The 116318-nt window shown below is 39.8% G+C and overlaps 3 protein-coding genes and 2 long non-coding RNA genes across 9 annotated transcripts; 3 read left to right on the forward strand and 2 right to left on the reverse strand.

Moving 5' to 3' along the window:
* Positions 1-15662: 15662 nt before the first annotated feature.
* LOC128615572 (zinc finger protein 420-like) lies at positions 15663-38250 on the reverse strand. 4 transcript variants are annotated; one of them, XM_053637772.1, is made up of 4 exons: positions 38031-38250; positions 35301-36179; positions 27526-28394; positions 15663-18294 (listed from the first exon to the last, which is right to left on the reverse strand). In XM_053637772.1, the coding sequence occupies exons 1-4, from the start codon at positions 38097-38099 to the stop codon at positions 17061-17063; spliced, it is 3051 nt and encodes a 1016-aa protein (XP_053493747.1). In that variant the 5' UTR covers positions 38100-38250; the 3' UTR covers positions 15663-17060. The 4 variants fall into 4 exon arrangements, with proteins under 4 accessions (XP_053493747.1, XP_053493745.1, XP_053493744.1 ...); XM_053637770.1 differs by lacking the exons at positions 27526-28394; positions 35301-36179; positions 38031-38250 and adding an exon at positions 20260-20403 and having other exon boundaries at positions 15663-18335; XM_053637769.1 differs by lacking the exons at positions 27526-28394; positions 35301-36179; positions 38031-38250 and adding an exon at positions 20260-20403 and having other exon boundaries at positions 15663-20169.
* Positions 38251-40979: 2729 nt separating this feature from the next.
* On the forward strand, positions 40980-69610 carry LOC128615556 (NACHT, LRR and PYD domains-containing protein 12). Of its 2 annotated transcripts, XM_053637747.1 has the most exons (14): positions 40980-41635; positions 43965-44101; positions 46824-46940; positions 47371-47487; positions 47842-47958; positions 49776-49829; positions 50033-51814; positions 52429-52623; positions 53198-53374; positions 58492-58665; positions 62009-62182; positions 64113-64286; positions 68032-68205; positions 68870-69610. In XM_053637747.1, exons 2-14 carry the CDS (start codon positions 44049-44051, stop codon positions 68874-68876), a joined length of 3315 nt encoding a protein of 1104 aa, XP_053493722.1. In that variant the 5' UTR covers positions 40980-41635; positions 43965-44048; the 3' UTR covers positions 68877-69610. The 2 variants fall into 2 exon arrangements, with proteins under 2 accessions (XP_053493722.1, XP_053493723.1); XM_053637748.1 differs by lacking the exons at positions 40980-41635; positions 43965-44101 and adding an exon at positions 45966-45993.
* A 290-nt stretch (positions 69611-69900) lies between these two features.
* Positions 69901-100414, reverse strand: LOC128615630 (zinc finger protein 420-like). Its single transcript, XM_053637857.1, has 5 exons — positions 100186-100414; positions 98297-98453; positions 98112-98206; positions 90681-91287; positions 69901-71168 (listed from the first exon to the last, which is right to left on the reverse strand). Exons 3-5 carry the CDS (start codon positions 98178-98180, stop codon positions 70498-70500), a joined length of 1347 nt encoding a protein of 448 aa, XP_053493832.1. The 5' UTR covers positions 98181-98206; positions 98297-98453; positions 100186-100414; the 3' UTR covers positions 69901-70497.
* LOC128615638 (uncharacterized) lies at positions 98433-100268 on the forward strand. The gene is made up of 3 exons (XR_008387239.1): positions 98433-99006; positions 99488-99539; positions 99687-100268. It is a non-coding gene; the product is annotated as an uncharacterized LOC128615638 (long non-coding RNA).
* On the forward strand, positions 100405-108971 carry LOC128615633 (uncharacterized). Its single transcript, XR_008387234.1, has 3 exons — positions 100405-101269; positions 101360-101454; positions 107346-108971. It is a non-coding gene; the product is annotated as an uncharacterized LOC128615633 (long non-coding RNA).
* The last annotated feature ends 7347 nt before the right edge of the window (positions 108972-116318 follow it).

The following is a 116318-nucleotide window of genomic DNA, read 5'->3' on the forward strand; positions in this document are numbered from 1 at the left end:
CACCTGTCTTTGCATCAGAGTACCAGCAACTATAATATATCTACCATTCACATCAGCGATAACGTTAGTGGATGAAAACTGTAACCTTTTGTCAATTAAAATAGCGACCCCTCTTGCTTTTGAATTAAAGTTCGAGCGGAAGACTTGACTCACCCAAGGGCAGTGTAACCTTTGATGATCTTTAATACGTAGGTGCGTCTCCTGTAAAAATACTATATTGGAGTTTAAATGTTTCAAATGTGTAAAAACCTTAGATCTCTTGACAGGATTACCCATACCTCTGACGTTCCAACTAATAAATCTTAAAGGCGTGCCTGTCCCAGCTATGCTGGGATCCATATTACTACTAACCATTTAAATAAAGTAAATCATAGGAATATAAATAGCCAATTAGAGCTGAAGTGGGACCTCCCCCCAAACCCCCCAACACACACCCAAAGTCTCCATAAAACAAGGGAGACAGCAGTGTTTCCCACCAAGAGTTGTCCACAATGTGAAAACAACTCAAAGAGTAAGCTGAACTAACAAACAAAATTACCTAAATAAAAAAAAATTCCAGTAAGAGAAAAGTCCCCTACTGACTTCAAATCTGATAAATAGTCTGCGCACATTAACAAATATAATGTCCTTACCTTTTAAAGACTTGTAACAAATAATATAACAGTGTAGCACGTAAAGTTGAGGAAATAGCACTAATAAAATGAAATAAACAGAAACTCTAACCCGGTCAGAGCAACAAAACAGAGAAGCACATTAATACAGAAGTAGATTTAAGAGGAGTAAGTCCACAAAATCTAGACGAAGTAATGCATCGACAATATCTTCAATAAGAATCCGAATTCTGTAGAGCTGGAAGGCCGAGTGCAAAAAAAGAATAAAAGAAAAGTAAAGAAATACAACACTATATAGGTGATGCAATTCACCCCGATATCAAGAGTTTAACATAGTCTCCTGCTTCCTTCGCTGAAATAAAGTCCTTCTGAGCACCATTATATGTAATGCGAAGCCGAGCTGGGTGAAGAATTCCATAGCGAGCGCCCTCAATACCATGAAGTTGACGCCGAACCTCGTTAAACGCGGCCCGGGCCCGGGCTATCTTGGCTGTGTAGTCAGGGAAAACGGAGATGATCAGATCCTTCACTTTAATCCGCTGGATCTCTCTCGCACGGCGTAAAATGTCAACACAGTCACTGTGATAGTGGAATCTGCACACAATAGCTCGTGGTCGTTCACCAGGCTTGGGCTTCGGCTGAAGGGTCTGGAGGGACCAGTCCAGAACCGGCTCCTTCTCCAGACCAAACGCCTCCTTTAACAAGGCCGCTACAGCAGCAGTTGTACAGGTGTCAGGGCCCTCTGGAATTCCCACTATCCTAACGTTATTGCGCCGTGACCTCGACTCCAAATCCTCACATTTATTCTCTAATGGAGTCACGGGCGCAGTGAGAGACTCGATAGTAGTCTTCATATGAACTATGTCATCGGTGCAATCGGAGAGCGCGTGCTGCATTTCCACAACAGTACCTTTCAGTGTTGATATGGTGGCCTCGGTAGCAACTTTATCACTAGCCAGCTGTGTTTTCACGCCCTGCAGATCAAGCTGGATAGTAGACAGCGCACCCCCGAGAGTCTCCTGGAGCTCCTTTTTAAAAATATCGGAAATCTCCTTCCTCAGTGAAGCCAGCAGCTCAAGCTTGAGTGCGACGAAGTCAGGGTCACTGCTCGGTAACGCAGATGCGGACGCGGATTCAGAGGGAGAAGGGGACTCGCTCGCGGGTTTTCGTATTCTTTCCAGACATTTTAACGAGCCACAAAGTTAAAAGTGCAAACAAGGAAAAGAAGTAGAATAAGTCAAATTATATTATATGACCAAAAAGCGCTAATTATTACAATTTTAATCAAAATCAGCAGGAGACTCCAAGTTCGCGTCCTACTCCATCGAACTCCGAATTCGAACCAGGAGAGAAGCTATATATAGCTCACAATGTGGAAAGAGTTTTGCCCGTCAGAGTACTCTCCAACAGCATCAGCGCATTCACACAGGAGAGAGGCCCTATCACTGCTCGCAGTGTGAGAAAAGTTTTACTTTCCAAAGTGCTCTCCGACAACATGAGCGCATTCACACAGGACAGAAGCTGTATCACTGTGAACAGTGTGGGAAGAGTTTTACTGGCCAGAGTTCTCTCCAACGACACGAGCATATTCACACAGGAGAGAAGCAGTATTACTGCTTGCAGTGTGGAAAAGGTTTTCATGACCAGAGTGCCCTCTACAGTCACCAGCAGTGTCATACAGGACAGAAGCTGTACCTCTGCGGACAATGAGGATGGAGCTATACTCATTCAAGGTCATTAAGGACTCACAAGTGCTCTAACATAAAGCCATCAGCTCTTGATGTGAATTTGTCAATTTAAGATACATGGTTTTCACTTTCATTTTTTTACAGGAGGGTAAAGTGACATTCTGGCATAAAACTATGATATCATAATATTTATCATGGACTTTAATATTCTGTTGCATGGGACTTTCTCTCTGGGTTTTAGCAGAATTCATGATTTTGTTTTCCTGTTTCCCCCCAAACACTACGCTACCAAGCATTGAATACACATATTTAACCAGTGGGAATGCCCACTTTAATCAACCAATCCAGACCTCTGAGTGAGACACATGACTCTGACATCTCCGTCTAAAAAAAGCAAACACAACCAAAACACAGAGGCATTGCATTATACATATAGCAACACTTTTCATTTGAACTGATTTTTAAATGCGAGCTAGAATTTGTTTTGTAAAATGTTGTATTGTGCACACTATCGAACTGGACACATTTTCGAGCCAACAGAAGATGGTTGTGTTTACAGGTAGTTTGAAGAGAATTCTGGTCCAAGTTGCTCTGTCTTTGCAGGGTCCATTTACTTACAACTAACTACATTATATGGCCAAAAGTATGGGGATGCCTGACCACCACACCCATATATGTCTTTTGAACATCCTCTGATGGAACGGCATCCAACCCATGGTCCCTTGAGCCCAGTGTTCCTGATATAGTTTTCAGATTTATTGCAACCCTGACCAGGATAACACAGTTACGCAGTAAGATCAATAAATGGATTTTTGTTGTATATATATGTTCCTTTAAGAAGTAAGATGATGTTTGTATGACCTGCAAGTCTTAGAATTTTATGCAGGATCACTATCACAATTGTGGTGTTATAAGCAAATTAGATATGAAATAAAACATGAGGAGACCGAGTGTGAGTAGCATGTGATTTTATTGAGAATTCACTGGACTTGTGGGACATTAGTCTGTGGGCCAAGATGAGTGGTAGGGTGAAAACGGCTGGTAAAATTGGGTATGTCCCGGGGATGAGTGGAAGCCAGCTGATGTGTAAGGTGAATACTCAGGGCTGGCAGGCGAAAAAGAAGGAGAAAGGTCAGAGCCCGGGTCGGAGAAGGCCATGTCATCATCAGTCTGATAGTTGGAGGAAGGGACAGGCAGAGGGTCAGTCTGAGTAGAAGCATTCACACACACATTAGCTGGGCAAATCCTGTATCTGAACGGGGGGGGGGGGGACCCTGCATTCTTAAAGGGGGTGCGAAGAACTTCGAACAGCATAATGATGTCGGCAGTAAGATGCGCAAGCTGATAGCGAGTGTTCAGATCCAAATGAAAGCCCCGGCCCGTTCAGTAAAGGAGATAAGAAGAACTGACGTTCACCTAAAACACGCAGGAAAAACAAAGATAAGCACTGCGCAGGGGAATAACAACACATGTACTTGATCAGTGAGGCAGGCCATAGAGCTTAAGTGGATTACATCTGCACACAGGCACATACATGGGCGCGAGCAGGCAGAAGTTCAACTAAGAGTTGAGAACAAAACACACACACACAGAGGCCTGATGAGTATGCAGAAAAACAGATAAAAACTATTATAGGTAATGTACATACAGGTACTAAAAGTGAATTGTAGAAAAAGCATAAAACTTACCCATAATGTAGGGATGGTGTAGGCAAAGGTGCGGAGATCCTCTCTCAATGAAAGTACAGTCAGAACTGACACAGTACGTGGGTCAGTTTTTTTAAAAAAGGGAGACCACCTGGGTTGAACTTAAAGGGATTGGAACTGAGCTACGCCCACAAGATAAGGGACTCTGAGGTAAGCGAATTCCATGAGATAAGAGTTACTCAAAAACATCGATTAGCGTACGTAAGAGTGTTCTGACACCAGCTAACTCAAAACATATTGGTATTTGGGTCAGCCTGAATCTAAGGAAAACGGTATAAATAGGAGAGCTTCAGCTCTGGGTTTTTTAGATCACCCTTGGGACGTCTCAACTGTGTGGATCTCATGTGAATTGGAACAATAAACTTGGACTTTTGCTTTTTCTCACTCACTGGCTCGGTGTCTTGCTTTCTACGATCAACCGGTTAGTATATGTGAGTATCTGTTTCTGTGTTGTGTTAACTGTCTTCAGTTAGTGGGTAAATTTTAATGCAACAATGGATATACAGTGAATGGAGCATTGAGAGAGTACAATACCAGGGGTTTGGGTTTGATGATCCCTTCACTTTGGTAAATCACATGTTTAATGCACCAAGTTTATACTTTCCTTATTAATAACAAAAAATTCTCCATAAACAGGTTTTCTCAACAGGTTTAAAAACATGAAATATTACATGCATAAATCTTCAGATGTTTTGCTTTGACACTCACAGGTAGGCTCATGCATATTAATCATCCTTCATGTTTCTCCAACTTGAATAAAGTTTACCTGTGGGATATTTTATGAGTTTATAAGTCAACTTACATTACTACCAGTTTATTCATCAATAGATCTGTAATGATGCTATTAGGTGGTGGGCAAAAGTCCACCAAAGGTGCTCTAGTATTACAGGTTAAATATTTCAGATATCTCGGAATAAATCTGACACCTCCTCACAGCATTGTCATATTCTTAGGTGTAATTCAGACCAAAGGATTCTAACAGTATTATGGAGTATATGGAGATAGAGATAAACCACTGCAAAACACGGATTCTGTGTAAAAATAATAATACGTACAAATGGTCTGAATCTAACTGTACTATCATCAAGCTAACAGGTGGTGTGTGAGGCACATTTCACCTACACAGAGAAATAGGGGCATTGTTTATATAGCCAAAGGTATATTTGCCATGAAAGTACCCTATAAGGTACAGTAAATGGTCCTTAAGGTGATAACTGTGGACCTGTATTTAATTTTAAAGGTACAAAATCATTTCTGATAGCAGTGGGTATTAATAATTTTTTTTAGCTTAAATCTTTGCATATATAAATGCATACATTGTGGCTTACAATCATCAAAGACAAACATATGAAAAATGTATATAATATAATTATTATATAATTATTTAACAAGCTTAAGGTACAGATAATTGATTCAGCAAATAGCAAGAAGCTGTCACTCTCATGTCATTAGTTTGAAAGACCAGCAGGTGTCCGTGTTCCCGGACATGAAATGATCAACACCTGACAGGGAAAAAGTGAAACAGTTTGTCCACGGATGAATTAATTAAGAAAATAATTGAAGCTGGAATACAGATTAACGAAGAAGAGGCAAAGAAATTCAGGGGTAAGTAACCGGACATTGATGTTTATGTTCATGCTACTGTTAGCTATAACTAACGTTTACAAGCATAACTCAAACTACTATAAGTTAGCTTCCTACATTAAGCGTGGTATGGCTTGTTGCTAGTTAGGTTACACACATTTGCTATTTCAGAGTGATTTTGTCCATTTAATTAAGTAAATGTTATTGTAGCAGAGTGAAATGCTTCCATTTTATTTTATTTTAAATATTTAGTCATTCTTTGCATTCCTTCACTGGGACTTTCAGTAGATATTTACAGTATTTTATGCATTGGCACTCATTTCTGGAGCTCTTTGTTATAGGAGATTTAGATCTCACATAAATAATTACTTACGCTCATTGGCCAAGGATTCTGAAGGCTTCCAACAACGGTTTTTACATGGATTAGGCCCCTTAAATTCACATGTTTTGAACAGGGACCCAGAATGGTGGGAGTGTACCCTGATTCCTAAATTTAATGATGGCCAATGGCATTTTCAAATTCTAGCCGAATTTGAACTAGGTGTCCAGATGTGGTGTGATGATTATCTTCCGTTTGTAGTACCCTACCCAGCTTCTGTGGGGTTAATAGATAATGTTATTTGGAATTGTAGAACTAAGTCTCTAGAGGGGGTGTTATAGGAGATTTAAATCTCATATATGTAGCCTCAGTCCTACCGTTATTTCCAGCTTATTGTAAAATACAAGCTGATGTATTATGTTATGTGATGTTATGTGAAAATGATTAAAACTGTATTATAATTGAACTATGTCAAGAACCCCAACCTTGACAGTCTGGGGAAACAGAACCACGCGAGGAGAAGAAGAAGGAGGAGAAGGAGGAGGGCAAGACAGCAACATGGAGAAAGACGGACTGGAAAGTCTTCTGGTTCGGGGGCCGCTGAGAAAGCTGTTCTGGACATTAGGCCCATGAGAGGTTTACAGCTCGACACGCTGGATATAAAAAGAACTGAAAAGCTGAAATGGAAAAATGATTGTGTAGTGAAAGAGTGTGATAGAATACTGAGTACCTTAAATCAAATGACAGCTGAAGCTGAAATGTTAAAAGAACGTGCTAAATAGTGGTTAGCATGTTCGCCTCACACCTCCAGGGTCCTGGGTTCAAGTCCCGCCGGGGCCATGTGTGTGCGGTTTGCATGTTCTCTCTGTGCTGCGGGGGGTTTCCTCTGGGTATTCTGGTTTCCTCCCCCAGTCCAAAGACATGCATGGTAGACTGATTGGTGTGTCTGTAGTGTATGAACAGGTGTGTTTTTTTTTTCAGCCAGCGCTAAAAGGTGAGTACTCAAAAACCACAATCCCCCAACCTCTGTTTATCTGTTAAAGACCCAAATAAGGGCATGCCTCCTGTTTTCTACATCGTAGAGTTTTCGCTCGTAACCGCATCCGAACACCGTGGAGAAGGCGTTGGGGTTTTGAGCGAAAACTTAGACTCTAGCGCTTGAAACCACAAGTGAGAGGTGTATATAAGCTTCGACCAGACGAGTGTTCAGGGCTGCGCCTCGGGTGAAGGTTATTCATTTTAGTTTCTTGTGAAGGAAGAAAAACTATCTGATCCGGTGCGATCAAAAAAGGGGATATTTTTATGTCTCTTCTTAAAAGAAAACTATTTTCAGACTCTGCAAAGTCGCTGGTTTTAATTTATTTTCTTTTCTTTATATTCTGAGTTAAGATAATTGTAATCCTTATTGTTCTTTAATAAACCGAAGTCCATTTAAAGGGACGATTCCTATATCTTACTCCGTGAGTAAAATTCCTTTGCTACACACACCTTCAGCGAAAGGGAAAGGATTTCATTGGTTCTCTAGCCCAGCAGCACGAGACTCCGCCTCTGAGAAGGTAAGAGGAAGTGTTTTCACATGCTCTATCAGTTGTATGACAGAGTAGCAAGTAGAGGATTAATATTTGGGATGAAATTCAACACCTTGCAGATTTAGGCAGTGCAACCTGTGCATTTTTTTCCCGCGCATTTCTGCTGTAGTATGTCCTAGTGGTAAGTCTGCTGGTAGGTGGCACTGTTGATGTAACTTATTTAGGATGTTCAAAACTTCATTTAGTCTGTTGCACCATTCATGTTTCTTTAAAAGTTGGCCATGTGTGACGTAACAGCTTTGTGTTTTATAATCTCATTCTCTGATGATAACATTAAATGAATGTCTATCCCGGGTTTGTTTTCAATGTTGCCGTAGTTGCTCGCTATCAATTCTGTAACACATTTTAAACGACATTTTTGCTTTTTATGTATCGCAAATTTGTCTAGCTAACTAGTTCGGTGTTTTAGCTTCACTCTGGGATTTCAGATTCCAGATGAGACACCTGCGCTCATAGAGTTACGCTAAACTCTGCCATTTTCAGGCCATTCTCCTCTACTCGTCCATACATTTGTCTAATAGTGTGTGCATGTGTGTGTTTTACAGTTATTGCTCTATGACTGTGTTGTAATTTTGCATGTGCTCAATCTCAGAAAATGACGGGGATAGAGAAACGGTGGACTGTTTCTAATTATTTTCTCATAACATTCGTTCCCAAAATGTGGATAAGCTTGTCCCCCCCAAAAAAAATCCTCCAAGAATGCTGTTACACATTTTGTCCTGAATATGGCAGCAAAGGATCTGTAAATGCCGTCGGAGTTAGCTATTGTATTATTGAAATTTCTAGCTACTCTGTTTGTGAGTTAATAAACTGTAACAGTGTCAGTAAACTAACGGGCCATTTTAAATGTTGCAGGTGAAATTGACATTTTGTCATCACTAAATAATTTTTGTTTTTATCCTTCTCACTGTAGGTCTGCAATACTATACTGGGACACACAATGGAACGGTTCTCCTTCACAAACCACTTTGTTAGTTCCCCCATGCTGCAAGGGAACAGGTTTGAACAGTAATGGATGGTGTATCCTGAAGATGCACTGAGCAACACTTTGAATGCTTGTCCAGTGTTCAATAGAAGTAAGCTGAATCTTGAAGTCTTTTCAGAGACTGACACTCTCCTAAAGATCCTCATCATCACACCCATGACCACAGCAGGAGCTGAGAGGTGCTTCTCTACCTTGAAAGGAATGCAGATTTTTCTGAAAAACAGCATGAGCCAGGAGAGATTGAATTAGGGCTGCAACTAACGATTATTTTCATAATCGATTAGTTGGCCGATTATTTTTTCGATTAATTGGATGGGGCGGGGCAAGCTTTCAGTACCATTTTTTTGTTTATTTAAAATAAATTCTACAAAATGAGTGTTAGAAATATAAACGTCAGACTAAAACTTTACACAACTGTTTGTCCAAAACAGAAAAGAACCCTATACACACACCAGAATAAATATTATTAATGTATATATATATATATATATAATTTATTTTATAGTATTTATGCATTATTTTTATGGATGCACAAAAAAGCACCCAATTAAACTATAGTCCTATATTAATAATAAAAACTCCCTTTCACTGCACCTTGAGGTTTCTGTTACTCGCTGCCTTTAGGAATATTGTTTTACTTATGTTTATTTTTGATCATAATGTTTTAATTAGACATTACAGATCTTACTCGCGCTCGCACTCTATCAGCGCGTCTACACCGCGCGTGATCAGCAACGCGGCCTCGTTACTAACACATCACTTCCGTTATAATAAACAAAAGAATTTACACTGCAAGCATGCAAATACAACATATAATGACAATTAACTTAAATTAAAGTAAACCTTTTAAGCAGCTTGCACCAGTTTCCCCTTCCCCTTACACACAGTGGAGTATTTTCGAACATACGTTTGTCCTCATGCATCAGTTTGATTTCCACGGTGTTTAAAATGCTCCCCTTAGAGGACTTGGAGGTTACACACTTTCTTCCTCAGTCACGTGACGATTTCACCTACGTCTGATGGAGACTGAGGTCATGTTGGGAATAAAAGGTAATGCTGACAGAAAGTAAACTGAAGAAAGTAATTATCGGTGACTCTGGGTGTTTGTTAATGCTAGCGTGCATATGACGTCATGCGCTGTCATGGCATATACAGTGAGGGAAAAAAGTATTTGATCCCCTGCTGATTTTGTATGTTTGACCACTGACAAAGAAATGATCATTCTATAATTTTAATGGTAGATTTATTTGAACAGTGAGAGACAGAATAACAACAAAAAAAATCCAGAAAAACGCATGTCAAAAATGTTATCAATTGATTTGCATTTTAATGAGGGAAATAAGTATTTGACCCCTCTGCAAAACATGACTTAGTACTTGGTGGCAAAACCCTTGTTGGCAATCACAGAGGTCAGACGTTTCTTGTAGTTGGCCACCAGGTTTGCACACATCTCAGGAGGGATTTTGTCCCGCTCCTCTTTGCAGATCTTCTCCAAGTCATTAAGGTTTCGAGGCTGACGTTTGGCAACTCGAACCTTCAGCTCCCTCCACAGATTTTCTATGGGATTAAGGTCTGGAGACTGGCTAGGCCACTCCAGGACCTTAATGTGCTTCTTCTTGAGCCACTCCTTTGTTGCCTTGGCCGTGTGTTTTGGGTCATTGTCATGCTGGAATACCCAACCACGACCCATTTTCAATGCCCTGGCTGAGGGAAGGAGGTTCTCACCCAAGATTTGATGGTACATGGCCCCGTCCATCGTCCCTTTGATGCGGTGAAGTTGTCCTGTCCCCTTAGCAGAAAAACACCCCCAAAGCATAATGTTTCCACCTCCATGTTTGACGGTGGGGATGGTGTTCTTGGGGTCATAGGCAGCATTCCTCCTCCTCCAAACACGACGAGTTGAGTTGATGCCAAAGAGCTCCATTTTGGTCTCATCTGACCACAACACTTTCGCCCAGTTGTCCTCTGAATCATTCAGATGTTCATTGGCAAACTTCAGACGGGCATGTATATGTGCTTTCTTGAGCAGGCGGACCTTGCGGGCGCTGAAGGATTTCTGTCCTTCACGGCGTAGTGTGTTACCAATTGTTTTCTTGGTAACTATGGTCCCAGCTGCCTTGAGATCATTGACAAGATCCTCCCGTGTAGTTCTGTGCTGATTCCTCACTGTTCTCATGATCATTGCAACTCCACGAGGTGAGATCTTGCATGGAGCCCCAGGCCGAGGGAGATTGACAGTTCTTTTGTGTTTCTTCCATTTGCGAATAATCGCATCAACTGTTGTCACCTTCTCACCAAGCTGCTTGGCAATGGTCTTGTAGCCCATTCCAGACTTGTGTAGGTCTACAATCTTGTCCCTGACATCCTTGGAGAGCTCTTTGGTCTTGGCCATGGTGGAGAGTTTGGAATCTGATTGATTGATTGCTTCTGTGGACAGGTGTCTTTTATACAGGTAACAAGCTGAGATTAGGAGCACTCCCTTTAAGAGTGTGCTCCTAATCTCAGTTTGTTACCTGTATAAAAGACACCTGGGAGCCAGAAATCTTTCTGATTGAGAGGGGGTCAAATACATATTTCCCTCATTAAAATGCAAATCAATTTATAACATTTTTGACATGCGTTTTTCTGGATTTTCTTGTTGTTATTCTGTCTCTCACTGTTCAAATAAATCTACCATTAAAATTATAGACTGATCATTTCTTTGTCAGTGGGCAAATGTACAAAATCAGCAGGGGATCAAATACTTTTTTCCCTCACTGTACTTCCGGTTAGTAAAAAAAAAAAACGCTAGTGTTATATTTGAGATGATATTACTGTTCTAAAATCCACACACTAGATGGTAGAGTACACAGTGCATACTGTAAGTGTACAGTACTTCATTTGGGACACAACTTTAGTATTTACTCTCCAAACTGTGTTTTCTGAAGAGAAGTAATGTAATGAGTAAACGTGCCCGTGCAGCACGCAGACCACGATTTTCATAATCGATTATTATCGATTTTAGCAATTAGTTGTTGCAGCTCTAGATTGAATACACTGGCCATGCTGTCAATGGAAAAGAATGACTGAGATGACAGACTTTAATCAGAAAGTAACTGAGAATTTTGCAAACCAGAAAGAAAGGAGGGCAAAATTTATTTTCAAGTAGTGTTACTGGCCATTGTTTAGGCAACATTACTGTGTTGGTTTTTTTTGAGTGATTACCGTAATTACTTTATTACTGATAATAAACCCACATTAAACTCAAATTCACTGATTCGTGGTAACTTTAACAGTCAAATTTTTCCATTTTTAGCTAAGCAGTGAAGATATTTTGTTATTTCACATGTTAAATGGCTGTTTAACAAGTACATTCAGTATCTCATTACTAACGGTGTGAATTTCAGTTTGTTAGCCCCCCCCCCCCCCAAAAAAATTGTTTTATCCATATTGTCAAAGATGATTTCAAAGATAAATCCTGGCTCAGTAGACGTGATGATGGTTGTGTAACGGGTATGGAAAGTATTCCATACATTTAATGTGTAGAATTACACAAAAGGAAACGTATACCTGATGTAGCTGTCTACTTGTGTGAGTACTTTCTATTTTAATTGTCATGATTGGTCTGTGTAATTTCCTGTATTGGCTCCTCGTCTTTCCTTTCGCATTATAATTGAATGGGAGAGGTAGGTTTAATTTTGAGTTCTCAGTAATCTTGTTTCATCTTTATTTAAATCATCATATTATATATATATATATATATATATATATATATATATATTATACACAGGAAATTGAGCAGAGTTAAATTTTTGGTGTTGATGAACAGAGAGTCAATCTATCTCTACTTGGAATTGATCTAACTCTTTATGTTGTCTAAACTGTTAGATTTCACACTGTACCACGAAAGAGCTGGTGTCAAAATGGAGTGTTATAACTGTTTTCTGAAATCAACTCGGATAGTGTCACCGCTATGGTGGAATGCACCATTAGGAGTGACTGACCTAGATCAGACTGGTCTCTGATTCGTCCATACTTTTGGCGGGAGTTAGGTTAACGGACCCCTCCCTTAACCCTAGTGGAATGCACAGCAGGTGGAAGGAAGGATATTTTGTGGAAGAAGACTTTTCGCATTGTGTCAGTAAGTAACAGTTTATTAGATGACCCAATGTATGCTATTGTTATATACAGATGAAAATACGTATTTATACTTTGGTATGATGTTTATAGACACTGCAAGGAAGAGCAACAGTAAAGCTAGAACCGACAAACTAACGTTACCTAATGTTAACGTTAGCTAACATTATCATTAGCTCCTAATTAAGCGTTTCTTCTACTTTCATACAGTTTCTGATTACTGGTCTATAAGTGAACTAAATGAAAATCTCCTTGAGTTTGACATTGCATCAGTTATGTTAACAGTCTTTTGAAGAAGAGAACAGCTAAAATTAGCTAGCTAATTAGAGTGTTGAATTTACACCCTACAGTGTTTATAAAAGTCCACTGGACACAAATGAACACTCTGGGTGTTAATTCAACACTAGGGATTTTACTGTGCATGTGTTAGCTGCATGGAAGAAAGATCCTGATATCAAACTTAAATTCAGATTATCAGACATGTGTGGGTAGTTAATTTGAAGTTAGGAATGTAAATTTGAAGGACTCATTCACAAAGAGGTTTTTCATGCATACTAAAGGCACTTTCACATGGGAAGCCACACCGCTAGTATCCATCCATCCATCTTCAACCGCTTACTCTTTTTCAGGGTCGCGTGGGGGCCTGAAGCCTATCCCAGGGAGCATCGGGTACAAGGCGGGGTACACCCTGGACAGGGTGCCAGTCCATCGCAGGGCACACAATCACACACCCATTCATACACTACAGACACTTTAGACACGCCAATCAGCCTACCATGCATGTCTTTGGACTGGGGGAGGAAACCGGAGTACCCGGAGGAAACCCCCGCAGCACGGGGAGAACATGCAAACTCCGCACACACACAGAGCCGCGGGAACCGAACCCCGACCCTGGTGGTGTGAGGCGAACATGCTAACCATTACGCCACCGTGCACCCCTACACCGCTAGTATTCAGTTCATTTTCAATGGGAAGCGGGCAGGTCGGTGGCGATAACATTACGGCAGTCCCAAGAGAGTTGGCGCTAGTGCACAAGGAGCATGTCCGCCCGCCTCCGAAATGAACAATGTTAATCTATACAGGTGCAGGAATTACAGCCAAACCCACAGACAAATGAATGCGATTGTCCTCAAATGATCAATTTTTTTCTCACTTTTCATAAGCAAGCAATAATCTACCTGACAAACAGAAAATGTGCTAAATTTGCTGACATGTTTATTGCATGTTTTGACATGAATTCACATTGCGCAATGCACTTTTGTGTAACAATGTTTTGTTTTAGAGAGGCATTATAACTGGCTCCTATTTGGACTGTGTTACCCTGGCTTGATTAACAAATAGTTATTCTATATCCATTTACAGGAAGTGCTGTTGAAAGTGGAGATAGGAGGAGTGCAGAAATATATTAAAGTTCCACAGACTGATGAAGTCTTTCAATTTGAGAAGTTCCTTCAAGAAGGTTTGTAGTTTATTTATGGGAATATTTTTGCATTTAATGCTGTTATCACCGTAGTTGAACATGCAATATTACAGATTCTCTAAATAGAGTTTTCAAGTGCTATAGTGTTAGCATATGAATGACAAAAATAGTCTCCATGCCTATTTAATATTGTATTATCGCAATGTACTGCACTTTTTATTCTCCTAGTAACAGATAAGTTTAGTCTGCAGCCAGACAGTTTCAGTGAGGGCCAGCTCTCAGTCACTGATGTGTCAGGAACAGAGGTGGATGGAGATGTCTTTGATGAACTTGTTAAGTCAGGTGTCTTGACCTTCAAGGTCCCTTTACCAGTAATGGGTAAGGATGTCAGGGCATGGGAAAAGGCAGGGGTTTGATGAGGTATCACAGGCAGTGTAAACTAAGAGGCATAGTGTGTTGTCTAAAATATCATTTTGAGGGACCTCAAACTATTATCATTTGTATTACTATTGACCATTATGTTAAGTACATCTTATTCGTATATGGAAAGTACTTAATGAAGATAATATACTTTATATTTTTTTATGTAACCATTCAAGTATTTGTTGAAATGCTTTTGTTACTGATAAATACATGTTGCAACAATTTCAAGAATCTCATTAAATCATTAGTAGAGCAACATCGTCAATTGGCATTTAACTCTGAAAATTATTGTTTTAGAAGGTTTGAATTTGGTCCTACAACATTAAAAACCATCTGTAAATTGCAAGGTGGGGAAGAACTGTCAGACATTATATTTAGAAGCCTGTCTGAGTTTTTCAAGTACAGACATTATGGTAGTGAGTATCAGGTTGGTTTGTTCATATGCACTGGATGTACCTATGATCTCCCTGTGTTCAAAAAGATCTGTGAGATAATAATATATGAAGAGACTGCTTTCATAATTTCCTGTAATGTAAACCCCCCCCCCCCCCCACCCCCCACCCCTTCAACCTCTGCAGCAATGCTGGCAGCACTCATATGTCTATTTCCCAAAGACAACCTCTGCATATGACGCTGAGCACGAGCATCTGTGGGGCATCCTCAAACGGAAGGTGGAGGAGCACAAGGTCTCTAACATCAACCAGCTCCGTGATGTCGTCATGGAGGAGAGGAATAGGACTCGAGTGGCAACCTGTGAAGCTCTGGTGATCTCCATGCCCAAGAGGGTTAAGGCAGTGCTGGAAAATAATGGTGGCCACACAAAATATTGACACTTTGGGCCCAATTTGGACATTTTCAATTAGGGGTGTACTCACTTTTGTTGCCAGCGGTTTAGACATTAATGGCTGTGTGTTGAGTAATTTTGAAGGGACAGCAAATTTACACTGTTGTACAAGCTGTACACTCACTACTTTACATTGTAGCAAAGCGTCATTTCTTCAGTGTTGTCATATGAAAAGATATAATCAAATATTTACAAAAATGTGAGGGGTGTACTCACTTTTGTGAGATACTGTGTGTGTGATATATATATTATATACACACACACATATACATACACACACACACACACACACCTCAATTTCCACTATAAATATATCTTGATAACATTCTAATCTTTAATTAGTTTAATTAAATAATCAATAATGTGGTAGGCATAAGGTAGATTGCACCATGAAATACAATAAAATGACAATTGAGGGGTTTATTACCTTATATACCTGCTGTATGATATTTCATACACACATTTTCAACACGATTTTACTATAAAATAAGGCACAAAATGTTAAGTAATTACATGTTGCTTCAATACTGTAAAAATTCATATTGAAATATTACTAACAATATAAATTCTTGCTGTAACTTTCATAATTAGCAAAGAATCCCCTGCCAAAAACTTGAGAGTCGCTACATGAAAGCAGACATATGGCCTTCAAAAGCCTGCTACTTCTGGCAGTGCACGGATAATCCACCAGAAGGCAGAAGACATGTCAGAATCCATTCAACAGGTGTTTTCAGCAAACTACTGTTCATGTTGACAACATAGAGGTCTCAGAACTCATGTAGCAAATATGATACAATTGGTGCTACAGGACAGTGATGGAAAGGACAAAGTGTGGACAAAGAAACGATCTGCTCATAATCCAAAACATAGAAGCTCATCAGTCAAGCATAGTGGAGGTAGTCTCATGGCTTGAAGTTGCATGGCTGCTTCTGGAATGTACTCACTAATCTTTATTGATGATGTAACTCATGATGATAGCAGCAGAATGAATTCAGAAGTTTACAAAAACAATCTGATCCAATATAATTGGGACTTCATCATGCAGCAAGACAATGATCCAAAACACGCTACCAACTCAACAAAGGACTTCATCAAAAGGGAAAAAATGGAAGATTTTAAAATGGCCAAAATCAATCACCAGACCTTAAACCAGTTGAAGAGCATTTCACCTCCTGACGAGGGAAACTGAAGGGCGAAACCCCCAGAAACATACAACAACTGAAAAAGGCTGCAGTAAAAGCCAAGAAAAGCATGACAAAAGAAGAATTCAATAGTTTGGTGATGTCAGTGGGTCACCAACTTGATGCAGTTATTGCAAGCAACGGACATGCAACCAGAGATTAAGTATTATTTACTTTAAGACCATCTGTACCTATACTTTTGCTCACCTAAATATTGGGAGGTTTGCCACCAAAGTTGCCATATATTAAGTTGTTTAAAATATCTAGATGTGAATTTCAGGAAATTAAATGCATATGCATTCAGTTAAACAAAACATTTGCCTTTTTAACCACTGTGGGTGACATTTTGGTTTTGGCCTTATGAAACTAAATACGTTTCAGTGGAAGTCAGGGTGTTTCCTATCTTGGTGTATTCAATGCTTGGAAAACATAAAGTCATGAATTCTGCTAAGCCCAGAGAGTAAGCAATAACAGTCCCATTCAACAGAATACTACAGTCCATGACAAATGATATTATATAGTTTTATGCCAGAAAGTCTCTTTACCTGCCTTTAAAAAATGAAAATGAACAGCATGTATGTAAATTTCACAAATTCACGTATCAAGAGCTGATGGCTTTATGTTAGAGCACTTGTGTTTCCTTAACGACCTTGAATGAGTATAGCTTTGTCCACAGTGTCCGCAGATGTACGGCTTCTGTCCTGTATGACTCTGCTGATGGCTGTAGAGGGCACTCTGGTCATGAAAACTTTTCCCACACTGTGAGCAGTGATACGGCCTCTCTCCTGTGTGAATGCGCTCATGTTGTTTGAGATGACTCTGACAGGTAAAACTCTTCCCACACTGTGAGCAGTGATACAGCTTCTCTCCTGTGTGAATGCGCTCGTGTCGTTTGAGATTACTCTGACAAATAAAACTCTTCCCACACTGTGAGCAGTGATACGGCTTCTCGCCTGTGTGAATGCGCTCGTGTTGCTGGAGACTACTCTCTTGAGTAAAACTCTTCCCACACTGTAAGCAGTAATACGGCTTCACTCCTGTGTGAATGCGCTCGTGTTGCTGGAGACTACTCTCTTGAGTAAAACTCTTCCCACACTGTAAGCAGTAATACGGCTTCACTCCTGTGTGAATGCGCTTGTGTTGTTGGAGACTATTCTCTTGAGTAAAACTCTTCCCACACTGTGAGCAATGATACGGCTTCTCTCCCGTGTGAATGCGCTCATGTATTTGGAGATGACTCTGACGACTAAAACTCTTCCCACACTGTGAGCAGTGATATGGCTTCTCTCCTGTGTGAATGCGCTCGTGTGTTTGGAGATGACTCTGACGACTAAAACTCTTCCCACACTGTAAGCAGTAATATGGCTTCTCTCCTGTGTGAATGCGCTCGTGTTGTTGGAGATAACTCTGATGAATAAAACTCTTCCCACACTGTTCACAGTGATACGGCTTCTCTCCTGTGTGAATGCGCTTGTGCTGCTGGAGACTACTCTTTTGAGTAAAACTCTTCCCACACTGTGAGCAGTGATACGGCTTCTCTCCTATGTGAATGCGCTCATGTCGTTGGAGATTACTCTGACAAATAAAACTCTTCCCACACTGTGAGCAGTGATACGGCTTCTCTCCTGTGTGAACGCGCTCGTGTATTTGGAGGTGACTCTGACGAGTAAAACTCTTCCCACACTGTGAGCAGTGATACGGCTTCTCTCCCGTGTGAATGCGCTCGTGTATTTGGAGATTACTCTGACGAGTAAAACTCTTCCCACACTGCGAGCACACATATGGCTTCTCTCCTGTGTGGATTCGCTCATGATCTTTTAGATGACAACTTTTAGTAAAACTCTCCCCATAATCTGAGCAGTGGTACATCTGGAAAACAAAATTATGCTTAAATAATTTCAGATTTTGTCCCCATGTGTTTCTCAAATTGTAATTGGAAACGTCTCCTACAATGCTGTAATATGGCTTCACAACCAAATCACTCACCTTTAATGGCTGTAACAACTTTGTAATTTTAGATTTGTAATGTAATACCATTGACTGCAGCCCAATTTTATTCATGCCAAAACCACTGACTGATCATGTTTGAGAGCCAAGATGAATGAGAGTTGACCAAACTTACACATCATTTCTCATCACTAATCTGAGTTTTGATTAGTTAAAAATGCTTGATTTTACAGAGGCATTTTTTTTTCAAAATTTCCAATGCAACTTGGATAATTGGTGAAATTGTTTAGCACGGTCTTTTACAGGGATGTTTATTGGTAAATGAGACCTTTTAGCTGTACTCATGTTCAGCACACATGAATCAAAGGGGTTTGGCTGAATGCACGTTGTGATGACATCACATGATGGATCTTGGCCAAATCTGCAGAAAATCTGCTGTAAGTTTAAACAATTGCAAGCTCCCCTGAATATTGCAGTTTGCTTGATTTTGCGTTAATTTGCATTAATTGGAGGAACTGTGTAATGATGTAATCATCCCTACATGATATTGTAATTTAGGGTTAGGGCTGTAAGTGTGTGCGTGTGGAGTTGAGGTGGGTGGGAGTGGGTTACAGAGAATTCGCTTTTTAAATCTTCTGGCTCACACATTATTCTTTTGTTCTTGTCTGTGGAAGTAAAATGGACTGGAATAAATGGCACCCATTAAGCAGCACTCTTTTCTGGCTCATCTTTATGAAGAGAAAAGACCTGAACAAAAGGATATTACCCAAAAGTGGCAGAACTGTGGCTCTGGAGCTCTCAGAGAACAGACTACAAACTTCTGTTCATCACAATGAAATGTCATATCACCTCAAATTGTCGTGGATTTTTATTCAGAAACCTACATCTATAACACTAGAATCGTATAACAATATTAAAACATCCGTGGATCATCAGTTGGTTTAATTATTTCATTAATAGGACATCTATTTTTTTAAGAAAATCATTCAATCCAGTACGGGTCGTGTTGACCCCCTTTATGCATTCGTGAAGTTTTTTTTTTTAGTTCATGCATTGTAGGGTTAAATATCAAAAATCTAAAAGCTGTGCATCATATCTGACACCTAGTCGAACACTTTACAGTTGGTTGTGTGACTGTAAGTCATTCCCTTCAAATGCTATTGAGCTTTAAATTATGGTATATTTTGTATGGGGCCATTCTGTAGTGAAATACATGGCAATTTTTATATATGATTTAATAGTTTATTTTGTTAAATATAAAAAAAAATCTAAAAGGTGTGTACCATACCTGACATTTAGATGAACACTTTCCAGTTGGTTATATGACTGTAAGTCACTCCTTTCAAATGCTATTGAAGTTAGAAACGTGTTTAACAATGTGTTATGTAACTTTAGAGACGGTCCCTTAATTTCCGCATATCTGTGAATATCGAACGTCCAACTACACACCGACTTTATTCCGGTTGTAGACCTGGGGAGCGGGGGACGCTTGAGAGGTAACACAGGAAGTCATAGGGATGTGCATTGTTGCATGTGGGCTTACGTTGCTGTTATTAAAAAGGACACGGTTGAAATGAAATGATCTCTTTATTATTCCACATTATCAGAAACGATAACGCGACACATGTATCGAGGAGAAGTAAGGGAGTTGATCTGCAGACCAGCTCGGCTTTGTTGTGTGAATAATAAAGTCTATCTCCTAAAGAGCGGCGTCTGGACTCTGATTTCATTAGAAGAGGTGTAAAGAATCAGGACACTGGAAGAAAAATACAGAGATTCATGACTCCAGAATCTCCACTAACCTGTTAACCGAGCAGCTCAGGTGGTAAGTTTCAGATGAACTCACCTTTAGTGATGTTACGCAGAGTATCAGAGATCTGAAGCGCGTGTGGCGAAGGAAGCGCTCTTTCACATGAAGACCTGCGTCCAAGCGTGTGTTCTTCTTCTTCTTCTTCTTCTTCTTCAGAGGTTTATTGGCGGTTGGTAATTCAGTTTTGGTGAACTACCGCCACTTACAGGACAGGAGCGTGGAGACTAAAAGGAGGTTAAAAATGGTATTTTTCAAACTTAAATCCTGTTATACAATCCTGTTAATCTTAGATAATTTAATAATTTAGTATATACCTCCCCTTGTCCTGGACCACTTTCTTTTTAGAAGACTTTGCATTGTAATGTTGATTACACTCATAGTGAGTAGCTTTTATTCATTAAAGATCTTTAATTTCCATATCCTGTACAGTGAAGAAGCACATGTTCCACTGTCTCTGCTCAGCTGTAATACACACATTGTCCTATTTCATCTTTTCCTGTTATCTGAATGATAATACTGAATGATTTATACCTGAATGCCCTATTCTGTGATGAGGTATAATCAGTCCATACAGGATTTCATGCTGTTGTTTTTTTGTGAATTGTTGTGGCCAGAAATGCTTGCTTTAGCTGCGGCTTTTTTCAAAATCAGTGATGCAATTTGCAGAGTTTTTGTGCTTTTTTGCAGAAAACTAGTTCATTGGCAAAATTGCAATTGCAGTGATATTTGTTGGTAAATGAGACCTTTTAGCTGTAGCTGTACATATGTTCGACGCCCAACCATATATATATATATATATATATATATATATATATATATATATATATATATATATATATATATATATATGTACACACACATTTTATATACTTTTTCTCAGTAAATATATTTCCAATGAGGTTATTCACATGAAATTTTCTCCAGACATCAGTATTAACTCAAGAAATCCAGAAATATAAAGAATTCACAGTATTAAAGTCCATAAATAAAGTTAAATAAATAAATAAAGGGCTTTGTGATTCTTTAATGATGCCGGCAGTCAAGAGATCTTTTAGATGCCTTCTTACATCATCAATATCAGCAGATCGCTCCCCGAAGGGTCTGAGGTCACTTAACCTGATATGATGTTCCACTCCCTGTGCCAACCCCACATCTCATTCATCAACAGAGAACACTTTTTTTCTTTCCGACAGCTTCCGGCATAATTTTTTCCCAGTCTGACCTGTCACACACAGATGCTTTTTGTCCTGTAATTATAGCCAAGTGAACAATGTTATGTTTCTTTTCTTTAAAGTTTGATAATGTTTTTAAAAAATTCCTTCCATTGTTCAGTTTGTATTTTTTGGTGGACTCTACCGGCCTTTACAATAGAATCAAAAGCTTTAGTTACCTCAGTTGTGGTCTTGTTTCATAACACACATACCCAGGCATATTTGTACAAAATATTTATACACATTATCAGTGTGTATAGATAGTATAACAGTAAATTTTGTGTTGTCATTACAAAAATCTTGTTACTTTTAAATTTTGTAGATAATATTTTGTACAGACTGTACACATCCACTGCTAACCAGATTTTTTTTTTTTTAATTTCAGTATCATTAACTCTCTTACGTATTTTTTCCACAATAGCTCTTTGCAAACTCTCAACACCATCATACAACCCAGGGTCTGACAGCGTATAATATATATTCTTCATCAATCATTGTCATTTTGGAGTGTCAAGATGTAAGGGTCCACACCCTGGTCCAACAACGGAATCCAATGACGTGGTAGAAGGATTCCCACGTGTTTCTGTCTTTTCAAAGCGATGTGAATACATTTAGATTATTAAAATTTTTTATGACAATTCTGTTTGACTCTCTCTTAAATTTAATCTGACTCCATTTGTAAAAACCTCAATGTTGTATTTGTTTCTTAGTTATTTGTATTTTGAAATTTTTTATCTTTTACATTTGATTAATTCTAGTTTATTCTATACTTTAAATTGTGCTCGTTCATTCGGATTCCATGTCGGTCATCGGCTGGCACCAGCCGTGTACGCGGATCTCACGGTCACAAACTCTCCAGTCTTGGTCATTAGTCAGAGGTAATTGACTAATACTATTTAGATGACCACCCCATGCTTGCCCTTTCCTAAATTGTACTCTATTTAGTCCCCTTAGATAATAACATTTAGTTATAGTAACATTATTTCTAGTCAGAGGTCATGACCACTAAAATCTACAGAGATAGACCAATAATATCCAAGTAACATTAGCTGTATATAATCATGCCATAGTTTCCTATGTACACTTAACTAGAGAAATATTACAATAATCAGAGGTTTAGACTTCACGCTATTTACACTTGGTCCATCAACTTGATGTTGTCCTAAATGGAAATTTCATATCGAGCCTGTACACACGAAGTACACTTAACGCCAAAGTTTTAGCCTGGACTCTAAAATCTCAGTTGGCGTGCCCCAATGCTCCACCTAAACCTGGATTTTAGCCTGTACTAACCTGGTCGCAGATTTGCGGTAACAAGGACTTCATGTAATCTACTAGAGAAAATAATTTCAGAATAAGTCCGAATATAATCAAGTCTAAGAATTTATTTAACCACGTATGAACACATCTAAATCCAATACTATTAATAATAAGAAGAAAGAATTACATTCAGCATTACTATTCCCTGAATCTTTGGCCAGCTCTCCCCTAAATATCCAGATGCTCTGTGGGTCCACCAAATGGTGGTGTTTGTGATTATAATTTGATATTTGTGGAAGCATGTACCTTATTTACATACAGGAGGTAAGTTGAGTGAGGGACCCTGGGAGGGTATGCCTTTAACGACATGTAATATTTTAATTTGAACTGCTGTTGAGGGAATGAGAGCATATTTTCCAGATGCATTGAGACCTTTTGAATAATACAGCAAACATGTATAGTCAACATTTTATTCACATTAAAACATGTTATGTAATGCATATACAGTGCATCCGGAAAGTATTCACAACGCTTCACTTTTTCCACATTTTGTTATGTTACACTATTCCAAAATTCTACAAACAATACCCCATAACGACCACATGAAAGAAGTTTGTTTGAAATCTTTGCAAATTTATTAAAAATAAAAAACAAAAAAAAGCACATGTACATAAGTATTCACAGCCTTTGCTCAAAACTTTGTTGAAGCACCTTTGGCACCAATTATAGCCTCAAGTCTTTTTGAGAATGATGCTACAAGCTTGGCACACGTATTTTTGGGCAGTTTCTCCCATTCTTCTTTGCAGGACCTCTCAAGCTCCATCAGGTTGGATGGGGAGCGTCGGTGCACAGCCATTTTCAGATCTCTCCAGAGATGTTCAATCGGGTTCAAGTCTGGGCTCTGGCTGGGCCACTCAAGGACATTCACAGAGTTGTCCTGTAGCCACTCCTTTGTTATCTTGGCTGTGTGCTTAGGGTCGTTGTCCTGTTGGAAGATGAACCTTCGCCCCAGTCTGAGGTCCAGAGCGCTCTGGAGCAGGTTTTCATCAAGGATGTCTCTGTACATTGCTGCATTCATCTTTCCCTCGATCCTGACTAGTCTCCAAGTTCCTGCCGGTGAAAAACATCCCCACAGCATGATGCTGCCACCACCATGCTTCACTGTAGGGATGGTATTGGCCAGGTGATGAGTAGTGCCTGGTTTCCTCCAAACATGACGCTTGAAATTGAGGCCAAAGAGTTAGATATTTGTCTTGGTCTGGGAGTCCTTCAGGTGCAATTTGGCGCTCATGTGCCTTTTACTGAGGAGTGGCTTCCGTCTGGCCACTCTACCATACAGGCCTGATTGGTGGAATGCTGCAGAGATGGTTCTTCTGCAAGGTTCTCCTCTCTCCAGCTCTGTCAGAGTGACCATCAGGTTTTTGGTCACCACCCTTCTCCCCTGATCGCTCAGTCTGGCCAGGCAGCCAGCTCTAGGAAGAGTCCTGGTGGTTCCAAACTTCTTCCATTTCCGGATGATGGAGGCCACTGTGCTCATTGGGACCTTCAATGCTGCAGAAATGTTTTTGCAACCTTCCCCAGATCTGTGCCTCGATACAATCCTGTCTCGGAGGTCTACAGACAATTCCTTGGACTTCATGGCTTGGTTTGTGCTCTGACATGCATTGTTATCTGTGGGACCTTATATAGACAGGTGTGTGCCTTTCCAAATCATGTCCAATTAACTGAATTTACCACAGGTGGACTCCAATCAAGTTGTAGAAACATCTCAAGGATGATCAGTTGAAACAGGATGCACCTGAGCACTTTGAGTATCATGGCAAAGGCTGTGAATACTTATGTACATGTGCTTTTTTTGTTTTTTATTTTTAATAAATTTGCAAAGATTTTAAATAAACTTGTTTCATGTTGTCATTATGGGGTATTGTTTGTAGAATTTTGAGGAAAATTTTTTGATGAATTTAATCCATTTTAGAATAAGGCTGTAACATAACAAAATGTGGGAAAAGTGAAGCTCTGTGAATACTTTCCAGATGCACTGTAGACCTTGGGTGTGTTTAAGGTGGTCTCAATACAGAGAAAGAGAAGGGTGTGAGGAAAGGAAGAAGGAAACAATGTAGAGAGGATCTTCCAGTCTCCACTCAGCATGATGTGTTCTCTCAGGTGACGATGTTAATTCTGTGGGAGAGAGTTTGAGTGTTAATTCCCGTGCGAGTCCTTTTTCCTCAGAGAGCAGGTCTCTCTAGGTTCAGACATCTTGGCACCAGCCTTACAAAGACAAGAATGATCAAATTCAGCTATAGATTAAGAACTTTATCTCAGAACACTTATGATGTGAGCAAGGTTTACACTTACATGCATAAAATTTTCAATAAGGTATTCAAAGATTTTAGTGACCAACATTTTCCTTTCTGAGCAATTTTAAAACACACAAATCGGTTACACAGGTTAAGATGCATAATACAGGAGAAGGTTTGCATTCAAAGGGTTCAGCAAACATGAAAAATAAAACCTATTGCGAGCAAAGTAACCTAGTTTTTAGTAAAATCTCGCACGTTGTTCATTAACATCTCTAACCAACGTGTATTTCAACCACGTGTGTTAGAATTGACTCTGTGATCAATCACGCAGCCGGGGCAGTTGTATTTCAGATCTTGATCAATAATTCTATCCAACAGTTCTCCTGACACTACACGGATGATGGCTATGCACCTGTCAGTTTCATCAACCTGTCTGTTGATATTTGATAGAGTGCATGATGCCATGTATCCTAACAAAATTTCCAGGTCCTCTGGCAGAAAAACAGCCCCAAAACATTAAAGAGCCACCACCATATTTAACCATCGGCATGAGGTACATTTCCACATGGCTACCTCTGTGTGTGCCAAAACCACCTCTTTTTTCACAGCCTTCTTTGCTCATATCTACCAAGGGTGCCAATATTAGTGGAGGGCACTGTACTTGTGTGTGGGAACAGTCCTATAATTAACATATAGTTGGCCTACACCTGACGAATAATTAAGATTGATTATTCTGAAGAGTATATTTTCTGTGTCTCTCTCTCTTTTTTTGGGGGGGGGGGGGGTGGGGGGTATGGGGGAGATTTATGGCAAGAAACATGTGGGGTATAGAGACGCATGTATGTTTGTGTATGTGTTTGTGGGGGACGGGAGGGGGGCTCCTATGATCATTAACCTTTAACATACACCTGTTAAAATAAGGTTTGATGACTTAGACCCACCATTATATACATATATGACATTCTTCATAAGTTTTTATTTAGAGCAGTTTCTGAACAGGATTCTTGAGTATGCTGAATATTTTACTCCTTGCCTTGTGTTTTTTGGTACAGTGGGTCTTTGTGACCAAACATGTCAAGGTCAGAGATGATAACATTCCCGTCTCTTTTCTGTCCTCTCTACATAAGCAAGGCCTTTCCACTCTGTAGAATAGACTAGTGTAGACATGGATATTCCTCTTGGTGATCTAAAGACACTGAAAGTGCACAGTAAACAGATTATGTGAAGATCAATCCAGTAAAAAAAACATTAAAAACCTTTGGTCTGTATTAAACCTAAGAATGTGACAATGCTGTGAGGAAGTGTGTCAGATTTATTCTGAGATATCTGAAATGTTTAGTCTGTTCTACTAGAATCCTTATGGTGGACTTTTGCTCAGCATTCAGTATAATAGCATCATTACAGATCTATTAATGAATAAACTGATAGTAATGTAATTTGACTAAGCTCAAAATATTACACAGGTAAACGTTATTAAAGTTGGAAAAACATGAAGGATGATTAATATGATGAGCTTACCTGTGAGTGTCAAAGCAAAACATCTGAAGATGTATAAATGTAAAATTTCAGATTTTCTAAGGAAATTACACAACTACGAGAAAACCTGTTTATGATTTGCATTATGGAGAATTTTTGTTGATTAATAAGGAAAGTATAAATTTGGTGCATTATTAAACATGAGATTTAACAAAATGAAGAGGTCATCAAACCCAGACCCCTGGTAATGTACTCTCTCAATGCTCCATTCACTGTATATCCACAATTGTGATAGTGATCCTGCAGTAAAAATTCTAAGACTTGCAGGTCATACAAACATCATCTTACTTCTTAAAGGAACATATATACAGCAAAAATCCATTCATTGATCTTACAGTGTAACCGTGTTCTCCTGGACAGGGTTGCAGTAAATCTGAAAACTTTATCAGGAACACTGGGCTCAAAGGACCATGGATTGAACACCATTCCATCAGAGGATGTTCAAAAGACATGGGTGTGGTGGTCAGGCATCCCCATACTTTTTTTTTTAGTTCACTGTAGTTAAATGGACACTGTAAAGACAGAGCAACTTGGACCAGAATTATCTCTTCAAGTTGCCTGTAAACACAACCATCTTCTGTTGGCTTGGAAATGTGTCCAGTTCAATAGTATGCACAACGTGACATTTGAAAAAACTAATTATAGCTTGTATTTAAAAATCAATTAAAATGAAAATGGTCGCTATATTAATAATACAATGCCTCTGTGTTTTGATTTTATTTTCTTTTGTCAGAAAAAGTGTCATGTGTCTCACTCAGAGGCGCAGATTGATTGATTACAGTAAGGGGAAACCAGGAAAATGACAAAATCATGAATTCTGCTAAAAAGTGGACAGTAAGCAATACAGTCCCATGCAACAGAATACTACATCCCATGGCAAATAATATTATAATTTTATGCCCAAATTTCCCTGTACCTACCTTAAAAAAAAAAAAAAAAAAAATTTAAAGTGACAAATTCACTTATCAAGAACTGATGACTTTAAGTTAGAACACTTGTGTCGCCTTAATGAACTTGCATGAATATAGCTCCGTCCACATTGTCCACAGAGGTATGACTTCAGTCCTGAATGACTCTGCTGGTGGCTGTCGAGGGCCTTCTGGTCACGAAAACTTTTCCCACACTGCGAGCAGCGATACGGTTCCTCTCCTGCGTGAATGCGTTCGTGTCGTTGGAGATGACTCAGACAAGCATAACTTTTCTCACACTGTCCACAGTGATATGGCTTTATACCCGTGTGAATGCTCTCGTGTCGTAGGAGAGTACTTCGACAAGTAAAACTTTTCTCACACTGTCCACAGTGATACGGTCTTACACCGGTGTGAATGCGCTCGTGTTGTAGGAGATAACTCTGACGAGTAAAACTCTTCTCACACTGTCTACAGTGATAGGGCCTCTCTCCAGTGTGAATGTGCTGGTGTCGGTAGAGAGCACTCTGAAAAGAAAAACTCTTCTCACATTGTCCACAGTGATAGGGCCTCTCTCCAGTGTGAATGTGCTGGTGTTGTTTGAGATGACTGTGACGATTAAAACTATTTCCACACTGATAGCAGTGATACGGCCTTTCACCTGTGTGAATGTGCTGGTGCTGGTAGAGAGTACTCTGAAAAGAAAAACTCCTCTCACACTGTCCACAGTGATGGGGCCTCTCTCCAGTGTGAATGTGCTGGTGTTGTTTGAGATGACTGTGACGATTAAAACTATTTCCACACTGATAGCAGAAATACGGCCTTACACCTGTGTGGATGCGCTCGTGTCGTTGGAGTTGACTCTGAGAAGTAAAACTCTTCCCACACTGTCCACAGTGATGCGGCTTTTCTCTTGTGTGAATGCACTCGTGATATTTCAGACTTCCAGTGAAACTCTTCCCACAATCTGAGCAGTGGTACATCTGGAAAACAAAATTATTCAAGATACTCAAATAATTTTAGATTTTGTCCCCATGTGGTTATGGAATAATTGCTGGAAATTTTACTAATACAAAAACCACTGTGATCATTTTTATGAGCAAAGATGATCAAGACAGTTGACCTAACTTACACATCATTTCTCATAGTGTAGTCAGGTCCAAAATTATTTGGACGATGACAATTTTTTTTTTGTAATTTTGCCTCTGTACACCACTGCAATGTATTTAAAATGAAGCAATCAATAAATGATTTGAGTGTAGAATTTCAGCATTAATTCAAGCAGTTTAACAAAAAGATTGCTTTAACTCTTTAGGAATTAAAGACAATTGTTTTACACAGTCCCACAGGCTCAAAATTGGACAAACAAACCTAAGAATATTACTTGAACTGGAGGCCATTGCTCATGTGGATTGGGCTAAGATTCCTCAGGAACCCTGCCAGAAGCTGGTGTCTGGCTATGCATCTCATTTGCAGCAGGTTATAACCACTTGTGGAAGGACTAAAACGCGCGTATTTGCTGCCCCCTTCAGTTCCAGAAGAATTGCAACCGCGGTACATTCATTGGAATCGCTACCATCGGTACCGCAGAAAAACAAGTACCGTCACATTTTAACAATGCTGGTACCGAAGTATTGGTTCTCGTGACATCCCTAATACACATAATAAAAACTGTATATTCAGACATAATTAAGCTAAAGTTTAAATTATGAACACACATTTTGTAGATCACTGGATGTGAGATATGATGGCTCTTAGTGTCCCCTTTCATTAGTGCCCAAAATAATGAGAAAAATCAAGAGTAGTAGCCTTTTTATCCGAGGTATGTGTCCATGGTTGCCGAGGATCCTTTTGGAGTCTCCAAAAAGTGACTTTGGTAAAACGCATGGACATACCCTTAGAAAAACAAGTAAAACATTAATTTTCTTTAGTATTGTTATCAAATTTGAGCTTGGACTAGGAAAGGCTTCATGCGGTGGTCCAATTGTGTTTTCCAGCTAATATCTGCAGGTGTCGGTATGCAAAAAAAAATCAAGTGGGAAAAAAAACCTTTGATTTCAGTGTGTTCAAACTTCTATTACTCAAAACTAGCAGCACTTACACTGATTATGACTTCAGTGGTACCTTTCAAAAGAGACCAAAACCATTTTACTTTGGGTATGCCTTGGATATGAATTTAGGCCAATTGTACAGGATGGTTAAGAGGTTAATTTGTCATGAAATAATGAGGAAACAGGCCACACCTAGCCATGAAGCTGCTTATCAGTCAATTATCCAATTACTTTTGAGCCTGTGAAAATGGAGGAACTGTGTAAGAAATGACCAATTCCTAAACCATTAATGAAATATTTTTGTTAATCCCCTTGAATTAAATCTGAAAGTCTACACTTCAATCACATCTGGATTGCTTCATTTTAAATCCATTGTAGTGGTGTACAGAGGCAAAATTACAAAAATTGTCACTGTCCAAATACTTGTGGACCAAACTGTATACGTTTATAAAATTCAGAGACTAGTCATACAAAGATAACCTTGCTTTTGGCATCAAAATTTTGCTAAGCTGAAACACCAAATGTGTTTAGATTAGCTCCAAGTGTTTTTGTCTGTGGAAATATAATAATCTGGAATAAGTGTTACACATTTTCTTCTAATGAACTTCAGTTAGTCAGGTAACAGTTAGCAGATGTCTTTTGGTTTGCTAATCTGCTAATTGTTTCAAAATTTACAATAGAAAGATCAGTTCCTTTATTAATAATATCAGGAAGGTGAGCTGAAAATCTTGTAGCATATCTGCATAATATTCCTGCAGGATTCCTGTACCTTTATTTGGGTTTTTTTTGTAGTGTGGTAATGGTTACTGAAAGGATAAACTGATGCAACCTTAGAGTAGAAAACCACTGAGCACACATTCCTCACTCCCCGTCACAACACGCTGATCTAGTTTGAACCTGTTCTCTATCAGTTTCTCACTTGCTTCTATCTGTATAAATAGGGTTAGCTACCTGGATGCTGTCACCAATCACAGGAGGGATGAATGATGCTAACCTAGACACTTACCTGAGGTAATAATTTACTTTAGCATACAGCTCACAGTAATGTTAGACATTCCCTTTACCTTTTTGAGAGTTAACAATAACGTAGCATTACAGCTATTCACCATGATATATTCTCTCTGTATTACATTTAGCAGGTGTTCTGGACAAGCTTTAGTAATTAGAATCAGGAGGATGGATTAGAGCAGTGTTTCCTCATGTATTCGGTGAATGTTAATGCTGGGTAACGGAACTTAGCTAGCTCAGTAATGTCAAGGCCAAAAGTTCTTCACAAGGTTAACATGACAGAAAGAGAGGATGGGGTTACAGTAGGTTGTAATGCTTTCCACCATCTCTGTAAGGTAGCTTAAAACAATTAGGTTCTGAAAAAACTGGCAGTGAGGTGCTAAAGGCAGGAAAATAAATATTCACAAGTCAGATATATTCTCCAGGTGAGTCTACAGCACCATTTTGTTCATCAGGAGAGTGGAGGTCACATTTCCAAACTTACACAATTTGGAATTCTGTAACACAATTTCTCAGTTAAACCCAAAGAGAATTTTCCATATTTTGTAGCAAACATCTAAACAACACTCTTTTTGTTCTTTTACAGCTTTTCACATGGAAGCGAGTGGGACTCCTGTCTTCCCAGATGGAGGGAGATTTGTAACATGATTCATCACCTCCCATTCTTACATCTGTCAAATGTTTAAATGATTTTAACCAAGTCACCTGAATTTCATGCAATTGTTCATTTATTTTGTGAGCATTTTAGCATACGAACAAATTGCATTTTAGGATAATTGTAGGTGGAAACAACACAGGAGTATAAACAACACATCTGAATTTTTTTAACATCTTTGTGTGATGTTGAACACACAGTGTGTGTTAAATGTACTAATACACTGGTTGTGCTGAAAGCAACACAAAATGTGTTTTACCCAGATGAGGATGGGTTCCCTTCTGAGTCGGGTTCCTCTCAAGGTTTCTTCCTCTTAAAACATCTTAGGGAGTTTTTCCTTGCCACCGTCGCCACTCAGTGGCTTGCTCAGTTGGGATAAATTTGCACCTTTAATATCTGTATACCATGTTGATATTTCTGTAAAGCTGCTTTGAGACAATGTCTATTGTAAAAAGCGCTATACAAATAAAATAAATAAATAAAATAAATAAAAATGTGTCGTCCTTAATTAGACACGCAGGTGTTCACAATGAACACATCATGAAGTTATTTTAAACACGTGTTTTAACAGTGCAGCCACGGAGTGGAATATCTGTCATCTCACATTCCTAACAATGTTTTAAATCATAAATAAGTTCTCAGAGTTTAAAAGCTAAAAGAGAAATCAGACACATGAGTAAACTTTACCTTTGAGCCAGTAGCAGCAGGAGTGTGTGGAGATTTTCCTAAAGAGCGGCGTCTGGAGTCTGATTTCATTAGAAGAGGTGTAAAGAATCAGGACACTGGAAGAAAAATACAGAGATTCATGACTCCAGAATCTCCACTAACCTGTTAACCGAGCAGCTCAGGTGGTAACTTTCAGATGAACTCACCTTTAGTGATGTTACGCAGAGTATCAGAGATCCGAAGCCCGTGTGGAGAAGGAAGCGCTCTTTCATATGAAGATCTGCGTCCAAGCGTGCGTTTGTGTTGTTGTTTTTCTTCTTCGGAAGTTTATTGGCGGTTGGTAAACCAGTTTTAGTGAATTACCGCCACCTACTGGACAGGAGTGTAGCGCACAGGAGTTTAAAAAATGTCTGAAGGGTCTGAAGTCACTTAGCCTGATATGATGTTCCACTCCCTGTGCCAACCCCACATCCCATTCATCAACAGAGAACACTTTTTTTTTCTTTCCGACAGCTTCCGGATTAATTTACTTTCCCCGTCTGACCTTTCACACACAGATGCCTTTTGTCCCGTAATCGTAGCAAAGTGAACAATGATTTTTCTTTAAAGTATGATAATGTTTTGTTTTTAAAAAAAAAAAAAAAAAAAAAAAAAACTACTTCCATTGTTCAGTTTGTATTTTTTGGCAGACTCTACCTTCCTTTACAATAGAACCAAAAGCTTTAGTTACCTCAGTTCTGGTCTTGTTTCATAACACACATACCAAGGCATATTTGGATAAAATATCTATACACATTATCTATTATCAGTGTGTATAGATAGTACAACAGTGAATTTTGCGTTGTCATTACTCTCTGGCAACTAAATCAGCTTACCATTATTCATCAATGTTCTTTACAAGAACCTTGTTACCTTAAAATTTTGTACATAATATTTTATACAGACTGCATACATCCTCTGCTAACCAGTTTATTTTTTATTTCAGCATCATTAACTCACCTATTTTTTTCCACAATAGCTCTTTGCAAACTCTCACCACCACCACCATACAACCCAGGGTCTGACAGCGTATAATATATATTCTTTATCAATCGTTTAATCATTTTGGAGTGTCAAGACAAGAATGATGAAACTCAGGTATAGATTAAGATCTTTATTTCAGAACACTTATGACGTGAACAAGGTTTTATTTACATGAATAAAATTTTCAATCAGGCATTCAAAGATACACATTCGGTTACATAGGCTAAGATGCATAATACAGGAGTAGTTTTGCATTCAAAGGGTTCAGCAAACATGAGAGATTAAACTTATTGTGAACAAAGTATCCCAGTTTTTTGTAAAATCTCACACTTTGTTCATAAACATCTCTAACCAATGTGTATTTCAACCACGTGTGTTGGAGTTGACTCTGTGATCAATCACGCAGCCATGGCAGTTGTTTGTCAGATTTTGATCAATAATTCTGTCCAACAGTTCTCCCGACACTACACAGATGATGGCTAGCATGGTGATGGTTATGCACCTCTCAGTTTCATCATTTGTTGACCGATAGGTTAAATTTCTTTTTCCAAGGGTTTAACTGATGTTTTGCTGTCTTCAAAACCGAACTGGTCACATCATTATCCATGGAAGCAACCGAGCTGTAGGTCTGAATTTATGAGCCTAATGTTTGCTGACCCTCAGAAGGCTTTTAACTCCATATGTAGGCAAACTCTTTTTTTATACATCATGTGGAAGGAGTCTATGGAGAAGGTGGGGTTTCTGTCTTGAAAGAGTAGTAACATGATGACCTCAGAAGATATAATCTAGTCTTACTTTTATTTCTGCTGTTTCTTCTCAATTTTTTAAATAATTCTAGTTGTCTGAAGTAGTTTTGTAGCTGTAACAGTCCTATCACTTAGATATATGTTTTTAACATCTATAGGTTGTGGGGAAACTCCTAAGAACATTAACATTTGACCTACACCTGCAAAATAAGTAAGCTTGATGGGGAGTAGCTTCTCTCTATGAATGTATGTATGTAGGTATGTACAGTTCCCTCCACTAATATTGGCACCCTTGGTGAGCAAAGAAGGCAGTGAAAAATTGTCTTTATTGTTTAACCTTTTAATATTTTGTTCAAAAAATTCACAAACATTCTCTGCACTCATGGATATCAAACAACTGTAAACAAAACAGGTTTATAAAATAAAAAAACCCCTTTGTTAAATATAGGTGTTCAACAATTATTGGCACCCTTTAAGTCAATAAGTTGTGCTACCTCCCTTTGCCAAGATCTGAGACTTCTCCTATAATGCCCGATGAGGTTGGAGAATACGTGGCAAGGTATCTGAGAACATTCCTCCATATAGAATCTCTCCAGATCCTTCAGATCAGTAAACCATTTTTGTGTTGATTTTGATGTATGTTTTGGATCATTGTCCTGCTGGAAGATCCAACCACTGCCCATTTGAATCTTACTGGCAGAGGCAGTCAGGTTTTCATTTAATATCTGTTGATATTTGATAGAGTCCATGATGCCATGTTTCCTAAAAAAATGCCCAGGTCCTCTGGCAGAAAAACAGCCCCAAAACATTTAAGTGCCACCACCATATTTAACCATGGGCATGAGGTACTTTTCCATATGGCTACCTCTCTGTGTGCCAATATTAGAGGAGGGCACTGTATTTATACGTGGGAATGGTTTTATCATTAAGATATACTGGGTGTGGGAACAGCCCTATGATAATTAAAGATTGGCCTACACCCGTCAAATAATTAAGATTGATGATGAGTAGCTTCTCTATCTCTTTCTCTTTTTGTAAGGGTGTATGAATGTGGAGGGGGTATGGGGGACATATTTTTGGTGGGAAATCTGAGGGGTATATGTATGTATGTGTGGGAAATAGATGTATCATTTAGATATATGGGGTGTGGGAAAACTCCCATGATCATTTACCTTTGACAGACACCTGTCAAAAATAAAGTTTGCTGACTTATACAGACCAGAGTATGCAGTATATAACATTCTTTATGACAGGTTTATATCTAAAGCTGTTTCTGAATATGTTCTATATTTTATTCCTTGCCTTGTGTTTTTTGATACAGTGGGTCTTTTTGACTGAATACATCAAGGTCAGAGATGATATCATTCCCTGGCTTCACCTTCCTTCTGATGATTAATATGCATGAGCTTACCTGTGAGTGTCAATGAAAAGCATCTATTTTAAAAAAGAAATTACACAACTATTAGAAAACCCGTTTATGATTCGCATTAAGGAGAATTTTTGTTGATTAATAAAGGAAAGTATAAACTTGGTGCTTTATGAAACATACGCAACACAGTCATGTGCAAGAAACATTTTATGCCAGAATTTCCCTTAACCTTCCGTTAAAAAAAAAAAAAGACATTCAAAAACATGTATCTTAATTTAACAAAGTCACGTATCAAGATCTGATGGCTTTATGTTAGAGCACTTGTGTTTCCTTAATGATCTTGCATGAGTATAGCTCCGTCCACATTGTCTGCAGACATACAGTTTCTGTCCTGTATGACTCTGCTGGTGGCTGTGGAAGGTACTCTGGTCACGAAAACTTTTCCCACACTGTGAGCAGTGATACGGCTTCTCTCCTGTGTGAATGCGCTGGTGTATCCGAAGATAACTCTCTTGACTAAAACTTTTCCCACACTGTCCACAGTGATACGGTCTCTCTCCTGTGTGAATGAGTTGGTGTCGTTTGAGATGACTCTGACGAGTAAAACTATTTCCACACTGGGAGCAGTAATATGGTTTCTGTCCTGTGTGAATGCGCTGGTGTTGTTGAAGAATACTCTGGTAAGCAAAACTCTTCTCACACTGTCCACAGTGATACGGCTTCTCTCCTGTGTGAATTCGCTGGTGCTGTAGAAGATGACTCTGGTAAGCAAAACTCTTCTCACACTGTCCACAGTGATACGGTTTCTCTCCTGTGTGAACGCGCTGGTGTTTTCGGAAAACACTCTGATAAGTAAAAGTCTTCCCACACTGTCCACAGTGATATGGCTTCTCTCCTGTGTGAATGCGCTGGTGTTGTCGGAGAGCACTCTGACGAGTAAAACTAGTTCCACACTGTGAGCAGTGATATGGCTTCTCTCCTGTGTGAACACGTTCGTGTTGTTGGAGAGCACTATGATGAGTAAAACTAGTTCCACACTGTGAGCAGTCATATGGCCTCTCTCCTGTGTGAATGCGCTGGTGTTGTCGGAGAGCACTCTGATGAGTAAAACTCTTCCCACACTGTGAACAGTGATACGGCTTCTCTCCTGTGTGGACACGCTCGTGATTTTTGAGATGACAACTTTTAGTAAAACTCTTCCCACAATCTGAGCACTGGTACATCTGGAAAACATGAAATTATTCAAGATGCTTAAACCATTTTAGATTGTCCACATGTGGTTGTGGAATTATTACTGGAAATGTCTCCTACAATGCAACTTCACTGTCCAATCACCCACCTTTAATGGCTGTAACACCATGAATTTTATGGATGCAAATTCAGACGGAGCTGCTAAATTAATAAAAAATATGCAGATAAATATAAAATAGTTAGAAATTAAATTTTAACTGTTCATAGTTATATTTAATGTAATAGAACATTCTCAATACTTGTGTCTTCAAGACAGAGGAGTTTGTGCTTTCTGGTTTCTCATTATCATGATAAGCAGCATCATTATGTCTCATTCATTTCAAGAGAAAACGGGTGTTTTCAAATGTTTTCCAAAAACTGCTCAATAGATCGTAAGCAAGTTAGTGCTTAAAAAAACATTCAACACTTAAAAGTCGCTAGACTCGAAGTTAAAATTGTTAATGAAAGTAATCATTTGAGAGCTACAACCAAATGGTCAAAAAGTCGATGTTCAAAACTGTCGATATTTTTGACCCCTATTAAGCAGAGGCACACTTAAGTGTTGTCTGGGCTGAAGTGCGTTGTATTTTCTTTTGTTTGGACAGGAGAGAGAGAGAGACCCTGTTTACACTAGTGCATTTTGGTTTTATAATGAACACGATCTCCATCCACACTACACGACAGAATACGCATGTCACATGACCATTCATGCACACTGGACATGCGCACACAATTGTAAACAGGAAGTTGGTTGCTAGTCACCTGCAGGCACAAAAATGAGCATGATGGCAAGGAAAAGCAAGGGCATCTATTTTTTCTTTAACATCAAGTTTATTACTTTCTAGTCATTATATTTTACTTGTCTTGTTTTTTTCTTTATAAATAATCATGGCTAGCATGTACACTAGTGTGTGCTTAATCAAACTCAATTAATTCACTTTATTTGTAACATTAATACACTGGCATATTGTGGTGAAAACATAAACAATACATCATGGTAAAAACAGATGCATAGGTCACATAAGCAGTCATACACTCATTATGAAATAAAAGAATAAGGGATATTTTATTGTTTACACAAAATACTTACCTTATTTATTCTGGGTTTTTTTTTTTCTTTTTTAAGGTGTGAATGCACTCCGGCTTGGAAACTTTACAGACTGAATCAGTCATCATGTGACAATTTCAATAATTCATTTGTGAAAATATTTTGTGAAGTTATTTCCCCTTTACATTCCTGCAGGACACACTCACCATGTCCTGCAGAACTTCATCTCCATCCTGCACAACAGTTCTGCCATGTGTGTGGGTGTGTGTGTGAGAGAGAGAGAGATAAGAGCCTGCTCTTTCAGCTTGAAAACGTTTCTTCATTTAGTACCTCTTGTGACTAATATAATTCAGCCAAATTTAGCAATATTTTGACCTATGATTAGTATGTGTGCACATATCACTTAAATTATTCAATGTAATTGTACATCATTTTGAACTGTTTAGCATAATAATGTAAAAACATCAAACACTATTACACATTGAACATTTTATTAATATTGAACTATCCAAAACACAATCCATTCCAAACAGATCACACTCACTGCGCTGTTGGATGTACAAGTCTAATACAGCTGTGAAAGATGTCAGTAGGACCTGCTCCATATCATATTTTTACCTTACAGATTCTACGTTCTGCCTTTTTATTTTGACAGGAAAATGAGCTGAAAATCCTGTAGAATATCACCATAATATTCCTGTATGTTTTTTGCAGTATTGTAATGGTTACTTAATTATAAATAAGTTCTCAGAGTTTAAAAACTAAAAGAGAAATCAGACACATGACTAAACTTTACCTTTGAGCCAGTAGCAGCAGGAGTCTGTGGAGATTTTCCTAAAGAGCGGCGTCTGGACTCTGATTTCATTAGAAGAGGTGTAAAGAATCAGGACACTGGAAGAAAAATACAGAGATTCATGACTCCAGAATCTCCACTAACCTGTTAACCGAGCAGCTCAGGTGGTAAGTTTCAGATGAACTCACCTTTAGTGATGTTACGCAGAGTATCAGAGATCTGAAGCGCGTGCGGAGAAGGAAGTGCTCTTTCACATGAAGACCTGCGTCCAAGCTTGTGTTCTTCTTCTTCTTCAGAGGTTTATTGGCAGTTGGTAATTCAGTTTTGGTGAATTACCGCCACCTACTGGACAGGAGCGTGGGGACTAAAAGGAGGTTAAAAATGGTATTTTTCAAACTTAAATTCTGTTATACAATCCTGTTAATCTTAGATAATTTAATAATGTAGTATATAATTTCCCTTGTCCTGGACCACTTTCTTTTTAGAAGGCTTTGTTTGCATTGTAATGTTGATTACACTCATAGTGAGTAGCTTTTATTCATTAAAGAGCTTTAATTTCCATATGCTGTACAGTGAAGAAACACGTGTTCCACTGTCTCTGCTCAGCTGTAATACACATTGTCCTAATTCATGTTTTCCTGTTATAAATACTGAATGATTTATACCTGAATGCCCTATTCTGTGATGAGGTATAATCAGTCCATACAGGATTTCATGCTGTTGTTTTTTTTGTGATTGTTGCGGCCAGAAATGCTTGCTTTAGCTATGGCTTTTTTCAAAATCAGTGAGAATCAGAGTTTTTGTGTTTTTTTTTGTGGAAAACTACTTGAATTGGCACACACACACACACACAAATATATATATATATATATATATATATATATATATATATATATATATATATATATTTATATATATATATATATATATATATATATACACACACACACATGCATTAGTTAAAAATTCATAAATCAAAAATAATTAAAGCAACGACTGGCAATATAAGTGATGTAAGTATGAAGTGCAAGTGTGAATGAGTATCTTTTTTTGAAAAAAAAAGAGGCTCAAAAGGTGAGATTATATATACTGTATATATATATATATATATATATATATATATATATATATATATATATATATATATATATATATATATATATAGTGATCTTTTTAGAATATATACATACTGTACACCACAAATAAACCTGCAAAATTTCAGGGTGGATACAGCCCAAAACAACAAAGAAAAAACGCTGTTTAGGGAAACAAACTTACCTAAAAAGAAATACATAAACAAAATACTTCCCTAAGCTTCCCTAAACTTCCCTAAACTCCCTTAACAAAACAGAGACAAAACCCACACCCAACAGAAATGGCAGTCACACCCCTACCACCAGTGAATAGATACAGTATTTGATATTTACAAAAATAAAGCAGTGTGACTATTTACAAATCTAGGCAGCAAAAAGAAATCAAAGGACAGCTCAAGCTTGGTATCGGGACAGGCACAGATCAAAAACCAGAAATATCACAACAGAAATATGGAGTGGACTCAAAAGCACAACCACAAATGCAAACAAGTGAGCATCTGCAAAATGAAGCTGTGGGAACCGGCTTTCTTCTCTGTTAAATACTGTCGCCAATTGATGACGTCATTTTTGGGGTGGAAGTAGCACACAAAGGTGATGGAGCAGCATCTAAGGCAGGGAAGGAAGGCCTGGACTGGAGTCTGGAATGGCCTGACCTGCACAGACTTAACACATACAAAACACCCAAAACATATCTGAGGAATATCATGGGTTGTAACAGAGGTCTGGGGTAAAATAACATCAGAAAAGCTCATACAAAAACAACGATAATAACCAACCATATATAACAAATGGCCGACGTCTTGTCTTGTCTTTGGAGCAGGAACTGCGCAAATAGCTTGGATTTTTGCATGCAAAAATTTCACCATACTCTGCCCAACAATTTTACCAAGGTAAGAGAGAACCCCTTTGCCATATTCACATTTATCCAAATTCAATACCAAGGAAGCATCAGACAGGCGTGTGAATACAAGCTCCAGCAGTTGCAGGTGCTGTTCCCAAGTATCCGAGTATACCTTCACATCAAGGTAAGCAGCACAATTGAGGATCTCCCCCAGTACACGGTTCATGTTGCTGAAAGGTGCAAGGTGCATTCCGGAGCCGAAAGCCATGACCGTATACTGGAGGAAATTGTCTGTGGTAGCAAAAGCAGAAATTTCAGATGCCTATGGGGTGAAGTACCTGTCAATAACCTTTCAAAAGGCTCAGCATACTTGTAAACTTGGCTGTGCCAACACAATCTTCCATTCTGGGAATGGGAAACAAGTCAGGCTTAGTTACAGCATTTACATACTTTTTGGTAATTGGTACAAAAACAAAATGAGGACTCAGCCTTGGGCACTAAAATACAGGGAGAATATAGGATATAAAAGTGTAATCAATGTGTGTAACTACAAAGCTGACTAATGTTTCAATGTGTGTAACTACAAAGTTTACTAATGTTTGGATATGTAAATCAGGTATAATGTGATGTGTATACCCAATGTACAGTATACCCAACAATTAAGACTTACTTGTGGGAAGCGTTATCTAAATCCATAGTGCACTTGTTGATCAAGTTATAAGTATGTATTGATTTAGAAGAATTCTGTGTCTTACTAAAAAGTAGGCCTAATTGTTTTCTGTGTCAATCCGTACCTCTGCACAGCAAGCATAATCTAAAACTATAAAACACTTTCTAACAAGTGGTATTCGAAATGTGTACATTAAATGCTTTGTGTTTGTCTAAAACAGCTTCACTCTATGGCAGTAAATTAAGAACTTTGTGTTTGTCTAAAGCAGCTTCACTCTATGGCAATAAAAAATCAATTAGACACGTACCAGAAACTGGGTTTCTAAACAAAAGCCCCCTAAGCTTGCAAATCAGTGTCAAAAGAAGAGATAAGAATTCCAGGAGAAAAATACCAAGATGAGGTTATAGGGTGAATTATGTGACAGTAAAAAACCCAGGTCTGGTAAAACTTTTAAAGAACATACAACTGACTATGCATGCGCCACATATATAAGGTATCATATGGATGTGAATAATTAGTTAAGGCAATGGAGATTGGTCTGTTCTAGAAAGAAAAGGTGAATGCCCCGCCTAGGGATAATTTTACTGCTTCAGAGAGGTAAATAAAGACATGTTTGTGTATGTATAATAGGCAACAGATCAGTAACATGATTGGGTATAAAAAGAGTATCTTAGAGAGGCAGAGTCTCTCACAAGTAAAGATGGGCATGTTGCACTGTGATTAAATACATTAGAGAGTTATGAATGCATAATGCAGATGAATTTTCAGTATAACTATATATCACTGTTCTTTAGCGTTCATCTAAAAGAACCTGCTCAAAGAGTCGACTCTTTTCCGAACGACACATGAATCATAATGATTCTTCCTGCAGAAAGTGAAAGTATTTGTAACTTCAGACTCGGAGCCGTTTTTTGTGGTGTGTTTGGTAAGTTAAATAAAAAAACTTCAACTCCAGACAGAAACGGTGATGTTAATGTTACACAACAAGGACTGTTGACAAAAGGTGAGTTTAATTTTTATATAAACCTCGCAGTAGGAAAACTAAAGGGGTTTTCTCCTGAGTAAACTGAGTTAACGGTGTGCGGAGTATTAATATTTCATTTTTAAAAAAAATGTGGATATAAGTTTCCAATCCGTTTATTCTCATTGTGAGCCTATAAAAGTAAACTTGGGCATTTACACAATCAGCAATGTTCCCGAGCTTTGGCAGCCAAAACGGTGTTGCTTTTTGAGGTTAGTGTAAGTTTAAATTCCTCATATTTCCGCATAACAATTTCTTGCTCTTCAACCTGAGGTTTGCACAACTGCTTTACTTTTTTAACAGTATTGACTGTTTAAGCTGGAAACGTCTTGCTTATATGTGCACGCGCATGATGAGTAAACCTCGATTCAGGATTAAAACCTGGGTTGACTGAGAAAGTTGATAACCAGCGTCACGAAACCTGTTAACCAGAGGTTGTTCAATTCGCTTCGTGAAACAGGCCTCTGGTTAGCTGGTACTGATATCAAACTTCCCCATGTTTCTGGTGTGTACTCATATGGTCTCATGAAATAAATATGCAAAAACTTTGGGCAAAATAGCTTTGCCAGTATGTAACAAAAGTCAATAAATACACACAATAGCCTAAAATACACTATAAGCTGTACAGCACAACAACAACAAGAACAACATGTTGAACAAACTATACTGTACTAAATATGAAGTATTAATAGGCTTACTACAAAACCAAACTCTACTGCACAGTGGTGTTTATATGTATATATATAAACTATTGGAACAGCAAGACCAATGCGTTTGTTTGTGCTATATAGAAAAGGCATGTGGGTTTGAGATCAAAAGATGGATATGAGATGAGAGTTTAGGATTTCAGCTTTTATTTCCTTGTATGTGTTAAACAACATAAAACCTTTTGTTTCAAACCACCCAAATCAAATGGCACATAAAATTGTGATTTTGTAGTAATTTTTTCCTATTTAAATGAACAAAAAACAGATCAGTCACATGGAAAAAGTAGGTACACCCCTAAATTATTCATACCTTCAAATCCATAAAATTAAAATCAGTTGTTGAAGATTGGGTGCCAGTGATTAGAACCTGCTTAGGAAGTGCAGGTGGAACCTGTCTTATTTAAACCTCTCACATCTAGTGTCTGGTGTTCCCTGTACTATTGAGGTGTGTGCTGTCATCTTGCCAAGATGAAAAAGGTTGTGGATGTCTATCAATCTGGCAAGGGATTTAAAAAGATATCCATATTATTTGAAATATATCGAGCGTGATATAGTAATAAACAAATGGCACAGATTTCAAATGATTGCCAGTTTGTCCAGGACTGGCCGTCCCAGCAAATTCAGCCCAAGAGCAGACCATCTGATGCAAAAAGAAGTCTCCAGGAACCCCAAAATTTCACTACAGGATCTGCTAATAAGTCTTGCAACTGTTGGTGTCAAAGTGCATACTTCTGCAATCAGAATGAGATTGAACAAATTTGACATGCATGGGAGGCGTGCCCGGGAAAAAGCTTTTGCAAGACTACAGTTTGCCAATGAGCATATAGGCAAAGACCAGGCCTTTTGGAATAATGTGCTCTGGACAGACAAATCAAAGATTTGATTTGTTTTGGCCATAGTAACAGCAGACATGCTTGGTGCATACCAAAGACAGCTTTTCAGGAGAAGCACCTCATACTAACTGTGAAGCATGGTGGTGGAAATGTTATGGTTTGGGGTTGCCTCACTGCCTCAGGGACTGGACAGGTTGCATTCACTGATACAATTATGAATTCTGAATCATATCAAAGAGTGCTTGAAGATAATGTGAGGCCATCTGTTCCGAAAGTTGAAGTTGAACCGAAAGTCGACCTTTCAACAGGTTAATGATCCTGAGCACACTATCAGATCCACCTAGGAATGTGTCAAAAAGAAGAAATTGAGGGTTATGGAATGGCCTAGTCAAAGTCTGCATTTGAATCACATTGAAATGCTGGGGGGGGGGGGGGGGTTAAAAACAGGCAGTACATGCAAGAAAACCCTCAAACATCTTGCAAGTGAAAGACTATTGCATGGAAGAGTAGTCAAAAATGGGCCCTTAATGCTCAGCTGTATAAATTATATAAATGTAAGTTGCTCTGGATAAGGGCATAAATGTAAATTCTGCCATTTGCACCACCTTGGCATAACAGCTCCATGAGCCTGTTCTGGATAAAGCACTTACTGAAGATGAATGATTTGGTGGTCAGAATGTGAGAGTTCAGTCCCAGTGTGTAAGCTGAACAGTCAAAGAAGTGAAAATGATCATGCACGTTAACGGCACATTTCTTTGATATGTTTTCTAGGAGTATAAGCCATTCCAGCAGAAGAGATCAGACTCTTCAGGACTCTGTGCTGTGTGTCTGTTCATACTTTACTAATATTCAAAGATGGAGACCTCTGATCTGGACACAGAAAATGGGAGCCAACCTTCAAAAAAGGGGTAACCAACTATGTCCTTTTATTTTAATCATTAACCATTCATGTATAATATTAAAGACACACTCTGGCAAAAAAAAAAAAAAAAACTGTATACACCTGTAAACATGTCTACTCACTTCTTACGGCGATGACGCAGTGGGCTCTGTAGAGAGATTTTCCAGTTTGAATTTTGGAGAAACTTCCTCTTGTTTGAGGTGGTTATGGTGGATATTTTTGTGGGAGGGGAATGGGGGGGAGGGGTGCATGGGGGCAGTGCTCACAAGATAATGGTATGTTCAGGGAACCAAAATACACTGAAAAAAAGAAAGTTTGTTGAATTTGTTAATTCAAATGTGTATTTTCGTTCCACTTGAATGAACTGAGTTGCATTAATAAAATTTGCTTTTGTACAGCCAACATAATTTGATCATGTATATTCAAAGCTCTAGAATGAAATCCAACTTGGCACAGTCACCCAAGCTCAGTATTAAAACCAGGACTCAACCCAGTATCAAACCCAGGCATTGTGTGGTGGTCCAGCACCAGCACATATTGAATTTCACTTTTACTGTTAGAAGGTCTCTCCTCCCAATTTTTTTTAATGACATCTGGGATGCTGCGAGGGGAGGAAACCCTGTGGAGGCTTTTTCAGGATGCTGACTCAGGAGATGACATGGAAGAGTTCCACCCCCCACCCCACCCCCAGTACAAAGAAATTGCATATATGCACTGCTTCTGGTTATCACATTGTTTAGTCCACTAAAACTAACATATTAGACTAGATTTGTTGACCATCAATTACTCTCACTTGGTCGAAGGCAAGCCTCAGGGTCTCGTTGCATGACTGCTCCAAGGGTAATCCCTACCAGGGGTGGATGGGTGGAAGCCCTCCCCACCCCCGTGTCCATCTGACATGGCACTGACATTGATGGTCTCAGCACTTCCCCCCTAGTCAATGCTGCACACATTTCACACTGTTCCTCGCTACCACAGGACCCATCCACAAATATTTCTCTCACTAATGCCCAAAACCTTGGCCAATTTATCCCTAAAATTGGTGGATGAGTTAGGTGAGGACTAATCACTGCCTCCACTTTGTTTTTGCCACCGGATTCACCTACCTGAGGGAAAGAAGAGATGGACAAGGGGGAAAGGGAGGGGAGGGAAAGCACTGGTTCGAGAGTCTGGTTTTGGGGGAAATGGCCCCTGTTTCCATGGTGCAGGGACGGGGGGAGGATGGGGAGAAAGAGGCCGCTGCTGGAGAACCCTCCGGCTGGACCAGGCTCCAATGCAAAAGCCGGTCCTCCAACTGGGCTTGGTGCAGGGCTTAGAAGGGCTGCTCCTATTATGTGTGCAGCTCAAGGAGGGTCTGTTGTTGAATGAAGGCCAGCGGGGGACTTAAAAATCTCTGTTAGTGGCGAGGACTCAATGGTGGTGGATCTGCCTCACTCCTTGGTTTCACCACCAGTGTAGGGCCTTCCCTCCTTAGGAAACAGGAGGCAGGCTTGGAACATCTCAAAACAGGGCTCTTTACTGGCTGTGACTATTTTACTCACTTTTCAGCAGTGATATTTTAATCAAGCAGTGCATGCACACACACATACACACATACACACACAGCTCTGCTCTCTCTCTCTCTCTCCTTACCACTCACCTTCTCTGGCTCCGCCCTGAACTGGTACTCAACCATGCCCCCACTTCCACACAAAGAAACCAATTATGTTTTGGATCATTGTGCTGCTGGAAGGTCTATCCATATCTCGTCCTCATCAACCTGGTGGATGGGAACAGATTCTTCTAAAGAATTTCCTGGTAAATGGCTCATCTTCTCTTCAATAATTTGTATTTTGCCGGTACCTTGAGAAGAGAAACAGCCCCATACCATGATGCTTCCACCTGCAAACTTCACTCTAGGTATGTTATTTTTAGGGTCAAAGGCAGATATTTTGTCTCTTAATCTGCAGGCTTCTCCAAATGTTATGTGGCAAATGAGCTTCAACATGCCTTTTCTTCAGCAATGGAGTCTTCTGGGGTGATCACTGGTGGAGACTGTGGTTGTAGAGTGCACTACCTCTTGTTTTCTTTGTGCTGACTGAACCCACAGCTTCCAGGTCTTTCTGGAGCTCTTTTTAAGTGGACCTTGGCTGTTGGGCTACTCTTCTGACTAACTTTCTGATCACCCAATCAGAAATCTTGTGAGGAGCTCCTGTGCATGGCTGGTTGATGGTCAAGTAATGTTCCTTCCACTTGAGGATAACGTGTCCATAGGAGCATTAGTAACTCGTAGGAGCATTAATAACATAAATAACATTAATAACATTAATTCTTCTTAGCTGGTTTAGTGGGGGTTTTTTTCTTATTGTCTTCAATGCTTTTGTTCTGTGTCTTTGCACATAACTTTTTTATGGATTGGAATATTATGATTTCTTTAGCTGTCTAGTCTTACTGAGTTAATAGCAGTGTCTGGTGAATAGCTGCATTGGAAATATGTTTAATTAAAATTGTTGATGTGTTAAAAACGTATTCCCCCACTATATATTTGTGAACATGTTTCCAATACTCACACCCAGTAACATTTAGAAACAATTTTGTAACATTTTAGAAAACAAATTCTCTCTGGCTGTCCTTGTTTTTGCAATTGAGGGAATATTGATATGACAACGAAAGAATACTAGTGGTTAATAAAATAATTCATGCCATAATAAAGACTATTTAAATCACTACTTTATGTCTGTGTTGTTCAGTAAATTTCAGATAAAGGGATCAGACTCCCCAACACCCAGCTGTGTCTCCATGAAGAGTGATGCATCTTTAGATCCTCCTCCAAAATTTAAAGATGGAGACTCCTCCTCTGTAGACAGGTAACATCTGCTCCTTGTTAATGTCACTGCTGAGGGAAAAGCTGTGATATACATTGTTTTATACAGTTTAGAGTCATTAACAGCATTTTGATATTTATCAGTTTATGCTATATTTTAATTAGGGCATAATGATACTACAATACTTTCACTATATATTTTAGAGAAAAAATTGTAAATATTTATACAGATGGTAATAATGATGATGATCATGATAATGAAGAAGAAAAAAAACAGAGTTTCAAAACAGGGTCAGAAGTAACATTTAGAAACAATTTTGTAACATTTCAGAAAACAAATTCTGTCTGTATGTCCTTGTTTTTGCAATTGAGGCAATATTGATGTGACAACGAAAGAACAGTAGTGGTTAATAAAATAATTCATGCCATAATAAAGACTATTTAAATCACTACTTTATGTCTGTGTTGTACAGTAAAATCCAGATAAAGGGATCAGACTCCCCAACACCCAGCTGTGTCTCCATGAAGAGTGATGCATCTTTAGATCCTCCTCCAAAATTTAAAGATGGAGACTCCTCCTCTGTAGACAGGTAACATCTGCTCCTTGTTAATGTCACTGCTGAGGGAAAAGCTGTGATATACATTGTTTTATACAGTTTAGAGTCATTAACAACATTTTGATATTTATCAGTTTATGCTATATTTTAATTAGGGCATAATGATACTACAATACTTTCACTATATATTTTAGAGAAAAAAGTGTAAATATTTATACAGATGGTAATAATAATGATGATGAAAATGAAGAAGAAAAAAAAAAACAGAGTTTCAAAACAGGGTCAGAAGTCCCTTGATTTGAAAATAATAATAGTAATGGCTAATAAAAACATTTATGACACTGATAAAGATAATATAAGTCATTGCTTTATGTCTGTGTTGTTCAGTAAAATCCAGATAAAGGGATCAGACTCCCCAACACCCAGCTGTGTCTCCATGAAGAGTGATGCATCTTTAAATCCTCCTCCAAAATTTAAAGATGGAGACTCCTCCTCTGTACACAGGTAACATCTGCTCCCTGGCCATGCTAAGGCCATGCTACACAGATGTTAGCAACACTAGATATTTGTGATATATATATTATACATTATTTGTTTTTTAGTGATACTACTATTCTTTTTGTAAATGTACATTCTTTTAGAGCAGAGGTGTCAAACACATTTTTGGTCACATTATGTTTAGTCCAGTGTTGGCTGGACCAAAAATATCAGTGCAGCCGACCAACAAATCCTCTACTCCTCTTAAATGTGTTTGTTATTCAAACATATTATTCACACTCCTATAATGGTTATTTTGGAAAGACACATGGTTACAGCATCAAATTTTAGCTGTCTAATATTAAAAATATTATAAATGATTAAATTACATATTAGAAGCTCATTGCTGAAATAAAGGCTAATGTTAATAAGCATTAATTTACAATTAATTACTAATTAATTACAACTCCTCAGCTGTAAGAGAATGTACTAGCACTGTGGTGGACCTTCCATATTAAACATTGGCTCATGTTATTTGTCCTCAGAACAGATTTTTGTGGGAAGGTTAATTTGAAGGGGTCATGTTTTGTTTTGTGTAGCACTTCACTTGACTAATGCAGCAGTCTTGGAACAGAGACTATATATATATATATATATATATATATATATATATATATATATATATATATATATATATATATATGCATTTGATGGGATTAACCACAAGAGAGGATGTGCTACAGAAGTCATGCTGGTTAAGGATAGAGTTGATGAACTACAGACAGTTTTTATTTCATATGTTTATTGTGGACCACAGCTTTCCAATTAACCAACCAGTCCTAGTAGAATAACACCTAGAGGCTAGCTCATTTTTCAAATCTTTTAACTCATTTACACTCTACGATGATATTATTTAGGTATTCCAGATCCATCTGGCCGTATATTTGACATACCTGCTTTAGAGGAAAGTGTGTAAATAATCGTTCTGGTAATGTGTGAACAAATGCTAATTCAAGAAATGCATCTGGCCGTCCTAGGGAGGGGTAGCTTTCCTCACTGGCACAGTGTGTAGTGCTTCAAACTGTACATAGGAGCTGATTGTATCTGGGAGGGAGGCATCAGCGTCTGCTGCGGTGGCACTTGGTGGAATATTGTAGTCTGTGATGGACTGGATACCTTGCCATCTCTGGTGTTGTTGAAGCAGGTGGAGATTTTTTTTAGGTGGTGGTGCTTTGCCATCCTGATGTCATGGGACAAGTTTGTTCTAACCATCTTTAGCTCTGACTCGTCTCCTGCCCTAAGAGTCCTGGGTTTTCAGCAGTTTGTGGACCTCAGCTGTAAACCATGACTTCTGATTGGCATATGTGCTGATTACTTTTTTTTGACTGTGACATCAGTGCTTCTGTTAATGTAGCCAGTCACTGTCACTGTATATTCAGTTACGTTGGTGAGATGACTTTTTGGTAGCGGCTTCTCTAAAGATACGTAAGTTCCTGCACTAAAAGCAATCCTGGAGTGCAGAAGTAGCTCCCTCTGGCCAAACTCTGATTTGTTTTTGTGTCCGGTTTAGCTCGCTTGAGGAGTGGTGTGTAAGCTGGTGTTAACAGGGGTGTGATTTTGTAGGAGTCCTTTTTGTTTGTCCTCTATGTGTGATGGATGCCAAAACATCCAGTCTTTAGTATAATCCTGGCTCTTTTTTTTATTCTAAAGTTCTCAGTTTTATTCTTTATGTTCATATTTAGTTACATTGCTAATACCCACACAGAAGAGAAAATCCAAAACACCTAGAATTGAAATGGGACATTTTTATTTATTTATTTATTTATTACAATTTTTGTCCACAGTGTTCAGCAGAAGTCAGAAGACAGAACTCCAAAGTACATCATCACAGATACAGGGTGAGATCAAAACCAACACCACAACTGTGACACTGACATGATGGTATTAAAAGAATCCTCTCATGTCATTTAATACATTCAATTACAGAAAAGCATACAGGAGTATAAGGCAAGGCAAATGTAACTATCTAAACAATTTTTTTACTGTGTGCGGTAACCAGTCACAAGAATTGTAATTTTAACGTCTAATAATGTGACCACAGGCACGACCCAGAAACTGCTTTAAATGAATTCCAGAAGAACTTCAAGTTAAATCTGATTACGAAGTTCCAGTGTTTGAATGGAGTGATAATAAACCAGGGACACCGAACACTCCTGAATGAGATCTACACAGAGCTCTATGTCACAGAGGGAGACAGTGGAGACATCAATTATGAGCATGAGGTGAGGCAGATTGAGGCAGCATCCCGGAGAACAACAACAGAGGACACACCAATCAAATGCAATGACATCTTTAAGCTCTTATCTGAAGAAGACAAACCCATCAGAACTGTGCTGACAAAGGGAGTCGCTGGCATCGGAAAAACAGTCTCTGTGCAAAAGTTCATTCTGGATTGGGCTGAAGGGAAAGCAAATCAGGATGTCTACCTCATATTTGCACTTCCTTTCAGAGAGCTGAATTTGATTCCGGACCAAAAACTGAGTCTGATGGAGCTCCTTCATGTCTCTTTTAAGGAGGTAAAAGAAACAGACATTTCCAGCTTGGAAAAGGTCCTATTTATTTTTGATGGTTTGGATGAGTGCCGTTTCTCTCTAGATTTCCAGAACACAGTGAGGTTGTGTGATGTAACTGAATCAGCATCAGTGCATGTGCTGCTGATAAACCTGATCAAAGGAAATCTGCTTCCATCTGCTCTCATCTGGATCACCTCCCGACCAGCAGCAGCTGATCAAATCCCCTCTGAGTGGTTTTGTCGAGTCACAGAGGTACGAGGGTTCAATGACCCACAGAAGGAGGAGTACTTCAGGAAGAGGATCAGTGATCAGAACCTGGCCAATAACATCATCACACACCTGAAGTCATTACGAAGCCTCTACATCATGTGCCACATCCCAGTCTTCTGCTGGATTTCAGCCACTGTTCTAGAGAGAATGTTGGGTGAAGCAGAGAGTGGAGAGAGCCCCAAGACTCTGACTCAAATGTACACACACTTCCTCATCATTCAGATAAACATTATAAGAGAAAAGTACTCAAAGAAGCAGGAGAGTGATGAAGAAATGCTTTTCAAACTTGGACAACTGGCTTTTCAGCAGCTGATGAAAGGCAACCTGATTTTCTATGAGGAAGACCTGAGAGAGTGTGGTATTGATGTGAGAGAAGCAGCAGTGTACTCAGGTGTGTGTACACAAATCTTCAGAGAGGAGTTTGGGCTTCATCAGAGTAAAGTGTACTGCTTTGTTCATCTGAGCGTTCAGGAGCATCTTGCAGCTCTGTATGTGCACCTGACATTCATGATGGAAAAGAGAAATGTTCTAGATCAGAGTCAGCCTTCAAAACTGGAAATGAAAGAAATTACAATCTCGGATGTCCATAAGAGTGCGGTACATAAAGCTTTACAAAGTCAGACTGGACATCTGGACCTTTTCCTTCGATTTTTTCTGGGTCTCTCACTGGAGTCCAACCAGAATCTCTTACATCACTTAGTAACACAGACAGGAAGTAGCTCCCACAGCAAAGAGAAAACAGTTCAGTTCATTAAGAATGAGATCAGTAGAGATCCTCCTACAGAAAAATCCATCAATCTCTTCTACTGTCTGAATGAACTGGGTGACAATTCTCTAGTGGAGGAAATCGAACACTACCTGAAATCTGGAAAACAACGTGAACTCTCTTCTTCACAGTGGTCTGCTCTGGTGTTTGTGCTACTGACATCAGCACAGGAGCTGGAAGAATTTGACCTGAGCAAATATACCAGTACAGACAGCATATCAGATTGGGTTCTTGTGAAGGTGATGCCTGTGGTTGCAGAATCCAGAAAAGCAATGTAAGTAAAGCTGAATATAACTGTTATACTGTTACAGTGTTAGAAATAGAGAAACTGACAGAACTTTGACATGTACAGTATGCAGTTTGTGATGTTTTGACAATTCAGTTCATACAGGTTGGTGTTAATGAGAACAGATAAATGTAGCACAGACAGTGTAATCAGACCAAGACTGAAATGATTTGGGGAATAACAGTTGCATGAGCAAATCAATATGATTGAAGGGCAAGTATAAAATATGTTTAAGTCAATTGCTGTCATTTGAGAAGAAAACATTTATGTCTCAAAGTTATGACTTTAATGAAGAAGTTTCTTGAATTTGCAAACCTTACCAATGTAATACTTATATGTACAATACTTTATTTTCCCTTTGTATTTTGAACAGTTTTTTCCTTTGCATTGCTCCACATAAAATTTTTGCAGTGCAGTTAAGCAGACACGTGGTGTATAAAAAAATGCAAAATACTTTCCTGTTATTATGAATTTGTAAAAGGTTTAATTCAAGCCTGTTATTTCCGTTTTTTTTTTTTTTTTTTGGTATTTGTAAAAATAAGAAGGTACAGTGAGTGAAAGCTTTGAGGAGCTATCATTATGTATTATTTTATTTCCTTCAGTATCAGTTGTGGTACAATTAAAAGGAGAGGTTGGACGGCTCTGGCTTCAGTGCTCAGATCAGAAACCTCCAAACTTAGAGAACTGAATCTGACTGTGAATACACTGGATCTGACTGGGAATAATCTAGGAGACTCAGGAGTGAAGTGTCTTTCTGCTGTACTGGAGGATCCTCACTGTAAAGTGGGGACACTGAGGTAAGTGTCGCAGTATGTTGATTATTATTTCTCCTCAGATTAACTTGTACAGTAAAGGAATCATTGAATTTACTTACAATTATATACATATGCATTAAAAGTACAGTGAAACAGAAAAGTTGTACAAAACCTGGCCGATTACTGTTAAATTAAACCAGCAATACTTTTGCACCTTTAGTACTCTTAATGTCCATAACTCACAAAAACAGTGGTAATGTCTAGTGAGTCAGTGTTAATTATACCATATACTTGTTCAAGAGAAAGGAGACAGTCCAACATGAGAATCATTGCAGTATGTAAGAGGCAGTCAGTTTGGTGATCATATTGTCAGAATTTTTCTTCTGTACAGATGAGAGAAACTAAATACAACACTCAGTACCCCATCATTTTAAATTACATTGTAAATGGCACAAACAAATTATATTAAATCCTCAAATTAATTCTGAATAATATAAAATCATTACACACATACATCATCTTTAAACCAATATTTGTTGATGAAGAGTGTGTCATTGTGATGAAAGATTTTTTTTGTTGTTGTTTAAATGTTGAGTGTCTTATTGTCTCTCTGCAGGTTGCAGCATTGTGGTGTCTCAGATAAAGGCTGTGCTTCTCTGGCTTCAGCTCTGAGATCAAACCCCTCACACCTGAGAGATCTGGAACTATCTAATAATAATAATGTAGGAGACTCAGGAGTGAAGTGTCTCTCAGCTGTACTGGAGAATCCTCACTGTAAACTGGAGACACTGAGGTATAATAATCTTTCAGAGAGTCACTTGACCTGCTCCTGAGTAAGACTCGGTCTCAAATAGTGAGACTGAAGCAGAGATTTTAGGTTCTTGATGCATCTGCAATGTTTCAGTATTAAACCATGCAGCTTTCCTCAATAGTTCTTTCACTCTGGTCATAAAATGCTGCCCTATTGTTCTACATTTTGTCATAAACAATTAGTGTCTATGAGTAAACCCACAGACTCAAATACATTCATATAGTAACACAGAGCTAAAGTAGAGAACAGGATCAATAGGTGTGTGTATGAGAGGAGATCACTCCTATAATAGTAATATGGTAATAAACTCCTCTACTCATCTTCTAGAATCACTCATTCACTGACCACCAAAAGACTCACAAAATATAACTGTTCATAAACTGAGAGTGAAGAGTGTGTCATTGTGTCCAGAGGTGTCATGTATTCCACGTAATGAAGGTTAGGACGGATGCAAGTGCAGGTAAGAGCTTTTAATAAAGAGAGATAGGCAGACAAATCGAAATCATACGTCAATAGCGTGGTCAAAACAGGCAATGGGACAGTTGATCAACAAACAGGCATAAATGAGGGAAGGCGAGAATTGAGAACAAGAAACCAGAAACAAGATCAAAGAACATGAATCAAAACGAGGAACAAGGTACAAACTCTTGGTATGGTGATAACACACAATACTTCGCAAAGTCATTGTGTTCAAACAGTCTTTTTATACTGTGGTTGTGAGTGCTTGTGAATTTGATGCAGATGTGCGTGATTAGAATCAATGTGAGTGTTCTGGGAATTGCAGTCCATGGTGGCCATGTTTGTAGGCTGCAGTGCAGGATGGGAAAGGTAGTCACTGGTTTGCTGTGACATAACAGATTCCACAAACCCCCCCCCCAACCCCACCCCCCCAAGAAGTGCCAAAAAACACTCCCCCCACCCCGGTGGTCCTGGTCCTCTGGGCAAAATGTCCTCAGGTTACAATGCAGGCATTGTCCAACAAGTAGTAGGTTCCTCGAGGAGCAGACATGAAGCTGCGGCTGGTACACCACGGTCCTGAGGCAAGACCCAGGCTTGGGAAGTTGTGTCGTCAGCTTTAGACAGGTGCTTGACTTGGTGGGCCGGCTTATCGGCCTTTCTTGAGTGTGGAGCGACGATCTCAGCGGAGCAGAAAGGCAGAGCGACATCCTCAGCGGAGCATGTGGGTGGAGCGTTGTCCTCCATCGACTCTGCAGGCTGAAATTGGTTGTCTGTGTCAACAGACTCAGGTGTGAGCAGAACTTGTTTGGTTGTGACAGCAGACTCGGGCGTGAGCAGAGCTTGGTTATCCGTGTCAACAGACTCTGGCGTGAGCATAACTTGGTTGGTCATGACATTGGCTCAGGTGGTAGAGCGGGTTGTCCACTAATCGTAGGGCTGGTGGTTCGATTCCCGGCCCACATGACTCCACATGCCAAAGTGTCCTTGGGTGAGACACTGAACCCCAAGTTGCTCCTGATGGCAATTTAGCGCCTTGCATGTCAGCTATGCTACCATTGGTGTGTGTGTGAATGGGTGAATGAGACACAGTGTAAAGCGCTTTGGATAAAAGCGCTATATAAATGCACCATTTACCATTTAGGTGTGAGCAGAACCTGGTTGGTCGTGATGTCGGTTTCAGGCATGAGCAGAACCTGGTTGGTCGTGACATCGGTTTCAGGCATGAGGAGCACTTGGTTGGTCATGTCAACAGACTCTGGCATGAGCATAACTTGGTTGGTCGTGACGTCAGCTTCAGGCGTGAGCAGAACCTGGTTGGTCATAACATCGATTTCAGGCATGAGAAGAACTTGGTTGGTTGTGTCAACAGACTTTGGCGTGAGCATAACTTGGTTGGTCGTGACGTCAGCTTCAGGCGTGAGCAGAACCTGGTTGGTCGTGACGTTGGTTTCAAGTATGAGGAGAACTTCATTGGTCATGTCTACAACCTCGTCGAGCTCAGACTGGAACTTGGTGTGGGAAATCACCTCGTTAACCTTTAGTTTGAACTTGGCGTGGGAGGTCGCCTTCTCGACCTCTGACAGAAACTTAGCTTGGGAGGCCGTCATTTTGACCTTGGACAAAAACTTGGCTTGAGAGGTCCTCTTTTCGACCTCGGACAGGAACTTGGCTTGAGAGGCTGCCTCTTTGACCTCGGACAGTAACTTGGCTTGAGAGGTCGCCTCTTCGACCTCGGACAGGAACTTGGCTTGAGAGGATGCTTCTTCGACCTCGGATAGAAACTTGGCTTGAGAGGTTGCCTCTTCGACCTTGGACAGGAACATGGCTTGAGAGGTCGGCTCTTCGACCTCGGACAGGAACTTGACTTGAGAGGTTGCCTCTTCGACCTCAGACAGGAACTTGGCTTGAGAGGTTGCCTCTTCGACCTCGGACAGGAACTTGGCTTGAGAGGTCACCTCTTCGACCTTAGACAGGAACTTGGCTTGAGAGGTCGCCCCTTCGGCCTCAGACAGGAACATGGCTTGGGAGGTCACCTTGTTGACCTCTAGTAAATACTTGACTTTATGCTGGAGCTCTGGGTTGAGACCGCCTCGTGGGTCTCATGCTGGAGCTCTAGGAATGAGACCACTTCGTGGGTCTTATGCTGGCCCTCTGCAGGTGACACCACCTCATGGGTCTCAGGTTGGAGCTCTGCAGCTGAGACCCCCCCCCCTTGGGTCTCAGGTTGGAGCTCTGGAGATGAGGTCGCCACATTGACCTCTGTCTGGAGATCGGCACAGGAGACCACATAGTGGGTCTTGGGCAGGAGCTTGGGGGAGGAGGTCACCCAGTTTGCCTGCTCATAATAAGTAGTGAATGGCAGGGCAGGTGTTTCTGTGAAGCAGGCCTCCTCCAAAACATCCTCCAGGATGTCCTTGGATTCTGGACTGCCAAACACCATCACGAATAGTCCCACAAACTGAGTTATATTCTCCAGTCCCCTGGATCCCATGGCTACTAGACGCTGTGCCCACTGGCAGGCTGGGCCAAAAAACCGGGACAACATAAACATTTACATTTACATTACATTTATTCATTTAGCAGACATTTTTATCCAAAGCAACTTACAAATGAGAAAATACAAGCAAACCTTAGCCATTGCTTATTGCCGGGCTTGGGGTCCGCCAGGCTTGAAAAATAGAGCAGGCAGTCAACAAGAAAATATTCAGGGTAGCCATAAAACCCATCATACTGATCTGGGAGATCTACGAAAGTCCACTGAGGAAACTGGATCGAATCCAAAGCTGGGATGGTTCGCTTGGTTTCCTTAGTGTGATGTCTCCTCCGTCTTCCTGCTGCATCCATGCTAAGGCAAAGAATTCTGTCACGTTTTCCATGTAATGAAGGTTAGGACGGATGCAAGTGAAGATTAAAGCTTTTAATAAAGAGAGACAGGTAGACAAATCCAAATAATAAGACAATAGCATGGTCAAAAACAGGCAATGAGTCAGATGATCAACAAACAGGGATAAACAACGCAAGGCGAGAATCGAGAACGAGAAACCAGAAACAAGATCAAAGACCATGAATCAAAACTAGGAACAGAGTACAAACACTTGGTATGGTGATAACACACAATACTTCGCAAAGTCATTGTGTTCAAACAGTCTTTTTATACTGTGGTTGTGAGTGCTTGTGAATTTGATGCAGGTGTCCATGATTAGCATGAATGTGAGTGTTCTGGGAATTGCAGTCCATGGCGGTGTCACGATCTCCCCTGCAGATGGCGCGCGACGTGCACGGAGTGCCTTAGGGCACGCACGTGCACAAGATTACGTAATGAGGACTTTTCTATGGACACGTGCCTTTGTTTTGGTTTTTGTTCTCCTCCTGTTCAGGTATTGGTTGATGTTCGAGGGTGTGTCATTATTGGTTTCAGCCGTCTGTATTCAAGCATGATTATGTTTGTTATTTAAACCCCTCGTGTTGCTGTGCACTTAGCGCAGTATTATTTACGTTTAACCAGCTAACAAAGTCTGAGTGTATAGATGTAAATATATAAATGAATGTATAGGGGAATACTTTTAAGTGTGCTATGTATGTGTTAGCTACCTTGATGCTAAGCGGTCGTGTTTTCGTGTCCTGTTCTTGTTCCATGCCTCGAATCTAGTTTCATGTTTAGACCTCAATTCTATCTTCCAGTTTAGACCGTGTTGCATGTTTATTAACTATTGTTTAAGAATAAAGACTTGAATCTGCACTTGCTTCCGTTTCCAAGTCCCGTTCCATGTTTGTAGGCTGCAGTGCAGGATGGGAAAGGTAGTCACTGGTTTGCTGTGACATGACAAGAGGTGGGTAGACTAGCCAGAAATTTAAATTTAAAGTAAAACTGCTTATAAAAATATTTATTCAAGTAAGATTAAAAGTAATAATGTTAATAATTGCTTCAGTAAGAGTAGTAAAGTATCTAATGAGACTACTCAAGCAGCAAGTTACTAGTTTAAAATGAAGGGAACATCCTGAATCTCAGACTACATGGAGAACTGTAAGTCACACCTCTCTTTGAAAGTCTGTCTGTTCAAGATGTGTTCAAGGTGAAGCAGCATGTCCCAGTCCTGTGATGGGTACAATAACACAGAACCTGTCATTTTCCCAATGGTTGACTGCCTTAAAATGTTAACAACACAAACTTGTCAACACCTGCAATTAAACAAGACAACAGAGAACAAAAGAACAGACTCTGGTACAGAACAGAAGAGAACGTGTGTGTAGGAAGAGAGTGTTTGTGTATCTTAGTGTGTGTATCCGTATCCTGCCTCCTTCGACACACTTGCTTCTTCCCCGTCTCCAGGACTGAGCCGCTAAAAACGTGAGCGATTGTTGCAGATGCATTCAGATCACTGCAGGGTATCACGAGACTCATGATCTCATTATATGTGATATAAACAAATGATTAAAACTACATATATTCATTAATATTTAACAGTAATGTAGCAAAATAAAAATACTTTTCTGTGATTTAAAAGTTAACTCGAGCAATAGTATAAGTATGGCCAGTTAAACCTACTCTTAAAAGTAAAATTGTTTCCAAAATTTACTCAAGTAAATGTAATAAAGTAAATGTAGTGTGTTACTACTCACCTCTAATTATGTCTCTGCAGGTTGTGCGATTGTGGTGTCTCAGATGAAGGCTGTGCAGCTCTGACTTCAGCTCTGAGCTCAAACCCCTCACACCTGAAAAAACTGAATTTGTCTAGGAATCAACTAGGAGACTCAGGAGTGAAGTGTCTCTCTGCTGTACTGGAAAATCCTAACTGTAAAGTGGAGACACTGAGGTAAGATCATCAGACTGAAACAGCAGTACAATGGTGGAAATAATAAAAAGGAATAGTATTTGGAACTCAAACAAATGCCATAGGACTGAAAAGGTAAAAAAAAATTTTTTTAAAGGAGTACAAAAAGAGATTACAATAAATTGCAAGCCACAGCAACAATTCTTTTGTTTATTTTTGTTTTTTTAAAGCTGAAATAGTTTTTATTCTGTTACTGAATATGATGTCAGTCAAGTCGTTCAATATTTATTTCCCTCTAGCTACTATGAACAGGCTTGCCAGATCTGTGTTACAGAAGCAGCCCAATGGAGAAGCAATATTAAAACTTCCAAGTCCTGTAAGTTGCCAGATGGGGCCTCCATGGATCGGACTGGTTTGTCCAGCACATCCAACAGATGCTCAATCAGACTGAGATGTGGGGAATTTGGAGGCCAAGTCAACAACTTGAACTCACCTTGAGTCATGTTCCTCAAACCATTCCTGAACAATTTTTGCAGTGTGGCAGGGCGCATTATCCTACTGAAAGAGGCCACTGCCATTAGGGAATACCCTTATCATAAAGGGGTGTACTTTGTCTGCCATAATGTTTAGGTAGGTGGTACGTGTCAAAATAACATGAATGCCAGGACCCAAGGTTTCTCAGCATAACATTGCCCAGAGTATCACACTGCCTCTGCCAACTTTCCTTCTTCCCATAGTGCATCCTAGTGCCATTTCTTCCCCAGGTAAATGATGCACATGTATCCAGCCATCAACGTGATATAAAAGAAAAGGTGATTCATCCAACCAGGCCACCTTCTTCCATTGCTCCATGGTTCAGTTCTGATGCTCACGTGCCCATTGTAGGAGCTTTTGGTGGTGATCCGGCATCAGCATGGGCACTCTGACCAATCTATAGTTACACAGCCCCATACATAGCAAGCTGTGAAGCAAGAAGCAAGTTTCTTTGGCATCAGACCAGTCGGCTAGCCTTCACTCCATCAATGAGCCTTGAGTGCCCATGACCCTGGTGTCAGCTCACCAGTTGTCCTTCCTTGGAACACTTTAGTAGGTACTGACCACTGCATACAGGGAACATCCCACAAGACCTGCCATTTTGGAGATGCACTGACCTAGTCATCTAGTCATCACAATTTGGCCCTTGCCAAAGTGACTCAGATCCTTACGCTTGCCCGGGAGACCAGGAGACAAGTTAGGGGTTAGTTAAGTGTCCACAGAAGAGGTGGGACTTGAGCTGGGTTTTCTGAAGACAGTGATTGATTCTGCTGTTCAGATTGAGGTTGGAAGTTCATTCCACCACTCAGGGACAGTTATTTTGAAGTACCTCATGCATCGCTCAGTAGGCACTACCAGGCATTCGTTAACTGATATGAGAAGCCATGAGACTCAATCACAGGCCCCAGATATGTAATATACATAGAAAAGAACAGTGGACCCAAAATTGACCCCTGATGAATCCTATTTGGGAGTTGCTGAGTTTCAGATACCCTTCCCCTCCATGATAAATGGTAAATGCCACAGTTATATAGCACTTTTATCCAAAGTGCTTTACACTGTGTCTCATTCACACACACACTCACACACCAATGGAAGCAGAGCTGCCACGCAAGGCGCTAACTTCCCATCGGGAGCAACTTGGGGTTCTGTGTCTTTCCCAAGGACACTTCGGCATGTGGCGTCATGTTTGCCGGGAATCGGACTGCCAAACCTACGATTAGTGGACAACCCGCTCTACCACCTGAGCCACAGTCGCCCCATGATACCTTGAAAGATCTGCCTAAGAGATAGGATCCCACCCAGTGCAGATCCATTCCAGTGATACCTAGACTGGAGAGAGTTGACAGGAAGATCTGATGATTTACAGTGTCAAAGGCAGCAGAGAGTTTGAGTAGGATGAGAACAGATGATCTTGAGTTTGATCTTGCAAGGCATCAGTTATGGTAAACAGTCTCTGTGGAGTGACTGCTTTTAAAGCCAGACTGCTTGGTGTCCAGTAGGTTGTTCTGTGTGAGAAAAATGGAGAGTTGATTAAAAGCAGCTCTTTAAAAGGTTTTGGACAGAAAAGGGAGGTGGGAGACAGGTCTGTAATTGTCAACAGCAGCAGGGTTACGTGTTGATTTTTTTTAAAGCAGTGGGGTAACCCGGGCCTACTTAAATGAGGTAGGGAATGTGCCAGTCAAGAGATGTATTAAAGATGTGTGTGAGTGCAGGTAGTAGCGTGGGAGAGATGGCCGGAAGTAGGTGAGAAGGGATGGGGTCTAGAGGACAGGTTGTAGGACGGCTAGAGAGTTTTGAGACATCAGCCTCTGAGAGAGGGGAGAAGGAGGACAGTTGAGAGTTACATGGAGGAGGAGCCAGTTTCTGGGTGTCTGGGGTGGAGAACTGGTTCCTGATTGATGTGACCTTGTTGGAAAAGAAAGTGGTGAGAGGTAGGGGAATGGGGAGAAGGTGGACAAAGAAGAGAGAAAAAGTTTGTGAAGAGAGTACAGGTGTTAGGAGAACTGCCAATCGTCTCCTGGTAGTATGTGGTAGAGATACTGTGGGAACAGGAGAGACATGTCTGGTAATTTGTTAGGTTAGTCAGATTGTTTGATTCATGCCATTTGCTTTCCACTGCCCTTAGCTTAGTTTGGTTGTTACGAAGAGCTTCCAAGAGCCAAGGGCTAAATTCCACCTGCAGAGACTGTAGGTTGTCTAAATTGCATACTTTTCTAGGAGTGTGCCATGGCCTGTACTTGTGGTAAACAACAGGGATAAACTGATGACACACATTAGCCTGTTAGAAGATAAAGATTGAAAAAAAAAGGGGTAGAGAGAGTAAGAAAGTGCTACTTAATGGTGTGAGTAGTGTCTTATCGGTGTCCTTGCTCAGTGGACTCATGCAGGTACACTCGCAGGTCTTTACATGATTTTGGTCTTCACACGAGGAGGGCTTCACGTGAGGGCTGATTCTTCCACTGATGCTTCCTAGTTCTCGAGTATTATGGTGGGAGTGCTTCCCAGTTGAGCACACCTCTTTAATTACCAAACAAAGTCTAAATGCATGAACGAGCAGCTCGGGGCCAAAACTGAATATGAATACCTGAATCACTCTAATCAAGCAGCACGTAAACAGTTTGTAGTAACTAGGAAGCGCAGTTACAGCTCCTATCTGACAGCCAATGCCAAGACTAGTTTCAACTAAAAACCAAGAAAAAAACACTTACCAACTACTGTTCGCCTTGAGTGACCAATCGCTTTTGCTCAAAACAGTTTTTTCATTCAATCCTTGTGTCATTCTAAATAATAAAACCATTTTAATGTATTCAACCAATATGCTATTGAGTGTCTTATTGTCTCTCTGCAGGTTGCAGCGTTGTGGTGTCTCAGGTGAAGGCTGTGCTGCTCTGACTTCAGCTCTGGGATCAAACCCCTCTCACCTGAGGGACCTACATCTGTCTGAGAATAAACTAGGAGACTCAGGAGTGAAGTATCTCGCTGCTGTACTGGAGAATCCTCACTGTAAATTGGAGACACTGAGGTAAGATCATCTCTGATTAAATTAACTAAATGATATAATAAACTAATTTAATTTAATGTCAGCATGAGTAATAGGGAACATTTGGCTGACAGTAGGCGTAGTGCACACTACATTATTTTAGCCCTGATTTCCCAGACCCTGACTAACTTTTAACTGACTACACCCTGATCCTGACCTGATCCTGGCTGGTAATCTCACAAACCTTAGTAAATCTATAGGCGTCACGTATAAGTGGTCCAATAATTGCAAAGTTATTTGCTTGCCTGTTTTTAATTTCTTTTCATTTGAGTGATTACCTTTATTGGTATTGCAAAACCACCAGATTTTTATTTATTTTTTTTTACTTGGTTTAACTTCAGTGACCATCATTGTGTCATGGTACAAAACAAATTTTGGTTATACAACTGTTTATGGAAATCTCAATATCTTGGCTCAGGATGGTCCTAGCTCCTTGGAACAAAAAAATGATCTCTTGTCATGCTCTTGTCATCTCAAAACTGGACTACTGGAACACACTACTCTCAGGCCTCCCAGCCAGCTCCATCAAACCCTTTCAGATGATTCAGATTGCAGCAGCATGCCGTGTCTTCAACCAGTCTAAATGAACCGATGTCACACCACCTCTTCATCTCCCTTCACTGGCTTCCTGTAACTGCCTGTATCAAATTCAAGGCCTTGATGTTCACTTACAAGACCTTGTCTGGAACAGCACCGCCCTACCTCAACACTCTCCTGAAGGCTTACGTTCCCTCACGCAATCTGCAATCTGTTAACGACCGACGCTTAGTAGTGCCTACTCAGCATGGCTCAAGGTCCCTTGCCAGAACCTTCATATTAACTGTTCCTCAGTGGTGGAATGAACTTCCAACCTCAATCCGGACTGCAGAATCTGTCAGAGAATCTGTTTTTCAAAAAACAGCTAAAGACCCACTTCTTCCATGAGCACTTAACTAGCCTCTAAAAACAACAACAAAAAAAAAAACACAAAAAAAACTTACTCTGGTTCTTATACCTCTACTCCGCACTTTGCTTCTCTAGAACTCAATTATAAATCTTGCATGGTAGCACTACTTGTATTGTTCTCCACTTCATATATCGCTTTGCTTGTATTTCCTCATTTGTAAGTCACTTGGGATAAAAGTGTCTGCTAATTGAATAAATGTAAATGTAAATAATTATCCTAAGCACACTAGCAAATGCACCAAGGAATGGCTCAAAAAGAAGAAATGGATGCTATGGAAAGGCCTAGTCAAAGCCCAGATTTGAATCTCATTGAAATGTTGTGGAGGGATTTGAAATGGGTAGTACATGCAAGGAAACCCTCAGACATTTTGCAACTGAAGGAATATTGCATGAGAAGTAGACAAAAAAATTCCAGAGACTGGTGGACAATTATGCACAAAGTCTACAAAAAGTTATTTCTGTGAAAGGGGGCAATACTAGCTTCTGAGGCCAAATGTGTACTTACTTTTTCCACAGAAGAATATCTTTTCTATTGATATTTCTGTTGAATAAATCATGATTTGTGTCGTGTTTCCCTTCTTACCCTGATGTCTCCATCACTTTGGAATAGAGTAAATCTCGACTCATGAGACCACATGACCTTTCTCCATTGGTCCACAGTCCAATATTTATCCTCCCTAGCAAATTTAAGTCATTTTTATCTGATTAGCCTCACAATGATTAGGCCACAGAGCTGTTTAATCCCAGTGCTCTTACTTTCACCATTAAAGATAGCCATGAGTGCTACTGTTGATTTTTTTTCCCCAATGTGACTTCACCAATCATTTTAAATATCTCCAAAAATTATAATTCAATATTTTGAACATTAATTTTTCAGACCACATTTATTCCACAGTTCTTGACAGTTTACAGTTTATTTCTATCTTCCTAAACAGAGAGAGTGAAGAGCGTCATTGTGTCTCTGCAGGTTGTTTAATTGTGGTGTCACAGATGAAGGCTGTACTGCTCTGGCTTCAGCTCTGGGATCAAACCCCTCACGCCTGAGAGAACTGCATCTGTCTGAAAATAATCTAGGAGACTCAGGAGTGAGGTGTCTCTCTGCTGTACTGGAGAATCCTCACTGTAAACTGGAGACACTGAGGTAAGATCACCTCTCTTTGAGTCACATGACTGTTCCTCCTGCTTCTCTAATAAAATAGAGACTGAATAATAATATATTGAACCAGAAGTCTTAGGTTCTTCATGTGTCTGCAACTACTGTGAAATTTACTAAAGCCATATCTAATCACACAAACTGTACCTGGAACAGAAAAACAAATAGAATCTGTTTGAGCTGTGGGGCTTAAAACCAACAATGAAATGGAGGTGATCTCAAAAATAGAATTTAAACCATAATGCAACAGGGCCGAAAAGGTGGGGGGTTCAAAGGGAGCAAAATCTGCCACAGCAACAATCTTTTTGTTTCTTTAAATAAAAAATAGTCAAAAAAATTATGTAAAAATAATCGTTGATTTAAAACAATTGTAAAGTTTAAAGGTTGTTTATTCTATTAGTGAATATTTTTTCAGTAGGTCTCTTTGCAGCTACTAAGAACAAGGTTGCCAGATCTGTGTTACAGAACAGCCCAAAGTAGCCCATAGTTCTTTCATTAAAGTCCTAAAATGGTCTCATATTACTCCACAATTTGTCATAAATAAAGAATGTCTGAATAAATCCACTGACTATAGTAACACAGAGCTAACGTAGAGAACAGGATCAATAAGTGTGTGTTTAAAAGGAGATCACAGTGCATGCTCACTACTGTATGCTTTACTAAACAGATATGATTTATGTAATGTACACACACACATACACAATTTTGTAATTGTAGGACATTGCTGGGGCTCCGAACAACCCAAACAGAAGAGTCACAAATAGGTGTAACCCATAGAGAGTAGAAAAAACTTTCCAGGTTTTCTCATAAGATATTGGCGTCAAGGCGATCCCTTTGTCAAATCCAAATTAAGGAACCACACTTGCCATTTTGTGAATAATTTAGAGCTTGAAGTGGACAGTAAAATAAGCACTTTATCGCACAGTGCAAATTCCCATAACTGAATACTCCGTTATTCAGGTGGTATTGACTTTCTTGTGCCTGTATCAAATTCTACTGTGTTAACTGCCCAAGTGTGTGGACTTTTGCTTGCAGGTCAAGAGTGTACTGAATTTTGTTTTTGCTGCTAGAAGCTTCCTCCTCCCAATTTTCTCCCAATAATGACATCTAAGACGAAGGGGGGAAATGTTAGGGAGGCTTGAGGATCCTCTTGTACTGCAAATAACAGGGGTTCGCGCAACTTATCCCAATTCCGCACATCATCGGGAACGAACTTCTGAATCAAATCATGCTTATGGACCAACAACTGGGTCATCTCTTCTTTAGTCTGAGTGTCCTGCATCACTCAATATAATCTATATATTATTACCTTATTAATTAAAAAATATGGGTCGGATAATGCAACATTTGGCTGAATTTTCTGACCATCATTTACTCTCACTTGGTCGAAGGCATGCCTCAGGATCTCATCATGCAACTGCTCCAAGGGGACATCCCAGAGGGGAATCCCCACCAAGAGTTGAGGGGTGGAGCCCCTTAATTCTTGGTTGGGGGACACAGAGTTGACATTGATGGCCCTGGCACCACCTCTCCAGTCAGTGCTGTGCACATTCTACACCATCCACAAATATTTCTCTTAGTAACGCCTAAAATCTTGGCCAATTTGTCCCCAGAATTAGTGGATGGGTGAGGTGAGGACTAACTGCTGCCCCACTTTGTGCTTTTGCACCCAGAATCCCTGTGCACACACCTCACCTTTACCAAACTTGCATTTTCCAATACCTCACCTTGAACAAGGCATTGGGGAATTGAAGTTTGGTTACAGCCTGAACCCACCAATGCACATTATGTACACCCTTGAACACTCACACAGCTTGATTGGGGAATGTCCCAGCTTGATAAGGGGTGGCCTGTGGCACACTGGGGCTCTAGACCTACCTGAGGGAAAGAAGAGACAGACACATGGGGAGCGGGAGGGAAAGCATAGATTTGGGAGATTAGTTTCAGGGAAATGGCCCCCAGAGGGGAAGCACGAGATTGAGAGAGAGAGAGAGAGAGAGAGAGAAGTTAGGGGTTTGCCTGCCCCCAATATACCATCAAGTGGTCCAGCTGGACCCTGTCCAGGGTGTACCCCGCCTTGTGCCCGATGCTCCCTGGGATAGGCTCCAGGTTTCCCCATGACCCTGAAAAGGATTAGGCGGTATAGAAGATGGATGGATGGTCCAACTGGACCATCTCATCTAGTGGCACCAGATGGTGGTACTGGACCTAATCTACCAACCCCTCCGATAGTCAGGATACAAACTGCTCCAGCACCGCAAGATCGGCTACTTTTGTGGCATGCGTCTCTGCCAGCAGCCACCTTTGACAGGTGTCTTGGACCTGCTTGGAAAATGTGAATGGGTGGCCAATCTCACTGAGCATCAGCGAGCGGAACCACTGACAGTGCTGTTCGGAGGTGTAGCCGACCCATTGTAATATTGCCCGCTTCAGGTCCAGGTACTCTACCAGGTTTGCAGCCAGAAGCTATTGGGCAGTGAGCTGAGCTTCCCCGGACAGTAGTGGCAGCATGTGGACCGCCGACTGGGAGTCAGACCGGCCCCATACTTTCAAAAAGCTCTACAAACGCTTCTGCAGTCCCATTTTTGACCCTGTGATGTGGGGTAGGGCAGCTGCTGGAGTACCCACTGGCTGGACCAGGCTCCGGAGCACCTGCCAGTCCTTTGTTTGGTCTTGGAGAAGGGCCTGGTGAGTATGGTGGAGATTGGCGAGGGATGATCTTTGCTATTGGTGAGGACTTCGTGGCGGTGGATTTTCCTCACTCCGCTTTTCGGCACCAATGTAGGACTTCCCTGGGTTGCGAAGGAAAGGAGGAAATGGGAGGCAGGCCAGGGACATCTCAAAATAGGGCTCTTTATTGGCTGTAACTATTTTACTTGGTTTTCAATGGTATTATTTTAACAAAATGGCTCGCCACAGCTCAGCTTTCTTTCTCAAGGCTCTTGTCTCTCCCCTCCTTATCCTTGCCACTACTCATTGAAACACAGAACATCCATTTGCCACTTTCTGCAAGGTGTTTAATCCTTACTACTCACTCTCTCAAACTCCATCCTACATTCTCAAACCAGCACTCGACCATGCCCCCATTTCCGCAGTAATCAATTCCTCTTCTAGAATCACTCTTTCACAGACCTCCAAAGTATTTAACCCTATAAAACCGAGTATGTTGCCACAGACACATCCATCCAAGTCATATTCATGTCATGTCACCGTACCTCTTCAATCGTTTGCGCTATCACAATAACTTAAATTACCTCTGAAATGTACTGATTTATGTCACCAATTATGTGATAACTTCATGCAGCTTTCAGGAAGAGCGAAACGAGGGAATCAAACAGAGATATACAGAGCACAACAGGTTAGAGAGTTTTGGACCGCATAAAATCATTTAAAAAAGCAAACAGAAACATGATGAAGAAGGGGTATACAGCAGAAGAGGACAATATATATATATATATATATATATATATATATATATATATATATATATATATTATTGGCAGACATTAATCAGTAGAAATATTTGAATTATAAAAGATAAAAGATTATATTTATGTATTAATATTGTTGAATATTAGGTTTTCAGCACAGACGGTTGAAGAGTTATGGTAGCATGAATAGAGCTTGGTTGGATGTGTCGGCAACAACACTCGCGGTTTCATAGGGTTAAAGACTTACAAAATGTAAATGTTCACAAACTCAGAGAGTGAAGTATGTGTCATTGTTTTTGCAGGTTGTGTGGCTGTGGTGTCTCAGATGAAGGTTGTGCTGTTCTGGTTTCTGCTCTGAGATCAAACCCCTCACACCTGAGAGAACTGGAGCTGAAGGGGAATAAAATTGGAGATTCAGGAAAGAAGATGCTCTCTGCTCTTCAGGATGATGAAAATTACAATCTGCAGGAACTGAAGTGAGTAATAACATTAGTTTGTACATTTCGCTTTAGTTCGAGTAAATGTCAGATTATCAGGGTAGGAATGGAAACCAGTTTTAGAAAATTTTGCTATATTCTATTTAATAAGAATGTTTCTGACAATTGGCTTTAATGCTTTTTCTCATTCAGTAAAGAGAGTTGAATTGAAATGTGTGTGAAGGCAGAAGACAGGGAGTCAGACAGAGTATACAAAATGTCACAGTTTAGAGCAGGGGTGTCCAATCTTATCCGGAAAAGGCTGGTGTGGGTGCAGGTTTTCATTGCAACCAAGCAGAAGCCACACCTGAATCAATTGAAAGCCAAGATCAACTGATTAATCAGGCGTGGCTGCTGCTTGGTTGGAATGAAAACCTGGACCCATACCGGCCCTTTCCAGATGAGATTGGAAAACCCTGGTTTAGTGCATATGAGTGATTTTAAATGATCTTGTGACCCTGCTGTCTCTGACTTCCTACTGCTGCTTTTCCCTCTGTTTCTGATAAGTAGCACGCTTTCTTTATAATACACTGCCATAAATGTTTTTAAGCAGCCACTTTACTTGACACTTGAACCCACCCACCGAGACGATTACATGCTGTTGACATGAAGTAGCACAGTCCAGTTTGTATTTATTAATTTACATTTTTTCTTTTATGTTCAGTTGGTGATGAGCAGCTGTGTGTGTGTCTCATGAAGACTCCAGTGTCCCTGCCTTTCCGCGTTGGAGAATAGAGAACATGTTTACAGACACATCAGTCAATTAGTTCTCAGTGTATATTTAATGTGTTGGAAGTGAGACATGTGTTCATCATGCACAGTGAATCAGACGGTACACAATTCTACATTTAGACTGAACAGGATCCAGACATTACGTCTGAAATCAGAACAGCTGGAATGGAGACTCTGGGTTGATTATAACACCTGAACTTACTGAGTGTCACAATCAGACCGTGGAAACACAGTGATCCTCCTGCTCATTGAACACCTCGTTCAGTCTGAATGTTCATCTGATATCCATTTTGTATTTTGAAGAGACTGAGGCAGAGTTTTCATTAGCTGATAAATACCAAGCAGATCAGGTGGTAAGTTTCAAATGAACACAGCTTTAGTGATGTTACGCAGAGTATCATGTCAGAGTATGTGTCATTTCTTTTTTTTAAATCTGTAATATTACAACTATGAGAGAACCTGTTCATGATTTGCATTATTTTTGTTGATTAATAAGGAATGTATAAATTTGGTGCATTATTAAACATGAGATTTACCAAAGTGAAGAGGTCATCAAACCCAGACCCCTGGTAATGTACTCTCTCAATGCTCCATTCACTGTATATCCATGATTGTGATAGTGATCCTGCATAAAATTCTAAGACTTGCAGGTCATACAAACATCATCTTATTTCTTAAAGGAACATACAGACACACACACACAACAAAAATCCATTCATTGATCTTACAGTGTAACTGTGTTATCCTGGTCAGGGTTACAGTATAGCCAAAAACTATATCAGGAACACTGGGCTCAAGGCACCATGGATTGGACACCGTTCCATCAGAGGATGTTGAAAAGGCATATATGGGTGTGGTGGTCAGGCATCCCTATACTTTTGGTCACACAGTGTAGTTAGCTGTGGTTAAATGGACGTTGCAAATACGGAGCAACTTGGACCAGAATTATCTCTTCAAATTGCCTGTAAACACAACCATCTTCTGTTGGCTTGGAAAGATGTCCAGTTGTTGATTGATCAATTAAAGTAGGTATACCCATTGGTTAAATATGTATTGGTATGTTGCATTCTTGGAATAGTAGCATTCAGGTGAAACCATGAATATGACATGAATATGCCAGCATGAAAATGAATGAAAATATTGACACTTTGGGCCCAATTTGGACATTTTCACTTAGGCGTGTACTCACTTTTGTTGCCAGCGGTTTAGACATTAATGGCTGTGTGTTGTTATTTTGAGGGGATAGCAAATTTACACTGTTATACAAGTTGTACACTCACTACTTTACATTGTAGCAAAGTGTAATTTCTTCAGGTTTGTCACATGAAAAGATATAATCAAATATTTACAAAAATGTGAGGGGTGTACTCACATTTGTGTGATACTGTATGTATTGGTGTATTGCATTCTTAGATTAGTAGCATTCAGGTGAAACCAGGAAAATGACACGAATTCTGCTACAAAGTGGACAGTAAGCAATAAAGTCCCGTGCAAGAAAAATTTTATGCCAGAATTTCCCTTAACCTCTCGTAAAAAAAAAAGAATCTTAGTCTAACAAATTCACATATCAAGTTCTGATGGCTTTATGTTACAGCAGTTGTGGGTCCTTAATGAACTTGAATGAGCATAGCCCCGTCCACATTGTCCGCAGACGTACAGTTTCTGTCCTGTATGACTCTGCTGGTGGCTGTGGAAGGTACTCTGGTCACGAAAACGTTTCCCACACTGCAAGCAGTGATACGGCTTCTCTCCTGTGTGAATGCGCTGGTGTTGTTTGAGATGACTTTCTTGCATAAAACTCTTCCCACACTGTCCACAGTGATGTGGCCTCTCTCCTGTGTGAATGCGCTGGTGTTGTTGAAGATGACTCTGGTAAGTAAAACTCTTCCCACACTGTCCACAGTGGTACGGCTTCTCTCCTGTGTGAATACGCTGATGCTGTTGAAGATTACCCTGACGAGTAAAACTATTTCCACACTGTCCACAGAGATACGGCTTCTCTCCTGTGTGAATGCGCTGGTGTTGTTTGAGATGAGTTTCTCGCATAAAACTCTTCTCACACTGTTTACAGCGATACGGCCTCTCCCCTGTGTGGATGCGCTCGTGCCTTTGGAGATGACTCTGACGAGTAAAACTTTTCCCACACTGTTCACAGTGATACAGCCTTACACCTGTGTGAATGCGCTTGTGTCGTCGGAGATTACTCTGACGAGTAAAACTCTTCCCACAATCTGAGCACTGGTGCATCTGGAAAACATAATAAAAATATTCAAGATGCTTACATAATTTTAGATTGTCCACATATGATTAAGGATATTGGAAACATCTTCTACAATACTGTAATATGGTTTCACCACCCAACCACACACCTTTAATAGCTGTAACACCCTGAATTTTATTGATGCAAATGCAGACAGAGATGCTAAATTAATAATATACAGAAACAAATATACTAAACAAATAGAAAAAAAAAAGTTAAGTATTTTTTTTAGTACAGCACACTGTTTAACTGTTTATAATTATATTTAATGCAACAGAACATTCTCAATACTTGCGTCTTCAAGACAGAGGAGTTTGTGCTTTCCGGTTTCTTATTGTCCTGACAAGCAGCATTATTATGTCTCATTCATTTCAAAATGGAAAACAAGTGAAGATGGTTAAAGTTGAGAGAACATTGTTTCAGCTATTCTTTCACAATAACAATTCCTAAATGTGTTACTATCTTTTACTGGAAAGTTGTAAATATTTGGTAAAGTCCCGTGCGACGTTGTCGGTGAAAAGCTGTATCGGCTTTCATCGTTCCCTTGGATTCACCAGCTGCTTGGGGGGGGGGGTCTGCTGCATGGGCAACAGCTAATCCTCCATATCACCCTGCCCAGTCTTCAAATGGAGAGGACACTCCAGTGACATCACAAGGTGCCGACAACACGGGAAGCGGCAGTTACCGGTTTTAAGCTCATCCGATTGGCGAAGGAAACGGCGCCAAGGGCCGCTTCTGTCGGTGGGAGAGATCATTGTATCGCCCGCCTTAAGCTAGGCAGTCCCCAGCCAATAACGTGCTGTCCCGCCATGGCTTGCCTGCTTCACTTGGGTGCGTGGAGCTTAGAAAATCATCTCGACAAGTAGGCCATAAATTCTGCACCAGACAATCAAGGAAAAAACAAGAATACTCCAGCTCTTCACTTCGCAAGCTGGAATATCAGGACCATGTATCCTGGTCTCACTGCTGATCTGCAGCATATCGACGACGCACGCCAGACTGTCGTCATTGACAAGGAACTCTCAAGACTCAACGTCGACGTGGCCTGCCTTCAGGAAAATCGACTGGCTGACAGTGGCACTATAAGAGAAGTTAGTTACACATTCTTTTGGCAAGGGAAGCCCTCGCACGAATCACGTCAGCATGGTGTTGGCTTCGCTGTGAAGAACTCGCTTGTCCCCTTCATCAAGCCACCATCATCAGGCACAGTAAGAATCCTTTCCCTCCATTTGTCTAGAGACTCGGGCCCTGCCAACATCATCAGCGTGTACGCCCCGACACTATGCTCAACTCCAGATGAAGAAGACCAGTTCTACGAGGTCTTACATGTAGTGATTTCCAGGATACCCAATGCTGAAAGCCTTTATCTGCTTGGGGACTTTAATGCTAGGGTGGGAGCTGATTATGAGGCCTGGCCCACTTCCCTTGGTTCTCACTGATGTGGAAAGATCAACGAGAATGGTCAGCGACTGCTAGAATTGTGCTGCTTCCACAGCCTCTGCATCACAAACACCTTCTTCAAGTGTAAGGAGATTCACAAGGTGTCTTGGAGGCACCCACGCTCCCGCCATTGGTACCAGTTAGATTTAGTCATCACCAGGCATGCGGACCTTGCAAGCATTCTCCTCACCCACAGCTATCACAGTGCAGACTGCAACACCGATCACTCCCTGGTGGCTAGCCAGGTGCGTGTATCGCCAAAGAAACTACAATATTCCAAGAAGAAAGGTCGCCCTCGCATCAACACCTGCTGTATAAACCATCCAGAAAAATCTGAGCGGTACGTTAAGAAGGAGCAGAAAAGTGCCGACTGGTACGAAGCCCACTGGGAGGATATGGAGCCTGTAACCGATGCGAAGAGGAAGGCTCTTCTGGCATACAAGGCTGTACCTAACCCCAGCACATTGGAAGCCCTCAGGGTTGCTAGAAGAAACGCCCAGCAGACTGCCCGCCACTGCGCAAACATCTACTGGCTGAATCTCTGCAGCAGTTTACAGGCAGCTGCCGATACTAGGGATGCAAGAGCGATGTACGAAGGCATCAAGAAGGCAAAAATCTTGAAAAGCGGGAAACCTGCACTACTCCAGCCCCTGCATGAACTTCTATGCTTGTGTTGGGAACAGGGATATATCCCGCATGACATGTGAGACGCAAACATCGTCATGGTATATAAAAACAAAGGGGACAGCAGCGATTGCAATAGCTATCGGGGCATCTCCCTACTGAGCGTCGTTGGAAAGGTGTTTGCCCGGGTTGTCCTGACACGTCTGCAGATCTCTGTGTGGCATCCGAGCTGGCCGGTCAACCGTAGATATGATATTCTCACTATGCCAGATTCAGGAGAAATGTCAAGAGCAGCAGATTAACCCTCTTTATCATCTTCATTGATTTGACCAAGGCATTTGACCTGGTTAGCCGGAGAAGACTTTTCAAACTACTGAAGAAGATCGGATGTCCACCACAACTTCTGGCAGTCATCACCACATTCCATGAGGACATGCACAGCACAGTCTGCTTCAACTGTGCAATGTCTGACGTTTTTCCAGTTAGCAGCGGAGTGAAACAAGGTTGTGTCCTTGTGCCCACACCTTTTGGTATCTTCTTCTCCATGCTTCTCCAATATGCCTTCAGAGACTGCAGTGAGGGAGTCTACATACACACTAGGTCTGACAGCAAGCTCTTCAACATCTCCCGCCTTCGTGCCAAGACCAAAGTCGTTGAGTTACTCCTAAGTGAGATGCTTTTCGCGGACGACGCAGCCCTGATCTCACATACGAAGGAAGGTTTGCAGCAGCTTGTCAGTCACCTCTCCCACGCCTGCAAGGAGTTTGGGCTGAACATTAGCCTCAAGAAGACCAACGTCATGGCTCAAGACACAGACCATCCTCCCAGCATTGCCATAGATGGATGCAACCTGGAGGTTGCGGAGAGCTTCACCTACCTCGGGTCGACTATATCCTGTTCACTCTCCACCGATGCAGAGGTAAATCGTAGGATTGCCAAGGCTGCAGGAGTCATGGCCAGACTAAATCACAGGGTGTGGCAAAACTCCAACCTTACTGTGAAAACCAAGCTGCGTGTATATCAGGCCTGAGTTTTAAGCCCACTCCTCTATTTTAGTGAGACTTGGACAACCTATGCTAGGCATGAGAGGAAGATCAACAGCTTTCACCTGAGGTGCCTGCGACGCATCCTCCATGTACAGTGGCAGGACAGGGTACCCGATACAGAAGTTCTGGAACATGCCAACACGAGCAGCATGTTTGCCATCCTCTGTGAGAAGCGTCTCCGTTGGCTTGGCCACGTTAGAAGAATGGATTCTGGTCGCATTCCCAAAGATCTTCTGTATGATGAGTTGGCTGAGGGTTCACGGCTAACTGGACACCCCCGACTGCGATTCAAAGATGTCTGCAAGAAGGACATGAGATTATGTGGCATCAACCCTAGTTCGTGGGAATCCAGCGCTGAAGACCGTACAGCCTGGTGTTTTGCCGTTAGATGGGGCACTCAGAAAGCGGAGAAGGACAGGTTTAAGCACCTTGCTGACAAGAGAGACAGGAGGAAGGCGCGGCAATTTTAGCCACAGCGTGCGACTCAATTTGTCTGCGGCAATTGCAACCGGGACTGCCACTCACAGGTTGGCTTGTACAGCCACTCGAGAAGGTGCAAATAAATTCACCGGAAACGGATGCTACACCATTGTCTCCCGAAGACGGAAGGATGCCAGAGAGACATACACTATAATCAAGATTTATATTTCTGTTTTTCCTCCAACCGACTGTAGTGACAAGCAACTCGTTTCAGCTGAGAAATTGACGTACATACTGTGAACCTGACTGTACTTAGCAGGCTAGCTAATTTTTCCTCACACATTCAAGGTTTCCCAAAGAGAAACATTTAAGGAGGCAGTGGGAAGTAGCTTTAAGAAGCTACTTTGAGGCAGTAGTGGCATGGCGGTTAAGGCTCTGGCTTACTGATCAGAAGGTCGGGGGTTCAAGCCCCAGCACTGCCAAGTTGGGACCTTTAGTAAGGCCCTTATCCCTCTTTGCTCCAGGGGTGCTGTACCATGGCTGACTCTGCGCTCTGATCCCAACCTCTTAACATGCTGGGATATGCAAGGGAAAAGGAATTTCACTGTGCTGTACTTTATATGTGACCAATAAAGACTCATCATTAAGAAGGGAAGGATTTTTCACCAGCGAGTTTTTCCAGGTCAGACTGTCAAGTTTAGAGATGGAGCTAAACCATCTGTCTTCAGTTTCATGACTCATCTCCAAAGAGTCTGTGTATCGATAGCCTAAAATGATTTGATCGCTTATCATCCAATCGTGGCTCGTTTATATATTTCTTCCATTTTAGCCAGTGGCAACCAGGACAACACAAGCCTCAATAAAGGCTGAAGAGAGCACGTCAGTGGACTGTAGACACGCAGATCATGAACCATTGAAATCGGTTGAGAAACGTAAATGTTGTACTTTTAATACAGAAAAACTGCAGCTGCCCCGTTTACTTGTGTTTATAAGGCAGTCTTGCCCGGAGCAATATGGCGTACACATTGACGTATCGCAGCATCGGGCCAAAGCAGTCAATGAGGTGCCTATGGTCACAATCCTCAACACCAATAAGCCTTACTGTATCGTGAACCAATAAATGTAGAGGTGGGAGGGGCGACAAATTTGCCACTCCACACCATCGTCCAGACTGCACTCTGGGGTAGAGGCCTGCAGGACCTGACGCAACAGAGTCCAATGCGGGACAAGATTTGATGGGTGGGTGCAAGCGGGAGAGCACTCATGTATGTGCGGGAAAAAACAGCAAGATAAAAGGTATGTTAAGTAGTTTTTTAAATTCATTTACTTATTTATTTTTAAGTAGCTAGGCTATGTTGCAAGCTAACGTTAGCTGACTGGCTAGTTAGTTAACATAGCCTAGGTAGCATATCTTCTTGTTTTAGGAAAGTTCACGTTTGATTAAACATCTGTAAATAGCTTTCACATCATAATATATCATACTACAACATATTATTATCTAGTTTTAGATTAAACTTGTTGTCTTCAGTGTAAAAATAACTTGCTCCTGGGTGTATATTTTTGTTAACGAAGAAAAAAAAAAGGTTCTTTTCTATAAACTTGGTACTGTTAACAGCTTAACATTATTTACATTAACCTGTCATTTTGGGGTCTTTGTTATTATATTCCAATATCATTAGATAGTTATAGATTAAGAGTTGTTTTAGGTGTACATATGGCTTGTTGCTGTGAATAATAATTTATGTTGTTAATTTTTGTTGTACATTTACATAAGAAGATACTGTTTATCTTAAGCTATTTTATTTGTAGTTGTTTGTTCTGCACTTTTGCACATAGCTAATATTGGTATGGTGTAGACAACACAAATACAACTAATAAAACTTATAATGGGTGTGTTAGATTTATAGTGTGAATAATCAAGCATTGACAATAGTTAGTTGTATTGCCGGCACAGAGGGGCCCCCAAATCAAATTCTGCTTAGGGCCCCAAGAGTCTTGGGTCGACCCTGGGGATGTGAATAGTTTTGGTTTCATTTTTGGACAGGCATTCCAAAAGCAAAAAAGGCTCTATATTCTTAAGCATATAACTAAATGCTTTTCTGTTTGGCTTTAAAAGTCTTTGTAAGAAATCCATTTTATTATTATTCATTGTAAAATTATCATATTTTCTGACTGAGCCTAAATATATGTTCTAAAACATTTTCCACTCAGACAGTGAATTAAACAGAAAGGGATAACGAAACATTTGTGTTTATTCTATGTTTCTATGAGCAAGTGGAAAACCCCGTAACCTACTAAAATAATCTACGTATATTTTTACCTGAGGACTTTTGCGGGAGGGAGCGGGGCAACGCGTGAATGTTGCGGGCGGAAGTGGGAGAAGATAACATATATATATTTGGTGGAGCGGGACAAAACAAATCCCGCGCAGGTCTTTACTCTGGAGCTCCTCGAATTTACAACAGAAACCAGACAAAAGAACGAAAGGATGCTGCACATGCGCAGTCAACACAAAATGAATGATGCATCACTAACAGCTATTCTAATACACCAACTCACCTGTCACCAACCGTCGTGTATCCGGAGAGGTATAATCTCTCTTTTATTCATTTACTTATTCAATAGTTATTGTTTACTAAATTACTGTTATGTGTTTATTCACACAGCGGTTAGCATAACGTTAGCTTCATTACTAGCAAACACGGCTAATTTTATTATTTACCAAAAAAATTCTTACCTTTTTATTCTCTGTGTGTGTTTGTTTGTTTGAGCATGTGTTTGAAACAGATCTGTAGGATATTTTTTTTTTCCTTCAAGGCATTCCTGCAGGTGTTTCTCAGAGTTTTAAAACTAAAAGAGAAATCAGAGAAATGAGTAAACTTTACCTTTGAGCCAGTAGCAGCAGGAGTCTGTGGAGATTTTCCTAAAGAGCGGCGTCTGGACTCTGATTTCATTATAAGAGGTGTAAAGAATCAGGACACTGGAAGAAAAATACAGAGATTCATGACTCCAGAATCTCTACTAACCTGTTAACCGAGCAGCGGTAAGTTTGAGATGAACTCACCTTTAGTAATGTTACGCAGAGTATCAGAGATCCGAAGCTCTCTTTCATATGAAGTTCTGCATCCAAGTGTCTGTTCTTCTTCGTCGTCTTCTTCTTCAGAGGTTTATTGGCGGTTGGTAAACCAGCTTTGGTGAATTACCGCCACCTACTGGACAGGAGTGTGGCGCACTGAAAGGAGGCTAAAAATGGTACATTTCAAACTTAAATCCTGTTATACAATCCTGTTAATGTTAAATAATTTAATAATGTAGTATATACCTTCCCTTGTCCTGGACCATTTTTAGAAGAATTACACCCATAGTGAGTAACTTTTCTTTAAGTTCAGATCTTTCCTTTTTATAAGCTGCACATTGAAGGAGCACATGTTCCACTGTCTCTGCTCCTCTTGTCGTGTATTATAGACTATCCTTTCTGTATTAAATTGCTTATGAATACTGTTTAGTTGCCTTCCTTTGAGTGCTCTGTCCCGTTTCTCTTGCTCTTCATTTTAATTATATGCTTTTATATTTGCTGTTATGTCAGTTTTACCATGCTACACGATACCTGAATATCAATATTTGGGTGTCTTAAAGTGTGTTTAACCAATATAGCAACAGTTTCATTACCCTCCACTCCCACATGTGCTGGTACCCATACATAATTCCAGGACCCTGAAGCAGGCAGTTAAGATTGTGACTGACCCCTCTCACCCCAGACACAAACTTTCCGAGGCACTCCCCTCCAGCAGGAGCCTGTGGATCATCAAGACCAAAACGGCACACCACAAAAACAGTTTCTTTCCATCCACAACTGGTCTCATTAACAATACTCAGGACCCACCATGGTCTATTATCTGCCGCCAAGGACATTACACATTACATTAACAAACAATCTCATACTGTTGTTTCATATGCATTACATTAACGCACACAACTCAGACTGCTATACTGCATCTTTTTACTTCAACTGTGAGCACTTGCACTGGCCCACTTTTGCACACCCTGCACTAATGTACAGTTAATGTCTTAATTTTTATTTTCCTAAATCTTTATATTCATGCTAATAGTTTACATAGCTTTATATATTTTTTATACTTCTCATTTATTATCTTAATAATATTTTACTGTTATTATTCAGGGTATCTGCAGGTATCAACACGTCAAATTTAATACCATATTCAAGACATTTCCAAAAAAATTTAAGACCTGCACTTCACTTCAATCATGCTACATGATACATTAGCTATAATGGGTTGTGTTCATGCATATACATCCATTTCTGGGTGTAAGTAAACTACAACAGGGTAAACTTCTATAGAGATATATACGAGACCGTAGCAAATATACTTTTTGTATTACCATTTGCTCCAACAGTGAAAGAAAAATAAAATCCAGTCTTTCTTTCCCAAGACTTTCCAAGAAAGAAAAAAAATATAGGGCGATGGATTACAGCAATCAGAAGAGAAAAAGATGTCAAATTTACCATCACTCCCTCAGCAGCTGTATTAGAAACCCCCTCACAACAGTATTTACCAGTTTTTTTGTAATTTAATGCCAGGGTAATGTAACAAGTAGTGTTATAAATGTACAGAATTTTAATGGAGTTTTATCAGAGGAAAATTTAACCATTGTGATCCATGACAGCTCTCCGCTCTGCTTTTGTTTTCTGCTCTCTCCCCCTTGAAAGAAATCACAGACTGCCTCTCAGCAACTTCCACCCCAAAATGTGTTAGGATAAGCTTGTTCCCCAAAAAGCCTGAATTATCAAAGGAATAAATAACTTCAGTCTCAGAAATATGTGTATAATACTACCTAAAGTGACATCCAATCAGTTATAGCATGGGTACGTGACTGTAATTATTATTCAGAAAGACATGTGTCTAGATAATCCTATCACTTCAGCATTTGGGGGTTACACCTGTAATAACATCTGTACTATGAGAACGGAAAGTGATTACATCAAAGGCTATCTTTAATTTACATTTAAAATGAAACCTCATTTACATTACGTGCAGAAATATTTCTGTGCTGATATTGTTAGGGGTTCACCTTGTATCCAATGAACCCGAAGCGCTTCATGTACTTTGTCACTGCCATGCCGCAATAAAGTTATTCTTTTTTGAGATCTTCGACATCCTCATATTTTTTCTTACACCCTGATAGAGAGAGAAAAATATAAACATCTTACACCTTTCTACTTTATCTATAGTGTCTAGAAATATAAGTATAAATATTCTCTTTTTGTAACCAAATTTAACCTTGGTTACACTCTCCCCCTTCTAAAGTTCTCATCTCCCCATGAGAGTAAGGGATTATATCTGAACAGTGGCTTGAGAGGTAGAGTTAGGGCTGGAACCAGCATAACTGGAACACTTGGCCATAGGGTGACACCAGAGTGTTAGGCATTGTTTGTTCCTCAACTCTGAGGAATCTTTGATATGAATCACCATCCTTCCATGCAGAATGGTTAATGGTCAATCTGTGGGCTGGCCAAGGTCATCATAGCATAATTTGATAACATGCTTTTCTCTTAGGGTAGTAGTTTCTTGGTTCTTCTTCTACTTCTGAAACACTGCTGGATTGACTTCCTCCCCCTTCCAACTTGTGAATCTCTGCCAGTTCATAGACAGACTGCAGTGTCATCTAGACCATCCAATGCTGTGGTCACCCCCAACTACAACCACATCTTTCTCCACTGTTCCTTCGAGTTAGTTGATCTGGGAGGCAATTGTCTGGTCAAGATCCAAACTCTGTCTGAATAGCAGTAGCAAAGACCACCATCATCACTGTCTGAGGAGCAATCTCATGCTCCTTTGGAGTTTATTCCTCTTTCCTTAACTGCTTTCTCTACTTTCTCGTTACAGCTTGGACTTGGGCCACAGGTCGCACATGGACTGAATACCTCCCATGGTGGTCTTAGGTCTCCAAGGTCTATACACCGGTAGGTTTTGGAGCTGTTCCACAACAACGTACAGTTAGGAAGTCCAATGATTTTGTAGTTTGTGTTTTCCTGTAGTAGTCAGGTTTCGGATGATCTCCTGCAGTCAGACTCTGGAGTTTCACCCTTTGATCATACAGCCGTTTGTTTCGCTGATTTCTTAAGGCTGTCTCAGAAACCAACTGGTGAGCTCTCTGAGCTGCAGTTGCAGTAGCAAAACACATATCCACTGGCAGATGAGCCTCTCTCTCAAACAGAAGATAGTATGGTGAGTAACCCATGGCTTCACTTTTGTGCAGTTGTAAGCGTGGACAAGTGAACTGATGTGCTGGCTCCGTTTAGACTTTTTAGAGGACTCAAGGGTAACACGCATCGATAAAAGGGTCCAATTAAAATGCTGAGCCAGGTTTCTAAGTCTCGTCCCTAGTCAGAGTGAATGTGTGCTGGTAACCTGTAAATCACCATCACTGCTTGCTTATCTTCAGCAGGGCAGTTCTGAGAATAACATGTGAAATGATCAAATATGACCAAAATGTTTCAGATTCCTTTGGTATCTAGTTAAAGAAGCAGAAATTCAAATCCAAAAGTTCACTGCAGTTGATACGATTTAGTGGTGCAGAGCTTTGCAGCAGTCTGCCTGGTAATGCATTGTCCAGAGGTTTTCACATATTATTCTATAAGCCAATAAAACAGATCCACGAGGAGCTCTGTGGTGTGCTCAATCACAAGATGTCCACACTCGTCATGCAAGGAATCCATCACTTGTACCTGGTATTTTCCTGGTAACACAAGCTGTTGCTTTTCCCTTTCAGTTTAAGTTTTAGTCATTTTGCAGAGAATGTTGTCCCGTATAACTAGCTTTGGACCCTGATGGTGTAGAAGGGCAATGGTATGGTTTGGATTTTTAGTAGCGGTAAGGATAGTACCAATTTCTACCTTTCTCTTCACAATTCCACCTTCTGAGTCTTGATCTTGAGCAGATCTCAGGTCTTTGTTAGTCAACTGACCCATCAGTAGTGGCACCCATCATACACTTGTGGGATGCCCTGTGGATTGACACCTAACTGGTCAACAAGCCGGAACGACTCATCACACAAGTGAGTGGTGGCTAACTGACAGATGGCCTTAACACCAGACTGTGGAATCTCTTTCCATCCTTTGTCAGCATTGGGTTTCTGCGGGTAACAGGACAGCATATCTGCACCTGTGTTGTCATGCCCTAGATTGTACTAGAGGCTGAATTCGTAGGTTGCTAAAGCAACTAACCAACTGCTGTCTTGTGGCATTCAATCTCGTACTTGTCAACACATAAGTAAGTGGGTTGTTATCAGTCCTCACGACAAATTTTGCACCATACAGGTTGTCGTGGATTTAGTCAATGACGGCCCACTTGAGAGGCAGAAACTCCAGCTGGTGGACTGGGTAGTGCTGTTCAGATGCACCTAACTTTGCTGGCATAAGCAACTGGCCTAAGTGCATTAGGATGCTCCTGGTTCAACACAGCACCAAGACCACATAAGATAGCATCAATGTGAAGAACATAGGGTTTTACTGGGTTTGCGAATACAAGCACAGGGGCATGTGTGATACAATGGATGATGCTGTTGAAGGCCTCAATACAGGAATGATCCCAGCTCTATCCAAAGGGGGCAGCCTCTTTCAAATACTTTTTTCTTTCCAGACCAACATTACTTCTGGCCATGCTTGGAGGATGACCTTTGGTAAATTCAGTCAAGGGTCTTACTACAGCTGGATAGTTCTGTAGAACCCACAAAATCCCAGAGGATCTTTTGGTATCTCCCAGCAAGTGATGGCCTCAACCTTTTCTGGGTCAGGTGCTATATTGGCTGCAGAAACAATGTGCCCTACATATTTCAGATTGACAGAACTGGCACTTGTCAATGGCCGCCAAGAGATCTTTTAGACACCTTCTTACATCAACAATATCAGCAAGTGCAATGCGCCTAGATCCCTCGCTGAAGGGTCTGGGGTCACTTAGCCTGATATGATGTTCCACTCCCTGTGCCATACCCACCTCCCATTCATCAACAGAGAATACGTCTTTTTTTCTCTTTCCGACAGCTTCTGGCATCGTTTACTTTTCCAGTCTGACCTTTCACACACCAATGCTTTTCGCCCTGTACAAGTAATTTTTTTTCGTTAAAGTTTGAAAATGTAAAAAATAAATAAATCAATCAATCAATCCCTCCATTGGTCAGTTTGTAGTTTTTTGGCCACTCAACCTTCCTTTAGAATAAAATCAAATGCTTTAGTTACCTTAGTTCAGGTTTTGTTTCATAACACATGTACCCAGGCATATTTAGATAAAATATTATCATAAATTGTGCATTGTCATTACTTTCTGGCAACTAAAGAAGCTTGCCTTGGTTCCTCGATGTGCTTTACAAAAACCTTGTTTCTTTTAATCTTTGTAGATGCTGGTCTGTTAACCAGTTTTTATTTCAGCTTCATTTACGCTCTTACCTATTTTTTCCACAATAACTCTTTTCAAACTCTCAACGCCACCATACAACCCAGGGTCTGACAGCGTATAATATTTATTCTCCACCAATTGTTCAGTCATTTTGGAGTGTCAAGACAAGAATGATCACACTCAGTTATAGTTTAAGATCTTTATCTCACAACACTTATGACATGATCAAGGTTTATATTTTATGCATAAAACTTTGAATCAGGCATTCAAAGATTTTAGCGACATTAACATTTTCCTTTCTAAGCCATTTTAAAACACATATCGGTTACATAGGTTACGATGCATAATACAGGAGTAGTTTTGCATTCAACAGGGTCAGCAAACATGAAAGATAAAACCTATTGCGAACAAAAATCCCAATTTTAAGTAAAATCTCACACTTTGTTCATAAACATTTCAAGTCAGTAAACATCTATATCAACAGGAAGATGATTAGTAGAAATACTTTGATCACTGACTCAAACAACTGTTCAACAACTGTTTGGAGAGCAGAGGTAAACTCAGTCTTCAGGCTTTTCTTGCAGTCAGAATAGACATGCCATGTTTTGAATTTTGCCATGTATGTGGCTGGTCAGCAGGTTTCACAGACGAGTGTAAGGTCCAGTAGTCCACAATGTCTTCATACACCTGGTCACTGTAAATTGCGGGTGTTTTGAGTTAATTCACTGATTAGAGCTCTTCTCAAGTTGACATTTCTGTATCAAATTCCTTTATTGTAATATTTTGAGATACTGGATTTTTGATTTCCATGAGCTGTAAGAAGTCATCAAGATTAAAACCAAAAAGGCTTGAAATATTGCACTTCATGTGTAATGAATGTAGAATATATTAAAATGTGACTTTTTGAATTAAATTATGGAAAAAATGAACTTTTCTACAATATTCAAATTTTTTGGGATGCACCTGTATAACATTCTTCATAACAGGATTATATCTAGAGCGGTCTCTGAATATGTTCTATATTTTATTCCTTGCCTTGTGTTTTTTGGTAGAGTGGGTCTTTGTGACCAAACACAGCAAGGTCAGAAATGAGAACATTTCCCTGGCTCAGACTTCCTTCTTATCCATTTCCCCCTCACTTCTCTTTTCTATCTTCTCTGCATAAGCAAGGCCTTTCCACTCTGCAGAATAGACTGGTGTAGACATTGATAGGTCTGTTGGTGATCTAAAGACACAGTAAACAGATTATGTGAAGATCAATCCAGAAAGAGAAAGAGGAGGAGAAGGGGGAAAAAAAATTACAAACCTAAGAATGTGGCAATGCTGTGAGGAAGTGTGTTAGATTTATTCTGAGATATCTGAAATATTTAGTCTGTTCTACTAGAATCCTTTTGGTGGACTTTTGCCCAGCATTCAGTATAATCGCATCATTCCAGATGGATAAACCAGTAATAATGTAATTTGACTAATAAACTCATGAAGGATGATTAATATGCATGAGCTTACCTTTGAGTGTCAAAGCAAAGTATCTGAAAATTTCAGATTTTAAAAAAGAAATTACACAGTGAAAAAAACCTGTTTATGATTTGCATTATGGGGAATTTTTGTTCATTAATAAGAAAAGTATACATTTTATAAATTATAAAACATGTGATTTATCAAAGTGAAGAGGTCATCAAACCCAGGCCCCTGGTAATGTACTCTCTCAATGCTCCAGTCACTTTATATCTATGATTGTGATAGTGATCCTGCAGTAAAGATTTTAAGACTTGTAGGTCATACAAACATCATCTTACTTCTTAAAGGAACATATATACACAACAAAAATCCATTCATTGAACTTACAGTGTAACTGTGTTATCCTGGTCAGGGTTACAGTATAGCCAAAAACTATATCAGGAACACTGGACTCAAAGGACCATGGATTGGATGCCGTTCCATCAGAGGATGTTCAAAAGGCATATATGGGTGTGGTGGTCAGGCATCCCCATATGTTTGGTCACATAGTGTAGTTAGCTGTAATTAAACGGACGCTGCAAATATGGAGCAACTTGGACCAGAATTATCTCTTCAGATTGCCTGTAAACACAACCATCTTCTGTTGGCTTGGAAAGGTGTCCAGTTCAATAGTATGCATGACAAAAAATTCTCTCACCGGTTGATGCATCGTTCGATTAAAGTAGGGACACCCATTGGTTAAATATGTATTGGTGTATTGCATTATTGGAATAGTAGCATTCAGGTGAAACCAGGAAAATGACATGAATTCTGCTACAAAGTGGACAGTAAGCAATAAAGTCCCATGCAAGAAAAGTTTTGCGCCAGAATTTCCCTTAACCTCCCGTAAAAAAAAAAAAAGAAAATTAAACCCATGTACAGTATCTCACAAAAGTGAGTACACCCCTTACAACCCCTCACAACCTCTGGAGATAACACTGAGTACGTGCACTCAACTTCTTTGGTTGACCATGGCGAGGCCTGTTCTGAGTGGAACCTGTCCTGTTAAACCGCTGTATGGTCTTGGCCACCGTGCTGCAGCTCAGTGTCAGGGTCTTAGCAATCTTCTTATAGCCTAGACCATCTTTATGTAGAGCAACAATTCTTTTTTTCAGATCCTCAGAGAGTTCTGCTTTCTGAGGAAAGCAGGAAGCAGTGTCAAGCAGGAAGCAGTGTCCTTCAAGCTAACGCTATTATATTCATTCTTTTAATCTCTATACTTTAAAATTATTTACCTTACATTATACAAATATAACTGACACTACTTTAGATAAAACAATCGTAACGTTGCGCTGTCGCTAAATTTGATCTGTTTTTACAAACATCCGCAACTAGCTTGTAGCCCGCTAGCATCACCTACCACTAGCCTTGTTTACATTTCACATTTCTCATTTACTGCTGTTTTGTTTAAAAAACAAATATGTCTGCTGTTTCTCCAGTTTTGAGTGCAGAGGAGGACTCGCTCGAGCTTCACATGGTGCTGTTGGAACTGGAGGATGTGGAGAAGCAGATCCGCGGCCTACTCGACAAGCAGGCCCAGCTGCTGGAGCGAAGAACTGCGCTGGAAACATCTTGTGCCTCTGCCTACACATCCAAGGTAAGCACACAGTGTGGTACTTCCACTCCCAGCCCCTCTACGCCGTGTGTTTCTCTGTGCAGGGACCGTGCACCTAGGACTTTCCCAGCCGAGGTCTCAGTCACGCCGGTGCCAACACACCATGGGCCTTGGGTGAACCAGCAGCGGAAGGCGTGGGCTGAACCCCAGGCGAGGACCTCTCCACCTCCGGTATTCGAGGTTCCAACCAGGAACCGCCTCGCCCCTCTCCGTCAGACCAGACTTAACGCTGTGATCGTCGGGGACTCCATTGTGCGGAACATCTGTGTAGCTTCATCTAAAGGTAAGGTGCGCACACACTCTTTTTCTGGTGCTCGTGTCCTTGATGTTGCTGCGCAGGTATCCGGGATCCTGAAGAAGGACGAGCGCGCATTGGAGCGGTTATGCTGCACGCGAGGACAAACGACATGAGGCTGCGGCAGACGGAGGTTCTGAAGAGGGACTTCTCCAGTCTGATCGAGACGGTACGAGGCAGATCACCCACCGCGAAGATCATCGTCTCTGGACCTCTTCCCACATACAGACGTGGAGCCAAAAAGTTCAGTAGACTTCTAGCTTTGAATGATTGGTTAGTTTCTTGGTGTAATGAGCAGAATCTGGTGTTTGTCAATAACTGGAATCTGTTCTGGGAGCGTCCTAGGTTGTTTCCTCCCGATGGCCTGCACCCCAGCAGCCTCGGAGCGGAACTGCTGTCTGACAACATCTCCAAGGGACTGCCTAACGTAAGTACATCTTCCGACAATAACAACGTTGATTATAATTAATGTTCAACTAATAGTCCAGCACCTGTAATACATACTATAGAGACTGTGTCTGTTCCCCGAGCTATAAAAATACAGAGAAAATCTCAGAAAGTCTGTCTTTGTAACCTAATTAACATAAAATTAAATCATATTGAATGCACAGCCAGCACTTTTAATCTGAAGCTAGGACTATTAAACATTAGATCTCTTGCGTCTAAGGCTCTTATTGTTAACGAAATCATTACTGATCAGGAATGTAATTTAATGTGTTTAACGAAAACTTGGATTAAACCAAATGAGTACATAGCAGTAAATGACGCCAGTCCTCCTGAATACAGTTATGTACATCAGCCTTGTTCAACTGGTAGAAGAGGAGGTGTTGGTCTCATCCATAGTAAAAATCTAGGCGTCACACAAAAACCTAGTTATAAATTTAATTCTTTTGAAATTCTTTATTCCGGTATAAGTTATATAGCCACAAAAAAATAAGTCAATTCCTCTAATTATTATTTACAGACCCCCAGGGCCATATACTGAATTCCTTACTGAATTTGCAGACTTTCTCAAACCTGGTTGTGTCTGTAGATAAAGCATTAATCGCCGGTGATTTTAATATTCACTTTGATAACCTGGAAGACCCTCTAAGAATAGCGGTTGTGTCCATCTTAGATTCAGTAGGGATTAATCAGAACGTAATCGGGCCTACTCATAATGGTGGTCACACTCTTGACCTGATACTAACATACGGATTAAGTATAGAAAATATTGTAATTTTTCCCGCAGTCTGAAGTTGTCTCAGACCATTATCTTATCTCATTCATAATACATATTGATCATAATATTTCCACCTCGCCTCGCTACCGCGTAAAACGTACCTACACATCAGCTACTGCACCAAGCTTCATAAATAACCTCGCAGAAACATTAATTCGATTTGGATCACCGTCAGATCTGATAGAACTCGATCAGGCGACTGAAAGCTTGGAGTCAACACTCCGCTACACGCTAGATAGAGTGGCTCCACCTAAAAGAAAAATAATTAGAGAGAAAAAATTAGCACCCTGGTATAACGATCAAACGCGTACCTTAAAACAGACAACTCGACAATTAGAACGTAAATAGCATCAAACCAAACTGGTGATATTCCAAACGGCATGGAAGGAGAGCCTACTGAAATATAGAAAATCTCTTGGCGATGCTAGAAAAATCTATTTCTCCACCTTAATAGGAGATAACAAAAACAATTCTAGATTCCTATTCAACACGGTAGCAAAATTAACTAGGAATAAAACCACTACAGAGAGAAACACTCAATCATTACATAGCAGTGAAGATTTCATGAAATTTTTCATTGATAAGGTTGAAAATATTAGACGTGAAATACAGGCCATTAAATTAAAACCGGACAGTACTGTAACAAACCCATTAGATGATAATGCAGCAATATCAGATCAATGTTTAGAGTGTTTTGCTCCGCTTAGAGAGACCGAACAAGCTACATTAATCTCTTCAGCCAATTCATCAACCTACATGTTTCTTTAAACAGATTTGTCCAGGAGTAATTGAACCACTTTTAAATATAATCAATTTTTCCCTTAGCACTGGCTATGTACCTAAATCACTTAAATTAGCAGTTATTAAACCCTTGATTAAAAAACCTGACCTTGACCTCTAGATTAGAAAATGTTGTTGGCATTAAGGGAATGGTCCTCTCCTGGCTCAGGTCTTATCTGACCGATCGTTATCAGTTCGTAGATGTAAATGGAGACTTCTCCACGCATACCGAGGTTAAATTTGGTGTTCCACAGGGTTCTGTTTTAGGCCCACTGCTTTTTACTTTATATATGCTACTCCTAGGACAAATTATTCGTAAGCATGGAATTAGCTTCCACTGTTATGCTGATGATACACAGTTGTATGTTTCAGCGAAGTCAGAGGACAGACAGAAGCTTAGTAAGGTTGAGGATTGTGTAAAGGACATTAGACATTGGATGTTAACTAACTTCCTTTTACTTAATTCTGATAAAACAGAAATACTATTATTAGGATCACGTGTAGCTAGAAATAATCTCTCTGATCACATGGTTACTCTGGATGGACTTTCTGTTTCAACATGTACAGCAGTTAAAGACCTTGGAGTGATTATTGACTCCAGCCTATCATTTGATGCTCATGTAGATAATATTACTAGGATATCCTTCTTTCATTTCAGAAATATTTCTAAGATAAGAAATATATTGTCACTACATGATGCAGAAATACTAGTTCATGCATTCGTCACCTCTAGATTAGATTACTGTAATGCCTTACTGTCTGGATGTTCCAGTAGGAATATAAACAAACTCCAGTTAGTCCAGAATGCAGCTGCTAGAGTCCTAACTAGAACTAGAAGATATGACCATATCACACCAATATTATCAATACTGCACTGGCTCCCAGTGGAATCTCGCATTAACTATAAAATACTTTTATTAACCTATAAAGCACTAAACGGTCTCACGCCACAATATCTAAGCGACCTTTTGGTTTTCTATGATCCATCACGCCTACTTAGATCAAAAGATGCAGGCTATTTGACGGTACCTCGAATAGTGAAGGCTACAGCAGGGGGGAGAGCTTTCGCATATAGAGCCCCACTGTTATGGAACAGTCTTCCTATTAGTGTTCGGGACTCAGACACAGTCTCAGTGTTTAAGTCTAGGCTTAAAACGTATTTGTTTACTCAAGCCTACCCTGACTAGACTTTCTATTATACTAATTCCCAGTCCTAATAATCTTTTTTCTCCCTCTCTCCTTCTGCCGAGCCACACATGATTTTATGGAGATACTAGAGATCCAGATCCTTTCTGCCTCTGGATAGAGCTCAAATCTTCTCCAATTCCAGACTGCTGAGACTACGGCTGCTCCTAAGGCCATACAGACTTCATATAAGTCAATAATGAACTTTTTCACACTATCTGTTGCTACCCAGATGAGGATGGGTTCCCTTCAGAGTCTGGTTCCTCTCAAGGTTTCTTCCTCTTAAAACATCTTAGGGAGTTTTTCCTTGCCACCGTCGCCACTCAGTGGCTTGCTCAGTTGGGATAAATTCACACCTTTAATATCTGTATACCGTGTTGATATTTCTGTAAAGCTGCTTTGAGACAATGTCTATTGTAAAAAGCTCTATACAAATAAAATTGAATTGAATTCTTTGCCAAGAGGTGCCATGTTGAACTTCCAGTGACCAGTATGAGGGAGTGTGAGAGCGATAACACCAAATTTAACACACCTAGTCCCCATTCACACCTGAGACCTTGTAACACTAACAAGTCACATGACACCGGGGAGGGAAAATGGCAAATTGGGCCCAATTTGGACATTTTCACTTAGGGGTGTACTCACTTTTGTTGCCAGTGGCTTACACATTAATGGCTGTGTGCTGAGTTATTTTGAGGGGACAGCAAATTTACACTGTTACACCAGCTGTACACTCACTACTTTACATTGTAGCAAAGTGTCATTTCTTCAGTGTTGTCACATGAAAAGATATAATCAAATATTTACAAAAATGTGAGGGGTGTACTCACTTTTGAGAGATACTGCATGTCTTAATTTAACAAATTTACATGTCAACATCTGTTGGGTTTATGTTAGAGCACTTGTGTGTCCTTAATGAACTTGAATGAGCATAGCTCCGTCCACATTGTCCGCAGAGGTACAGTTTCTGTCCTGTATGACTCTGTTGGTGGCTTTGGAAGGTACTCTGGTCACGATAACTTTTACCACACTGCAAGCATTGATATGGCCTCTCTCCAGTGTGAATGCGCTCATGTTGTTTGAGATGGCTTTCTCGCATAAAACTCTTCTCGCACTGTCCACAGTGATACGGCCTCTCTCCTGTGTGAATGCGCTGGTGTTGTTGGAGATGACTCTGGTAAGTAAAACTCTTCTCACACTGTCCACAGTGATACGGCCTCTCTCCTGTGTGAATGCGCTGGTGTTGTTGAAGATTACCCTGACGAGTAAAACTACTTCCACACTGTCCACATAGATATGGCTTCTGTCCGGTGTGAACGCGCTGGTGTTGACGGAGATGAGTTTCTCGCATAAAACTCTTCTCACACTGTTTACAGTGATACGGTCTCTCCCCTGTGTGGATGCGCTCGTGTCTTTGAAGATGACTCTGACGAGTAAAAGTCTTCCCACACTGTTCACAGTGATACGGTCTCTCTCCTGTGTGAATGCGCTTGTGTCGTTGGAGAGTACTCTGACGAGTAAAACTCTTCCCACAGTCTGAGCACTGGTGCATCTGGAAAACATAATAAAAATATTCAAGGAGCTTAAACAATTTTATATTGTCAACATATGATTATGGATATTGGAAACATCTCCTACAATACTGTAATACGGCTTCACCACCCAACCACCCACCTTTAATAGATGTAATTTTATTGAGGCAAATGCAGACAGAGCTGCTAAATTAATAATATACAGATATAGAATAATATACCTTATAGAATAGGCCAAAAAAAGTTAAGTATTTTTAGTACATCACACTTTTTAACTGTTCATAAATATATTTAATGCAACAGAACACTCAATACTTGTGTCTTCAAGACAGGAGTTTGTGCTTTCTGGTTTCTGAAAGCATTTGTGCGAGTGAAAATAACTGTTGTGGTGTGACCGGTTTTCATTTCTCTACAAAACGTTCACTGTATAAGCTAACAGCAGGCACGTGCTGTGCAGTAATTAGCGATCAGTCCACCGTTCTATCCAACGTTACATAAACAATTAAACTTCATCTTTACATTCTTAACTTTAATGAAGATTTTAGATTGGTTACTATTAGCCATCAATCACTCCCAGGGCTTGAATTTCGGCGCGGGATTGCACATAATTTAAACCATTCCGCACAAATGTATTAAATTCACCTCGGATCAAATTATTATATTAATCCACGGACGCAAACAAAAATTAACACGTCAAGCAGTCTGTCTTCTTTTAGAATTTAATTCCACAATCAGCGGCTACACCACCATTGTCTCGCGCTCTGTATTATGATCCTGTTGAGTGCAGCATCGGCCTGCTTCATATTGTCAATGCCATGGTCTGGGTCACGGAGACCTTATTCACACTATCGGGTGTATGCGATCTGTTCTACCATTTAAATTCGGAATTCATAATGAACTGTTTGTGAAGAAAGTCTCGGCTTCCAAATTATGTATTTTTTTATCTCAAAATTCAAACATTATATGTCGATTTGATGCTCTTTATGGTGCCCGAGTGTGGTAGAGTGTGGCTGCTGACTCAACACAGCAGCAAGAAGCGTGAAGCGTTTTGTCAAAAAATAAACAAGTTTATCGTTAAAAAAAAAAAAAAGAGAATGAACACCAGTTGGTATGTAAAAAAATAACCTTAACCCTAACCCTCGCACCTCTACTCTCGGGGGAGGCTCAGGCGGCCTACTACGCACTCACCCCATTCGAGGCCAAAGACTACGACCTGCTAAAACAGTAAGTCCTGGTCCAAGGTGGTCAGTCTCCCACCAACTCAGCGACAGACTTCCATTGATGGGTCTACCAGCCTGAAGCCACCCCTTAGACACAGATGGATAGCCTGCTGTGGACCACCAAAAGATGACTACCGCCCACCCATTGTACTGCCACGGAGGTGGTCGAGAGGGTACGCATGGATCGATTCTTGACAGCACTGTCGGCCAAGGAGTGGAAGGCTGCGGGTATGATGAAAGAAAGAAAGAATAGGCATGGACCTCGTGGGGCCGCTGCTGAAGTCGGCCAGGGGTCATGAGTATGTCCTCATGATTGTTGACTACTCCACCAGATACTCAGAGGCAGTGCCACTTCTGAAAGTCATATCCTGCAACAGTGCCAAAGAACTTGTGCTCCTGTTTAGCTGTGTGGGGATCACTAAGGATACTGACTGACCAAAGGTATGCCATTACCAAAAGGTAACCATTAGTGTGGCAATGGCATGTGCTAATGGTTGTGCTAACTAATCTGTGCAGGCTTTTGCAGGTGAAGCAGCCGAGGACATCCGTCTACCACATGCAGATGGATGGACTGACCCTGCAACGGATGGTGTAGGAGGAAGGGAGGAACTGGGACCTTCTCCTACCAGTTTGCCGTATGAGAGAGCCCCCAAGCATCCACTGGCTTCACACCATTTGAGCTGCTTTTTGGACAGCTTCCTCAGGGATTCTTAGACGTGGCCCAGGAGGCATGGGAGGAGTGGCCCTCACCATTCCGCTCAGACATCAACTTCATCAAAGACATGCAGGAACGGATTGACCGAGTAGCACCAATCATTAGAGGGCATATGGAGTCCGCTCAACTAGAACAACAAAGAATGTATAACCAACCGGCGCAACTTCAGGAGTGAACGACTTGGTAAAAATCATTGGGGAGAGCTAGGTTCATCTCCACGCTGTATCTCACAAAAGGGTATAAGCAGGTAACACTTGCTCTAGAAGCAATGGCAAAAACTACACTTAGCACCAGGTTGGATCTCCTCAACCACCACTAGTGTGTAGCATCCACCTGGATGAAGCAATGGCAGCCATAGTGTGCTAGAACACTCACCACCTATTAGTGGAGAGGAAAGAGTGATGTAGTCAATTCAGAGACGGGGATTATTAGGGGGATGGATATCGTCCTACATCCCCATCGCACATATGCAACAGTGTAGCTGAAGAACGTAATCATCCACTCCTCCACATGGGCGGACCATTTATTTCCCATTGGAGAGGTCCCGGGCACTCACCAGAACCCCAGTACTACCCAATACTCCTGTCTTTAACATCCCATTCTCAGTCCACACAGATGCATCAGAAACAGGGATGGGCACCGGCCTCTCACAAACATCCGATGAAGAACATCCCAGTCCTGTTTATCAGCTGAAAGCTGACCCCTGCAGAGAGGAAGTAGGCCACTGTAGAAAGAGAACCCCTTGCAATAAAGTGGGCCATTGAGGAGCTCTGCTACTACCTGGCAGACCGGCACTTCGCTCTGGTGACGGACCACACTCCACTACAATGGATGGTATAAGCAAGTAACACCAACACCAGAGTAACATGATGGTTCCTTTCATTGAAACACTTCAGATTTCAGGTACAGCACCAGGCAGAGGTCCAGCATGGGAATGCCAACGGCCTCTCCCGCAGATATGCCATGCGGGCACAATGCAGATATGCCATGTGGGCCCTATTGCCAGTGGCAGTAGGCTCGTAGCTTGGAGGTGGGGGGGGGATACAGTGACGGCGGGCCGACAGCTTGCTCTACACAAAGATATAGTGCGCCTTGCGTGACTTCTGTGGAGGTGCTTAACGGACAGCGCCACTTCAGTTTTCACTTCATTTTGGGTCTAAAAATCTTCAGAAAATATAGTTACTTGTCTTTTTAGAAAAAAAATATTATTCAAGAAACATGAACATGAACATTCAAGAAACATTATACACTTTCGTTCAGTTGCAAGTATTAAATTATTATACAGTTAAATGTGTATAAATCACTTATAAAACAGTGAAAAAAACAAAACAAAAACTGAATCTGACTGTAGTTCACTGGCTAGCTATCTTTTCTCACACATTCAAGGTTTTCCAAAGAGAAACACTTAAGGAGGCAGTGGAAAGTAGCTTTAAGAAGGGAAGGATTGTTTGCCAGTGAGTTTCACAGGACAAGTCAGACTGTCAGGATTAGAGATGCAGCTAAACCATCTGTCTTCAGTTTCCCAACTCATCTCCAAAGAGCAGGTGTGTCGAGATGTGTGTATGTATGTGTGTGTGTGTAATTATATATTATATATATATATATATATATATATATATATATATATATATATATATATATATATTACATACACACACACCTTCCATTTAAGCCAGTGGCAACAAGGACAACACAAGCCTCAATGAAAGCTGAAGAGAGCCTGTCAGTGGACTGTAAACACTTTGTATCCAGAAAAAACACAGCTGCTCCATTTCCTTGTGTTTATTTATAGGGCAGTCTTGTGTAGCCCACTATAAAATGTATACAAATAAATATTTAAAACTGAATTTAAAACAATATAGATTAATTAAAAGTGAAGCAGAATGTAAACTACTATACTTTCAAATACATTACTTGAACCAGTTAAAATGTTTCATGTTGATAATTTTGACCAATTAACACCATTCTACACGTAGATCCCACCTTGATTGACAGGTGGCAGCGGGAGAGGTTTTTTTTTACTGCGCAAACGCACACACAGCCAAAGCGAGGAGAGAAAAGGAGACAGAAAAAAATAGAAAAAGCCTAAATTATAATTATATATTATAATTAACTGTTTGAAAGAGTGAAAACAAAGATCGAATCAGTACTACTGCCAGTTGGAGTGCTGAGGAACTTGTAGTTTTATCGAACGTGAAACATGGTCAGGTTTTTTAATTCCATGGGAAGTAGTTTACAACAATTTTAACAGTTTGATGGCAGCCACCCAACCAGAACCACTGTGTCTTGAAGGACGGTATTTTTATTTTATATTATTTTGGTTTTTCTGCAAAGGACTACAACTGAAAATACTCTAGAGGAGTGCCTTCATTCAGAGCAAAAGAAATTGCAGAGACATTGAAAAAGACATTTTAATTCTGGGTGTGATTTTATTTTATTTAAGTTTTGTTATATTCCGTGTGTATATATATTTTATCTTAGGCTTAACTTAGAGGGTGCACCCTAGGGTATTATGTATACATTGTACATGTTTAATTTCTCTCACTCTAAATTGTATATAAATCGTTCTATATTTACCTTATCAGTTGTACTGTCACTGTTATTATTTCAATCCACTACCTCCTACATACCCTTTAGTCTTCTGATATCTGGTCTACACATCATATATATAGTACATATTTAATATATGCTACACTTGCCCGGATCAATATGGTGTACGTGTTGACGTAAGGCAACGGGCCAAAGCGGTCAATGAGGCGCCTATGGTCACAATCCTCAACACCAATAAGCAGTGCCGTATCGTGAACCAATAAATGTAGAAATGGGCGGGGCAACCCCACACCATCGTCCATACTGCACTCTAGGGTAGAGGCCTGCGGGACCCGAACGGCAAAAAAGAAATCTGAAAAATATAATCTATAAAAGCTAACTGTTATTCATTTATTGAACAAGAGCAACTACTACTCAAATAAAATATAAACTATATACAGGTGCAGGTCACGTTTTCCATGCGTCGGAAAATAGCCTACCACACTGAAGCAAAATGTCTGAGCATGACATAAGTGGATCCCTTAATGCTACAGATTACAGTTCATTCTTTATTAAAACTATGAAACCAACCAAAGTAAAATCTGATATTTGGAGATGTATTTCGATTGTATGAGACAGCAAGGGAAAGCACCTTCCTTTTGCATGCTGCAACAAATGCAGAAAGATACTCACATACCATGGGCACCAGTCCAGAACTTCAGGGATAAGCAGAGCCGGCCCAAGTGATCTCTAAGGGAAGCAAACCAAGTGGCTGCTAAGGGTCCCTATAGCCACCATGGGGCCCCCCCAAGAGCACATGAAATAACAACTTGTCACGTGTGTGTGTGTGTGTGTGTGTGTGTATATATATATATATATATATATATATATATATATATATATATATATACACACACACACACACACACACATATCAAAAGCAAGGTGTCACAGTTTAGCCTTTACAGACATACGGTTTCTCTTGAATAATGAAAACGCTGTACCTATTCAAACAACCAGTTCTCGTGTTTGCGAGCTGTCTATGGTGTGTGCAGCAGTTCATTCAAGATGGAGGAGGGTGGTGGAGCTTTGAGGTTTACTGACAGTTTGAGGATCCAAGAGAGTTATGAGTCACAAGCTCTTTTAATACTTCTCACTGGTTAAATATTTATAAAAACACAGAGACAAACAAAAAGGTTGACCAACAGCATTGATAAAAAAATTTTTTTTAAAAAAGACAAAATATGGAGATACGAGGTTTCTGCCCCAGCAAGACATGTCACAAAAAAGCACATATCCCTCTGGTGCAGAGAAAAGGAAAAAGAAGAAAACAGCAAGATGAAGGCATGTTAAGTAGCTTTTTATTTATTTATTTATTTTTAAAGTAGCTAGGCTATGTTGCGAGCTAACGTTAACTGGCTGGCTAGTTAGTTAACATAGCCTAGGTAACACATCTGATTGTTTTAGGAAAGCTCAAATTTGATTAAACGTCCGTAAACAGCCTTGACATCAAAATATATCATAATACAACATATTACAATTGTATTGGCGGGACCGAGGGGCCCCCAAATCAAATTCTGCTTAGGGCCCCAAAAGTCTTGAGCCGACCCTGGGGATGTGAATAGTTTTGGTTTCATTTTTGGACAGGCATTGCTAAAAGCAAAAAAGGCTCTATATTCTTAAGCATATAACTAAATGCTTCTCTGTTTGGCTTTAAAAGTCTATCTAAGAAATCGAGGTTTATTCATTTATTTTTATTATTATTATTATTATTATTATTATTATTATTATTATTCAGTGTAAAATTATCATATTTTCTGACGGCCTAAATGTATGTTCTAAAACATTTTCCACTGACACATTGAATTAAACAGAAAGGGAAAACGAAACATTTGTGTTTATTCTATGTTTCTATGAGGGAGCGGGGCAACGCGTGAATGTTGCGGGCGGAAGTGGGAGAAGATAACATATATATATTTGGTGGAGCGGGACAAAACAAATCCCGCGCAGGTCTTTACTCTTGAGCTCCTCGAATTTACAACAGAAACCAGACAAAAGAACGAAAGGATGCTGCACATGCGCAGTCAACGCAAAATGAATGATCCATCACTAACAGCTATTCTAATACACCAACTCACCTGTCACCAACCGTCGTGTATCCGGAGAGGTATAATCTCTCTTTTATTCATTTATTTATTCAATAGTTATTGTTTACTAAATTACTGTTATGTGTTCATTCACACAGCGATTAGCATAACGTTACTATTAGCATTACTAGCAAACACGGCTAATTTTATTATTTACCAAAAATTCTTACCTTTTTATTCTCTCTGTGTGTTTAAAAACTAAAACAGATATCAGACACATGAGTAAACTTTACCTTTGAGCCTGTAGCAGCAGGAGTCTGTGGAGATTTTCCTAAAGAGCGGCGTCTGGACTCTGATTTCATTATAAGAGGTGTAAAGAATCAGGACACTGGAAGAAAAATACAGAGATTCATGACTCCAGAATCTCCACTAACCTGTTAACCGAGCAGCTCGGGTGGTAAGTTTCAGATGAACTCACCTTTAGTGATGTTACGCAGAGTATCAGAGATCCGAAGCCCGTGTGGAGAAGGAAGCGCTCTTTCACATCAACTTCCGCTACCAAGTGGCTGTCCTTCTTCTTCTTCAGAGGTTTATTGGCGGTTGGTATACCAGCTTTGGTGAATTACCGCCACCTACTGGACAGGAGTGTGGCGCATTGAAAGAAGGTTTTTTTTGTTTGTTTTTTGTTTTTAAATTATGGGTTCAGTTAATGTGTCTATCGACTTAAATATTAAAATACTGCTCCCCTTCCGTGGCGAACACGCTTTGCAGCCTAACAAAAAACTTCAGAGACGGAGTGTTAGTAGATGTCAAAAAGTAATTCAACTTTATTGAAACAATAATGTGAGACAGTCTGCAGAAAGTCTAAATTATACATACACAAACATGTCTTTATATACCTTTCTGAAGCAGTAAAATTATCCCTAGGCTTGGCATTCACCTTTTCTTTCCAGAAACAAATCTCCATTGCCTTAACTAATTATTCATATCCACATGATACCTTTTATATGTGGCGCATGCGTTGTCAGTTGTATTTTCTTTAAAAGTTTTACCAGACCAGGGTTTTTTTACTTTGTCCCATAATTCACCCTATAGTCTCAGCCTGGTACCCTTCCTCCTGGAAATCTTATCTTTTCTTTTGACACTGATTTGCAAGCTTAGAGGGCTTTGTTTGGAAACCCAGTTCTGGTGAGTGTCTAAGTGCTTTTTTTTATTGCCATACAGTGAAGCTGCTTTAGGCAAAACACATGTACACACTTAATGTACACACTTAGAATGTCACTTGTTAGAAAGTGTTTTATAGTTTTAGATTATGCTTACTGTGCAGAGAGGTACGGACTGACACAGAAAAACAATTAGGCCTACTGTTTAGTAAGACACAGATTTCATCTAACTCGATACACACTCAGAATATAACTTGATCAACAAGTGCACTATGGATTTAGATAATGCTTCTAACTAATAATTCTAACTGTTGGTTATACAAATTAGATTATACTTTATTAACATATCCAAACATTGGTAAACTTTGTAGGTACACACATTCATTACACTTTATATTCTATACCCTGTAGTGTTTAATTTACTTCTGAGCTAAGCTATTGTTTACCTTTGTTTTAGATGTAAACTGTAACAATGTGATACAGTAAATTATCCTTCTGTGTTGCAGGAATGGATAAATACTGTCGTTGGACCTGCGTTAAGGAATCTCACTACCCAAGGTAAGTTCAAAATGATTAAATTTGTTTATTAACCCCAAAAAATGCAAATAAAAAGTCTATAAGAGAGGACTTAGATGAAAAGGCAAGTCACTGTTTGTTGCCATGGTAACATATCAAACGTTAATACTCTTTTATTTGTATTTTCAGGTGTTTTACTCTATAGCACTCGCTTCACTACGCATTGTTTTCATACACCCACCAGGCGGCGATGGCACCATAGTGCTTGGGCCCGTCCTTGCTGTATTTTTTTCTTCGTTCTTCAAAAGTGGCGTAGCTAAATTTCTTCACTAAATTAATTAAATTGTGTTCACCATATGTTTGAGGTTTATCTCATTTTATCTAATATTAAACGCAAAACAACTCCAGAGGTTCAGCTGCTCATGTTGTGCAAGAGAGAGAGAGAGAGAGAGAGAGAGAGAGTATACATGTTTTCTAAATTGTAATACTTCTCTGTATACAGACTGAAACAAGAATGAGCAAACATTCTTGAGGCCATTAACAATCTCATATGGTGGAAAACTTCAGAGTACAGTTTAAGCAGAACACTGCTATGATTGCAGAGCTGTCTAAAAGCATAGAATTAAACACAAAAGAGATAAAAGAGTGCAAGACCACAGTTACTGCACTTGGAAAAGATGTGACCAACCTTGAGAAGGAAAATGTCTACTTAAAGGAGAGAGTACAGGGAACTGGAGCATTACAAACGCCATTGGAACAAGATGAAAATGTATGGGGGGGGGGGGGGGGGGTGGTATTTTTTTTTTAACTGTATTTATTTTTTTATTTACAACTATAAATAAATTCCAATCGTTTGTACAGTTCTACTTTCTGGCATGACGTATAATTTGGGGGGGGGGGGGGGGGGGGTCGATTAATTGCTTAACTCCATTCATTAGAAACAATATGAAACAATATAAAATTTTGTTTAATAATGGACTCAGTTTGTGTTAAATAACTTCTGTATTTTAGGAAAGTTTTATACCCATAAATGCAAGTGCCTTAAATCTAAACCATTGTTTACATGTGTTTCAAAAATAATAATAATAATTTTTTTTTTTTTTTTTTTTTTATAAATCTCTGAAACATGTTAAAACAAAAATGGCCAAAAGACTCTTTAATTGGTCCAGGATCTTAATTTAATAGAAGAACCTGCATCATGATTTTTCAAAATTGTTTATTTATTTAAATTTATTTACATTTATTTTATTTGTCTATTTTTACCATTTAATTTTGTTATACTGTGCATGTGCTCTATTTTCTAAAAACCTTTGTTAACATGTACTGCCTTATTGTGTTGTTTTTATTGAATTACAATCAATAAATCAATCAATCAATCAATGGATACATAAATTGTAGTTTTTTTCGAGCTGAGAGGCTCCAGAAAACATGACGTCATTTCCAGTAAGGGAATATAGTGAGCATCGATACTCCCTGGTTTTTGCAGTGTATTGTGGGATTTTTTAGGGAGCGAATGTTCCAGTGCACTGGAAGAATTTTGCGATTGAGACAGACCTTAAAATGGCCGACTCCCTGATCAGTGTCCTGAACTACTGAACTAGGGAGCTGGTTGAGAAAAAGAGTGAAGAGGATGAATTGAAAGCTTCCCGTCGTCATCAATAACCTCATTACAGGAAACCAACACACGCATGTTTACGGAAGTTGATGTGAAAGAGCGCTTCCTTCTCCGCACGCGCTTCGGATCTCTGATACTCTGCGTAACATCACTAAAGGTGAGTTCATCTGAAACTTACCACCTGAGCTGCTCGGTTAACAGGTTAGTGGAGATTCTGGAGTCATGAATCTCTGTATTTTTCTTCCAGTGTCCTGATTCTTTACACCTTTTATAATGAAATCAGAGTCTAGACGCCTCTCTTTAGGAAAATCTCCACAGACTCCTGCTGCTACTGGCTCAAAGGTAAAGTTTAGTCATGTGTCTGATTTCTCTTTTAGATTTTAAACTCTGAGAAACACCTGCAGGAATTCTATGAAGGAACAAAACAAAACAAAATTATATATATTTTATATATTATATACACACACATACATACATATTATATGCAGGAATTATATCCTGCAGGTCTATTTCAAACACAGAGAATAAAAAGGTAAGAATTTCTTTTGTAAATAATAAAATTAGCCGTCCTTGTTATTAAGGAAGCTAACGTTATGCTAACAGATTTGTGTATAAACTACATAACAGTAATTTAGTAAACCATAACTATTAAATTAATAAAATAAAATAATAAAAGAGAGATTATACCTTTTGGTGACAGGTGAATTGGTGCATTGGAATACCTGTCAGACAGTACGTTTACATGGACAACAATATTCCGATATTAAGAAAATATTCTGATTAAGAAACTGCCATGTAAACAGCGATTATTGATCACCTTAATCTGGTTAAAGTCATACTCGAAGTAAACACAAATCGAATAAAGACATGTGAAAAGTCGCAAAGATTACCGTCGATATGACGTATAATCAAGCCGCTTTCAAGCCGTAAAACGGAGACACTTTTATATGCATTTTATCGTCTAAACCAAGCCTCTAAATGTAACGACTCTAAGCAGACATTCTACATCGAAACCAAGCCTCTAAATGTAACAGTTCTAAGTGGATATGCTATGTCAAAACCAAGCCTCTAAATGTAACAGCTCTAAGCGAATATTATACGTCGAAACCAAGCCTCTAAATGTAACGGCTCTAATTGGATATTATACGGCGAAACCAAGCCTCTAAATGTAACGGCTCTAAGCGAATATTATACGTCGAAACCAAGCCTCTAAATGTAACGGCTCTAATTGGATCTTATACGTCAAAACCAAGCCTCTAAATGTAACGGCTCTAAGCGGATATTATACGGCGAAACCAAGCCTCTAAATGTAATGGCTCTAAGCGAATATTATACGTCGAAACCAAGCCTCTAAATGTAACGGCTCTAATTGGATATTATACGTCGAAACCAAGCCTCTAAATGTAACGGCTCTAAGCGGATATTATACGGCGAAAACAAGCCTAAATGTAACGGCTCTAATTGGATATTATATGGCGAAACCAAGCCTCTAAATGTAACAGCTCTAATTGGATATTATATGGCGAAACCAAGCCTCTAAATGTAACGGCTCTAATTGGATATTCTACGTCGAAACCAAGCCACTAAATGTAACGGCTCTAAGCGGATATTCTACGTCGAAACCAAGCCTCTAAATGTAACGGCTCTATGCGGATATTCTACGTCGAAACCAAGCTTCTAAATGTAACGGCTCTAAGCGGATATTCTACGTCGAAACCAAGCCTCTAAATGTAACGGCTCTAATTGGATATTATACGGCGAAACCAAGCCTCTAAATGTAACGGCTCTAATTGGATATTATACGGCGAAACCAAGCCTCTAAATGTAACGGCTCTAATTGGATATTATACGGCGAAACCAAGCCTCTAATGTAACGGCTCTAAGCAGATATGCTATGTCAAAACCAAGCCTCTAAATGTAACGGCTCTAAGTGGATATTCTACGTCGAAACCAAGCCACTAAATGTAACGGCTCTAAGCGGATATTCTACGTCGAAACCAAGCCTCTAAATGTAACGGCTCTAAGCGGATATTATACGTCGAAACCAAGCCTCTAAATGTAACGGCTCTAAGCGGATATTATATGGCGAAACCAAGCCTCTAAGTAGCTGCCGTTGGCCTCTCTGCAACTGGCAACAGTATATTCACGTCCATGGGCTCGTTCTGCAATATCTGTAACTTAAATATCAACAAAAATATTCAGCCTTGGAATGCAATAACAGAGAAAATGTCCAATTTCTGAAGACAAAACTTTCTTTTCAAGAGTTTGCAAAAGGAGGCATATACTGTCATGTATACATTTTTGATCCTTCATACTCAGTGTACAAGGCGATACACTTCATCATGATCAGTCAAAGCCAGCTTCCCACCTTTTGACCCTTTCAATGAAAACATACACCACAGGCTGTTCTCCCCGATTCTTTGGAGAATGGAGCGAACTGTCTCTCCGATGCTGCTCCCCCTCATTGTCTTCAAGTAAGCACGCTACAAGAAATTCAAATAAAAAAATCTCTGGAATACATGGTCCAACATAAGATACAATTCAGTCATTTAATCACATAGGATTGTATGACATAATTTTGATATTATGATCAAAAACTTCAGTTCATGCAAACATATAGATTTATTATTCTGAGATTTATTATTATTATTCTGAATCAAACTCCGGGTGAACAGTAAAAAGGGTGACTTACAAAACAGTTGCGAAGTTTTTCGCTATTCTTCAGTTGTTGTTTATTGTTGTTATTGTTCAGTTGCAAACATACAACTGTGTATCATCAGCATAACAGCGGAAGCTAATTCCATGTTTACGAATAATTTGACCTAGAGGTAGCATATATAAAGTAAAAAGCAGTGGGCCTAAAACAGATCCTTGTGGAACACCAAATTTAACCTCGGTATGCGTGGAGAAGTCTCCATTTACATCTACGAACTGATAACGATCGGTCAGATAAGACCTGAGCCAGGAGAGGACCATTCCCTTAATGCCAACAACATTTTCTAATCTATCAAGGAGAATAGTATGATTTATATATACTACTGATCAGAGGTCAGTAGTAGGTCATTTACTACTTTAACTAACGCTGTCTCTGTGCTATGATGAGGTCTAAATCCTGACTGATACATTTCATGAATGTTGTTCCTATGCAAGTATGAGCATAGCTGCTGTGCTACACACTTTTCTAAGATCTTGGAGGTGAAGGGGAGATTTGATATTGGTCTATAGTTGGACAGTTGAGAGGGGTCAAGGTCAGGTTTTTTAAGCAGGGGTTTAATAACTGCTAATTTAAGTGATTTAGGTACATAGCCAGTGCTAAGGAAAGAACTTATTATATTTAGAAGGGGTGTGATTACTTCTGGAATAATCTGTTTAAGGAAACATGTATGTACAGGATCTAGTATAAAAGTTGATGATTTCGCTGAAGAGATTAATGAAGCTAGTTCAGTCTCTCCAAGGGGAGTAAAACATTCTAAACGTTGATCTGTTATTGCTATATTATCGTCTACAGGGTTAGTTATAATACTGTCTGGTTTTAATTTAATAGCCTGAATTTCACATCTAATATTTTCAACTTTACCAATCAAAAAATTAATGAAATCTTCACTGCTATGTAATGATTGAGTGTTTCTCTCTGTAGTGGTTTTATTCCTAGTTAATTTTGCTACTGTGTTGAATAGGAATCTAGAATTGTTTTTGTTCTCTATTAAGGTGGAGAGATAGACTTTTCTAGCATCGCTAAGAGATTTTCTATAGTTCAGGAGGCTCTCCTTCCATGCTGTTTGAAATATTACCAATTTGGTTTGACGCCATTTACGTTCTAATTGTCGAGTGGTCTGTTTTAAGGTACGCGTTTGAAAAATTACAATATTTTCTATATTTAATCCGTATGTTAGTATGAGGTCAAGAGTGTGACCACCATTATGAGTAGGCCCGATTACGTTCTGATTAATACATACTGAATCTAAGATGGACACAACCACTGTTCTCAGAGGGTCTTCCGGGTTATCAAAGTGAATATTAAAATCACCGACGATTAATGCTTTATCTACAGACACAACCAGGTTTGAGATAAAGTCTGCAAATTCAGTAAGGAATTCAGTATATGGCCCTGGGGGTCTGTAAATAATAATTAGAGGAATTGACTTATTTTTTGTGGCTACATAAGTTATGCTGGTATAAAGAATTTCAAAAGAATTAAATTAATGACTAGGTTTTTGTGTGACGCCTAGATTTTGACTATGGATGAGACCAACACCTCCTCCTCTACCAGTTAAACGAGGCTGATGTACATAACTGTATCCAGGAGGACTGGCTTCATTTAATGCTATGTACTCGTTTGGTTTAATCCAAGTTTCCGTTAAACACATTAAATTACATTCCTGATCAGTAATGATTTCGTTAACAATAAGAGCCTTAAACACTTCTCTCAGAAAGCGGTGCTGAACCGCAGCAGTAATGCGCGCGCTCGTAGCCCCTGAGGTAAGACAGACAGCATCTTGTGAAACTATAAACCGCCATCTTGTGTAATTAACCAACTGAACTTCAGCTAGCAGCAGGCTAGTGTTAATATGTTCACTGAGAACTATAAAAAGCATGCAAAAAATAAGCTATTTACAACTTCAGACAAAATGCTGTGATTTAGATACGAAATGTCCATTTTAAGCTCATGTTAGCTAAAATTCATGCTGTGCTAAACTAAACTAATCTGTTCAGTAGCATGTTAGCTAGAAAACTAACATTTTTGTGGGGAAATGGGTGTAAAAATAAAAACAAAAAGGTCCACAGGAAGAAGTAAACCTTGAGCCTTGAACTTTAACATGTTGGATTTTACTCAAAAGAAGTATCTACTCTCTACATCACAGCTTAAATAATTTCCGGTAGATTTAATCTTAGGGCTAACTGCTAGTTAGCTGTCTTCTCTTTAAACTGTATAGCTGAAGTGCTGTTTAACGATTTAATTTAATTAAACTACATAATAGATTTATAACTATGTGTAAAGATAAGGAGAAAAAACTTGCCTTGAGTTGGTGTCCAGCTGTGAACTGCTGCTCCTCCACTCAGATGGAGCTGTGAGAGAGAGAATGAGTTCCAGCAGGAAAAGATATTCAGTTGTTTTCCCTGTGGGGGAGGGGCAACTCTCTCTCAGCTCCTCACCTATCACTTCACATACTTATCTTTATTGTTAAATTTAATACCTAAATCTGATTCTGGTCTCCATACGATTTTTTTATATGATATTATTATTATTTCTTGAGGTATTGATCTGAATTTTTCTGGCACTTAGTGATAAGTTTCAGGCATGATCTCTGTGTCTCTATTATCGCTCACAGTCAAGCACGATATCGACCACTATCAGATCAACTTACGTATTTATTAAATGCAATTTCTACCACATATTAGCAACGAAGGGATTACGACTTCAGAATCTTTTATTCAGGTATATAAAATAAACAACATTTTTACACGTCATGGAAATGCTTAGAGTATAGTCTACTTTACAATCCATTCATATATAACACAAACATACCAGTTCAAGATATAGCCTATATGTACAATGGAATCCAACATGGTTTAGAGACGATATCTGCACATGTGCGTGCTTAGCTTAGCTTCGTATGTTTTGGTTTCGTATGTGCAGTTTTGTATGCAAGAGATTTCGTATTTCTGTAAAAAATTAAATAAAAATAAATCTTAGTGAACAATGAACAATCACATCTAGATATATTTATTTGAAATTACACAGCAGTAACTTCATTAATCATTTTTTTTCACATAATTTCAAAGTAACATAGCGTTTCAAGAATGTTAACATTGTTCAAGCTTCTTTTCTACGTATATTCGACATCGATGATTTTTTCGTCATGACCAAGCCTCTTTTCGACTAACTGTAACTTTCATTTTAACGCCAGGGGTTCGCTTGGCTTCGTCGAAAGTGCGTTTGTGTTTGCTGGGTACTGGTGAAAATTTCATGTGAATAGCCACATTGGAAATATATTTACTGAAAAAATGTTGACACGTCCAGTGCTTATTTCTCCCACTGTAAATTATTAATTTAGCAGCTCCATCTGCATTTGCTTTCCTAAAATTTGGGGTGCTACAGCCATTAAAGTGGGTGATTGGTTGGTGAAGCTGTATTACAGTATTGTAGGAGACATTTCCAGTAATAATTCCATAACCACATGTGGACAATCTAAAATTATTTATTTAATTATTTGTTTTATTATGTTTTCCAGATGTACCACTGCTCAGATTGTGGGAAGAGTTTTACTAAAAGTCGTCATCATCTCAAAAATCACGAGCATGTTCACATAGGAGAGAAGCCGTATGATTGCTCCCAGTGTGGGAAGTTTTACTTGTCAGAGTAATCTCCGACAACATGAGCGCATTCACACAGGTGTAAGGCCGTATCTCTGTGGACAGTGTGGAAAGGGTTTTATTTACCAGAGTTATCTTCAACGACACCAGTGCATTCACACAGAAGAGAAGTATCACTGTGGACAGTGCAGGAAGAGTTTTACTTGTCAGAGTAATCTCCAACGACACGAGCGCATTCACACAGGACAGAAGCCGTATCACTGTGGACAGTGTGGGAAGAGTTTTAGACAAGAGATTCATCTTCGGATATACCAGCGCATTCACACAGGACAGATGCCGTACCTCTGCGGACAATGTGGGCGGAGCTATACTCATTCAAGTTCCTTAAGGACACACAAGTGCTCTGACATAAAGCCACCAGCTCTTGATATGTGAATTTCTTAAATTTAGATACATCTTTTTAATTTTCCTCTTTTTTTGCGGGAGGTTAAGGGAAATTCTGGCATAAAACCTCTCTTGCAAGGGACTTTATTGCTTACTGTCCACTTTGTAGTAGAATTCATGTCATTTTCCTGGTTTCACCTGAATGCTATACACCAAGAATGCAATACAACAATACATATTTAACCAATGGCTATCCCTACTTTAATTGACCAAAGATTTTAAAAAATTTTTTTAATGCAAGCTAGAATTTTGTTTCTTAAATGTCACGTTGTGCATACTATCGAACTGGACACCTTTCCAAGCCAAAAGAAGATGGATGTGTTTACAGGCAATTTGAAGAGATAATTCCCAGTTGCTCTGGATTTGCAACGTTGGTTTAACTACAGCTAACTACCCTGTCTGGCCAAAAGTATGGGGATGCCTGACCACCACACCCATATATGTCTTTTGAACATCCTCTGATGGAACTGCATCCAATCCATGGTCCCTTGAGCCCAGTTTTCCTGATAAAGTTTTTAGATTTACTGCAACCCTGACCAGGAGAACACAGTTACACTGTAAGATCAATGAATGGATTTTTCTAGTAAGATGAGGTTTGTATGACCTGCAAGTCTTAGAATTTTATGCAGGGTCACTATCACAATTGTGGATATACAGTGAATGGAGCATTGAGAGAGTACATTACCAGGGGTCTGGGTTTGATGACCCCTTCACTTTGATAAAACACATATTTTATCATTTATAAAGTGTATACTTTTTTTTATTAATGAACAAAAATTCTCCATAGTGCAAATCATAAACAGGTTTTCTCATAGTTGTGTAATATCTTTTAAAAAATCTGATATTATGTGTATAAATCTTCAGATGGTTTTCTTTGACACTCACGGGTAAGCTCATGCATATTAATCATACTTCATCAAACTTGATTCAAGTTTACCTGTGGAATTTTTAATGAGAGTCAAATTACATTACTACCACTTTAATCATCAATAGATCTGTAATGATGCTATTAGATGGTGGGCAAAGGTCCACCACAGGTGCTCTAGTATTACAGGTTAAATATTTCAGATATCACAGAATAAATCTGACACACTTCCTCATAGCATTGTCATATTCTTAGGTGTAATTCAGACCAGGTATCTTACCCAGAATTTTACCGTATTCATTCTTATCCTTAGACCTGGGTAATGAACTAAATTTCAGAGAGGCAATGCACCACACACAGTGTAGAGATGGGGATGTAGTGTGTAGATCAAGTTGGGTTCCAAATGGGGAAAAAAGTTCCTGGTTGTTTGCTTACAATAAGCATGTATTATGTTGAAATGTATTTCTGAACTGTACATATCTAATCAGGTCCATAAGTATTTTAATGGATTTTAAATTAAGTGAATTTCAGCTTTAATTCAAGAGATTTCATAAAAATTTTGCATTACCCATTTAGGAATTAAAGCCTTTTTTTAACAGAGTACGTCCATTTTCACAGGCTCAAAACTAATTAGACAACATAACATAATCATAAATATTAGGATTGTTTTTAATACTTGGATGCAAATCCTTTGCAGTCAATGACTGCCTGAAATCTGGAACCCATAGACATCACCAAATGCTGAGTTTCCTCCATTGAGATGCTTCGTCAGGCCTTTACTGCAGCTGCTTTCTATTGCTGATTGTTTGTGGGTCTTCCTTCCTTTAATTTTGTGTTCAGGAAGTGAAAAGCAGCTCAGTTGGGTTGAGGACATTGGACATTTAACTTCCTTGTCTTACGTCCTTGGGTTCACAGTATGTTTTAGGTCTAAATCTATCAGTACTGTGAAGTGCAGTCTTATCGGTTTTGCAGAGTTTGACTGAGTAGAAAATCGAGTAGAGTAGAATTCATCCCGCCACTTCTATCAGAAGTCACATTATCAAAAAACACTAGTTACCCAGTTCCATTAGGAGCCATGCATGCCAATGCCATAACACCTCCTCCACGTTTGACAGATGATGTGGTATGCTTTGGAACATTTCTTTCCTTCTCCATCCACTTCTCTTCCCATCATTCTGGCATCAGAACTTGTCAGGCCTTTTAGGGGTTTTTTTTTTTTTTTTAGTGTTATGTGGATGTTACTTGTCACATTTATTGTAATAAGGAAAAGGTGAAAGCTACAGTTTGAAATTGGCCATCTGTTTTTGTTGATGGAAAGAAAGGGAACTATCAACTCCTGAATACAGAAATTGATTTTTATTCAATAGTAAATGTGCAATATACAAAGATTTAACAAGTGACCACTTTTAACTATATTATGCAATTATGCCATGAAACGGTTTCCAAATAAGGTCCTCTGGACAGCGTTAGCATTTACAGTGGCAGTGTTGTGCTCCTCTTCTTCATCTTCTGTGTTCTTATTTGGGTGATCCCCTTCAAAAAAAAAACCTTTTCCTTTAGAATTCGCTGGTATAATTCAGAATTTATTGTTTCATCAATGATGGTAGGTTGTCCAGGCCCAGATGCAGCAAAACCGTGGCACTACCACCGCCATGTTTCACAGATGGGGTAAGGTTCTTATGCTGAAATGCAATGTTTTCCTTTCTCCAAACATAACGCTTCTAATTTAAACCATAAAGAGTGATCTTTATAGGTCTCCACTCTTGGGGAGGGTAACAATGGTCTTGAATTTCCTCCATTTGTACACAATCTGTCTGACTGTGGATTTGTGGAGTGCAAACTCTTTCGAGATGATTTTGTAACCTTTTTCCAGCCTGATGAGCTCTAAGTTCATCTTCAAAATAACTGATAATCCTAGAGGTTCACATTACAGGTGCATCTAAAAAAAAAATTGATTATCAATCATATATTAGAATAAGTTCACCCCCCCCCCCCTAAATTTAATACAAAAATAATACAAAAAGTGGAACTTTCATATATTCTAGATTAATTACACAGGTGGGGTGGGGGTATAAATGTGTTTTTGTATAGGCCAACAAACGTAGTTTAGTTTTATTAACATTTGATATCTGAATGTTCGAGTAATCATTTTATTTTCCATATATGCACTACTGTTACCCCGTAAATAGTCTGAGATGCACTTTTTAATGAAAATATAGTATAGGCCTTTTAACTGAAGGGGTCATAGGTTAATCGTTTAGTGTGTTGTCTTACACCTGGTTAATTCATTTGAACAAAACTGAGACACAGATTGACATCCATATTGGTTTGTAGTTTAAATAATTCACACAGAGACCCCCATCCAGTAAACAGCTCTCTTTATTTGGGTGCTTATTGTTTCATGTGACACCATCACAACACATATAGCAAAATTTGTCTGAATACTTGCTTTATTTCTGGCCTCATATACGCCTGGGTCCCCGGCCCAAAACTGGCCCACACACTGAAAACCGACACATACCATTTAATATGATTAAGGGCTTTTATTAAACATTAACAAATACACTACAATATGAACATTTACTAACACACTTTTAATGCAACAAAATAACAAGTAAATATATTTACAGTATATTTAAAGACAAAAAAAAAATTCTCTCTCTTACACACACACACACACCCAGCTACCAACACACATGCACAAATTCAACCACTTAAAAACATCAATGACTTTTATAAATGATTAAAAAATATAATATGAACAATATGAATATTTATTAACAAATAAAATAAATCAATCAAATATATTTACATTTTGTAAAGAAAACACATATAGAGAACATACAGTTGCGGTCAGAAGTTTGCATACCCGCTGCGGAATCAGCAAAATCTTAGTACTGTTAACAAAATAAGACTGATCATAAAAATCCCATGTTTTTTATTTAGAGATTTTTATTTATTTATTTTTTGAACTTTTGAACAGGATCAGTGTAAATTGTTATTAGCTTGTTTATAAGATCTTATTTTTTCATTTAGTACTGTCCTTCAGAAGCTAAATAAGATAGTTACATGTCTCACAGAAGACAAAATAACAATTTACATCGATCATCCTGTTCAAAAGTTTAGACCCCCCTGGATCTTAATATATTCTGTTACCTTCTTGAGAATCAGTGAATGTGTGCACCTCATGTAATAGTTGTGTACGAGTCCCTCAGTTGTCCTCACTGTGAAAAGATGGATCTCATCATCATATAGCTGTTGGGAAAGGGCTCAAATATGCAGAAGATGCTGGAAAAGTAAAGAATCTGCATGACCTGGGGGATTTTTCTGAAGGACAGTAACTGCTCAGGACAAACAAGAGACTCATGAACATCTATCACAACACATAAAAAGAGTCGTGGATCATCCAGGTAATGACACACAATATTAAGAATCAATGGTATGTAAAATTTTGAACGGGGTAATTTTTATAAATTCAGCTATTATCTTGTGGATTATATGTAAACATCTGTTATGTGAAATAGTTTATTCAGGACAGTACTAAATAAACAACATGGGATTTTTATGATCAATCTGATTTTGTAGATTCTGCAAGGGGTATATAAACATGTAAAACACAACTGTATACCCACCCAACTACCAACACACACACAAACTCAACCACTTAAAAACAGCAAGGACCTTTATAAACAATTAAAAATAGAATATAATATGAACACTTTAACAAATTAGCAAATAGCACCCCCCCCCCCCCCAAAAAAAAAAAAAAAAAACATGCACCACAGTTAAAACACTCTAAATAACTTCCTTTTGCAAAAGACTTCTCTTGTGCCCACACTCTCGATCTGATGCCAGCTGGAGCCACCACTTCATGGTCCCCTCGACCTCCATCTCTGCAGCATTAGCCGTGAAGAGGTTTCTATGAACTGCAGCTTTGAAATAAAGCAATACATATCATGAGGTCATTATGAATCTTAGGTATTAATTATGCTTATACCATGGTCAGTGTGAATACTGGATTCTGATTGACTGGAAGGTGTGCATTATAACTGTTTATTGCACAGGTAGTTCCAGTCAGTTTGATCACCGCAATAATTTCTAAATCAATGTGCAGACTACATGCACAAACACACACACACACACACACGCACGCACAGACACTCGAGCATACAGAGACATTCGTGCACACACATTCATACGCACAGACACTTCTTGCCAGCGCTGTCTGCAACTTTAACAATAAAAATAGCTTTGCTAGTGAAAAGCTACATTATATTTCTCAGCAACAAGGTGTTACCATCACTGTTTATGAAGTAATTCAACTCTCAGTTTTACTACACTACTGCTGCGTAACACTGACTGCTGAGAGGCACACATGATGCAGGTAATTCATACACACTTAATATCTCTCTCTGATAGATATCTGTCAATTCATTTAAATAAATGTAATCTCATCACACTACTTTATCTCTGTGTCTGATTTATATCGGGCAAAATTCCAGATCTAACGACCTAACTAATAGAAATTAATGGTCATTTTAAACTACTAATCAAAGTTTGCGCTTGTAAAATCAATGACAGCTTTACCTTTATTTTGTGGAAAGACCATGGTGTAAGCGGGGTAATCCATGGCTAGGTGTGCATTAAACGAGTCGTTCTTTTCCTCCACATCATGCACTACAATCGTTTAATGCACATCTAGCCATGGATTACTCCTTACATATCATCTGAGAGAGACAGCTAATTCTGTATGTAAACAGATATACTTACCAATCATGACCTCTCCGAGTTGGAGAGCGGCCAGTGAAGTCTTTCCATTGACTCCCCTTCAATTGAGGTTCTTTGCCAGGGAGTTAGCAATCACCCTCTTCAATATGCACCAGATGCAGTCGAGCACATCCAATACGCGTCAATATGTGCCAACCAGTTTACCTGAAACCGATGATTTTTAAAACAATAATATCATATAAAATAACAAAAATAAATAATTAACAAGCATGTATTGCCTCATCAACTGTGTCAGTGCTTCTCACTACTCCTGCAGTTACCCTGCCCTGTGTGTTTTCCATGTTTTCCTCTTCTACCAAAGATTAGGTCATAACAGTTCCCTCATATCAAAGTGGTGTTGAATGTTGTGCTTTGAGTATGAGTGTGTCACCTTGAGAAAACAAACGCTCTCAGTAGCTGTGTAATTGTGCAAACAATTGTTAACCAAAAAATTCTCACCAGTTTTTACTTGTAATCTGGGCTCTGTTTCATCCTTTACTCCAGACTACACAGTTCATCAATATCCAAAGGCTGCACCTGGAACTCCTGTAGTTGAAGCAATCTCAGTGGTTTGTGGGTCCAGCACCATCTCTAATTTAGTCAACACCTCCCTCAGCATGGCTATGATAAAGAAGTTAACAATATTTACAAATGATACACACTACAAAACTATACAACTCCATCCACAGTCTTATTCCTAACCTACACAAATTCCAGTAAGATGGCTGAGTGGAAATCACGGTTGGCCCTACCTGGTTCTGATGATTGCTGGGGGGCCCCTCGTAAAGTCTGACAGCCTGGCAGCACTACAAAAGAACACTGTGTTAAGGGAACTGGGGGAAAATGTTCTACAAAATTAATACCTACAAAAGAAAGTCAATCAGAAAGCAGAAGAATATACTCACATGGCGTATCGTCCGTCGGCTGCCAGTTCTGCAGCATCTCTGTGAATGAGCCATGTGCTGCTGGTAAAGCGGTGGTGGGAACAGGGGTGAAAGTGGCTTTTGGGGTGACTGTGGGGAAGTTAACAGTGGGGGCAGGTGGAAGAATTTGTTTGGGTGGTGCAGCACACATCCTCTGACTCGAACAATTCTGGAAAGACTTCACTGGCCGCTCTCCAACTCGGAGAGGTCGTGATTGGTAAGTATGTCTGTTTACCTACAGAATTAGCTGTCTCTCTCAGATGATATGTAAGGGGTAATCCATGGCTAGGTATGCATCGTTTAATGCACACCTAGCCATGGATTACCCCGCTTATACCATGGTCTTTCCACAATTAATAACGTTAAAGCTGTCATTGATTTTAGAAGCAGACACTTTGATTATAAGTTTAAAATGACCATTAATTTCTATTAGTTAGGTCGTTAGATCTGGAATTTTGCCCGATATACAGTATCTCACAAAAGTGAGATTACACATTTTTGTAAATATTTGATTATATCTTTTCATGTGACAACACTGAAGAAATGACACTTTGCTACAATGTAAAGTAGTGAGTGTACAGCTTGTATAACAGTGTAAATTTTCTGTCCCCTCAAAATAACTTAACACACAGCCATTAATGTGTAAGCCGCTGGCAACAAAAGTGAGTACACCCCTAAGAATAGCCATGCAGCCAAGCATGACCACCATGCAGACCAATTTGATGCAGTGTGCGGCGTATGGTCTGAGCACTGACAGGCTGACCCCCCACCCCTTCAACCTCTGCAGCAATACTGGCAGCATTCATAGTCTATTCATTGAGGGAACCATGAATGCCAACATGTACTGTGACATACTGAAGCAGAGCATGATCAGTATGCAGTATTCTAACATGATAACGACCCCAAATACACCTCCAAGACGACCACTGCCTTGCTAAAGAAGCTGAGGGTGAAGGTGATGGACTGGCCAAGCATGTCTCCAGACCTAAACCCTACTGAGCATCTGTGGGGCATGCTCAAACGGAAGGTGGAGGAACACAAGGTCTCTAACATCCACCAGCTCCGTGATGTCGTCATGGAGGAGTGGAAGAGGACTCCAGTGGCAACCTGTGAAGCTCTGGTGAACTCCATGCCAAAGAGGGCTAAGGCAGTGCTGGAAAATAATGGTGGCCACACAAAATATTGACACTTTGGGCCCAATTTTGAAATTTTCACATAGGGATGTACTCACTTTTGTTGCCAGCGGTTTAGACATTAATGGCTGTGTGTTGAGTTATTTTGAGGGGACAGCAAATTTACACTGTTACACAAGCTGTACACTCACTACTTTACATTGTAGCAAAGTGTCATTTCTTCACTGTTGTCACATGAAAAGATATAATCAAATATTTACAAAAATGTGAGGGGTGTACTCACTTTTGTGAGATACTGTACATACACTATACTCCGACAGGGATACTGTGAGAGCCCGTCAATATTTAAATCAGGTACTAGCTCGAGATCTCCCAGCCCTGGAATGTCAAAGTACCGTGTTGCAATACGTCATGATCGTTTGATCTGTAGTCCGTCCAAAGAGCAGTGTCAGCAGGATTCGTTGAAAATCCTGACGATGCTCGCCGAAATTGGGCAAAAGGTAAGCAAAGGGAAATTGCAGTCTTGCAGGCAAAAAGTGGAATATTTGGGTCGCAAATTGGAAGGGGAAAGCCGTACAAGTAAACCAAAACATGTGGAAGCTATAAGTAGAGCACCACAACCACAGACGGTAAAACAAATGATGGCCTTTTTGGGTATGGCAGGATTTAGTAGGCCTTGGGTGTGTAAGTTTGCTTTAAGGATTCAACCGTTAAGAGATATGATAAAAGCAGCTGATCAATCACAACCAAATGCTTCAC

Source organism: Ictalurus furcatus, chromosome 12, assembly GCF_023375685.1.
Source record: "Ictalurus furcatus strain D&B chromosome 12, Billie_1.0, whole genome shotgun sequence".
Lineage (NCBI taxonomy): Eukaryota > Metazoa > Chordata > Actinopteri > Siluriformes > Ictaluridae > Ictalurus > Ictalurus furcatus.

What these genes read in the sequence shown, in the direction of transcription:
- LOC128615556 (XM_053637747.1), top strand. Translation starts at nt 44,049, where the DNA reads ATGGAGACCTCTGATCTGGACACAGAAAATGGGAGCCAACCTTCAAAA. An exon ending in GACTCCTCCTCTGTAGACAG is followed by an intron (nt 46,941 to 47,370) that starts GTAACATCTGCT and finishes TGTGTTGTACAG; the next exon opens with TAAAATCCAGATAAAGGGAT. An exon ending in TGTAAAGTGGAGACACTGAG is followed by an intron (nt 58,666 to 62,008) that starts GTAAGATCATCA and finishes GTCTCTCTGCAG; the next exon opens with GTTGCAGCGTTGTGGTGTCT.
- LOC128615630 (XM_053637857.1), bottom strand. Translation starts at nt 98,180, where the DNA reads ATGAAATCAGAGTCCAGACGCCGCTCTTTAGGAAAATCTCCACAGACT. An exon ending in CTGCTGCTACAGGCTCAAAG is followed by an intron (nt 91,288 to 98,111) that starts GTAAAGTTTACT and finishes TATGTTTTCCAG; the next exon opens with ATGCACCAGTGCTCAGACTG. An exon ending in ACTGTACCTCTGCGGACAAT is followed by an intron (nt 71,169 to 90,680) that starts GTGGACGGAGCT and finishes ACCAGTGCTCAG; the next exon opens with ATTGTGGGAAGAGTTTTACT.
- LOC128615572 (XM_053637772.1), bottom strand. Translation starts at nt 38,099, where the DNA reads ATGAAATCAGAGTCCAGACGCCGCTCTTTAGGAAAATCTCCACAGACT. An exon ending in GTGGACGGAGCTATACTCAT is followed by an intron (nt 28,395 to 35,300) that starts GCAAGATCATTA and finishes GATTGTGGGAAG; the next exon opens with AGTTTCACTGGAAGTCTGAA. An exon ending in AGTTCATTAAGGCGACACAA is followed by an intron (nt 18,295 to 27,525) that starts GTGTTCTAACTT and finishes TTTTACTAAAAG; the next exon opens with TTGTCATCTAAAAGATCATG.